Source organism: Clarias gariepinus, chromosome 23 (genome assembly GCF_024256425.1).
Source record: "Clarias gariepinus isolate MV-2021 ecotype Netherlands chromosome 23, CGAR_prim_01v2, whole genome shotgun sequence".
In the NCBI taxonomy this organism is placed as follows: domain Eukaryota; kingdom Metazoa; phylum Chordata; class Actinopteri; order Siluriformes; family Clariidae; genus Clarias; species Clarias gariepinus.
In genome coordinates, this window is record NC_071122.1 from 3,747,898 (window position 1) to 3,872,185 (window position 124,288).

The 124,288-nt window shown below is 36.7% G+C and overlaps 3 protein-coding genes across 6 annotated transcripts; 2 read left to right on the forward strand and 1 right to left on the reverse strand.

Moving 5' to 3' along the window:
* Positions 1–8,686: 8,686 nt before the first annotated feature.
* rbms2a (RNA binding motif, single stranded interacting protein 2a) lies at positions 8,687–38,190 on the forward strand. Its single transcript, XM_053484220.1, has 14 exons — positions 8,687–8,808; positions 21,903–22,069; positions 28,282–28,340; positions 29,100–29,191; positions 29,790–29,947; positions 31,408–31,487; positions 31,669–31,778; positions 32,159–32,202; positions 32,357–32,450; positions 32,712–32,762; positions 33,359–33,469; positions 33,693–33,773; positions 33,864–33,951; positions 34,445–38,190. Exons 1-13 carry the CDS (start codon positions 8,734–8,736, stop codon positions 33,942–33,944), a joined length of 1,203 nt encoding a protein of 400 aa, XP_053340195.1. The 5' UTR covers positions 8,687–8,733; the 3' UTR covers positions 33,945–33,951; positions 34,445–38,190.
* Positions 38,191–46,963: 8,773 nt separating this feature from the next.
* On the reverse strand, positions 46,964–64,644 carry nr1d4b (nuclear receptor subfamily 1, group D, member 4b). 3 transcript variants are annotated; one of them, XM_053483475.1, is made up of 8 exons: positions 64,253–64,644; positions 55,725–56,015; positions 53,919–54,007; positions 53,565–53,709; positions 50,486–50,910; positions 50,021–50,206; positions 49,414–49,624; positions 46,964–48,470 (listed from the first exon to the last, which is right to left on the reverse strand). In XM_053483475.1, exons 1-8 carry the CDS (start codon positions 64,266–64,268, stop codon positions 48,274–48,276), a joined length of 1,560 nt encoding a protein of 519 aa, XP_053339450.1. In that variant the 5' UTR covers positions 64,269–64,644; the 3' UTR covers positions 46,964–48,273. The 3 variants fall into 3 exon arrangements, with proteins under 3 accessions (XP_053339450.1, XP_053339449.1, XP_053339451.1); XM_053483474.1 differs by having other exon boundaries at positions 53,919–54,010; XM_053483476.1 differs by lacking the exon at positions 64,253–64,644 and having other exon boundaries at positions 53,919–54,012; positions 55,725–55,874.
* A 6,886-nt stretch (positions 64,645–71,530) lies between these two features.
* Positions 71,531–111,252, forward strand: LOC128511618 (retinoic acid receptor gamma-A-like). 2 transcript variants are annotated; one of them, XM_053484554.1, is made up of 10 exons: positions 71,531–71,622; positions 76,074–76,249; positions 88,697–89,073; positions 102,995–103,143; positions 103,734–103,875; positions 104,656–104,819; positions 105,029–105,205; positions 107,557–107,761; positions 107,848–108,006; positions 109,296–111,252. In XM_053484554.1, the coding sequence occupies exons 3-10, from the start codon at positions 88,917–88,919 to the stop codon at positions 109,592–109,594; spliced, it is 1,452 nt and encodes a 483-aa protein (XP_053340529.1). In that variant the 5' UTR covers positions 71,531–71,622; positions 76,074–76,249; positions 88,697–88,916; the 3' UTR covers positions 109,595–111,252. The 2 variants fall into 2 exon arrangements, with proteins under 2 accessions (XP_053340529.1, XP_053340530.1); XM_053484555.1 differs by lacking the exons at positions 71,531–71,622; positions 76,074–76,249; positions 88,697–89,073 and adding an exon at positions 93,757–94,003.
* The last annotated feature ends 13,036 nt before the right edge of the window (positions 111,253–124,288 follow it).

Genomic DNA, 124,288 nt, shown 5'->3' on the forward strand with positions numbered 1-124,288 from the left:
CCAGGGTGTACCCTGCTTCGTGCCTTAATCCTTCGGTAGACTTCGGTATACAGGATAAAGAAAGGGCGGGAAAAAAAGGTAAAAAAAAGGGCGGAGCTAAAGTTGATCACGTGACATCTGTGTTCGCTATTTTTTATTTCTTATTGCATGTAGTTTGGCATAAAGTAGTGTTAAAATAAACAATAAAACCATAATCTTCAGCAACGTTTAGTAAGCTATCTGTATATTACGCGAGCTTAACATTTAAGTGTGTATCTGTTCCAGTTAATTTCAGGATCGTGTTCTTTAATTGCAGATCTGTTGTCAGGTGATCTTCATTGTATAATCAGACACCGATGCACACACTATCATGTTAGAGAATTTTATTGCACTTTTTTTATACGGTGTGACGGGAAATAAAGTTATAAATTCTAGCTTATGTAGCTACATTAGCATTGTTGCTCTAGCATAAACACTAGAAAACCTCAATTCCAAGCGTTGATTTGAAGTCCCTGCTTTTTTGGACAAAGAGGACATTTTATCATTAAATTTTTTTCTAGTAACATTAGATAGATTTTTTTGTCTTCTATTTTTTAATCTGATACTTTTCCTTTTCCTGCAGCTTCTCACTTTGTCTTTCTTTTCTGTAAAATCAGACATCCCAGATAAGTAAAGAGAACAGACCCACTCCCTGATTTGGACATTTTGTCCTTTCTGTGTAGAAACTGAAGCCTGAACGTAGAAAGAGAGAAAGCGAGAGAGAGAGAGAGACAATGCTATCTTTGTCCCTGAAAGAAAAACACGATGTTGAAAAGAGACGAACGCATTTGATGAAGCTGTTGCTTTTGGACAGCGTTTAGTTCTTTATGACGTCTTGTCAAAACAGGACGGACTCTTATTGAAATGCAACAAAAGCCCGGAAATCCCTCAGAAGGACGTGTTACAGAAAAGTCACCGGCTTTTGAATCTTGGAGACGAGGGGGAAAGATGGGGATGTGGTGGTGTTTCTGCTACGTGAACGTGGTGTGTAATGAACTAAGCAGGGATTTCTGCTGCACACACACACACACATATCACTCTGCAGGGTTTACGGAAAGTCTGTAGAAACCTGTAAAGTTTGTCATTCCACATAATAAAAGGCTTATGAAATATTTGTGGTGCCATCTAGAGGACAGGAGGATGAAGCGGCATCATTCAAATATATAGCTGAAGTAAGAAGCTTACTCACGTATTCCGCATTTACAGTTTTGCCTTTATATCGTCTAGCTTGGGATAAATGCTTTGCGTCACCTTCCATAAGGTTCTGACAAGAAGCTGAAGGAATTTAAGCCCGTTCCTCCAGTACCTTGACTTTATTGACCTTATGCTGGTTTGCCACAATATCATTGTCCATTTGGATGAACTTCAACTACTTGGGTGACGTCTTGAGATGTTTCTTCAGAATATCCACATAATCTTCCTAGCTCATAATGCCGTTTTTTTGTGAAGTGCACCAGGTCCTCCTGCAGCACTGCACCCCACAACATGATGCTGCGCCCAACCATCCATGCTTCATGGATGGGATGGTGTTCTTCGGCTTGCAAACCTGCCCTTTTCATCCAGACATAACGTGGTCATAATGGTCCCCGTATGTAGCTTCAAACCGCAGTTCTGGCTTCTTTTAATCGTGGTTTTGGAGCAATGGCTTCTTCCTTGCTGAGCAGCCTTTCATGCTAGATCGCATTTGAAAATTGTTCCTAAGGTTAAACCAGACCTGTGGAGGTTCACACTTTTTTCTGAGGTCTTGGCAGAATTTTTTTTTTTCCATTGATATCAAATAAAGAGACACTGAGTTTAAAAGTAAGCCTTAAAACACACATACAGGTACATCTCCAATTGGCTCCCATAATGACAATTTGTCATCAGAAGCTTCTACAGCCATGACATAATTTTCTGGAATTTTCCAAGCTGTTTAAAAGAACAGTCAACCTGAGTGTATAAAAAACGTCTGACACACTTGAAAGTTCTGAAAACATAAATTGTGATGAATTAAAGGTGGAATAATCTATCTGTAAATAATTGTTAAAAACATTACTTGTGTCATGCATGGAGTTGATGTCCTAAGTGACTAACCAAAACTACGGTTTATTACAATGGAGAAGTAAAAATAATAAAAATAATAATCATCTTATGGTATATTAGTAATTATATTAAAAATTAAAGCCATATTAAAATATTAAATAATGATATTATTTAAATACACTCAACAAAAATATAAACGCAACACCTTTGTTTCTGCTCCGATTTTTCATGAGATGGACTTAAAGATCTAAAATTCATTCCAGATACACAATATTACCATTTCTCTCAAACATTGTTCACAAATCAGTCTAAATGTGTGATAGTGAGCACTTCTGCTTTGCTGAGATGATCCATCCCACCTCACAGGTGTGCCACATCAAGATGCTGATCTGACATCATGAGTAGTGCACAGGTGTACCTTATACTGCCCACAATAAAAGGCCACCCTGGAATGTGCAAATGTTTTAAATGATTATTTGTATTCGTTTTAAAAGTATGTACCCACTTTGTAAATTCATTTGCAATAATGAACTCAACATGATGATATACAGAAGAGAAGTTTTTTCTTGTTATAATTTAGGTTGTAGATCTAGAGTTATTAATAAAATCCTCTACAGTTTTCTAAGTAGTTATGTTTTATGTGTTTTATGAAACTTTTTTATTTGGATTTATAAATATTGTAGTCCCGCATGCCTAATAATAATACTACTATCAATAGTAAGAAGTAGAGGATATTGGTCGAATATTCCTGACAATTAAAGCCTACTTGAACTTGAACATGAAACATACTCATAAATCTTGTGGAAAGCCTTCCCAGAAGAGATTAAGCTGTTATAGCCGTAAAAGGGTTTTAAACCCTATGGATTAAGAACTGGATGTTTAAATGCATGTAAAGCTGCAGATACTTTTGGCATTAGTGTACAGTATATTCACACATTCACTAGCCATCTATCTGCTATCTTGTGATTTCACTATGCAGCCACAAGATGGCAATGTGGTATCACAGCTCTTCTATTGGGCTGAGGATTTTTTTTTAAGTTAAATACCTCTTAAAACCCCTGAATCTGAGAAGGCTGGCAAATAGCCACGACATCACGTGACTTCCTCTGAATTTTCCTGAATTCTTAGAAAGCATTGACTGATGTTCTACAAACTGCACCAACCACACACTTACATATTCACACACACACACACACACACACACACACACACACACACACACACACACACACACACAATCACACACACATACAGTCACACACACACACACACACACAATCACACACATACAGTCACACACACACACACACACACACACACACACACACACACACACACAATCATACAGACACACAATCATACAGTCACACACACACACACACACACACACACACACACACACACACAATCACACACAAACACAGTCAAACAAATACAAGGTCACACACACACACACACACACACACACACACACACACAATAACACATACACACACACACACAATCACACACATTTACACACACACAATAACACATACACACACACACAATCACACATATTTACACACACACACACACACACACACACACACACACTCTCTCTTTTTCTTTCTCTCTCACACACACTCACACACACACACACATTCATTCATTAATTCAATCATTCCTTCACTCTTTTTCCTTCCTTTCATTCTTATTTAGTGTAATTTACACTCCTAGTCTTTTTCTCTTCGTTTCTTCTCTGAATCGTTCCTCTGTGTTGATCTTTTCTTATAATGTTTCACAGCGTTCCTTCATTTCTCTCACCCATAAATCCTCCCTTTCTTTTGTTCTATGGTCTGTGTGTATTTTTACATTTACGTTCTCTATTCCTTCCCTTCTGAATCCTAACTTCTTTTTTTCCTTTATCATTCATTCTTTCCTTCCTTCTTTCTGTCCCTTCTGTATATTTCCTATATCATGTTGAAGTCTGATTTCAGGCTGAAACACTTTCCGTCTTAAACACTCGTCTGTTTGCGCTGCAGCTGCTGAGGTCAGTGTTTATGTCTGTGTGTAATCTGGACTCGCACGGTGTTTAAACTCGACGCTCTCAGTGAGATTAATGGATCATAAACACTTTAATCTGCAGATATTCTGCTGGACTTCAGCTACGCTTTTCACTAAAAGGGCAATTGCTGAGCTGCTGCACTGATAACACCTCAGGAATTCCCGGCATGCGTCCACACACACACACACACACACACACACACACACACACACACACACACACACACACACAGTACCCTTTACTACACTTCTTCCATCCCCCCATCTCTCTCTCTTGACAGGAATCCAATCCTAAATGACTCCCAGCTGGAATGTGAGCTACACTCTCAGCCGGTGTTACACTGCACAGCATTACAACACAACAGCACTACAATGCTACAACACCACCATCACACTGTGTCCTCAGAAAATACCATGTTACACATGTACAAAAGAAATACTTTAGTACTTTTACACAGACACATGTCAGGATGCTCGATGTCTGAAGTGGAATGAATAGCACGGCGGCTTCAGCTGAAGCAGGCGTTCTGTTCGCTTTAAAAACTCAACCTACAGTCTGAGCGACCATCTTGGTCTGACGTTGCTCTGTAATCTCAAAAGTAAGAGAAAGAAACAACTGGAGAGAACGAGCGTGTACATCAGCTGTCATGTGAAGTATGATTCCCTAAATGTGGCATAATGTTAATAAATACGTAGTTGTGATTAGGTTGTGACAAGCTCATTTATACTATAAAATTAATTTTAGATCAGTGACCACATCATGGGGTTCTAGAGAGGCTTATTGAGACAGAATTATTTTCTCTTGTAATTAAACATCTAATTACACAGCCTTTAGGACTGGAGCTCCTGGAGCAAACCCACTGTGGATACGCTGTGAGATGTTCTTCTTTAATTTCCGCTGTGTAGTACCGTACTTCAGTTTCTTCCCACAGTCCAAAGACATGCAGATTAGGATAGCTGGTGCTCCCAAATCGCTTGTAGTGTGTGAATGTGTGAGTGAGTGTGTGCTTGTTTGCTCTGTGATGGACTGCCACCCCATCCATTGTGTACCCCATCTCCAGACCTGGATCTCTATGTACAGCACTGATGTGTGTAAATGACATCAATACGAGTTTATTCGGTGGCGGATCAGCATTCGATAAATTCTTACTCACATTACAGTGGGACTTCAATCCCAGTGATCAGTATAATAAATTACAGAATTAGAAACTTGTTGTAACACTCATTTCCAGGAGAGAATTAAACATAGAGGTCATATCTATAAACTCACATAAGGCTGTATCACAGCTAACACAAGCTTGTACTCTTGCAGTATTGTGATTTAGTTGCATTGCTCTAGTTTATACATAACTATATAAACTATATATACTATATTTAAATACTCACACACAGACACACTGGCACACACACACACACACACAAAATAATACTGAGACACACAACAGATAGTCAGCACTGATTCATGAACCTTAATGCTTTGAAGCGGAGGATGTGCAGTCACGTTGCCTAACAACACATGTTGATATCTAAACAAACAGCTGGAGTCCAGTCTTTCTTACACTCCCGCCAAAACCATCTCACTTTATGGCCATTTTAATCTCAGCAGCTCTGTAATGTTAAAACTTGTTCAGGTTTAAAATTTCCTTTTTTTTTAAATTGTAAATCAAATAATCATACCTGTGTCAGCAGTGTAGGAGAGGAAATAATTCCAAATATGACGACTCTAAAATTATTACAACGATATTACTCAAAAGTTGCTTTGAGATTTTCTGAAGTTTTTTTTTTCTAAGCGAATTGCTCAAAGTTTTCTAAAAACAAAATTGTTACGGGAGGTGCAGATCACTTTAGCAGTTTATTTTTTAAAAACTTTTCCACTGTTTAAAATGTAAAGTTTGGCATTGAATAATAATTAGAATATAATGAAAATATAAAAAAAATGTTAAATCTAATCATTTTGATTTATACAAATTTTTCACATTTCATACACATTTTCATAATTTTCTTTTGATTCTGTAAAGATGCTTTGCAACAATGACTAATGACTATAAGTGCCATACAATACAATTAAATTGAATAGAATTTACAAGCCTACATCTATCATCTATCATCATGTATCATCTAAGCCTTAATGTCTATAGTTTGTCTACAGGAGCTACAATGCTAATGTAGCTAACAATTAATACTAAATTATAGTATCCAGTTTAGCAAGTTGAACACTGCAAAAAGTGGTAGATTAGCAAGTAAAAAAAATCTTAAATATAGTCAAAATTATCCACAATTTCTTAACATAAGATAACAATAACCCAAATATAAAATTATTAAGCCTATTTCTAGACAAATTGTACTTATTTTTAAGAATTCTTAGCAGATACTTTTCTTTATTTAAAAAAAGATTTCTTAAAAGAAGCTAAATTATTTCCCAACAGAACAAAAAATGTATGCTTAAAATTATTAAAGTTTGTTTAAAACATAGACTTAATAATCTTATAACTGGTTTTAATATACACTATAAAAATTCATACTAAGGAATTTTAGGTAAATTTGACTAGATTCAACATATTTTAACTTTCTAACATATAATTGTTTTTACAGAGTACTAAATCTTCATACATTTGAAGCGCTGTCTTGCACTTTTTTTCTGTCTGAGTCAGGCTGGCACTTGGTTTATAACATTTGCAGATGGAATTCTTTGTAAGGTTTAGTGGGAAAAAATGTTACAGCAATGACAAGAAAGATATTCTGTGACATGACTTTTAAAAATAGAAATGATTTATTGAGATACTGAGTGTGATGCACCTTAACTACAAGACATAATTTTGACAGTTTTATTTCATGCATGTTTAAATACAACCTGCACAATTTAATTGAACTCACTGTCATAGAAATGTCCTGCGGTGTTTATCCTGGACTCCGGCCCAAAGATGTTAGTTCATCACATACAGATTCAGCACTTTTATTCAACTTGAAAGGAATGATGTTAATCTTTCTGGACAACTTCTACATCACACCTTGTGCAAGCATTTTTAACCTAGTTGTATTTCACAAAAGCCAGCTGTACTCACATCACTAATCTGACTCGGTCATGCAGGTATCTGATCTACACCATCAATTGGATGCAATAGCTCCAGGATGACCTCAACCTTCCTGAAACACTTTACAAACCTCGCATTCACTAAAGGACCACATCACCTTTGATCCTTAATGTGGCGCTACTCTACCCACCATTCTTCTTGGAGGGCATGCAGCAGGTGGTGGAATGAACTTCCTCTTCAAAACAAAACCTGAAGACCTACTGTACTTCTTTACTACACACTCTAAAATGCAGGACAACTTTCAAAATGATTCCTTAACTGTCTTGCTGTGTTTTTTATTTAACTCATTACGTACAAAATTTTAGTGCCATAATACTTGAAAACCCTGAACTTAGCATGAGGAGAAACTATTTTTAACAGCAACAATAAAACATGATTTAGGCTAATGTGTGTGAATTAGCTAGTTGCTAAATACTGTAAAAATCAAATGCAAAATAATTCAATATGATAAGCATTAACTCCTGGTTTAGCATTGTTGTGTGAAATGTTAATTAAGCAGTAGAGGCTGCTGTGTACTCTCGCTTATTGTCTAGTACATTAACATAATTTTTGTGTGTAAAATATTCAATTTTAATTAACATATAACATTTTGTGTTAAAGCTTGTGTCTTGTTTAGGTGTTTTTGTCTAAGTTTTATGTAGAATACGCTGCAATAATGTGAAATATTCACTCTTAAAACGGAAACATAATACAGTATACATGTGCATACATGGAAGCCGTGCCAGTGTGTATTAACTGAGACGCTACAGACATTGGGTTTTCGGATATGTCAAGCAGAATGAAAGTTATCCTTACTTTTTATAACGTGCATATTATTATTATTATTATTATTATTCATTTGGTCATAGAAACAACTAAAAACAACCAGAAAAAACATCAATTTTGTGTATCTGTGCTATTTATATATATATTTTTTGCTCAGTCATGTTTGTATAGTTGGTTAAAAACAATTCTGTTAATCTATTGCCTACGTTGTGTTGAAATAAGGATATGTCACTCTATACTGCACAATCCTGAGTTATATGTGTATATAAAAAACTTCAAAACACTGGCTAAAATGCTCTGATCGTTAAGGGCTCCACTGTGATCTGGACCAATACGAAACAAAAAAAACATTTTGTTATCTGTTTGTACCTTTAGCTGTATCCTAATGTCACTCAATAATATTGACGTCACTTATTAATCCTGAAGTTACTTAATTTATTATTTTTTTTTTCTTGTTTTCTAAATCAATTTTTTTTTGTACTTTGTAGGACAACGAGTGTTAGAGTGAATTAGTGAAAATAGTTGTGATCACTCTGTGGCTCCGTGGATTAAATTCTTATAAAGATAATCTTCTTTTCATGATAATTATTATTATTTTTTTTTTTGCGTTTATTGCTTTGTAATTAAGATTTTGTTACGAGCAACCAACGGGCATTAGGACCCAGGCGCACAACATAGCGTAGCATAGCACGAGCAGGCGGCAACCCAAGTGAGCGCGCCCCTTGTGCGTGACGTCAGCGGGCAGGCTTGGCTCCAGTGTCCGCTTTGGGACGCACTCAGCGCGGGGAAAATGCTGCTCTCCGTACCGCCAAGGACAGCCATCAACCCCTACAGCGGCTCGTACAACAGCAGGAACAGTAAAAAGGTAACGCGAGCCGCGGGCTTCGATCGGCTCGAGCTCTGAGTTTGGTTTAAGTGTGTTTTGGTGTGTTTAGTGCCTGACAGTGAGCTGCAGTGTCCTTGAGGAGTTGAGCTTTTTCTCCCCCGCTGCAGAAATAATGTGGCCTCTGGTGTCCGGGGTCCGAGAAAGTGCTCAGGTCCTCAGATAGCTGGGAACGGATTAGGTCCTCATTGTCTCCAATCTGAGATAGGCAGAGTGTGCATATGTGTGTGTGTGTGTGTGTGTGTGAGAAGTGAAAGGAGCAAACTTTGCGAGGAAAGCGGTGTGTGATTTATTTATATATATATATATATATATAGTATAAAATTGTATGTGTTTAAGCTGTATATATGTATACGTGCGTGTGCGTGCGTGCGTGCGTGTGTGCGCGTGCCCATCAGCTCCATTGGAAGTAAAGTAGCAATCTGAGATGTTGTTACTTTATTGTTACAATGTACACTTTTGTAAAAGATCCGCACGCGCCCCTGTAACCAATCCGAGATCAAATAGAATAATATCTATATATATCTCTATATATCTGTATTAAGCTTGAAGTAGTTTTTTATTTTAAAGTTGGCTCGACTTTTCAGCCCGGCCAGACTCGAGTGTATGCCCCACCCCATGAAAGAGCCCAGTGTGACGGAGAGTTTCGCTGGAAAACAGGCCCGGCTTGTGTGTAATGTCTGCAGGATGTTTATGAGATGTGTAGAGGATGTCTTTGATTTGTCTATCTGGCAGTAATTACTCTCTGCCTCTGCTTTACGTAATCGCGGATGAGAGTTATTCAGCACTTTAAAGCCAGACGTACTGTTTGTTTGTTTGTTTGTTTGTTTGATTGTATGGCATGTGACCAACATGTTGATGATGAACTCAGATGATTAAACTCAGGTTGTGAGAAGATTTTTATTAGCTCATGTTTGGGCCTGGCTGTGATATCCCTCATGCAAAGCAGGAGAAAATAATAATAATAATAATAATAATAATAATAAATATGTTTTGTTTTAAATACACCGAATCCGCATGTAGAAGAACAGGTTGTTCTCTTTGCATGTGTGTACTGCAGGATGTTCACGTGCTGCTGATTTCTTTTCTCAGAAAGTGTGTGTTGTGTAAGAGCGTCGCGTCAGTTGTGTTTGTCTAAAACGTTTGCTGTCATTAAAATGCGACGGAGGAAACGGGGAGTTGGCGTCGGGGCGCAGTCGGGGCAGCACCAGCCGATCAGACGACGCAGATAATCAGGATCCGTGATTGTGTTTTGGGTTGTTGTGGCGTGAAGCTTCATGGACCTCATTTGTGTTGGTCGAGAAAGGAAATAGCAGCAGCCTGGTGAAGACTTCAGGACAGGAATGTGACGCTGCAGTCCTGCAGAGTTGAACTTTTACTGCTTCTTTCTGTAATAACAATGGTGTTATTTATAAAGCGCCATCCGTACAGTTAAAACAAGCCTCAAGGTTCTTAACAAAACAGGAAGAGCCTTTCACAATAAGCACAAATAGATATAATTGGAATGAAATGTTCAACACGTGAAATACTTTACTGTGCGGTGTTCTTACTATTATTATTATTCATATTTATAAAATACAATAAATAGCTGTGTGTGTGTGTGTGTGAATGAGTGTGTATATTTATTTAAATCTTGAAATCTGGTGTGCAACAAGCAACAGATAGAAGGTTATTGTCCAAAAAAACAATTAGTTACTATATTACACTATATGGAAACTACAACATATATCACTCATCACACATGAATCCTAATCATTCTGCATATTTATTAACGTCACTATAACATGCAATATGTAGTGCAGTGTATTGGTTAGTAACACACCTTAAAAAAAAACTCGAGTTCCTCTTTTAATATCCGTTTAAGGTTCAGCGTCTTCACCGATTTACTCCATCACCTCTGTTTCTTAAAAAGTTTCTTTTTAATCTAAACTGTAACAGCTGTCACTAACAAACAGACCCAAGCTGGTCAAATATTTCTCGCTTGTTTGTTAAATTTATTAAAGAAATAAAGTATGATGTCCAACACTTTGTGCAGACATTTTATACTCTTTTAAAATTTCAAAAGCTAACTCAATTACTCTGGGCTTCTTACTAATACTTTAGTATCAGTGAGATCCCTCCAGTTGATCAGTACAAATTATTAGAGATGGGGGGGGCAACTCAGTTACATGTCGTGCTTTTTTTCCCTGTGGCAAGTCATGTATCACCACACTGACTCCAAAATCAGTTTTTTTTTAATGTTTGATGATAAAATTTGATGTCGTAAAATGTTCCAGTTCCTCTATAATCCTACAGGTTGCAATTTTTGAACTATTCACACATTGGCAGGCAGTACAGCATCCTGTAATGTCAAAGCGAATTATTGGCTTATATTACAGCAAAAAGTTTTGAATTGTAACAAAATCTGAAAAAAGTATTTTAGAGTACTGAATTAATTAATTTAATTAATCATGATTTAATAAAAGTGTGAAACTAATAGAATCGCAATAGAAATCGAATTAACAAAATGGTATCATCATAATATTTTAACAGGTGGTCCCTGGTGAGACCAGACTTTTTTATTTTGATTCTTAGTGCAGGTTCAATAAATATTTTGCACTTTAATTACGAAGGCTTTTAAATAAGTTTTTATAAGGAACTATTTTTCTTCTTCAGTATGACATTTTCGCCTGTTACTCGAGTGATTTGAATCAGTAACCGTTTCATAATTGATCATGGTTGAGTAATCCAGGCGATGAGTGATTAGTAATTGTTGTAGCCGCACAATACGATGTTTCTTTCAAACACACACACACGTACATGACGTAGGATTACTTGCATAAGCATCTGTTACTGAATATATTAATGCTAAAAACATAACAGCTGTGAAAGCAGAAGTACAGTGTCATTGTAAGCCAACCAGTATTCATCGCTGTACACACACTCCTTCTGACAGAGTTTGCGTATCGGTCATGTAGGGAGGAGTTGAGGCAGGATGCAAGGGCAGACAGTGCTTCATTAAAGTGGAGTTTAAACATTATAAATAGAAATGCTAAACACAAACCAAAACATTAAAATTATTACTATGGCTAGGAACTTTAGGCTAATGCTAACAAAACTGTGACAAACACAAAAGAGTAACATTACCAATAAATATAACAGTGAGAACAAGGACATTAGCAAAAAGAGGCACAAGACAAGACCTAACTGAAAGATAGGCTAGATATAACCAGGCTAATCAAACTTAACAAGAAGCATGTGAATACAATTAGGACCATGTGGCTGGTGAAGTGTATGCTGGGAAGTTGTGCCAACATAAGAGTCCTACTGAACATGAAAGTCAAAAACACAAAAGAAAAAAAAAACTAAAATATGGAAGGATCATGAAAATATCACTTTTTCCATGTTAGGAGATTCGTTTGCTGGTGGTTTACTTATATAATGTTTCCTAAAACCAAAGTACACCCACATCTAGGAGCACAATTTTTTTTTTTTTTCCCAGGAAGCTCATATAACAGGTCACCGTGAGACACTTCGTCAAACCCCTTACATATCAGACATTATACACATGCACTTTCCATGGCACTTTCCATGGAGTTGCCCGGGTGCGCAGGGCAAAACATGCAACGATTAAAATTGATAGCTTTTTTTCATAATTGATCACTTGAAATGCACAGATCAACTGATCACTGGCTGATTGATGATCATCCCCTCATCATGCTGCTCAGTATCGTGTTAGTCAGTTTCGGCTTTTTAAATCTTTTTATTTTCACAAGGACGCATGATCATAAACTACGCAAGCGCTGTTTAGCACTTTAGCTTCAACTCATCAGCTAACTGGCATTTAACATTAGTGCTGAGTTGAACTGCATAAACTGAGGAAAAAAACAGGATACTGTGAACAAACTACACACGTGAGAGTCTTAATGTCTTTAATAAACCTGCACATGCATGGATTTGTGAACAGAATGACAAACTCTCAGACACGACTCAGACTCAACTCCTCTAATTTCTTCTTTATTGTTGCATTGCACTTTTTTTTTTTTTTTTTACACAACATCAGACATGGGGATTTTAAACTTTTGTGATTAATTGTTAAAGGTTTTGGTGTTGAGTATGTATTATCGCTTTATGTATAAATTGAAAAGCAATTTTTTTTTACCAGTTTAATATAGTTTAATATAGTGAAACTTTCCACATTTCTGTACAGTGCTGCACGAGTGACTAGTTGAGCAGATTTTGTGTTTGTGTTTCTGTTGTCAGGTTTTGTTCGTGTAGTCACTTGTTGCATAAGTAGCTGCATCGAGCAGAAAAGGTAAACAAAACGTACATCCTGTTGACTTTAACCAAACAAACATTTTTACTTGGTGTGTACGTTTAAAAGTTGATGTAGCGTGAGCAGCATCACACACACACACACACACACACACACACACACACACACACACACACACACACACACACACACGCAGGCTAATGTAGGTGTGATTGGAGTGACTACACGTTCTCACCTTATGGTTAAAGGTCCCGAGGGAACCTATCTAGGGAAAACTGAGATTAAACTGATAGCAACCTTCTGTTCTTCTTCATTTATTCATTATAAAGCATGAAATCCTGCTCCATATAAAGGTGAAATCCTGCTCTATCTGGCTCTTTAGGCAGGTGAGACCACAGATGTTACACCCCGAGATCCAAGAGGATATAAGTGAGGAAAACCAACTGCAGGAAGCGAAACAAACCATTAGTGTGTTTATTATTAGGTCACGTTTATATGCGTATACTGTTAAAAAAAAATTTTTACACACTTTTCGTTACAGTGAAATCAGTCAAGGGATGTGAGATTTTAGGCAGCAAGTGAACAGTCATTAAGTGTGTTAGAGAAAAGTGGGGATGATGAGGTTTGGATCATTTCCAGGACCTAACAAAAGTGCTCCAAGGAAGGAAAACCAGTGTCCCAGTGGCAGGGACATCAGAACTACTGTAATACTGGTTCTGATTTAAAGGAATCAACACAGGGCATCACTGTTTGTTTCGTTTGGAGTTGCGTAGCTACAGAGGGTCCAGGTATCAGGGTCCCCCTGCTGAGCCGTGTCCTTTACCAAAAGCCCCCACAATGGGCATGTGAGCATCAGAACTGGACCACAGAGCCATGGAAGGTTCTCTGACGAATCATGTTTTCTTTTATGTAACATGGATGGTCAGGTGTGTTTGTCATTTACCTGTGGAAGAGATGCACCAGAAGACACTATGTTAGGATGGTGAGCCCATCTAGGTGGTGTGATGCTCTGGGTGATGTTGGGTCCAGCCCTTCATGTGGCATTACTTTGACACGTGCCACCTACCTAAGCACTGTTACAGACTGAGTTACATGAAGATAGTGTTTCCTGATAGCAGTGGCCTCTTTCAGCTGGATAACGCGCTCTGACACACTGAACACATCGTTTAGGAACAGTTTGAGGAACGAATTTACCAAATCTCAGTCCGATTGACCATCTGCTGGATGTGCTGGATGGACAATTTAGATCCACCTCACATCTTAAAGGACTTAAAGGATCTGCAACTGACGGATTGATGCCAGATACCACACAAGTTTAGATGTCTAGTGGAGACTAGGTATTGAGAGATGTTATTTGTATGGTTGATCGGTGTATATGAGTATGTTATGAAATCATCCCTTTTATGTTATTCTCATTTATGATATGCGCAACTGATTTGCCTCAGATTGCCATTAAAAAAAAAATAATCCACCAATGTGCTGAAAGCATCACTTTGCATCATGTTGTAGGAGTTTATCATATTTAACATTAATTTTTGGTTCTGTGGTGGAATAAAAACAAGAAACCTCATCATGAGTCAGAGGTTCACTGTTTACTGAAGCTGAAAATATAAACAAGCCATTTAACTCCAGCTTTGTGGCTTTTATTTAGCTCAGCGCTACATTCATGAATACTAAGATTAAAATAGCTCGGGTTTGTAAGTATGAATAAAAATATATAGCAAACACCAAACAAATAGATGAAGCTATAAATTATCCTGTTTACGACAGGATCCAAAACAAACTCAACACCACTCGGAAAACAAGAAGCAAGAAACCAAGGAACAGGAAACCCACATGCTATGGCTAAATATACTGTACACAGACACACAAGATCGGCTTTAGATCCTGAAATCACCTGAAGCAGGTAATCAGAGCGCTTCGTCCAATGTCATTATGTCACACCTTACAGAGGTAATGTGAAAAGGAAGGCATGCAGGGTTCATGTAGATGGATCAGGGCAAAGAAAAAAATAATTATGCTGCACATCATTGGTGAGAAAACGTTGCTGTGGGAAAAAAAAATGACGTAACGCACTGAAAGATTGTAATATTCTTGAAAAGTGAGATAAACTTTGGCACAGTAACTGAACTCCTGTCCGTTTTATCCCGATTTTCAGTGTTCTCCCCATGCTTGGTGGGTTCCCTCTGGGTCCTTCGATTTCCTCCCACAGTCCAATAATATGCAGAAAAAAGTTATTGAAATCACATTCGATGAATATTTAGTGAATATGGCACGAGTTCATCACAGTGATAACATAATGATTCCCTATTACAAAAACTGACTAGTGAATAGGAGATAAGTATCTCAGTGCCTGACTACAGATTCACTGATTCTGTTTACACTACTAAACAAAATAAATGACTTCTTGGAGAGCAATTGCTGATACTTGTTCATTGTATAGTGTTTTTACCAATGGTCATGATGCAAGGCTCTTTACAGAATCAAAAGAAAATTAGGGCAATTAGTATGAATTATGTAAGAAAATAAGTATGAATCAAAAATATAATTTTTTTTATTTACCTAAGAGATGCATAAAAAAAATATTGAGCAAAACATCGCCCAGTGAGAACAACTGGTGTCTGACATCGCTGTTTGGTAAATCCATGATCTGCGGTATATTTAGCTCCGCCCACATGTCCTGGTTCGGCTTGTATCTGGGTAAACCACTCGCATTTCCTTTTCGTATGTCAGGTATGTTTCGCTTCATGGTGGAAATAGCAACATGTCAGATTGTGTGTTTGTGTCAATGATTGTTTTCTTCACTAAATGTTCATTTATGCAATTTTTTTTTTATAAATTACCTGACACATGTCCAGCCTGCAAGTAAAATCATGTTATTTGATAAAATAACTTTAAAAAAATGGAAATTCCGCTACATGCTAGTTTCAAATTTAACACTAATTCACATTAAACATAATTAAATATGTGTAGGAAATGTGTATGACCTAACCTTAATCTGTTAGTTTGTAAGATGTTTTACAGCATCTGAAAGGGATTCTGATAAAAAAAAAAAAAAAAAAAATTGGAGTTCACGAGGAGGTCATATTCACATATGCAGTAAATATCTCTCTCTCCATCTTCCTCCTCTTTCGTCACAGCGTTCCGCTCGCTCCTGTACCTGGGCCATGAGAGTAAACAAGCAGAGAACACAAAGTAAATGAGGGCTGAAGGACGAAAAAAAAGGGCCTTTTGTGAGGAGGCGGCAATTATAGAACCAGATGGCACGCGGTTTTGGGTTACCAGATTGACTTTATACTTAAAAAATGACTACAGTTCCCAGAAATCCCGGCTGTAAATCTGTCTGAGCTGGTGGCTTGAATAAAGAGTGAAAAGACTGAGATTTTAAATATTTGATAATGAAGTCAGACACATAGTGATGTAACCGTTTAGTGACCAAAAAAAAATGAAAAACATTTCATTCTGAGGTCTGTTTTTGAGGTACTCTGAGGTTCGGTCCTGAGGTACTCTGTGGTCCATTTATGAGGTACTCTGTTGCACGTTTCTGAAGTTTTTTAAAGCTCTTTTCAGAGGTATCTGATGCCCGTTTTTGAGGTATTCTTTGGTCTATCTCTGAAGTACCTTTTGGTCTGTTTTTGAGGTACTTTGTGGTCCATTTCTGAGATACTTTGTGGTCCATTTCTGAGATACTTTGTGGTCCATTTCTGAGGTACTTTGTGGTCCATTTCTGAGGTACTTTGTGGTCCGTTTCTGAGGTACTCTTTGGTCTATTTCTGAAGTACCTTTTGGTCTGTTTCTGAGGTACTCTGTGGTCCGTTTTTGAGGTACTCTGTGGTCCGTTTCTAAAGTACTCTGTGGTCCGTTTTTGAGGTACTCTGTGGTCCATTTCTGAGGTACGGTCCTGAGGTACTCTGTGGTCTATTTTTGAAGTACCTTTTGGTCTGTTTCTGAGGTACTTTGTGGTCCGTTTCTGAGGTACTCTGTGGTCCATTCCTGAGGTACTCTTTGGTCTATTTCTGAAGTACCTTTTGGTCTGTTTCTGAGGTACTCTGTGGTCCGTTTTTGAGGTACTCTGTGGTCCGTTTCTAAAGTACTCTGTGGTCCGTTTTGGAGGTACTCTGTGGTCCGTTTCTAAGGTACTCTGCGGTCTATTTCTGAAGTACCTTTTGGTCTGTTTCTGAGGTACTTTGTGGTCCGTTTCTGAGGTACTCTGTGGTCCATTCCTGAGGTACTCTTTGGTCTATTTCTGAAGTACCTTTTGGTCTGTTTCTGCGGTACTCTGTGGTCCGTTTTTGAGGTACTCTGTGGTCCGTTTCTAAAGTACTCTGTGGTCCGTTTTTGAGGTACTCTGTGGTCCATTCCTGAGGTACTCTTTGGTCTATTTCTGAAGTACCTTTTGGTCTGTTTCTGAGGTACTCTGAGGTCCGTTTCTGAGACACTCTGTGGTCCGTTTTCTAAGGTACTCTGTGGTCCGTTTCTGAGGTACTCTGTGGTCCGTTTCTGAGGTACTCTGTGGTCCGTTTCTGAGGTACTCTGTGGTCCGTTTCTAGAGTATTCTGTGGTCTGTTTCTGAGGTGCTCAGTGGTTTGTGTCTGATATATTCTATAGTCAAATTCTTTCTGCCATTAACTTTGAGAATTTACTTTTTGTTTCATTTTTCTGGTGAAACGTGCCATTTATTCTTTAAGATTCAGTAAATAAAAAGGTTTAATGTATAGATTCATTATAAAAAAAACAATTTATAGTTCCTTTATAGTTACTTTACCTCAATAGCTTGTCAGACATTGTTTAGTTTTTTAATGATAACATCTCTTGCTCTTGTTTATTTGTTTATTTCTTAAGACTATGTCAGACATTGGTGTGTGTAATAAATATATAAGCAATATTGTTGTATGAAAAAGGGTTAGGATAAGATCGTTTCTACACTCCTGCCTACTCTTGTTTAAACAATTGTGTATTAGTTATGTATTGCCGGATAATTAAGCGTTCCCTGGTGTGTGTGCTGAGTTTGTCTCGGTGATCTTGAAACATCAGTCTTAAAATCTCTTTATCGGTCCGCTCTGTTTATATTTTTGCATTGTTCAATGTAACTATATGCCTCTGTGATGTCACAGGTAATAAACACAGGTGACTGATAGACATGGTGAAACTAAACAAATAAGAAAAAGAAAGAGGAATAAGAGCTAGACAAAGAACTATAATCAGGACTGGAATTAAGCAAGTGTAAGCACGCAATAAATACAACAGCAGCAAGACGATCATAGAACTTAAATACACAGAACTGAACAAGACTTACGTGCAACAAGAGCCTGTGATCCGGCACATATGATATCCAGGGGCTGACAGGAAGTGTATTTTAGAGCCTTCCTAAAGCTTCCCTTCATGGTGTAAATAACGTGGTGTAAGTAAAACCTTGCATGACAATAGTATTTTATAGGAGCATTAACGTTAGTGATGGAATTTTTTTTTTTGTTTTTCCTGTCGTTACTACTGCCTGTGGTTTCTCAGACTAATACTAACACTCAGTCTATTGGTGTGTGTGTGTGTGTGTGTGTGAGAAAGAGTTTGAGTTCTCTGAAGGCTTTTCTCACAGGAGAACATTCACCATAGCCACAGTCCTTTGGGAGAATGCTGTAAGGTCAAATCAGTACAAGCACATAGCACTGTGTGTGTGTGTGTGTGTGTGTGTGTGTGTGTGTGTGTGTGTGTGTGTGTGTAAGCGAAAGAGAGAGTGAGATCACATACACAGTCTGGTCCAACAGTCTGAGTGCATGACCATGAGCTGTTTATTTTCTCATTTATTGAATCTGAAGCTGTGTTACTGAAGAGTCGATTAATAATTCAACACTGAGTCGGATTCAATGTTTATCCATGTGGATCTGCAGGCAAACTGCAATACTACTCTGTCTTCTGTTCAGACATCATTTAAAATAAGGGTGTCATGACAGACATTACGTCTTACTTTTGGCCTGTTATTCTTTGAAACTAAGCACGACAAATTGAATCAGTTTTTGTAAATATGATTCAGAATGATTTGACTCAGTTTGATTTGCTTCATTTTGCAAATTGACATACTAAATATTATAATATTTATATGATCAAACCAAAAAAGTGACTGAGTCTGAGTGAAATCAGTAGATGGTGACGTGATGATGTGAGGGATGTAGAGAGTCTAAATGAGATCAGGAGATGGTGATATGACGTGAGGGATGGAATGAGTCTAAGTAAGAGCAGGGGACGTTGACCTGATGACATAAGGGACGGAGCAAGTCTGAGTGAGAGCAGAAGATGGTGGCGTGATGACGTGAGAGGCAGAGCGAATCTGAGTGAGAGCAGGAATAGGTGGCGTGGTGACGTGAGGGGCTGAGTGTGTCTGAGTGAGATCAGGAGATGGTGATGTGATGACCTTAAGGGATGTAACGAGTCAGCAAGCGAGTCGGAGCGGGTCTGATTGAGATCAGGAGAAGGTGATGGGATGACATGATGGATGCAGCAAGTCTGAGTGAGAGGAGAAGACAGTGATGTAATGACTTGAGGGATGGAGTAAATCCTAGTAAGGGACGGAGCGAGCCTTAGTGAGGGATGGAGCGAGTCTGAATATATCAGGAGACTGTGTTGTGATAAGTTGAGGGACAGGGCGAGTGTGAGTTAGAGGAGAAGACGGTGACCTGGATGACATGACGAGTCAGAACAGGATCCTGATTTTGCAGGAATGCGGAGACTGAATGTGGAGCGATCGTATCAGACAGGATGTTGTGTCGTCATTTTTGCTCCAATCACATAGCGACGTTCCGCCTGTTTCCCTTGAGGTCATGTGGGTTCTTTTAATAGGAAAATCACTGCTATTACTCCTTCACAGTAAAGTGACAAGGATTATTCTTTCATTCTTTTTTTGTTTTATTTTTATCATTTTAAAATAATTTCTTATTTCTAAGTTTTTCTTGCTTTCATTTTTCTTTCATAAGTTCCGTGCTTGTTTTTTTTTTGTGTGTTTGCTTTTCTTTCTGTCTGTCTCTGTTTCATAGGTCTTTTTGTCTTTTTTCGTTCTCTGTCTGGTTCTTTTCTTTTCTCTCACGCGGAGCTTTGTCTTGTTGTGACTTGGGCTGGATATCATCGCCTGCCAGTGAATAAACAAAAAAAAAGTTTTTGCGAGCAATGTGATCTGTTACGATTTTTATTAATGTTACATCATGTGTTGGGAAACTCCCGCTGGTTATGATGTAATGGTTTGGAGAAAGAAAACAAGGTTAAAGTGGCTCTTTCTTTCCACTGCCAGTGTTTTTGTGAGTGTAAAGGGAGGAGTATGTTACATGGATTTATGTGATTTTCTTACATTCCTCAATAACTCTGTGCTTCTGTCTCGGTATGAAGGAGTTTTCTAGAGAAAAAACCCACCCTAATGGTAATATGTATTTCTAGCAAATAAATGATTAATAAGAAATTTCTTTCACTGCACTTAACAACACTATTACCATATCATATCCACAATTTCTTACTGCTTTGTACTGGACCATTGACCCCTGAACTCTCCTGATTTCACCTCCTTGTCCTCCAGAAATCTCTAATCTCTAATTGAATGTTTCAGGCCCATTAAAGAGAAAAATGGGATCTAGTAGCTAATGGATTTGCAATTTAAGAGAAGAAAATAAGAAGAAGTTTGATTCTGTGCTTGATGTGTTTAAGCAAGCAATAAAAACGTGCTGTAGAACTTTTTTGTTTTGTGAGAACATCGCTGTCAGGATTAGATTCCTTATGTGTAGCATTATTATTAGAAAGCAAAGACAATGGATTGAACCACTGAGAAGAGGAAACTGGGGGAGGGCCGGGATAAAATCTCTATGGGGTGTTAACACTAACAGACGCTCGGAGTTATTTAAACAGTAATAGTTTTAGGATAAAGACGTTTTTAAGTCATGTATAAGTCCACTAAAAGTGAATTATAAATAAAAATTTTGCACTGGCGGTTCACTGAGGACAAAATTCAAATGACGAGGAGCCAGTGTGTACAGTATCCATGGTGTGTCTATTGCTAAAGGATTTATCACATGCCACACTTAGGAGGCGCTCTTTCACTGTTTAGGTCACATTGTGAACCTTTGCAGGTCACCTTGCCCTTTATGGAATTTTGTGGGCATGGCTAACATCAGATGTGCTTGGGAATTTAAGGGCGCTTTTACACTGGGGTCGGGGAAACGTTCCCGAGAACACTTGGCCCTGGGACCAGTTGATTTGGTCAGTGTAAATGCAAATCGTTCCGAGCTCGGGTACCAATCCTTGGATCAATTGCTGAGGTGGTCTCGGGTACAATTCATGCCGGGAAACGACTGCAATGCCGGACACAAACAAGTAGTACGGCTGCGAAAGGATCTTTGTGGAGCAACCAGGAAGTGGAATGTCGGTAGCAAAAATATTCAGCAGCAGTTGGATACAATGTTTTCACAGATTCACAGATGTATTCGAGAATATTTACATGCGCGCAGATACAGCAGGAGCACTGAGCAATGCCATGCAAACATGCGGCTCCAGTACCACAAAGCATTGGATGCGCTACGTAAGTCAGGCAAATCAACTGCTGAAAAGGACAGATTTCCCCGGTATGATGCTGTGGACAAAATAATCAGTCAAAAAACATCTCTAAAGAGAACCCCATGTACCTTAGGTACTGTTCACATAGTAATAATAGTTATTGCACATGTTCACAAGTTATTGCACTTGTACTGTACATACTTTTTTACCTTTTGGTTCTACTGTCCATGTTTGTGGAAGCATGTATAGCGGGACGTGTCGGATGTTTTTATCACTTTTATTTGGTGTGTTTCAGCAGCAGTCCTATGTATCCTCCGGCCCCCAGATGGCGCCCCCGAGTCCCAACACTAACAGCAGCAGCACGAGCAGCGCAGGTGGCGAACAACTGAGCAAAACCAACCTGTACATCCGCGGGCTTCATCCCGGGACGACCGACCTGGACCTGGTGAAACTCTGTCAACCGTGAGTCTGCGAAATAAACTTAAATAAGATTCAAAAATAATAAATATCGAGTGTGATGTTACTTTAGCCAAAGTTTACTTAACAGTCGGGCATCAGTGGAGACTCAAGATGACTTGTAGAGCTTTTTTTTTTTTTTTTTATGACTCTTGGTTGGAACATGCCTACCCTACCTTACTACCATATATTGTGCTTATCTTTAGCTTAGCTAAAATGCTAAGATGGCAAACGTTTATTCATATGCAAACGCATCTGATTGAACTTGATTATCCTTACCCTCCATGCTGCCCCGTCCCTATTTTGTATGTGAACCTGAGCTCAGTTTGTGATGTCACAAAATAAATTAAATGGCCGTGTACAGTACCCTGCAGAACTCTTCTAAAATTAGAATTACGATCAGGTGTACTTAACGTACAAATAAATCGGTATAGAAACAGATTCGATTACATCATAAAAATCAGTCATAGGGTTTGTTTAAAAGTGAAATGTGCAAGATCGCTGGTGTTTAATTGAAGCGCAGGACAGAAACACGCCCAAAGACTTGAGCTGCTGTTAATCTGCAGTGGAAATTGTGACGCTGTTTTTTTTTTTCCCTTTTCCTAAATGACTCTCACAGCCATGATTCTGCTTTTCCACAAACACACAGCGTATGCTTTAGCATATGGAACAGCTAAGACGCCTGTGTCTCTGCAGCAGCTGCGCTCTTTAAATCTTTATACACAAGTTACAAAAATTATACACCCTACACATATACACGCATCTCTAACGGGAGGTTCCTGTGTAAAATCTGCCTGAAGTACATCATCACTTTGTTTGTGTGCGTGTGTGTTTGTGTTTGTGTTTGTGGCAAAAGTGAACAGTAATCAAAATCTTCATGCTGTCCATTTGTTTTAATTTGTCCACTTTAATGCATAAAATAATAATTTATATAAATAATCAATCACATGAAAATCCATTATTGGGATAAAATCAGACTGTAAACAATGTGTTGTTCATTTATTAATACACTCACCGGTCACTTCATTAGGTACACATCTCTAGTACTGGCCTTAATTCTTTATGCCATAGATTTAACATAGTGCTGGAAACATTCCTGCAGAGAATCAGGCAGTTGCTGCAGATTTATTGGCTGCTCATCCATGACGTGAATCTCCCGTTCCACCACATCCCAAAGGTGCTCTATTGAAGCGAGATCTGGTGACTGTGGAGGCCTGTCTGGCACCAACAACCATACCATTCTCACTTGAATGACGTTTCTTCCCCCATTCTGATGCTCGGGTTGCATTTCAGCAGATCGTCTAGACCATGCAGCGAGCTGCTGCCATGTAATTCGCTCATATTTGCCTTTACAAGAAGTTGAGCAGATGTGCCTAATGAAGTGGCTGGTGAGAGCATTTCAATTTGTACAAATATTGTAGTTTAATTGGTTGTGAATGATGAACTCTGATACTATCTTCACCAGGAGCGGAGCTTAATTATGGTTTTGCTGTCTACCAGACGCAAACCCGCTTGTCTGCTCTGTGAAATTGAGGTGTGTAACTATAGGGTTTTCAGGTCATTCAGGTCATTCAGTAGATTTGTGGCTACCTTGTATTTCGAGGTATGATCATTTAAAAGGATTGGTACACCATTTTATTTTCTGATATCGAGTACATATAGTTAGAGCTAGGATTATTGCTTTAACTGCATATTCTATACAATAGACTATTAGAAATAAAAAAATAGCTTTTAAAGTTTTGTTTGTAAATATGTCCAATTTTGGAAGAAAACACATTTAGGTTTCTGTTAACTGTTTATAAAAAAGTTTCGGAAAAAAAAAACACTACACAATATAATTATAAACTAGAACCGTGAATCATGGGTAGACTGACTATTCAATTCGATTCGAGGTCATTTAGACTTTCGATTCGATTTAGCAGCATCTATGTTTATTCTCTGATTTGTGTCAAACAGCTAGATTTTTTTGAGATTTTAAAGTCAGGAAAAACTACAAAAAGTGTTTAATAAACACTGAAATGCTGCGTAAAATGTTGGTTGTTTAAAAGTCATGTCTCCTACAAAGCAATAATCTTTTGCACCACACTCCAGTCCTGTAGGTGGCGGTATTGTACCAACTCATGAACTCCAAAAAAGTTCTACTCTTATAAAACAGGAGTATTAGCAAAAATGTGAGAGCAGTTTATAGTTAAAGCTGTTGTAAATTTTTTAAGAAATGTATCAATTTAAGACTTTAATGTTTGTAAGTTTAATAAGTGTGAATCATTCTGAATTCGAAAAAGACAACCAATAAATGATTGACTAGTATAAAATAAAAATAATTATTTAAGAAGCAATTAAATGCATATCTAATAGACTTTGTATTAATCAGAATCAGAGAGAGTTTTATTGCCAAGTATGCTTGCACGTACAAGGAATTTGTTTTAGTGACAAAGCTTCCAGAACAAAAAACAAATGACAAGACAGAACAGCACGACACAAAAAAAAAAAAAAGGTTGACATCAGATGAAGTAGGGTGTAAGATATTTTTAAATAAGTTACATAAATATATGAAATCTGTGGTATTATACAGTATATTGCACTGTGGTACTGTACACAATATTGCATATATATTTATTGACAGTTAGAATGATGATTGACTGTTCATGAGGTAGATTGCTTGGGGGAAAAACAGTTTTTGTGCCTGACTGTCCTAGTGTTTGGTGCTCTATAGCGCCACCCGACGACAAAAGTTCAAATAGAAGGTGGCTTGGGTGTGAGGGGTCCAAAGTGATATTCCGAGCCCTTTTCCTCACTCTGGATGTATACAGTTCTTGCAGCGTGGGCAGGGGGGTGCCGATAATTCTTTCAGCAGTCCGAACCGTCCTTTGAAGTCTTCTGATGTCTGCTTTCATAGCTGAGCCAAACCAGACAGTTATTGAAGTGAACAGGACGGATTCAATGACGGCTGAGTAGAACTGTGTGAGCATCTCCTGTGGCAGGTTGAATTTCTTCAGCTGGCGAAGGAAATACAACCTCTGGTGGGCCTTTTAAACAATGGAGTCAATGTGAATGTCCCACTTTAGGTCATGAGAGATAGTCGTGCCCAGGAACCGGAATGACTCCACTGCTGTCACAGTGCTGTTCATGATGGTGAGTTGGGGAAGTGCAGGTGGGTTCCTCCTGAAGTCCACGATCATCTCCACTGTTTTAAGCGTGTTCAGCTCCAGGTTGTTGTGACTGCACCAGGCAGCCAGCTGCTCGACCTGACTTCTGTATGCAGACTCGTCACCGTCCTGGATGAGGCCGACGATTGTAGTGTCATCTGCAAATTTCAGGGGCTTGACAGTGGGGTCTGTAGAGGTGCAGTCGTTGGTGTAGAGGGAGAAGAGCAGTGGGGAGAGAACTGAATTTCCCCAGTCTCACTAGCTGCTGCCTGAATGTCAGAAAGCTGGTGATCCAGTGACAGATAGATAGCTAGGAACAGAGAGCTGGAGAATAAATTGACACCGTGTCTGAAGTTAAATATCATTTATAGAGTGAAGTTGAAAATGGAAGGCCTCATCAGAAGGAGAATGTGATTATCGGGTAAAAATAAACAGGATATTTTACTCGAGTTGATCATGTGGGTCATGTGGTATATATGCGGTAATGTCTTAGAGTGAACACATTAATATAAACCCGCACTACTGTTAGAACTGCTCTTATAGACAATTAATAAACACCTTCTGACAAATCAGGATCAGGATCTCCAGAGCGATGTGCTGAAGTGTAAGCTAAGCTATAGCTGCTGTATAAGGTTACAAATCGTGTTTTAAGTCGGGTGTCTTGTTCAAATCTGCGCTCATTCTAACATAAAGTCGAATTTATAATCTGCGCTCATTTTAACATAAAGTCGAGTAAATAATCCCCAGGTAGAGCCTACACACACAGACACTCACAAATACGGTGTCGAGACAGACAGGAATGTCTGAACACGTTGCCAGATCTGTAGAGAAAAGGTCAGAGAGGAGGCTGGATTCCCTCCGGTGTTCCTGCGCCAGAAACAGAACAGAAATATAAAACAATCAGTTTTAATTACAGACGATATGGCAGACATTAATGTTATACATAAAACCATTGATAGGTACTGTGTGTATTATTTGTAAAACGGAATTTGTAGCAATATGTAGAATTACATTTTTACTAAAGAATCAAAACCTGACGTTTACACGTTTCACGTTTCCGAGGCACACTGACACCCTCAGCTCAATCTGAGAACAACAAAACACAGGACAAAATGTATTGAACAACATTATATGATTAAAAAGCATAAATATGTATTCGGGATGTTTATTTATTTTTTTGTTTATTAAGGCTTTAGTTGTTGATTTAGGTCCAAATTCTTAAGGTTTTTTGTTCTTATTTCAGTTTCTGTTTTTTAAACTTTAGTTCCTCGTTTAATTCCAGTTTGTTAATGTTATGTGACGCAGGTTGGAAAGCCCTAATGCAGGCCTTCTGAGGGGGTCAATGAAACAGGAGTTGGTGAGAAATTATGAATTAGTGAACTAAAAAGGAAACCAAATTAAACTGAAAACGAAAAATCGAACAGAGCTCTGCCATCTCTTCGAGGCCAGACGGCTCTGGAAACTAAAACTAAAACCTTGATCCTCTTGGGGCGAGTCCGGCCTTACCGAGGATTTATATGTGATTTCAATGTGCTTTAACTGTTATTTTAAACTTAAGAGTGCACGCGTGTCAGATGACGTGTTTCTCTCTCTCTCTCTCTCTCTCTGAGCCGGCTGCTCGTGAGGACTGAGGCTGGGTCTTTACCTTTGTCTTTCTCTTAAACTTGTCTTAAACCAGAACCTGATGAGCGCTTGTCTTTTGTCTTTGGCCCTGATACCTTACCGGTGCTACCTAATGATCGCACGCAGGTATCAGGACCCTTAAATATGCCGCGCCTCCTCTTGTTCAGAACTCCGCGGGGTAGCGGCCTGTCGTTGAGGCTGGTAAGGCTTTAGTTAAGGCTTTAGTGGTGTAGTTCCAATGTGTTAAGGCTTCAGTTCCTGGTTTAGTTCTAGTTTGTTAAGGGTGTAGTTCTTGCTTTAGTTCCACTCTTGAGGACTTGATTAGTTCTACTTTATCAGAAAGAAAACAGGGAGTAACGCATTTGGAAAAAATCACGATCCCCTCTCACTTTTATGAGACTTACAATCGAGTGTGATTGGCTAGCGTGGCTGTGACTGATGTGAGAGTCCAAGCAGCCACCCCTCCCACGTCCACCAAGAGCACAGCCGGTCTGCTCGCTAGACTCCTGCCTGCGTCTGGCTGTAGCAACCAGATGACTGCATCAGTCCTTTTATGACGCGTCCCCGTGTAGACTGTTAAGCAGACGTTGTTTCAGTTGTTAAGTGAGAGTGGCTTTTTGCCAGCGGTGTAGCCTTTACTCAGATGAAACCTGCAGCGCTTTAGGACCCAGAGGACGAGTACAGGATGGCCAGAGGAAAAGAGAAAGAGAAGGACAGAGGGCTCGAGTTTCACAGCCTGGTTACTGGAGCAGTGTGGAGTTTACGTCAAAGCAAACGAGGGAAAGTTCACTTCAGTGCAGAATCACTGCACTCACACACACACACACACACAAAGGCAGCGTGTGTATCCATCTCCCTTATGTTTAAAAACAGTTCAGGTTTATATTAATGCCTCGTTCTGATTCTGATACCTTACTTGAATGACGCACACTTTGCTGGTAGACACAATATATAAATATGTGTTATTGCTGATCTGTCAATAGATGTTTCTGTAACGTGTAGAAGGAGCCTCTAGTGTCAGCGCTGTGAAACAGTCAGAGAAAAGCTGTATCTGCTGTGTTGATGTTCTCAGAGGGAACTTTGGCTACGTCCTTATGCACTAAAACAGAAATAATGTGATTTGTGTAATAGTGTTGCTTTGTTTTAATGATGTTAAAGAAAAAGTGAGTGAGAAGAGGAGGGTGCGGCTCAAGGGATGTGTATATGCGACTCAGACAGGTGGAGAAGGGATCGCTCTGGAACAGATTGTCTTTTTTTTGTCCCTGGGGTGATGTTTCAACCTGCAGGAAAACAACAGCAATGAGATCACACTCGGAGAGCGTGCACACACTCTCTCTCTCTCTCTCTCTCTCTTTGATGTCCCCATGTACCTTCTCTTGTGTGTGTGAGCATGTGTGTGAACATGTGCACGCATGTTTTTGATCATTCTGTCCTTTTTTTTCCTGTAAGGTACGGGAAGATCGTATCCACCAAAGCCATCCTGGACAAAACGACCAACAAGTGCAAAGGTCGGAAGGTTTAAATCCCAAAATCTGAAAATAATATTAATGTCAATCAGTTATAATTATTAATTTACAAATACAAATGCACAATCAGCATAATCATTATGAGTTTATATTAATCCTAATGATGATGTTTGTAGTGTTGTGTAGTGGAGCAGAGGCCCCCAGTTTGCTTTGTAGATTCACATAAATCATTTCTTTATTTAAATATTTAGTATTTTATAATACATATTAATATAATGCATTTTGTAATTCAAGGATTGAGTTTGTGTAAAGAACTTTATCATTTGTTGTTTTAGCGAAACGGAAGCATGTTAAACACATGGCGTTTTTACCATTAATGTGTAAATGTACAGTTAAGGCTATACTGAAAGTAATTAAATAGTGGGCATAACTTTTATTTTAACTGAGAGACAGTTTAAACTGCACATGCTGGTGGATTAACTCTTTCTCTGTACGAAGTCTCGACTCAACACTGTCCCCATCACAAGCCATGCATCTGCACCATCACTAAACCTCACTTTCCAAAACCTCTTTGAAAATCCACATTGTCGCAGTTGACAGTCTCTCACTGCGCTACAGAGTGTTTACCGAAACAACACTGTTGACATGCACATCTTTACCAATATGTGCAGTTTGGACCTTCTGTTAGTTAATATAGTTACGCAAATGTTTGCATTACTTTTGGTACAGCCCTTAAATGTTAATGTATAATGTATATATAGTCTTTATACTATATTTTTATATATTTGTGTGTGTCTGTAGGATATGGCTTTGTGGATTTTGACAGTCCTGCAGCAGCTCAGAAAGCTGTAACGGCTCTCAAGTCCACCGGAATCCAAGCGCAGATGGCCAAAGTAAGTCCAGGAATAATAATAATAATAATAATATTAATAATAATAATAATAATATCTCACATTTTAATCTCACAGTTTTTAGTATAAATAACTGTTTTTGTATTTTTCTTATCTTTCTTACTTTGTGCTTAAATTGATTTGATTAATTGCTTAGATTGATTGCTATTTTTTATTTCTGTGCTTTTTTTATTTTGATTCTGTCCCTCTTTTATGTATCCATGCTTTTGTTCTTTTTCCATACCATTCTTTCCCCCTTGTTGTTTCATTTATGTTGTCTCATTCATCTTTTAACTTACCTTTATTGGATTTATTAGTTCTTTTCTTGTTTAGTTTTTAATTTTTAATTTAGTGTTTTTTGTTGTTTTCTTTATTCTAACTAACTTTTTATGCATTATGTTATGCATAGATTCTTATTTATTTATTAATTAATTAATCACTGGCTCTCAGTAAAACAGAAAAGTTTTGTAAAATTCTTTTTTTTATAAACAAAATAAAAGCAAAAGTCACTACACTCTTATTGGAACGGTGGAAAAATTGCTATATTTATCTAATAGTCGTTAAGTAACCCCTGTATAAATGTCGTTTGACATGTTTTTAGCAACAGGAGCAGGACCCGACAAACCTGTACATTTCCAACCTGCCCGTGTCGATGGATGAGCAGGAGCTAGAGTCCATGCTCAAATCCTTCGGACAGGTGATCTCCACACGGATCCTCCGAGACGCCAACGGAACAAGCAGAGGTGTCGGATTTGCCCGGTAAAACCTCTGCCCCACCTGTTTATATCACAAACTTCCTGTTTACTCCTTTGAGCCAGTAGGGAGCATTTTAGCCACTTTATAACTAAAACTCGGAACAGTGAAGTTATTTCCGAAATAAGTGTCAGGAAGAAATGTTAAAAAAAAAAACTGTAAATAAACAACAATACCTTATTTCATAAGAGTGCTGACAAGCGAGAACATATAAATACGTGTACAAATAAAATCACAGGGATCACAAATCAACCACATATACAGTATATACAGTTAAACCTTGGATTGCAAGCATAGCTCCGGAAGTGTGCTTGTACATCAAAGCACTCGTATATCAAAGCCAATTTCCCCCATAACAAATATTGGAAATTCGATTCCTTTCACAAACCAAAAATATGTATATAATATAATTAATACAAAATATAAAGTTATAACAAAATAAATGAACATGCACTTTACCTTTGAAAAGAATCGTACCTGTAGTAATTGAGACCAGAAAGATGAGAGGAGGAGGGAAGTGGCTATTGTGTAGGATGACTTTCAAATGCACCCACGCACTTACACAAAGACAAATAAACAAAGTGTTATAGTAAACAGCACAGTATATATATATATATATATATATATATATATATATATTATAAACATATATACATATACAGTGAGGTCAATAAGTATTTGATCACCCTGTGATTTTGCAAGTTCTCTTACTTAGAAATCATGGAGAGGTCTACAGTACAATTTTCAGCATAGGTGCATTTCCACCGTGAGAGACAGAATCTAAACAGAAAAATCCGGAAATCACATTGTGATAGATTTTTTTACCAATTTATTTGTGAATTACTGTGTCAAATAAGTATTTGATCACTTGCTTAAGTAACAGAACTTGCAAAATCACAGAGTAATCAAATACTTATTGACCATACCGTATATATATAGTGCTAACCTTTGTGAAGAGGTCTTTTCAAAGGTGCTGAAAAAATGACTAAGCTATAAATAAATAAATAAATAAGCAGAGTACAATAGTTAAATTTGAAACATCTGTGATAAACCAGACAGAGCCGAGCACACAGCGGCTGGTTTATTAAAAAACTTACAAATAAACAACTGAACTCAGACTGGCAAGTAAAACAGCAAGTGTTTGTGCAGGTTATTTAAAGACTGTGTGTGTGTGTGTGAGATTACAAACAGCTGAGTGAGGTTAGTAATCAGGTGAATGTGTATCTCGAGGAGCCCGACAGGTCACAGTGCAGCAGGTAGGGGGCGCTGTAGTCTGTAGGTTGTGCATTTACTGAAGTCTTTCATGTCTGTAGCAGATCTTTAAAAACTTACATCAACTTTAAATAATAATTTATTTACCTTATGGATATTTCTTACAAGTTGAAAGTTTAAAAGTTTGAAAAGAAAATCTGGTCTCCAAACTGATGTTTTTATTTATTTAAAGTGTGTGTGTGTGTGTGTTTCAGGATGGAATCCACAGAAAAATGTGAAGCCATTATTCAACATTTTAATGGAAAATATATAAAAACTCCACCTGGAGTTCCAGGTGAGAGAACCAGTGTGTGTGAGTGAGTGTGTATGTGTACAGTAAAATTTGTAGTCCAGGTTTGGACATTTCAGTGTTTCTGTATGAGTAATGTCTCAGTCATCAGCGCTAATCTTTCTCTCTCTGATCTGTGAATCTTTGAGACTCAGTGATGATGGATTGACACTATTTTGTATTTTAGTGCCGACGGAGCCGTTGTTATGCAAGTTTGCTGATGGAGGACAAAAGAAAAGACAAAATCAGGGGAAATACCTGCAGAACGGTCGGCCCTGGGTCCGAGACCCTGATACGGTAAAGTTAAAGGAGGACTCTAGGAACGTTTTTATTTGTCTCCTATAATTTGCATTAGTTCTCAGTCAGGGTGTGCTAATAAACAAAACTCACTGAAGGATTTACCAGAGTAAATGTTAGCTCTTTAGCTACTAAGTCTGTAGTACAGTGTAGCGTAATATACAGTTGTGTGTGCAATCTATACTATTATTATTTATATTTATATATTATTTTTATATTTATATTATTATTTATATACTTTTATATCTACACATACATTCTGTAGCCTACTCTATAGTACAGCATGTTAATAAACTGTCTCACTTTGATTAATAATATTTATAAAATATAATAATAATAATAATAATAAATCTATCTTTTGTGTTTTTGTGTGAATTTAGGGAGGAATGACGCTAACGTACGACCCGACAGCCTTACAGAACGGGTGAGTTAAATTTCTCTTAAAATTTTTTTTTACAATTTTTATTTTTACCAAAATAAATAAGTGTTAATAATATTAGAAATTCACAATTAGTATTACAACATGCTTATAGCACAAAAATGATTTTTTTTCCCTAAAATGTTTCTTTGATTTGCAGGTTTTATTCGTCTCCATACAGCATCGCTCCGAACAGAATGATTGCTCCGACATCTTTGTCCCCCTACATGACTTCTCAAGTACCGTCATACCAGGTCAGAGATCAGGGGTAATAAATAATTAGCAATAGAGCTGGTATTGTGATCCTTTTTTTGTTTGTTTTCTCAAACAAGCATTTATTACACGCTACTGCATTACCTTTCGACAGTCAGTTGGTTACCAGACTTATACTTCATCCTATCTATTGTTCATTTTAGATAATATCATGATGGGATATTTCTGTCATATCGCCTCACTGTGTGTAGTCTCTGAAATTCAGCATTGTTTGTAATGTACATGTGATGGCGTGTTCGCAGGTTCACAGTCCGTCATGGATGCACCACCAGTCATACCTCATGCAGCCCGCAGTGAGTGCACACGAACCTCGACACACACTTATGTCCTGAACTCAGAGAACTATTTCTACCTAATATGTTGAATATATACTTTATGACTGGGTGGAGCGATGCAGCAGAGTTGTTTGCACAGATTGTCCCAAAGTTCTTTAGTTCTCTTATACCGCAGCAGTTTCCTAGTTCTGTTCTCTCACCAGTCTGTCTTTTCATGTTACTACAAAGCAGTGTGAACCCACTTCCTGAATATGCTGGAAAACAGTTACAGCTACGTTCATACCGTTACCTCTGATGCTGGAGACTGTCTCCATACTATACGTATGACACAAATGCTTCCAAACTTCAGCATGTCAGGTTTATTATCAGTGAAGTGAATGAAACAATCACGTATTATAACAAGCTGGCTAACATAAACCTGTGACCTTCTAATCAATCAGAAGTCAGAACCCTGACTTTTCGCATAGCTCTGATGAGTTCTGGACGTGACTGAGGGCTCTCTCTCTCTCTCTCTCTCTCTCTCTCTCTCTCTCTCTCTCTCATAGTGTTACTTTAAATAAGCTTCACAGAACTCAGAGACGACATGTGCAGTTATTTCTGTGTTCTGTCCTTAGGGGGCGGTTTTAACCCCAGCTATGGAGCACACCATGTCCATCCAGCCCACCTCTCTGATGAGTCCTTTAACCCAGCAGCTCAGTCACCTCTCATTGGGAAGCGCTGGAACGGTACACACCCTTCTATCATCTCTCCCTCCCTCCCTCTCTCTCTCTCTCTCTCTCTCTCTCTCTCGCTCTCTATCCTTCTATAAACCATGTCCTGACAACCATATCTTTATCTCAGACACGATTCTAATAAAAACAAACTACATCAGTTAGATAAGGAATTAGGAGGGTGGAAAAAATTAAAAAACATGTGTGTGTGTGTGTGTGTGTGTGTGTGTATACACAGTACATGCCTGCAAACACGACTATGCAAGGGACCTACATCCCTCAGTACACGCCTGTTCCTCAGTCCAGCGTCTCTGTGGAGGTGAGACAGGTGAAGGTCTACGTAATTAAAGAGTGAGTGAGAGTTTGTGAATGTGTGTGAGTGCTGACTGTTTTTTTATGTCATCCCCAGGAGAACAGCGGAACCCAGCAACAACTCCCCATAGAACCCACGGCAGATCACAGCAACTACACGTACCAGCACAGCAAGTAAAGCTAAGGTACACCCCTGTCTCATTGTTTGGCTCACTGTCTCTCTCACTGTATATCTCATTACCTGGTGAACTGTCTGACTGTCTGCATGTTTTTCTCACTGTCTGCTTGCTCAAATGTCTCTCTGTCCATCTTTCTGTTTGCTCGCCTCTCTGTCTGCCTTTATGTCTGTTTACCTCTTTCTGTCTTTCTTTTCGAAAGTAAAGCTTAGGTACGGTTTTATGTTTGCCTATTTGTCTGTACGTCTGTGCGTGCCTGTCTTACTATCTGTCTCTCTGGAAAGTGTGTCTAATAAGATCTGTCCATTCCACTAACTGTCTATGTGTCTGCCCACATTTCTCCTGTCTCATTGTCTACCTACCTACCTGTCTGTCTGTCTGCCAGCCTGTTTGTCTGTCTGTCTGTCTGTCAGCCTGTTTGTCTGTCTGTCTGTCTGTCTGTCTGTCTCTCTCCCACCATTATTTGTTCGGTGTTAAGTTTTTTTGCTCTTCATCTCTACAGGACATGTGATGTGTTGCGGCGGTGTGATGCGGCGTGTTGCTGCAGTTAACGGCGGTTTGTCCGTGAGGTGATTAATTTTACCGCTGATGTGCAGAACCAGAGACACAGATAGACCCGGTTAAAAAAAATGGATAAAAACACGGATGAACAAAGCAACAGGTTTTTTTTTTTGTAGAGTAGAAATTCAAAACGGACATCACTCATCTTTCACTCTCCGAAAGAACTTCAGCCAGAGGTGGGAGATTTCAGAGAAGGAGCTTTTCTATTTTGATAACAAAAGAAAAAAAAAGTAAAAACAATAATAATAATTGCTAAAAGAGTGAAGAAAGACACGCTGTCTTAGCTTCAAGTGCGTCAGAGCGAATTCTTATTTTTTAAGAAATTCTCTTGAGAAGCTGAGATAAAAAAAAATGCAACATCATGTGTCTATTATTGTTTTTCTTTTGTAAAATATGCAAGTTTTTATTTTTTATTTTTATTTTGTTTTTCAGCAGCAGTGTGAGATATTTTTGTACTGATATACGAACAATGCATTATATTTTATTTCTCATTATTTTTAAACTTAAACTTCTATTTTTGCTACAAGAGAACCATTTAAAGTCATTTCTCCTTTTGTGTCAAGGTAAAAAAAAAAAGAAAATAATAATAATTATATAATTGTAGTAATTTTATTTATTTAAAAAAATGCAATAGACAATCATAATTGTGTTATTTATTCGTGACGAGATAGCATAGAATTTCCTTAAATACATTTTTCAAGGTTTTATTTTTTTTATTATTTGGCTTTTTTCCTGCCATGACCTCAAATTTTTAAATAATAATGGAAAAAGTTTTACTGACTAAAGAAGTGACTTTAAGTGGTTTTATTAAAAAACAACAACAACAACAAAAAAAAAAAACATGCCCAAATTCATGAATAATGTTTAGTAAAATGTTCATGTCCTTTGCATCACCGTGAGAGTATTACAGCAAGCTGCATCACATGGATGTGAAACACGGCGTCATTAAAATGAGACGATTTGTGTGCATTTGAGAAACATTTGAGAATTCTCTTAAGTCAGAATTTTTTTGGTGCTGGGTTAATTCTTGAATTAAATAAATAACAGGAAAAAAAGATTAACATGTCCTTTAAAGGATGAGATTTTTTTTGCTGCTCTTTAATTTTTGCATTTTCTCTTGTGTTGTTGTATTTGTCGTTTGCATGTTACTTTTGTTTCTCTGTAATGTCCAATGAAAAAAAGTCTAATAGAGAGTAGAAATTACATAGCTGTAGAAAAGAGAGCAATGTTTTCCTTAAAATGTATTAAAAATGTATTTTTTTCTTTTTTTTATCACCAAAAATTCCTTTCACATTTCTTCATACCTTAAAAAAATTAACCTTCATCATGACGTCTAAACAAAAAGGGCTTTTTATATAAAAAAACAAAACAGGAACTCTTTAATTTTAATGAATGTAAATACCAATGAGCTTCTTTAAAAAATATCCAAAAAGTAAACAAATAAACACTATTTTAAAGTTTTGTAATTTTGCAAAATCTAAATGTCATCATCGGTATAATATCACTAGCAAAATAGTTTATTTATTTATAATTGGTTGAGAATAAAGATCAGGGGAGAACGAAGTCTGTAGTGGTGAAATACTGTAGCGTGCTAATCCTGAAATAATTTAGCTTTTTAAATAAGCTATTTTTTATCATACTGTAAACATTTTATTTATATCAGCTACCAAAGATAACAATGGACATCTGTGGTTAGACTGTGCTCACTGACAGAGTGCGCTATTGCAGCTTTTTAATAGCCAACTAATTAGCTAATTAGCGGCTATCATATAAGATTAGCGCTCTGTATAAGTCAGCACGCTTGCCAGTGAACACTTTATTTTATTTACACACACATTCAAACGTACATAGCTGCTGCTGTTTTTCTCTTTTGGAATCAACACACATGCACACAGTGCATTATGGGTAATTTATGTTTCCTCAGCCATTTGGAATAAAATACAAGAACTTTTTTAAATTACAGAATATAAAACATTGTTGAACAGCATCAATATCGAGCAAAATAAATAAAAATTTTACACTTATGCAAATTTTACTTCATCTAATGTAAATTTTACTAGATCTAAAGACACTACAGCGCCATTACAGATCATTATTTCATTAATTTTTTTCCGTATAAATTTAATTTTCTTTGTTTTTTTAATAAACGTTGACCCTGAAATCAAGATGGGAGTTCTGTTCATATTTTTCTTTTCTTAATCCAGAACTAAATCTCTCTTTTTCCTTTCTTTTTTCTTTTTAACTTTTTCCCTGTTTTTTATGTTGTTGTTTGTCAGTGTGATTTATAATTTGTTTCAAACAAAGTATATTTCACAGGTTCAAAACATGCAGCTCACCTCATGAAGGAAGCAAATATGGGTTTTAATCAAGGATTATACTTGTTTTTTCTTTCTTTTTTTTCAATAAAGAGCTTAACAACTATCTAAAAATACTACAAATCCAAAACCAAGTTTTGAAACTATGAAATGATGCGTTACATCACAGTGTTCTTTTTTATATATATATTTTTATGTTATTTATGGTTTTCTCCAACAAATGTAAATTTTTGTTCTTTTAAAACGATGTGTGAAGTTTGTAATCATCTTTTTTTATGCAAGTTTCAGGGTTCTTTTGTTTTTCATCTGTCCAACAAAAATAATACTCGTTTAATTTCATAACTAATATAATATAGAACTACTTCTAATAATGAAGTAACATTAAATTAAAAAAACCAAGAGATTAAGTAAATATTTCTAAGCAGTTGTTTAAATAATAAATGCATTTTTTTTCTTCTTTTTTATTTTATTTTAATGTTCACATCTCCTGCTTCCTGGCCATGCCCACATAATAAATTTTTAAACATCAGAAAGAAAAAAAAAGATGACTTTGAGGTGTATATTTAGACTTTTTTTTTTTTTTTTTTTTTTACAATAAAACAACACAAGTTTTATTTTTTTTTTTTTCTTCTTGCCTTGTAAAGTTTATTTCATAGTTTCAAAACACTCAGCTGCTATAATAGGAGAGTCAAGCAGTTCAGGAGATAAAAGTCACACTGACCAGGACTTAATTGCGAAATGTGCCTCAGAAAAAGAAAAAAAAATCCACTGAAGCAGGTGATACTGTCTGCTGTAGCACAATGCTACAATGCTAGTTTTTACCTGTGAATAAAACACAGCAGGCCTTATGTTTATAAACAATTAAGTTCAAAAGAAAATTGCATTTTTTAAACATAGGAATAATTTTCATATTAAAACTAGCAACAGTTAGCATAAAGATACTGTTAGCATTAGAATTACGATGTTTTACTCTTAAGCACATGGGCAATTTCTGTGAAATCTTTGATGGACTTTTGGAGCTTAAACCAGTAAATCTCATCCACTGAGTTGTCCTTGGTTGAGGAGATCTTTTGGTCGTCCAGAACTTTTCCAGGTTTGAATCGTTCATCGTGTTTATCATGCAAAAGTTTGGCTGATCTCTTGAACTGCTTTTTTTGTTTAAAAAAACAAACAAACATGTTCCTTATTTATAATATTACACATTTTGTACAGTTATCAAAAGAGTTTTCATATTATGGTTTGCTTTGATGTCTGCATGTCTTCCTGTGCCACTGCAGATTTCTTTTTTTCTTCTATTGTTCTTTTAGTTGTTGATAAAAACCTTTTACTTTTTCTCAGTTTTTTGCTCTTTTATAAATAAATTTTTTTTTAATTGTTGTAATGTGTTGTATCTTCTTTATTTGTAAATATGTAGCATACAGAAATATTCCACACAAGTCATCTCACTCAACTCACTCTATACCGCTTTATCCTGTATTCAGGGTCGTGGGTGCCTGGAGCCTATCCCAGGAGACTTACAGTAGGGCACGAGGCGGGATACACCCTGGACAGGATGCCAATCCATCGCAGGGCACACACGCTCATTCACATACTACAGGCAATTTGGGAACGCCAATTAGTCCAATCTGCAGGTCTTTGGACTGCGGGAGGAAACCCAATAAGCACAGGGAGAACATCCAAATTCCATACACACAGAGATACTGCCACAAGTCATTTTATAATTTATTTTATTTAAAATTTATATGAATCAACAAACTTTATAATTGTAGAAATTTAGCAAATGTTCTTCAGTATCTTTTGTTAGAAACAATATAATCCAAACATAGAAGAAAATAAAATAAAAATAAGCATGCAGCATAAATGCTGCAGGGTGTGTGTGTGTGTTGGGGGTGGGGGGGGGATTTTGTGTGTGTGTATGTAATGGGATAAAAATGTTCTGGCCTAGTTATATTTTTAGACTCACAAATCCAAACGGGATGATGAATCCCACAACGGACAAGCAGCACCAGGCAGAGGTTCAGCAAGAGACCGTGGACTCAATTGCAAATTGTCATGTTATAATAAATGTGTATTCAAAGCAATAAAAGTTAACGTTAGGATCTGGATGCTTTTTTTTAATGCTGTTTTATGATTTCATAACTTGAGTGATATTTCTAGCATCAGTCTGTAAAATAAACAAACAATAAAAGTGTTTTTCTGAAAGCTAAAGATGGTGACACACACACACACACACACACCCTAGCCGTGATGCTGAGACAAACAATTACTGACTTTAAGTTGTAGTGGTAGCTGTAATGACCGACAGAACATTCAGGGCAAAATTAACTACAATTTAATTATAATACTGTATATTTTCATGAAGAAATAAAAATTTACCTGGAAACGAAACCCAGCATAAAAGCCATGCACAGTGTCTTAGGAACGAAGAAGAAACATCAAACAAGGTAGTGATAAAAAATAATATGAAAATAATAAGATTTTCCGCCTATAGATACTCACGAAGACAGAGAGTAGGATGAGATTCCAGGGAAACTGCCTCCTGAAACATGGAGAGTTTTGGCGATCGCTTTAAGAAGACAAAGGGAATTTTTTGGGGGGTTGTTTTAGCTTCCGGAAAAGCTGACAAGTGAACACTGTTTTGTTGGAATTTACACTTTTTTAAAGAAGGAGCTTCTCTGTAGTACATTTCTAACCCTCTGATTTAAGTATAGATTTGTAAAACTACAATTTGTAGTTTTACAAACACCAAAACATACAGTATATATTTACTCTAATAAACAAAATTTGTGTATTTTTATAATTTTACCTTTTAATAAGTTGTCAAATATGCAAAGGATTTTGCAGACGATTATCAAATATGTGCTTTGTTTTACATCATGGGAATGTATTTTAAAGAAAGCTTTAAAATGTTTCAATTTAAATGCTTTTGTCTTATATTTCAAACACCGATTGTTCAGTGGCTTAAATATGATGGTTTTATTTATATATGATTTAAAATGTGATAGTGATAGAGTTACATCGCTTATGATATCTTATAACAAAGTCGTTGAGTAAAGTGCAGAATGGGTCTGAATATAAAACTTCACTGGTTCACTAAGTACAAAAAAAATGACATTTAATTTTAGTTATTTTAAATCAAACAATAAACTGTTTCACTTTCCAAAGGTTATGTTAAATACAATATGATATAAAAAAAAACATACCTGTGTCAGCCAAAAAAATGTTTACACACAACAGGAGAAAAAAAGATATTTGCATATTTGAATATAAAGTTTATTGCTATACATTATATATTGATATATATGGTACTATTATGTGGTTTAGTGGTTAGCAGTGTCGCCTTGCACCTCCAGTGTCGTTGTCCGATTCACCTCTGTGTCCATGGAGCATGTTCTTCCTCGTGCTTGATGGGTTTCCTCCGAGTGCTCCAGAGTGTGTATGTGTGTGCTCTGCTATGGATTGGCCCCATGTCCAGAGTTTATACCACCTCGTGCCTTAAGTTTCCTGGGATAGGCTCCAGGCCACCTACAACCCTAAATAAAGGATAAAACATTATAGACGATGACTGAGTGAGAGTGAGTGAGATAATGATATGATAATATTATTAATATTGTATTAATATAATATACATATATATATATATATATATATATATATATATATATATATATATATATATATATATATACAGTATGTGTGTGCAGTGTGTGTATAAACTGTGGTTACTCACTACAAAGGTGAAAAGAGACACAATAGACAGATTTACAAACAGCTGCCGCTTCACAGTTGAAGCTATTTAAATAATATAAGAACTATATATATATATATATATATATATATATATAAACGTTTATACATACATACACAGACACACAAGAAAGTATTGCAAAGATTATATATTAAATATATAGCCCCAGTCTCAATATTTAAGTTCGCATGTTGTCATCCCATAATAATGAACCATCAGTGTTAGAGTAACCTGGACATCCTGCAGAAAAAACTTCCCCAAACATTTAATGATTATGTTTATAACTTATTTGAAGCATTTGCTTCAGTGCTACAGTACTACTTACTTTTCTCATTAAAAATTAGTTTTAATGTTTGATAAACAGTTTGATGGACTTTGGTCAGGAACTAACCGGAGCTGAACAGAAGACGTAGCGATTAGCAGTTAGCCCTTTGTAGCGTGGATGGTAAACCCAAGCGCAGAAGTGACACGAATAGGCAGGATAACCACGCGTGTTATTGTTAGGACTCTCTCGGAGCTCGTGAAACGACATGGGCGAACTTAATGACTGAGCGATGTGCCGCGTCATGTTGTCTCCTGCTATACTTCCTAGTTTGCGACCGCATTACTTCCGGGTCCTAGTGCCGGTCACGGATTGAGTGTGCATGGACAGTTCCCCCCCTGTCTAGGACCGGCTTCTGACGTTCCTGGGGTGGAGGATACCCGACGACGGTAGTCTCGAAGCAGTTCGGGGTCGAGAATGAACCTGGCCAGAATCCAAGACCGTTCCTCGTCAAGGAGTCAAGGATTCGACGCACGGTGTAGGCGGAACCACCATCAATGATACGGGGAGGAGGAGCCGATCATCGGAGAGGTGATGAAGGGTTTAAGTTAAGATGTGTGGAACACTGGGTGAATGCGGAGCGCTGCAGGCAGCTGGAGCCAGAAGGTGACAGGATTGATCCGTGAAGTGATGCAGTATGAACCGATAAACCGGGGTGAAAGTTTTCGTGATTCGGTGTGTAAGTGAAGATTTCAAGTTGATATCGATACTTTGTTACCTACGTGGTACAACTGTCCCGGGGGGTGTCGACGGCGATGTTGGCTCCTATAGCTGTTGTTTGCTCTTCAGATGGCGATGCTTGCCTGTTCCCACAGCCATCGACACCTACGGACCAACTGTCGGGCTGATGGTACGTCAACCTCCAGTTCTTGGTGGTTGAACATCGGAGGTTGGAAACCATGGCATACCTCAAATGGGCTTAAGTTGGTAGCGGAAGAGGTGTGAAGGTTATGGGATAGTTCTGCCCATCTGAAGTAGTGGGCCCAGGAGCACTGGCGATCAGCAATAAAACATCTCAGTTGTTGGTTGGTCGGTTCCGTCTGACCATTAGTTTGGACAATGTCCCTTGGGAACCCATGCAGTCGGACGACGTGTTCCAATATCAGCTCAGCTGTGTTCTTTGCTGACGGGAGTTCGGTGAGGGCTACCACGTGCACAGGAGCACTGGCGATCAGCAATAAAACATCTCAGGAAGCGCTCCAGTTGTTGGTTGGTCTGTTCCATCTGACCATTAGTTTGGAGGTGATATCCGGAGGACAGACTGCAGGTGGAATTGATCAGACGGCAGAAGGCCTTCCAGAACCGGGCGGTGAAGTTGGGCCCCCTGTCTGAGACAATGTCCCTTGGGAACCCATGCAGTCGGACTACGTGTTCCAATATCAGCTCAGCTGTGTTCTTTGCTGACGGGAGTTCGGTGAGGGCTACCAGGTGCACAGCTTGGAAAACCGATTGACTATAGTCATGATGGTGTTTTTCGCTTCGGAAACCGGCAGACCCTGGTGCACACTGGGCACGCCTGGACGAACTCTTGGATGTCTTTGGCCATGGAAGGCCACCAGAAGGCTTGTCGTATAAACGATAGAGTCCTCCGATGTCCTCTGATGGACAAGGAATGTCCCCATTGGATAACCTCGGTTTTTAGTGTCTGTGGCACGTAGAGTCGTCCAGGCGGCACACCTGCCGGGTTGGCTTCCGTGGCTTATGCCTGGCGAACCCTTGTCTCCAAGTCTCATTAGAGCGGTGTCAGAATCCAGGATGGTGGGAGGACAGGCGCAGGGTCCGCCTGGGTGGCATCCTTCTCATATTGATTTGAGAGAGCGTCGGCCTTGGTGTTTTTCAATCCCGGGCGGTAGGACAAATAAAAGTCATATTATTAAAAAAACAGAGCTCACGCGCCTGTCTTGGGTTAAGCTGTTTTAGGTTCCGGATCGTAATCAAATTCTGATGATCGGTCCAGACAATGCAAGGTTAGCTGACGCCCTGGAGCCAGTGTTGCCATTCCTTCAAGGCCCACTTTATGGCCAGCAGTTTATGGTCCCCTACCCTGTATCGCTGCTGAGTGGGGTCAAATGTTTTGGAGAAGAAGCTACAGGGGTGTAGCTTCTGGTCTGGACCTCGCTGGGAGAGGACCGCCTTCTGCGTGGAGAAGGATGGGAGCAGTGGTGAAACGACGGCAGAGTTCTCTGAAGGATGAGATGGCATTGGGGCTGAGTTTGAATGGGTGAGGTGATGGTCGTGTCAGGGTGGACAGAGGGGACGCAACTTTACTGTAGTCCTGGATAAAGCGACGATAGAAATTCGCAAACCCAAGAAACCGTTGAAGCTGCTTTAGGGTTTTGGATAGGGGCCAATGATGCACAACTTCCAGCTTCTGTGGGTCCATGGCCACACCCTGGGACGAGATGATGAAGCCCAGGAATGTGGTGGAGTGCTGGTAAAAAGCAAATTTTTTCCAACTTACAGTACAATTGGTGGGCATGTAATCTCTTTAGGACTGCCCTGACATGCTGAGTGTGCTCTTCAACTGATCGTGAATAAATTAGAATGTCGTCTAAATAGACAAACACCCAGCGACCTAGCATGTCTCTCAGGACGTCATTGATGAACTGGTGAAATGCTGTTGGTGCGTTACAAAGTCCAAATGGGATTACTAGACTTTCATAGTGTCCAGTGGGAGTGATAAATGCCATCTTCCACTTATCGCCCTCTTTAATGCGCACCAAGTTGTAGGCGCTCCTGAGATCCAACTTAGAGAAATGACACCGGAGAGGGCGTCCAGGGCGAAGTTGGTTAACGGCAACGGGTGTCGGTTTTTGAGTGTGATGTTGTTCAGCCCCTGATAGTCAACACAACTAAGGCGGCTGAGGGGAGATACTGCCTGGCTGAAGATCTATAGCGAGATCGTATGGGCGATGTGAAAAAAGGTGGCTAGCTTGTCGTCTACAGAAGACTTCCGCCAGGTCCTGATATGCGTCTGGGATGGGGTTGGTGTCGTTGTCGGGGGCCTCGGACTCCTTGGAACACGTCCCATCCTAAACCTGTAGGCATAGTTTGTTACAGATCGGCCCCCATTGTAGTATCTGATTTTGTGTCCAGGATATGAGTGGATTGTGCTGAAATAGTCAGGGGTAACTGAGTATGATGGGAGGTGACAAGATGGAGGTAAGATAAAATTGAAGCTGTTCAATTTTTTTGGTCGATAATGAAAGTGATAGGTTGGGTTTGGTTGGTGATAGGGCTAGTAAAAAGAGGCCGACTGTCCACAGAGGTAATTCTAACAGGCTGGGATAACGCCTCAATTTTCACCCCCAATTTCTTGCCATAAGTACTGTCAATGAAGATACCTGCGGCACCGGAATCGATAAATGCAGTAGTTCTGACCAGTTTGTAGCCAACTTGGAGGGATACCTGAACCGTGAGATGGAAAGAGGTGTCGGTGGTCATGGAGAAGAGTTGGATGGTCCCCGGTAAATTGTTCTCCCTACTCACCGGGTTTGGGCGTTTCCCGGGCGGAGAGGACAGATTTCCTGATGGTGTTGTGCTGACCCACAGTACGCACACAGTCTCTCTCTAAAGCGGCGTTCACGTTCAGTCACGGTTAGGGAGGCGCGTCCTAATTGCATGGGTTCCCCGGCTCCGGTGTCAACCACGGCAGAATGTGGAGATCCGACATTTCCAGTGACTGAGGTGGTAGAAGGTATGGGGGTTCGAGGTGCAGTGTAAAAAAATGTGGGTGTTGGCAGCAGAGTCCTTGGGGCTGGCTTTGGGCGAGATAAAACGCGTTGATCGATACGGAGGGCAAGCTGTTTTAGTCCCTCCAGAGTGGCGGGAAGTTCTCGTCCGGCGAGCTCGTCCTTGATCCGTGAAGCCAGTCCCTCGTAGTAGGCTGTCCGTAGCGCGGAGTCTCCCCAAGACGTCGGCACCGCAAGAGTGCAAAATTCTGCAGTGTAACGACTTACAGACAACCCTCCCTGCCACAGGTGATACAATTTGGCGTCGGTCTCCAACTCACCCGCAGGATGTTTAAAAGTGAGTTTAAGTTGGCAGGTGAATTCATGATATGAATGTGCGACATCGGAATCAGCACGAAGGACTGCCATGGCCCACTCAGCTGCTCATTCATTTAAATCAATAATTTGATTTATAATTATATTAGATGAGTATTTGCCTCTTCGTAGCTGGGAGACAAATTTTCAGGTACTGTACACTTGTGACTTTAGGTTCTACCTAGGCAAAAAAGAAAAAAAAAAAAAAACTCTTATAAGCTTTAATACCTTGTAAATGTACAGTTCTAATAATGTATTTAGATTAAAGTTTAAATAACTTATAAATTAAATGTTACAATTCATAACTATACAGTATTAATATTAATATAATAATTTTTAATCATTAAATAAAGTAAAAAGTTATGAATGCAAAGTTCTAATCAATTAACTTTAAAGAATGTGTAACTGAAAGGTTCCAATCATTTGGTAACTGTAAACTTTTAAAAATATATATAACTGTAAAGTTTACATAACATAAAACTAAAAATATAAAATGTCCAACAATATGTAAGGGTAAAGTAAAAAGTTTAACTAAAAAAAAAAAAATCCAATTAGAAACTGTTTAGAAATAAAATTCTAACAATGTATAAATGTTAATTTCCTAATGACATGACTGATATAACCAATTAACTTTTAAGAGTCTTACAAAATATTTGGCTTTAAAAACAAAAACCCAATCAGCTTTAATTTCTGAAAAAAATATTTTAAACAAATGCAATATTTTACTCAGTGTGGTTGAACCTTTTTTGTTTTTCCTAAGAGTATACTCGTTTATATCTTTGTTAATGTTGGCAAACAAACAAACAAACCAATTATGTTTTAAAATCAAAGCAGTTTTATAGTAAATCTTGTTTACATTTTACACAGAATTTAATAGTTTGAACAAGAAACCTGTATTCAATGATATACAAGCAAAAATATATTTACTCTCTTTTGTGTCATGTTTCGTTACTGTCAGATTATGTCAGGTTTTTGTACAATCCTACTAACATAATCCCCCATGACCAGCTCCCCCTATTCCTCTTCTCCTATATCCTTCTTTATTTGTTTTCTCTTTTGTTCTCCTATATTTTTCCTATTCTCTTGTGCTTATTTGTTGGTTTATTTGTTTTCAGTTGCCACAGCAGCTTATATCTTTAATCTTTATCTTTAGGGATAAAGCTTTATCTTTATATATTTGCTATGGCATAAACCTTTTTCTCTGTGTTTGTGAAGCACTAACTTATACTTAACTTAATAACTTATTTAATTAACTTGCTGACTAAAATAAAAAATATTTTTTTCCAAATTTACAAGCTATATAGTTTCTCTGAGTTCCTTGTTTTTAGTTTTGTCTGGCCTTGATCCAACCCCTGTCTGTCTTTGTCTGTCTGTCTATCTGACTGTCTTACTGACATTTGATCTACCATAAGAATCAGATTAACACTATATAAACAAACATTGCTTACATACAAAGTAATATTTTTGAACCTTTAAACTCTGGTCTATCTCTAACAGTAGAGGGCGGCATACGTTTTTTGCAGAAGTCATTTTAGATTTTCTTACAGTATGTTAATTGTTCACATTTTCAACTTTAATGTATAATTTTCACATTTAAAAACTTTTTTCATTTAAGCATTTAATTAATAATTTATATATATAAATATATATATATATATATTTAATTTTGCTATAATATTGCTTTAAAATTGTTAAAATAAAATTAGTTATGCATTTGAAATAAAAAAAAATCAAGCATACAGAAAAAATTTACAAGGCAATATGGTTTATTATTATTTTTTTTTTACTCTGTGGAAGATTATTTCAGTAAGTCATTTATTCCAGGGCTCTTCTTCTTCTTTTTTACTTCTATATAAATCTGAATTATATCACATACAGTTCATTTATTCAAAAGGCACAAACAATACAATAACATTTTTTAAACAAATTTTATACACAATTCCTGATAAAACAGTGTAATTCAGTTAGAATCAATCAGCAAACATTAAAATACAGACCTAAACCCCCCCCCCCCCCCTCCCCCAAAAAAAAAAAACACCTTGATGATAATAACAAAAGCATATACATATCGCAGGTGACCATTTGGGACCATGTTGATTAGTTTGGTGATAATAATAGGGGTAAAAGTTTAATAGTTGATAATTAAAAGTTTAAATTTTAGTCATGGAAATGCATAAAAAAAGAACAACAAAAAAGAAAAAAAGTTTTTAGTATCATTAAAATAAAAAGACGTACACAAACCAAAAAATTTTGTTAAATGGAAAAAGTCAAAGATAGGTCCGTCTATTTTAAATGCAAATTAGTTAACGTTTGTGCTCTTACACAAAATACACCAAAAATCTTTTGACACTTTAATTGTTGCTAAATATTATTGTAGTTTGTGTGTTTAGATATACAGTACAAATCTTCAAAAATATCTTCTTATATTAAAGGATATAACCAGAAAAGAAAATTTCAGACCCCAAATATGTTTTAGGTGATTAACTAAATTTTATATATTTGAGATTTATGTCAAAATGTTCAAATATAAACAAAGGAATATTATAAAAACACAAAATTTAGCTATGTATTAGATACCTGCACTGATAATTAACAACAATAAACATTAACAATTTTGTTGAAACTTTATAACATCCAAGTTTTTTTTCTTCCTTCAAATAAAAAGTTCCTTATAATGGAAAAACTTAAAAGGAGAGTCATATGGGTCCATTTTTAGACAACAACCCGAAATCAAAAATACAATAAAATCATGGTGTAAAACATGTATACATTAGCTGCCTGTTGTCGAAATTTTTTTTTCATATATGTTAGCTAGCTACTGTAGAATCATTCCCATGGCTACGCAAAGTGTCATTTAACTAACATAATGAACCCAACAGCCCACCTTACAGGTTAACATGCAACATTGTTTGTGATGTTTGAAAAATGCAAAATAAACAAACAAATACAAACACACATTTGTAGAATAAAACAAGAATATAATTTGTGTTAGGCATTACAGCAAAATTTGTTCTAGTAACATAGTGAGTTAGCATGTAGCTGAGCTACTGGTAGCTACAGTAAGCTTAAATGTTAAGAAAAGTTTTAAATAAAAAAAATATCACATAACCACAGAAGATGAGGTGAAACATGACACTGCTGAGGTTCTTTTACTTACACTTTTCAACAATTAAGGACAACAGGTAGCAAGCTTTGCGATACATTCTGGTATTCAGGAAATAATGTTGCTATGCAAATTTTTATAGGCATCACCATGACTACATTCTTTCCCTTTTTAAGGCAACAGTGTAATATATAGCACTTTTTAAACATTTAATTTAACATTAAATCTCGTATTATTTATGGGTCGATGCGGAAGGCTAAAAGTTTTTCTGAGTGCAAGCTGTTTAGTGTTCGTAGATCAGGAAGACGTAAGAGCAATTTGGAAAAAATCTCGCTCTCATTTGGCCGCCTTTGTACAAGAACAGATCGCAAAGCATCTATCAATTCTTCCTGTAGTTTCTCCACGGCAGCCACATCGGAGACACCAGACCGATCTGTAACAGGAGAGAGGGTTAAAAAATAATTTTAACATTTAATTCTGACATTTTGGAGATGTTAATTTTTAGCTAGCGTCAACATCAATAAAGCTATAGCATGATTAGCACAATGATAAGCACCCTTCGATCTTAAATAAAAAATGATCAAAAAAATGCACTAATGAATACCAATATATAATAGAGTTTAACTGACATTGCAACTCTTCCTTGTGGATTAGATTTTTTTACCTGAAGCCAGGTTGGAGGAAATTCGTGCACACAAATAGTATTTGTGGATGATATATAATAATACTGACATAACTGATTAAAGCGAACATTGGGATGTATTGTGATTGGAAGAGGATTTGGCTATTAATAAATATAAAGATTTATTAAAGAGAGGTTTCAAAGAATTGAAATGGTTTGGCTATTTGTACATAAACTGTGTGTGATTTTAAGCTACACTTAAAGTGTAGTCCAGTGTGATATTTCCATGGGAGGTCTGTGATGATTTGGGGGACCATGTCATGTGGTTAAGGCACTGGACTACGGTTCGGAAGGTCCCAGGTTCAAACCCCTTAACCACCAAGTTGCCACTGTTGGACCCTTGAGCAAGGCCCTTAACCCTAAACTGCTCAAATGTATAATGAGATAAAAATGTAAATCGCTCTGGATAAGGGCGTCTGCTAAATGTGTGTGGGTGTTGTTTTTTTTTGGTTTGTTTGTTTTAGCACATACTTCCTTCCTGTGGTTTTAAAATAAAAGTGAAAACTACAAATTGCCATCATGTCTCTATTGTTATTTAGAGTAATTTAACTCTTGTTAAATCCGTCACTGTTTTCTGGTTGTTGTTTTTTTTATCATATTATATCATACTGTATCATATCATATATCATTTTATATCATATATCATATCAATCTATCTATCTAAACAGAGTAAACTGCTCTAAACACAACACACCTGCAGAAACCAGCACTACAGCCATGAATAATGACATCTCGTCTGACTCCAATCCCAGAATGCTCAGTTTCTCGCTGAAATCAAACATGGTGTTCAGTAGAGCCCCCATGCCAAGTGCCCTTAAAGCCACCAGAGGATACATCTGTCCATTTAAAAATGTCACAGTTCGCTGTTTGGGGTCGAAGAGCGAACAAAATCGCACCATCAGAACCTGTGAAACATGTTTCAGCAAGTACACAGTTAGTCTTTCAGCTAAAGATTCCGATTATAATGCGAGTTAGGGCTGACTTAACATACAGTATAAAGGAGATTAGTATGTTATAAGCACATACTGCTATAAGAGTGTTGTTTTAACATTCTCATAAAAGTGTCATGAGGCTGTTCATTGCTATAAAACATTTAAATTGCTAAGAAAATATAAATTGTTTAAAGTTATCATGAGGATACAAAATTGTTAATAGAACTTTTTTGAGGGTGTTAGGGATTACTTATTAGGCTTATACAGAGATGATGTTGCTATGAGACAGCGTTAAGGCCATTATGAGAGTTGTTAAGTAGTTTTTGAGTTGTTATAACGTTACGTGGTTGTTGTGAGTTATTCTTTCACCTGGAAGGTGCCTGATTTAAGCAGTTGGATCTGATCGTCTTGGCTGAGCGTGTAAAATCCCGGAATGTTGCGAGAAAATTCCACCACTTCTTTAACTGCAGGACTGAAACACTGCGAAAAAGCATCCCAGATCTGCTGAGTGGAACGATCTGATGGGGACACGGGACATGAGTTCAGAGGACACGCCTGAAGAATCAGATAGAGAAAGAGAGAAAGTTTATTTTATTTATGTCTCGACAAGTTAATTGCAGCAAATTTTCATCTTAGGTGAAGGATAAATGTTAGGATAAACTAAATGTTGTATACAGTACATGATACATTTATTATATATGAATATATACATGGCATACAGTATATATGAAACCATGGAACGAAAGTTCAAATCCTTGCAATAATCTTCATTCATTAATTCATCCATTTATTTAACTAATTCAGTGTAACTGTACTGTAAGTTTATTCACATACCAGAACTTTAGCTCCAGCACTTGGGCTCCACGGAGAGGGCGTTTCTCTCTTGATATGGGCATCACTTACTGTGGGCGTGGGCATGTTTTTGTTGCAAGTAGGTGTGAATGTGCCTTGGGCAGGGCAGGATGTAGTTGAAGTGAAGTGAGGAAGAACAAACTTGTGGGACTGGCAGGAATCATTGTCATTGTTTATCTTCCTGGGCTTTTCCTCCTCCTTGACAGTGATAGGGAAATGAGAAGAGGTCCTGAAAACCTCATCTGACCCTAATTTTTGGCATTGAGGACTGAGGGTGGTTCCCATGGGTGGGGCTTTGTAGGGCGTGGCTGAGTCATTGTCGGTGGCTTTGTGGCTGTTCATGCAGCTCTGCATTTCATCCAGGAGTCTCTGTTTTTCACGTTTAGGAATACGACCAAAGCGCACAGCTAAAAAAGAAAACCACAAAGTTTTACCAAATTTTTAGCTTTGACCAAAAACAATCATAAATGTATTACAAATATTTTAAATTCAAGAGATTCAGGCACTGTTGTTTACATTTACCTTTATATTTAGACAATTGCCAGACTCTCGTATTCAAATCGACTTACAAATTTATACACAGACTGTGTGCTGGACTAATTTAATGTTTTTTTTTATTAAATAATTTATACATTAATTTAAAAAAAGAAATTTAATTATAGTGATGTTAAATCTTAAGTGTTTTTTCATTTTTAATACGTACATACCATATATAGGAATGTAAAGAATAACTGACATGGGTTTATAAAAAAGAATAATACAATACAGAACTTTAAGTAAGCTTCACATAAGCTCCATTTACAATGTATAAAGTTATTATAAACAATGTTAAATGTTAAAGGTCAATGCCGTAAACAACAACTCATCCTCACTGTCTTTTTGTAGGTAAGGAGGCCAACAGGTCAGTAACATCAAAAGATGTGTAGTTACTAATACACAGTGCTAACTGTTTAACGCTAACGCCTGCTCTTGCCCCGGTGTGGATTTGAGGGGTATGGGATAAGGACGATGGGGTGTTGCGTGAGAATGCTGTTGTAGGGTTTGATCAGAAAGCTACTGCAGGACATCAAACACAAAGCCATAAAAAAGAAAAAAATTTAAGAAAGTTAAAGAATAAGAAAATTTTAATCTAAATACTACTACTACTACTACTAAATAAATAAATGCTGCAGATTACGTTAAATAATAACTGGTTCACTGCTTAGATGTGTAAGCTGTGTGACTTAACAAACAAAAAACATTCCTCTGAAACTGCTCAGGTACTAGACTTGATTGCAACTAGACTTGACTGAGAATGAGAGACAATATACTTCTTTCAGGAAGCCTGGTGAACTATTCCTCTATATTACATTAAAGATACAATAAAATCAGCAGCTTTGGAAGCAAAATATGAGGAAATGAGTTCAAGACCTACTGTACCTTACTGTACATTATCAACTGAAAAAAATAAAAAATGTTTAAAATAATGATTTTTTACATCTTGGATCTTGGCATTCCTGGGAAGCCGGCGTTTCAGAAGTGAAGCAGGCAGTCTGATCATGACTCTGGCATACTGAAAAAAATGTCTACCTTGATGGTATCCAAGCACTAGTGAATTGCTGAGATAAGTGCAGTAGTGTAGCAGATTATATAAAGACATAAAGAGAGTTTTTACTCTTAGAACTGTGTTCGGTTATTCAAAAGTCCCACTTTTGGCTTGAACACTACTTGTAAATAAATGCAAGTAATAATGAAATGTCAAAAAATATGAAACTATAAATAAAAAAAATAATTACGTATAAAATAGTTGCAGACAAAATAAATGTATGAAGTATGGGAAGCTAGTTAAATTAATTCCATTTGGATGATCATGAAATTGAAGTAGATTGATTTGTGTGCATTTGTGTGTGTGTGTGTGTGTGTGTGTGTACATTCTGTATGCTGCAGTATAAATGATGAGCGTGGTGAGCTCTCTCATTAAGTTTTGGAACATAGGTTATTCATGTGTTCTAAATACAGTGGAACCTCGGATTACGAGTAATGTGGTTTACGAGTGTTCCGCAAGACGAGCAAAAATTTTAAATAAATTTTGACTTGAAAAACGAGCATTGTCTTGGTTTATGAGCACCGAGCTTCATGTTTCATGCATGCGCTTCTTGTTTTGACCCCAAGCGTCACGTGATCACAACTGAGCCAATGGTTTTTCTCTCTCTTGCGCTGCAGAATCGTCTCCCCTGCTGGATCTTAGTGCTTGTCTCTTACTGTATAATCAACATCCGTGCACGCATGTACTGTTTACTATAACAATGTGACCCCGTGTGTGTATGTAAAACATATTTTATTTTGTGTTCGGAAGCGCGTGTGTACAGTTTTTTATACAGTGCGGGAGATGCATTTTGTGTAATGCAGTCCGGTGTGTGTGAACGGCAATGCGAGATGTAAGCTAGGATATAAAGCCTGAGTTTTGTTCTTCAATAGTTTTTTTTGTTGGATTTAAGTGCAGCATCCACCCGAAAGTTTGTACTATAACCTGACAATGTAGCAAATAAAAGACCAGTTTGTCCATCTCATCATTACACCAGCATGAATTAACGGTCTGTTACGCTGTCGTGAGCAATATTAAAATAAAGCGGAGATGCTTTAAAAATTTAGAAGAGAACAACAGTCTTTCCATTAATGTGTGTGTGTGTTTAAACGAAAGGAGAAAGTTTTAATGTTTAAGATGAAAAGGGGGGGACAGGAGGGGCTGAAAGGAAGAGTCTCCACTTACTCAACCAGTGCCTACATGCACACACGGAAACACTGATTTATTTTTTTTACTTTTTTGAAAGGTAAAGTGCAGGTAATTTGTTTTATTTTTACTTCATATTTTGTATTAATTATTTTTATGTATTTATTTTTTTGGGCTGTAGAATGAATAATTTAGGTTTCCATTATTTCTTATGGGAAAATTAAATTTGGTTTACGAGTGTTTTGAAATACGAGCTCACTTCCGGAATGGATTATGCTCATAATCCGAGGTTCCACTGTACTAAATACAGCACTTTATAAGCATTTACAGGAGTGGTATAAAGGTTCTGACCATCTCTGGACATGCCGACAGAGAGACACTTTTTGAATCGACAGTGCTGGCAGCGGTTACGGTTCATTCTCACAATCAGACAGTTTTCATTCTTCACACACATCTTGTAGCTGATGTTCTGTTGGATGCTGCGTCTGAAGAAACCCTGAGGAGAAAAATGCAACATGTGAGGAACCAACACACCAAGACCATGTTAGTGTATGATTATTTGCAGCATCGCAGTAAGAGAAGTGTATGAAGAAGTACACACATTTGTGCCACACTTTTTCCTATTAGTTTGAATCAGTTGGGGGTGGGATGGCTATATATCTATAGGGTTTGTGTGTATGTTTGTGGGTGTGTTTGTGTATGTACCTTGCATCCTTCACATGCATGAACTCCGTAGTGGAATCCTGATGCGATGTCTCCACACACTTTACACAACAACACCATTCCACTGCTCCCTACTCTAGGAATAAAATATATATTAATATATAATAATTAAAAAAAAATATATTAAATTAGTTAACAGTTATAAAAAAAGGAACATGACACTTATGAAATCAGCTTCAGCTATTTATTTTATTTATAGGATTTCATACGTTTTTAAAAACAATCTTATTACGCTAATCTTCATTTTAATTATTATTTCTGCATAATAATCTTCTTCCTAGTGTTTGTCTTATGTTTTTTTTTTAGGGCCGTTGTCTTATGAGTTCTAAGGGCTAATACTGTAGACCAATTGGTGGAACACCTTTTTCCAAAATTGAAGGAGGCTGTGTGGCTCTAGCTCTGGTTTTTCATGGGGTTCATGGTTCTGCATCCTTTTTTACAAATCTGCACTGGTTTGGAGTGATAATGAAGCTGCTCCTCAGCGATGATGATTTGTCCACAGATCTTTATTGCGTGACGCAGTGGGCAGACTGGTCTGTAGTTTGTGGAGTTACTGGCATCTCTGTTGCCCTTCCACATCAGTATTACTGTATAATGTGTGTTCTGCAGGCTCTGGGACCATGCCTTCTCCGACAATCTGACTGAATGACTTCATGAGGATTTCAGCATTGTGTAATCAATCATCTCCCAGACCTCGACTGTAATGATCTCAGGCCTAACTGTGCCTTTAACATCTTTTAGATTGGGGACATTTGTTTGATTTTAAACCATTAATTAATAAATTTCCTTATTTTTACTGAATGGTTTTTTTATTTTAATTTATTCCTTCCAGCTTATGCTATACAATAACCTCAGTACTTTTTGTTATGAGAGCCACACACAGCTGCAGATGTAGTGATATTTATAAGAGCTTCTGAGGGGTCTTTTGACATGCAAGGTGCAGTAAGACCTTCCCATTTGGAGATAGTGTGGGATTATTTATTAGAAAACTAAATCGATGAAAACTGAAAAACAAAAACCAATGAAGCTCCACCATCTCCTTGAGACCAAATAAGTCCCTAAAAAACTAATAAAAATGGGGTTTATGTGTGATTTTATGGATGGGAGCACTTGCTGGTGCATGCCACTCTTAAGCAAGCCGGCTGTTTTAGAGTACTTCGGCTGAGGCTTTTGCCTTTGTCTTTTTCTTGATCTTTGTCTTTGGCTTGCTTTGTACTTTGTCTTTGGCCGTGATACCTTACTGGTGCTACCTAATGATCGGTACAAGTGCGCAGGTATCAGGGCATTTAAATAAACACTGTTTCACGCTGTTTGTTAAACGTGTTTACATGGTCACGGCTCTACCTGTTCAGATCTGCCCATTATAAACTGGGGCTCTGCCCCTAGTAAACCTGCAGTGTTGTATTATCTTACGCTTTTAAGGCTGATATACAACAGACATTTCTTGTTTGTTTAGTCTTTCGGCTGCTCCCACTGAGGAGGTTGCCACAGTGGACTAACTGATCTGCAAAACAACTTGGCACATGTTTTACACTGGGTGCCCTTCCTGACGCAACCCTCCCAATTTATCTGAGCTTGGAACCGACACTGCATCCAATCCATTGGCTGGGAATCAAACCGGGCCTTCTGCATGGTAGACGAGAAACCTACCACTGAGCCACCAATGCCCCACAAAGGACATTGGCATAAATGTATAAATTAATTTGCATTTACAAAAGACAGTTTTTAATTTCAGGTTAATTTGGTTAAAACCTTGATAACAATTAGTTAAGAATCATAGTGACTCACGTGTAAAAGCACCACATGACCTCCTGCCTATGAGTGACTCTGAGTTTGCGCTCTGTCCTGATAATGTAATGTGAGTGTTGCTCAGTTCGGGGAACTGAAAGACGGGTTTAGATGAAGAGGAAATGCCTGTGGTGAGGCTCAGGTCACTACTTGTGGTCCTGTGCTGAAGTTCAGAGACCATTTCCTCTGGAGAAGAAGGCTGAGACTGAGAGGAGGGTGAATGAGTCTGATACCCACTAGATGGGCTGTCGGGACTCAAGCCGGAACAGGCGTATAAGATCACTCCTGCTCCTAAAGACGCAAACACACACACACACACAATCATAATTAATATAACACAAACTCATAGTTTTTAGGCAAAATGTAATTAATGTGCTCTGCCCTGGTGATGTCACATGGATGGAAGTTTTAGGGGTCTATGCTAATGTTGCAGTTTAAATCCTACAACCATGTTCATGTGGTCTGATTGTAGGTTATAACACACTGTTATCTATAAACATGGACACCTCAGGTTAACAATCCCAGCCTCAAACAAGCAGTGCCAACCTTCACCAACATATCACCAGTTCCACCAGGGGCACAAACACTGACTTCATTTAAAAATGCCTACAAGGCACAGTCTCTTCCACAATTTAAACTTTAATGACCAAATATGAACAAAGGCTAAAACAGGTAGCTCTGGTACAGAGGGAGGTCAAATGCTTGATGGATCAATCAATCATGCTTGCTCATTAGGGACAATCTCATTATTATCTAAACACATTTTTTTTTTTTACTCATACACACTTCCATAAATTTTCTTTTCATCTTGTGAAGCTGCTTTGAGACAATGACCATTGTTAAAAGCACTATAAAAATAAATTGAATTGATAAATCAATCAATGGCTGCTTTGCAGGACCCTCTAAATAAGGACATGATTGGTCTTTTAATGCCATCAGCATGCTTATGGGAGTGGTTTGTGGGATTTATCTGGGAAACTGGTTAGTGAAACAATTAACCATCAAAAAAACATCGTCAGAACATCTAGAGCTGGGTGGATAAACCAATGGTTCCAAAAGGAAGGGCCTGAGAATGATATTGGAGTATAAATCACCTTTCTAAAGAACAATAAATGTAGATGTGTCTCTAGAGGACAAGTTTAACACTTTTTATGCTTGTTTTAAAGCTTAATCTATTGCAATCACATTAGTTGTTCTAATCTCAATATCAGTGCTCACAGCTCCATCAATGAAAAACGCTCTTGTGACATCTATGAGCACAGCCTGAGGCTTGAAGAAGAGTTAATACCAGGAAGGCAGCAGGAATGGATGAAAACACAATTTGAACTTTTTTTAAAAATTTTTTTTAAAACATTTTGAATGTAACTTTAGCTTCAAATAAAGGTATATCAGTTATATCAGGATGTGGCGACAAGTGGTTGCTAAAAATGTACTTTATTCATTCATTCATTCATTCATTCAAGAGATAAGTTAAAAATGGTAATTTAATTTAGTTATGCAATAAGTAAAGCCTTGAATCTTGTGGGAGAATTATGTTTCTTGTAAAGCATCAAAAATCATGGCTCTCAATTTATCCATTCATGCAGCTTAGAGTGAAGTGAATTATAAATAATTATAAAAGACTGTTTTAAAAGGTGACAAAAGTTAATTGATAAAATAATACCAGCATTACATAGCAGCTGGCAAAACGTGTCAGAGTACAGCATTTTACTGTAGTCTTTTTATTTATTTATATATTTATATTTGTCTGATCCACTGACGCTGTATGAGGTTGCTTAGATTTTAAAAGTGCGCATGACATCTTCTGGAATATGTATCATTTCATCCAGGGCAGAAATAACCACCAGCTTCTGTCTGCAAATGACCTGTAGGTGGTCAGTGTTTAGTGGCGTCTCTCCAAAATATGAACCAAACGATCATGAAGTCGTTGAAAAATGTACTGCTGAAGAAATTCCTAAATTATTAGAAAGAAAATGTGTATTTGTAAATGTACAGACACTAAGTTATACCGTTTAAGGTATGTTAAAACCGCATTGTTTTAACATAGTTTCTACATAAAGTACAACATGCTATATGTATTTGTTGCTGTAACTGTAAGCTCAAACGGACCAAACACCAGTTTAAAAAGTCATAAAGAATAAATCAATTCACCAGAGTCAAATTGTAAAGACAGTCAGTCACATGGTATTTTTACTATGCTGAGTGATTGCATTGTTTCATTTGATAATGAAAAACTCTGACAAAGTGTGTATAATGAGGGTAACGTGTTTATAAAGATGATAAATGGTTAGCTGTGTTATTTTTGGTGAAGTTCATTAATGAAACATTATGAAATAAAGTAATAACTTACACGTGCATCCTGTTCTTGGTTTAAGTAGGTAAAACTTAATTTCCGTTGTAATTAACTCAAATTGCGCAAAAAGTGTGCAAAGCTGAGCTACTCGAGTGCTAAGCTCCTGGAGGGCTGTGATTGGTTGGATGGTAAGGTCGCATCCAACTGGCTAAAGAATAGCCAATGTAGCTCAATGTGAGTGACCCACATTGCTGCCAGCAAAGTCAAAAATACACACACACACACAAATCCAGGACGATTCACACACGAAAGATGATTTTCACATTCACAGTCCATGATACACTTAAATTTTTCAGATTTTGTACACAGATGTTAATTGTGTTTTGCATTTGTAAAATGTACATTATAAATATATATATATATATATATCCCGTTGCTTTCCCCGCCCCCTGTGGTTCATATGGTCTGCGCTCTGCGGTGAACGTATGATACACTAGTCAAGTGGCCGAGCGCTTAAGGAACGGATTCAGGATCCACTCGGTGACGTCACGGGCAGGTACCCGAAGGGAGAATGTAGCCAATTGGATCGTACCGCATTTTTTTTTTTTTTTATTACTTTAAATGGTTAGTTTTTATAGCAGTGTAAAAGAGGATGCAAAGAGGATGTTTTCAGAAAATACAGATGGCCAATTTATATTCATTAGTCCAGAAGCTGTGCATGGGAAGCACTGGCCATTTCGAATCACCATGATCCAAAGCACAAGAAGCATATGAACAGATTAGCATGTGAGAATTCCGGGTAAAAATCTCTGACCTATTATTGTGCATCAGCGTTAACATTCTTTACATTCCTCACACGCACACATTTTTAAAAAGACTACATCGGCATGTCAGACACAAGCTTTTGTTTAGTTGTCAGCTTCTATTTAGTTAACAATTGTTGAAACTTGCCAAAATTTTTATCTTTTTTCTATCTCATGCCATGCGTGGGCGTGTATGTTTGGGTGTGTGTGCATGCATGCATTCCAAAGTGTAGTTAAAGCAGAACTTTTCATATTACCATTGTGATACAAAGACACAAAGTCAAGTAAAAGTGTAGATATATAAATAAAAGGATGTGTATGAGGTGTTTTACTGTAATAACATTATGTTGAAACATTATACAGTACACATGAACAACAAATATGCAAAGTTTATATCATACCGTATAAAATAATATATAGTATTTATTTATAAATGCTTTAAAAAGAAAATGAAAACAAACATTGTGCTAATAATTCCACAAAATTCTGTTTTAAAAATGAGTCCAATATGTGCAGTTCCTCAAATGACCACTAGGTCACCACTTTTGGCTCCAATATTTAGGTAATCCCCATAGCCTCCCATGATAAAATATCCAACTTTACAAAAGAAATAAACGTTTACAGTCTGGTAAAAAAAAAAAAAGGGTCTAACCCACACACACACACACACACACACACAAACACACTAACACTGCTCTGTCGGGAAACTTCTTTAACAAGGAACCAATCTAATGACACATGCTTTTGCTTTTATGTGCGTGCATACACACGTGGTTACAATTTTATAATTAACAGTACACATGCAAGGATGTTGACTAAACGCTTGTCTTGCAAAATGCTTGTAGACTAAGTTACTCGCAATCCAAGGTCCCACTGTAGTTACAGTCTAGATAGTTTTTAATAAAGAAATTATGAACACTAAATAAATACTTTATGGATTATTTAATAATAAAAAAGCAAGCTAGCTGCATAGACGATTAGCTAGATGGCAAGATAAATAAATAAGTCTTTTTGCTTCTGTAACACATTATTTGTAAGGAATATTTTGATTACTTTAATAAAAATTTTTTTTAAATACAACCAAGCAGAAGCAATACTTCTCAAAAAAAGTAATAGGTGAAGTAAAATTGGATTTAAATAATGACATTTTTGAAACATGCCAAGGTGCATGTTGTGTTAAATATAGATGTTAACTAATAATACTGCAGAAATTCATCATCGGTGCTATAGTAGTAAAGTAAAAAATGTAAAAACAAACAAACAAACAAACAAAAAAAGAGTTTCAGTTGTGCCTCATCCCAAAACCTGTAATATCTGTGCTTCAGGTTAATCTTTAACTCATAATTTCCTCGAATCTGAATTCAAATGAAAAGTAATGTACAATTCTGTAAATGATTGATGGCACACCCGATTCAAGGTCGTGTTTCTTTATACAAGAACAGAAAACCTTTTGCTCTACAGGGTTTATTGTCTGCACGGGCTACATATTAACACACCATTATTTCATTCGTTTACAGTCCTGAGATAAACGGCACAGTAACTGCGGTGTACAAAGCAGGAGGAAAAGGAACCCGGCTGTGTTCCATTAACTGTGTGACCCACTGACCGCTGGCTGAAACACACAAAGACTTCAAAACAAGTCAGGGTGCCAGTATGGTGGGCAAAAAGGGACAAAATTCTGAACACCAGCATGTTTATATCTTTCTGCATTAAACAAAAGTTAAAGCTTTCACACTCATTATTCAGCAGCAGAGTGAATCGCACAGAGAGTCATAATTTAAACTTGTGAAACTTTCTAATTCTAAATCAGGGCAGAAGAAACAGGGCAGAATGTAAATGTGTGTGCTATTATTAAACTATAATAAGTAATTCAAAGAAAAGATGAACAAACCCAGATAGTCAAAACAGATCTAACATTAGCTTAGCATTAGCATAAGAAGTCAAAGTGATAACTGGTGTACTCAAACTAAACAGACGAAAGACAAAATCTGTTTTCCATCCCAGTGTAATTAACTACTTTTTCTTATGGTAACATAAGCACCTCGGATACCTGCTGCGGTGGAAATTTCACACTACAGACCTTAAGTATTGAATATTTATTGAAACAAAATCTGATACCATTATAAATCCTATACTACTGAAATGTCCATCCATCCATCCATCCATCTTCAACCACTAATCCAAAGTCGGGTCGCGGGGGTAGCAGTTCTAGCAGAGAAGCCCAAACTTCCCTTTCCCCAGCCACCTCAGCTAACTCTGACTGGGGAATCCTGAGGCGTTCCCAGGCCAGTGTGGAGATATAATCCCTCCATCTAGTCCTTGGTCTGCCCCGTGGTCACCTACCAGCTGGACCCTAGGGAGGCGCCCTGGTGGCATCCTTACTAGATGCCCAAACTCTACTGTTCGGCTCTACTCTGAGTTTCTACGATTGAAATGTGTATTAATTATTTGATTAATTTACAAGATGTTCAGAGATTTATTTATTAATTTACAGCTTACTAGCCTATATAATATGAAGGATTTCTTGATTAAATGAAAATGTTAATTAATGTGTCCTATTAACATGATGTCATCCTTGATAATCATGATAATAAACATATAAATAATTTTTAGTGCTCCATTTTTTTTTCATGCTCCAGCAAGATGCAATGACTTAAGAGGAACGTTTTCATTCCTTTTTCCGGTGAAGAAAAGACACGTTGTTACCTTAACTGCTCACAGTTGCCTTTGAACTATTACTTCACTATTTAATATTACTTAATATGGCTGAACACCCTGTGCAGTAAACTTTGCAGGGTACTTCAGGCTGATCAGAATGCACCTAAAGACCAAACCAAAGCACAGGCTTTAAACAGACCAGCTAATCAGAATGTAAGAAGTATGACTACTGACTAGGTAGTTCTGACATAAATCAAAAGTCAATATATGAAAACAGGAACACACATCATGACAGGCCATAAATTTATAAAGTGGAAAGACACAAAAAGATTTGCTTGCACTTTTAATTCACTGTTTTGTTTAAATCAGCATTTTTGTTAACAGTATGAACAATAATCTGATAATATCTCATCTCCTATGCTCACAGTCATTCTTGAAGTTCATTCATACAGCGCGGAGGAACTCCAGGAGCAGAATGGGGAACTGCACCAGCAGGGAAAGTGTATTTTTAGATCCTTTCGTCCCTTTCTGCTTTCCACACACAGACTGCTTTAATAATAGAAAAGAGGGCGGAACAGTCGCTCGGGGGAATCACGCGTGACACGTGTCTCCTGGAGCTCATCCACGTGAGTCTCAGACAGAGCCGTGTTACCATGAGAAAACAAAGCAAGGCTATAAACAGGGAGGTGTGCACTTTGTGTGTGGGTTGTTTAATCCAGCATGATATTAATAAAACTCCTTGGAAACGACTGGGATGATCCTTATATGGAACAAAATGTAAACAAAGATTTGAGTCCAAGAACCACATGGCACATCATCACACAGGTTTTTCTTACAGCCTGCTTATAACACCACAAACTCATTATAAGAAATGCATCAACCTCAAGAAATAAAACATTTTAATGTACAAATCTGGGACATGATTTAGTTACCTACATGCACCCTTGATAGGCTTTAAATATGTTTGTTCAAGTGTCTGTAATGAAATAGTCACATTTAATGAAAAAGAGAGACAGGATCATTGTCATCAGTTCTGCCTCAAACAGATGAGAAACTCGTGAATGGAGGTTAATGAGAGGATTAATATCATGCTAGGGAATGTGTACTGTCGCTTAGAAACATGTGCACTGTACATGTCAATTTAACAATTATGGTTTCTGTATGCTGACCTGTGTAATGGGTTATTAATGAATTACTGTACAGTGTCATATACACACACACACAACCTCATCAAAGGTTTTATATACTAGTGTTAACTCCCCACTATGCAAAGTCTCAATATTAAAGGTGCTGCGGTTTTCCATCACAATGTGAACGGACTCATTACTGAGTTGCGATGTGTTTAATGCACTCCAAACAATGTCCTGTGTTTTTTTGACTATTAGTAATACGTACACTAATTATATTCCAGCTCCAACTAAATTTAATTGTTCTCAAACTTTCTGGGTATGGTTAGATGCAGAGCTAGGGGTGGGGTCAGTATTAATTAAATTGATAAAAAAAAATATTTTTTATAAAAAAAATCAAAACATTACTGTCATTTATTCCAATTCAAATGCATTACTAATAGAAACATGGAATCCATTAGTTTGGAAATTGGTTCCAAAATCATAAAGTTAAAATCAAAGAGAGAGAGGTTTTTTTTCTTCTTCTATTTAACAATAAACAATATAAAACAATATAAAATGCAAATAATACATTAGAGTATTCGCCAACTTAACTGAATTAGTAATGAGATGATTCTTAAAAACCATAAAATCTCTTGCAATAAATATTTTACAATAATAATTTTAAATATTAGGTTGCATAAAACAATACTGTACAAAAAAAATAAGCCATTATTTGATTTTTTGACAAATAATCTTATTTTAAAATGTGAAATTATTGTAAACAGTATGAGTGGAAACAAAAAAACTTGACAGAACTTTTATAAATTCCAGGAACAAATTTCTGCAGAATAATTCCCATTTCACATCACTTTTATCCAAATGACACATGAGACATGTAAAGGTTTAGGGTTAAATGTCATGCTACTGTAGGTTGAGGGTCTAACCATGCTGGGGTCTGAAATCATAACATTCCAAACTTTAACCAGTTCTCCACCAAACCTTATCACTGTGAACCAAAATCAAAATAACATCCTTGTTTAAAAAAAGCTGCAAACTAACTCAGGTTAACCCCGCCTACTAACTATTAGCATAAAAATCTCATGTGCGTTCACAGCTAAGGTTCAATATTATATATTAGTTTGAGGAAAGTAGCATCATTACTGGAGCATGTCTTTATAGAGTTCTAGCCCTTAAAGTTGGGTCTCATGTGCTTTTACGAGGACACATCCTTCACCTGGTATGCAAACTAATTAATACATTTTTTACCATCAGTATTATGGAGACTGGATTGTGCATGGTCAAGGATGGTTTCACAGTAGGATTCAGTGTGAAATGTTTCTTTGAGGAATGCTCTATGAGATAAATAAATACAAAATTGTAAATTAGAGAACTTTGCTCTTCACCCCCTCTCAGTTTACATAAAGAGATTGGCTAATTGCATGTTTAAGCCTCTAGAATTAGCTGAGCTATTATATAATTAACGGGAACATAATGCATTAGTTTGGTCTTTCTTATTGGGTAAAAGAGTAATGCAGATGACTTTCCCTCGGGGATTAGTGTAAGTAAGTAATTACTGTTCCACATTGAGTGACATCGACATCAAACTGCGCAGAAATGGCGAGTACTACGACTAATCATTATAATCATTTAATCATCATCACTCACCTGAGCTCGTCTCCATGGTAAGTCGATCAAGGAGGACCTGGAGAGGGTTAGCAGACGCAAATGTAGGCTGAATTTGTCCGCACGCGACCAGGTGAGCTCGTCATGACGCACGCGACTTGGGCCAAAAGCACGAGCGCTGAGCAAATTCGCGGAAACCGTCATACAAACATCAAAGAACAATAATAATACTAATAAAGACGCAATGTGTGTGCGCGCGCGCGCGTGTGTGTGCGCGCGCGTAACGTCGCGTCCCGGTGTGTTCTCCTCAGCAGAGTGTGTGTAATGTACAGTAGGCAATTTCTCTTTTCCTAGAATCGCAATTACTGGGAAATGCAAGTGTATGACTTGCATTTACAAATCACACACACACACACACGCACTTTCTCTCTCTTTTTCTCTCTCTCTCTCTCTCTCTCTCTCCAAATACACACACGCCTGTTCATCAAGGTTCTGATGTTTGTCTGATTCAGTGTGTGTGTGTGTGTGTGTGTATGAATGCATGTACTGTAAGTGGTGAGTGTGTCTCACGTTTTTATTGGCTCCGCTACATGTGAGCGCTGCCCTACTGACACACATTTCATGCAAATATCTGACAACTCTATGCAAATACCCGCCGAAACACACCCACCAGGGCGTGGCTTAGTCGGACAGAAGCCACGCCCACCGCTGAGCCGTTTTGCTTCGAAAGAACGCAAAAGACGGAAATAAATTTCTTGAGTCAAATATTAGAGTAAAAAGTGTTAAAGAAATTAATAAGTATTTAATGTAATAATTAATAAAAACCATTTCACGATGTCTCAATGTTTCTTCTTCTTCTTTATTATAGTGGTGGTGGTGGCATCGCATGTTCTCCCTGTGGCTTGCTGGGTTTCCTTTGGCGGTTTATGTGTAAATCCGGAAGCTGTTCAACACTTTTTACCTAATTTTTTTCTGGATAAAAAAAAATTTTTTTTTTAGCATTTTGTGCAAGAGTCAGTAAAAACATAGCACCATAAGGAAATGGTTAGCACTGTCGCCTTGCACCTCCAGGGTCTGCGTTAATTTCCCGGCCAGGCTCGATTCCTGTCTCTGTGTGCATGGAGTTCGCATGTTCTCCCCGGTTTCCTCCAGGTACTCCGGTTTCCTCCCACAGTCCAAAGACCTGCAGATTAGGGTAATTGGCGTTCCCGAATTGCCCGTAGTGTGTGAGCGAGTGTATGTGTGTGTGTGTGCCCTGTGATGTATTGGCACCCTGTCCATATTTCTGTGGAAATATGAGTTTCACAATACGAAATTTTGCTTCAAAATTTTAATTTAATTTTTTTTTAAATATAAATTCGTATGCTGAGGTAACACTGTATAGCTTAGAGGTAGAGTTATCACTGTTTGTGATAACTCTTTCACTGAGCTCGGATGTCAATCACTAACATTACAGAATAAATTATACAGACTTGTGTTTGTATAGATTTACTCATAAGCAATCACTATGACAAAAAACTAAATAAATTAATAAATAAAATAAAAGTACAAATATTATTACATTTAAAAGACCATGTTTAGTATTGTAATATATTCTAATCTCTCTATAAACAGTACCAGTGAAGGTTTGTACACACCTTTTAAATTCTAATTGTTTATTTTTAATAATCTAGAACAATACCCTTTTTTTTTTTCAAAACTATGAAATAAAACATATGGAATCATGTAATTAAGGAACAGCTGCAATAATAGCCGGGTGTTCTTTTAAGACATGAAGGTCAGCTGCTCTGAAACATTTCTTGCAAGAACAGTATGCATTAAAACCCCATCAAGCATGATGATGAAACTGGCTCTAATGGAAACCATTCCAAGTAAGTAAAATTAAAACTTATCTCACCAGTAGAGGAGAAGTAAATTTAGATTTACCAGCCTCAGAAATGACCAATGAACAGCACCTCACATTAGAGCCATTATGAAGGCTTTACAGAGTAGGAGTAGCACATCTCAATATCAACTGTTCAAAGGAAATTATTGAATTATTTGGATGCCTTTAGCATTGTTTCATAATGTAGAAAGAAAGAAATGAGCATGTGGTTAGAAGTGGCGTCCAAACTTTTGACTGGTGCTGTATATAATATATAGAATAAACAGATTTGTATATAATTGTAAAGATAAAATCAACTTAAAAACATGCATGTTTTACAAAACATGTTTACTTTCATATGTTATTAAGTTAAAAGAAGTTTAATTAAAAATCTTTAACATAAACATATAATTAAACTAAAAAAAGAAAAAATGACAGATATGAAGTGTTAAGTTGTAATATATGCATTGGGCCATAAGGTGGCAGTGGGAGCAAAATAAACAGCACCAGGATTTAAACCAGTGGATGTTTCTCTCTGTACTCACATGCATCACTCAGGTCCATGTCCAGTTATTCTAAGCCCAGCCTTTTTTAATTGGTATTACTGCTTCTGTGACATACACAGTCAGAAATATTCAACTTGACTTGGACATAGAGTATTATGATGAACTGGTATGTTTACTGGTATGTTCACTGATATGCTTCCCACTATCAGTGATCACTCAGTTTTGGTTGCAGTGGAGTGACTGGTTGCTTTACATCCCAGGGAGCCCTCATGCCTGTGTTTCCTTCTGGCACTCCCCTTTAGTCATACTATCATAGCTAGTCCTGTTGGAGTTCCTGTTTGCACTCTGCACTAAATATACATTCAGCTTATACATTATGTGACTGTAACCAACCCAACTGTTCTCTCTCTCTCTGTCGAGCTGCACATGACGATTCTAAGCTGCCAGCGATCCAGACCCCCTCTTCTCTCCAGACCTGTTTGACTCATCCTGATGCCCCGCTTCTGTTTGGAGATCTTGTCCCATGGAGGTTCCGTGTGGTCTGTTCGGGATCCGTGTGGTTACTGGGGGCGGTTCCACTTGACCATGAAGATAGCGATGGACTCGGCTAATGCTAATAGATAATATTTAGTAATACAATGTTTTGTTTGTATCTTTACTTTTGCATTGGTGCTCCTAGGTTACTCAAGCTAACAAGTGTTTTATAAGCCCCGCCTCAGCCTCAGCAGCTATTAACTAATCTACCCATTTACAACGAGACACGTGGAACAGAGCATTGTAGCTAAAATCTCATAAATGCATAAAGCTTAGTCAGTTTGAAGATTTGACTTGTTTTTATAAAAAAGAGTTTCAGTGTGAACACCACGTGTACTACCGTGGCCCTGAAGTGCAAAACAAATTAACAAAAATTAACAATTTTTTTTTTTTGGGTGGGGGGGGGGGGGGGGGGGGGGTTGTTTTTGTTATTTTGTTTTCAGTTTTGGTAATTTGTATTGCACTTCTCGGCCACCGTAGAACACACACACACACACACACACACACACACACAATACTTACAAGTATTAACTGACACGTTTAAACCTTTTATTTTAAGAGCGTTTAGCTGGTCTCTGGAGCCTTTTACTTTATTTCACATCAATGCTTGCTCTATGCACCGATTTCCACCAACCAGAGAGTTTGCTGAAGCAGTGACATCCAATCAGAACGATTTTAAACCGCAGAGCTTTAGAGTAGAAAATTATTTCCACATGTGTCTCAAAGACAAACAGACCTCCCCTCTCTTCTTTTTCTCTGATCATTTGGAAGTTTCTGGACTTTTTCCTTAATCAGAACAGCCTGGCACGCTTTGGCTTTTGAACAACTTTCTGTAATTCAATCAGTGTGAGAAGAAAAAAACAAAGAGTGAGAGAGAGATAGAGAGAGAGAGAGAGAGAGAATAGCCATAATCAGTCTAACTGACAGACAGACTACAGCAAGGCAAACAGACAGACATACAAATGTGCAGGCAGACAAAGGGGAGGCAGACAGACAGAGGTACAGACGGAGAGGCAGACATAAGGGCAAACATGCAGACAGAGAACAGACAGACCCACATAGATACATAAAGACGGAGACAGACAATCAACCAGGCAGACAGACAGAAAGACAGGCTGGCAGAGACACAAGTAGAGAGACAGGCAGACAGAGGTACAGACAGACAGGCAGACGTAAGGGCAATCATTCAGAAAGAGAACAGACAGAGAGACAGACGAATATGCACATAGAAGTACAGACAGACCTACATAGATACATAAAGACAGAGAGTCAACCAGACAGAGAGACAGACAGACAGACAGACAGACTGTGACAGAAAGGTGAGCTTAAAGAAGACATACATAAAGACACAAAGGGGATGGGCGACAGACAAACAGACAGGCAGAGACATTTATACAATTTCCTTTATTGCTCGCCAAACAGCAAAAACATTATGTTGAAGTTGAAAATGAAATTTTATTTGGTATCTGTTTATAACATTCAATTTATCATCTTAGCACACTTAGCATATTAGCATGATTAGCATTTTAGCATGGTTAGGATATTAGCACAGAAAGACAGGCAGAAAGAGGTACAGATAGACATGCAGGTAAACATACATACAGGCAAGCATAAGGACAGACAGACAAACATGCACACAGAGCTACTGACAGACAAACAGACCTACAATGGCACATAAAGAGAGACAGGCAGACAGCCAATCAGGCAAACAGACAGAGAGACAAGAAAGACGACAAATAAAATCGTTCTGATTGGATGTTACTGCTTTAGCAAACTCTCTGGTTGGTTTAAACCGGTGCATAGAGCAAGCATTGATGTGAAATAAAGTAAATGGCTCCAGTGCACCAGACAGACAGGCAGAGAGACAGTCAGGCAGAGAGACAGTCAGGCAGACAGACAGGCAGAGAGACAGTCAGGCAGAGAGACAGGCAGGGAGACAGTCAGGCAGGGACACAGTCAGGCAGAGAGACAGGCAGGGAGACAGTCAGGCAGAGAGACAGTCAGGCAGACAGACAGGCAGGCAGAGAGACAGTCAGGCAGACAGACAGGCAGAGAGACAGTCAGGCAGACAGACAGGCAGACAGAGAGACAGTCAGGCAGAGAGACAGGCAGAGAGACAGTCAGGCAGACAGACAGGCAGAGAGACAGTCAGACAGAGAGACAGTCAGGCAGAGAGACAGGCAGAGAGACAGTCAGGCAGAGGCAGGTGGGCAGGCAAATAGACAGGCAGACAGGGGTATAGACCGGCAGGTAGATATAGAGACAAATATAAACATAAAGTTACAGACAGACAGGTAGACAGAAGGAGAGATTGTAAAAGACAAAAGCCGTGTAGGTTTGGAGGAAAGCAGAACGAAAAGGTGACATTAATGACAGCTGACAGGAGAAGTTCAACACAGGTTCATGATGACATCATCGACTAAGAGAAATCTGAAACACAGCATATTAACACACATGTAACTGTGTAACTTTACACACACGCACACACACACGCACACACACACACACACACACACACACACACACACACACACACACACACACACACACACACTTCACATGACATAAATCTCAGTAGACAGGAACAGTGAGCTCATTACAGGCAGCGTTGCTGATTAAAACCTGACGCCCCAAAGCATCCACATCTCTCTCTCTCTCTCTCTCTCTGTCTCTTCTTTTCATGCCTTTTTTCTTATTCTTCTATATTTTAACTCCCATATTCTCTTATGTTTTCTTTTTGTACTTCACCTTCTTTAATGATTGCTTTTAAACCTTTCCTTACTGTAGTTCCCCATTTCTTTCTTCCTTTTTTTTTTTTTACTATATTTGATTTTTACCTTAATATTTTTCTTATTTTTATATATCTCTTACCAATGACTCTTTCTTTCTTTCTTTCTTTCTTTCTTTCTTTCTTTCTTTCTTTTTCTTTCTTTCTTTCTTTCTTGTTGCAGTTTCTTTTACTTTCCAAACTAGGCCCCAATTTACCTGTCCAAAAAATTAAATTCCATTCTTTTTCTCTCTCCCCCTTTCACAGTGTGCCCCTATTAACCTGAATTTAATTGTGTTATTACAGTCATAGTCAACAAGATTTATTATAAAACTTTATTATTACCAGGTTATAAATGTTAAATGCTGATGTTCTCCTTATAGCAAGATCATTTAGTGAACTATGCGTCACCTTTTTGTGTTCACAGAACAGATAAATAAAGAGAATAAACAGATGAAATAACATCTCACTGATGTCTTGGAGTTCAATATTCCCATGTAGAAATAAACAACTTGAATTCAAACTAATTTGAGCATAAAGAACATTTCTATGTTTACATTTAGATAGATAGATAGATAGATAGATAGATAGATAGATAGATAGATAGATAGATAGATCAGTCAATCAATTGATCCTGATAGAAAACATATAAATATGAACATATGTTCAGTTCCAGATGCAAAATGAAATAAAATATCTTTAAAATTCAGATTTGTTTTATCTCAAAATAAAAACATTAAACAAAATATAAATCTTTTGATTTGATGATTATACAGTAAAGCTAACATGTACTGTATATCTCACTCTTTCATGGCCGTTAGCTATGTTAGCCTCATAGCAAGAGCAAAACAAAAAGAAAAAAACTCTGACTTTTCTCTGTAAAAATCAGTTTAAATTCAAACGAAGCAGCTTTATTGGACGAACAATTCGAGATATTAATTTAAAATTTAAGTAACTTAAATGTGTACTTTTATAAATGTATGGCGTATAAAACATATAAAAACTGTTAATTATAGTGTTTAGTAGTTTTTTTACTGGAATATTTTTGACTTGTTGTTTGTGTATGCGTGTAAATATATTTCACAAAATACACAGTTTTACTGAAGTTAATGTCAGACGTTAACATAAACGTATTAATTGTAAAAGAGCTCTGAAAAGGTCTTGAGTTCAGCAAGTGTCAACAGAATGCAACTTCACACTGACATTGATATTCCCTCCAAGACTAAGACTCACACACACCCGTGTGTTTATACACACACACACACACACACACACACACGCACACACTGTTTACCTATTCCTAATCTTTTCCCTATTTAATAAACATGTCGAAAATCATTTAAACATTTTAAGTTTAGCCTTAAAATAAAAAATAAAAAAAATTTTAAAGTAAAGAAAGTCAAATCAATCCAAAATCTCCACGACCCTGAGAAAGAGATAAAAGGTTACTTGAATAAGTGAGTGAACGAGGAGGAAGAGTAAGTGGAGAGAAGAAGTGTTAGTAAGTTAAGAATAAGGAAGTTGATGGAGTAGAAGTGGAGAATGAGAAGGAGTGAGTGAAGGAGGAGAAGAAGGAGGAGTGAAAGAGGGCAACTGAGAAAAAGAGGAGGAGTGAGAGGGAAGGAGGAGTGGTGAGTCCCCGTGTGTCTCTTTATCCCTGCAACGGCTGACTGACTCGCTCACTTCAGTTTAACTCGCTCCACTCGTCCTCTTCTTCATCCCTCCATCTGCCTGTCACACGGTGAGTTTCTCTCTCTCTCTCTCTCTCTCTCTCTCTCCTCTTCAAACTTTCTTTTTCTCTCTATCTCTCTCACACGCATAAGAGGGAGCATTTACAGAAGACTGTGTGTGTGTGTGTGTGTGTGTGTGTGTGTGTGTGTGTGTGTGTGTGTGAGAGAGAGAGAGAGAGAGAAAGTTAGCAGCTGGACATAATGTATTGTGTGATGTCATTGCTCACCTCAAAGCTGTACAGATGTGTCTACAATACCACACAAAAATACATGTGTGTGTGTGTGTGAAGATAAAATCATAAGAGACAGACAGACAGACAGACAGAGAAAGAAAGATGGCCTTAAAAAAGACATATAGGCGGACCGGCAAGCAGACAAGCAGAGACAGAAACATGGCCATACCAGACAGACAGACAGACAGACAGACAGACTGTGACAGAAAGATGACCTCACATACAGACACACAGGGGATGGACAGACAGACAAACAGACAGGCAGATAAAAACATTTATACAATTTCCTTCATTGTTTGCCCCACAGCGAAAACATTATGTTTAAGATAATTTTACTGTATTTGGTATCCGTTAATAACATTCAATTCATCATCTTAGCCTCATTAGCATGGTTAGGATATTAGCACAGTTAGCATATTAGCATGGTTTTAGTGTGCTGCCTCAGACATGTAGTTAAATACAATGGTTCAAGCACACAGCTGAGGTCTGATCACACTTTATTGTTGTTGTGAGCTTTGCCTTTTATAGAGTTTGCGGGTGGAACCTAATGCAAATAGGCCCCGCCCACAATTAAAATTGGTCCTGCCCAGTTAATTAAAACAAAGTAAACATTATATTCAACTTTGCATGTGAGTACAAAGAAAACGGCCGTCCTTAGTCCAATTTGACCTCGATGCATGAAGTATCCGCATTGTTGTCATTAAAAATAATAAAGTGAAATGAAACTTATATTTATAAGTTTATATAAACTATAATTTCTATACTTATATTTATAAGATAAATTATTTTCATAAAATGTTTAGTGGGTTAGTGCTTAGTGGGTTTCCACCCACAGTCCAAAGATAAGGCTAATTGCTAGTGAATGAGGGGAGGTGTGTGCCCTGCGATGGATTGGCACCCTGTGCAGGGTGTACGCTGCCTTGTGCCTCCTGGGATACACTCCAGGCCCCCCGCGACCCTGAATACGGGATAAAGTGGTATCGACGATGAGTGAGTGAGAGTGTTAGACATCATTGTGCAGCCATATACAGTTGAAAATAATTACATAATAGAACAATTGAAATGCGTGAGTGTGTAATGGACTTACGCAAGTGTATGCACATTAACAATTACGAATTACGTAGCTCTTAAAAGTGTTAGATTATGATTACCATATACAAAGTGTAGTGTAAATACAGTGTAAATACAGTAATATGATTTAATTACAAAACACAATCAAACATTAACAGATCATTAACAGATCAATTTAAACTAAATACAGTTAAATCTTGAAATGCAAGCATTATTTTTTCCCGGAAGCATGTTTGTATATCAAAACAATTGTATATCAAAGTGAAACTCCCATGATTCGTTCAACAACCCAAAAATATTCATATAAAAATAATGAATACAAAATGTAAAAATAAAACAAATTAACCTGCATTTTACCCTTTAAAAGATTTCCGACAAAGCAGTGACAGACAAAGTGCATGCACACTACTCGTATATCAAGCCCATGCTTGTTTATTAGGTTAAAATTAATTTAAAAACTTTGCTTGTCTTGACCAAATAACTCGCAATTCAAGGTTCTATTGTATATGTAAACTGATGATGTTTTTTTTTATGTTTTTTTTTTTTTTATCTGTTTAATTTATAAAATCTAACTCTAGATATTCTGGAAGTTTTATTTATATAGACTTTTTTCATAAAGAGATTATTCCAGCCCCACTTGACCCAGTGTTGCATAAATTGTAATGTTGTAAAGATTTAATTAAAAACAGGTCTGTAAATAGCGTGAAGGAGGAATAAAGGAGAGAAAACACACCTGATGGTACTAATATAACCTGTCACACACTCAGCACGCTGTGAATAAACAAGCTCATTTATAAATCTGTCATGTCTGTCTAGACCAGTGTTTCCAAACGCACTCCCTTGTTCCACAGTCCCAGAAACACTGTCAAGGACACTAAACACCTGGATCAGGTGTGTAAAGGTGTGAGGTGACAATGGTGTAGAAGGCAGACAGGTGAAAGCTAAGTGTAAATTATTATATGGCATAATACTGATTAATAATAATAATTATTATAATAATCTTTATAATTGATATTATTATTATTATTATTATTATTATTATTATTATTATTATTAAAATTTATGTTTCTTTAGTTTACCTCTGTTTTTTCTTTTTTGCAAACAAATATAACTTCCCTTCTTTCTCATCATAACTGGGGTTTAAGACTTTAGTTTAGGTGTAGTGCAGCATTAATTAGCTAAGGTGGAAATTATGAACAATGTCCTTACATGGATATCAAGCTGAGAATGAATGTTTGTCGGGACATCTTTAAAGAAGAGTTGCTATATATTAAACTTCATAAAAGCAACGTGATTGTATGATTGATGGTTAGCATGCACAATTAGCTCAGACATGTGACTTTCAGCTTTGTTAGTTTTAAGCAATTTTAGTACTTCTTTTATTTAATATGGTTAAGGTTTACCATAGTGCTGTGACCTTATAATTTTTTTTTTATAATTTTTTTTCCTTCCTGACTCAATATTTGAAATTTTAAAAAAATATTTCTATTTATTATATATTATATTTCTACTTATATATCTACGTACTGCAACTTTAACTGCATCTTTTTCTCAGCATATTCTATTCGGTTTTTTTTAAGAGACAGCCACGTTGAGCAAAAATGCTGTCTGTCTCCTCTATGTCTCTTCTCATCACTTCCCTACACACACGCACACACACACACACACACGCACACGCACACACACACATACACACACACACACACACACACACTATACATTCCAGCAACGGACACACACTCCCATTGAGAGTATCATATCTGTCTGTTAAGTGTCTCTAAACTTCAGAAAAGGTGCTGACACAATGTTTTTTTCCCCCATTAAAAAAAAAAAACATGGCTTTATTTGTTCGTATGTATGTTTAAATTTTACTATTGTAATGTAATTTGAGTATCTATATCAAAAGTAAGACTTTGTCCTCTTAAGTCACCTCCTAAAGGCAAATATGTGAGCAATCTTAAGTGACCATACACTAACAAACTGACTCGATTTGGATGAAAAGTTGAGAATGCTAAAGTCAGGCGGTGGAGTTATGGCTGCCTGCATTCTGTATGAAAATGTACCACAATTTAAAAATATATATTCAAAATAAGATTACATAGGAATGTTGTATTAAATCTTTTTCTATTCCGTCATTGTACAGTAGATGTTGACATGAATAACTGAAGCCCTGCCCAGAACATCTTCAAATGGCTGATTCAATGTGACATCATTGTATTCTTTATCAACAAACAAACAAAACTGTGAAATGAATTATTTAGTTTGTTTTTTTTAGTTTGTTTTAAAATAAAGTAACCAAAAGTAAAAAAAAAACAAAACTAACAAGTTTTTTTGCTGTGTAAAGCAAAATAATAATAATAATAATAATAATAATAATAATAATAATAAAATTAATAAAACATTTTAATAGGCTTTAAATGTACAACATGTTTTTATGAAGAATTATGAATATGATAAATTCTCTGGTGTTTTTAACAGCAGAGCCACTTTTAACTAGAACACAAGGGTATTGTCAGCCCAAACAAAGGTCCTGTTGTCTTTGTACTTGCAGAAAGTTTGTTCTGGTAGTGAACAAAATTATAAGATCATTATAATTGTTTATAGTGAGAGGCTCATCAAGATACTGTTCACAAAAATCAGCTAAAATTAGAAAACCTGAAACAACCAAAAAAATTTAATATTCTTCCTGAACTTGCACATAATCATGATGGAAGTTCACCAAAGTTCACTTAGATCCCTAATAAAACAATCACAACAATTTAAATGTGTTTTTTCTTTGTTCTTCTAAAAAGAGTCGTTAGATTACATTGGATTAAACGTATCGTACACAGCACCCGCCGTGGCACTTAAAGATATTTACACACACTTTCCAGCTACTTTTACAACATAACAGCCTTCATAAATTGGAGTTATTGTGCACTGGAGCTGAACGAATCATAAACGTAACAGCTTTTTGAGAAAACAAAAAATCCACTCTTACAATTGTAAGTGTATTAAAGTGTGTTCATTAATCAGAGCTGAAATCCAGCTTTTTTTTTTATTTTATTATTTTTTATTTGCAAAAAAGTAACAACAAAAAACAAAACTCTACCAAATTCTACAAATATAAGTTAAAATATTTTAATTTGATGTTCTTTTGTTCGTATCCACCTGTACAGGTAAAAAGTCATATAGAGCTGTGATATAGGAGAGCTCCTTACTGGACACTCTAGATGCCATTATGCTGACAATTTCACAATTCGTGGAACCCAGGAATGTTGGGATCCTCCTTTTGAGATGACAACAGGAAGGACAATAGAATAAGAATAAGAAAATTTCCTCAAGGGTTCTTTGGGTAAGTTAAACCTTCTTTAATCTACTTGGACTCCTTTGATTTAGGGTTTTAGTTAGATTTTTCGCAGGGAGATACCCTCAGAAGCACATGTAAGATGACCTTTGGTTAAGACTCTTTCACGAACAACAGAGTTCTACCTGAAAACTCTTCGAAAAAAGCACCTTTTAAAACATTGGTCATAATGAAACCTTTGGGGTGTGAAACAAACAACTTTAGGGTGTTTGTGTGTGTGTTTTCTAAATTTACTATCTAGACAATCCATGTGAAAGTCCCTGTGCTGCCTGTGTGTGTGAGTTGTACACCATGTCCTTTAGTTTAAGGTTCGTACCCTCCTTAAAACCCTGATTTACTGCCCTTATTTTGTCAGCACAATTACTCGCCCTGAGCTCAGGGTTTTCCAGACATGTGCATGTGCGTGCACACGTGTGCGTTTGTGTATATGTGTGTGCATGCATGTGTGTTTTATAGCTATTTAACAGTGTCCTTCCTGTTGCATGGAAATGTGCAAAACTGAAGTCATTAGCGAGCATAAAAGGTTCCTTTCTCTCACCTGGCTGAAAGCGTTGTTTGTCTCACCGCCGTTCTGCCTAATGACATCATCGATTCGCCATCTCCAAGGTTCTGTCGTTAATAAAGAAGGTTAAAAAAATCAAATATGTATCCAGTAAGTTTTCTCAAAGATTGTGTCATCTCAGAAATAACAGTGGTCATAAATTGTCTTTATACGCCACATTTTTTGAGAAAATAAACCCAGTTTAAAGGGCTTCAGAGAGAGTGAAGTGTAAAAGATGCTACACCCTTAGTCGGAAGAATGTTTTCAAACATGTTCCTTTGGTAAATTTTTACCAGGGTTGCATTGATACAGATAATGGTATAATTTCAACTATACATTTACTCCTATGCATTTTGTAAAAATGAAAAAAAAAAAAGAAAACCTGGTATGCCTCGTGCAGTTTGTTGAATAATTGATCCTCAACAACGGTGATCTAGACAAATTATAATACTATTAATAGTATTATATAATAATAATAATAGTAATTATACATACCCAGTTTTTATTTATACAACTGAATAAACATCTGAGTGAAAGATATAACAAATAATAATAATAAAAAAAAAACAGGATCACTCCCCTCCTATAAATGATCTGCAAACACCAGTGAAGTTAATCACCTTCTCAATGGTACACAAATCTTTGCACATCTAGTATTTGCCCACTCTTTTTTTGCAGAACTGCTCAAGCTGAGTTCAATTTGATGGTGACCATTTGGTGCAGTCTTCAAGTCACTCCATTTTCAATGGGCTTCAACCATGCCATGCCGAGACATTCATACCCTCTCGAACAAACAATGTTTGTGTAGAATTTGTGATATTGTTTTTACATGCACTCTTTCTATCAATTCCTGCAACAACTTCAGAGTTGCTGTGGCCTCTTGGTAGCCCAGTTTAGAATAAATGCCGCATAACGGTATAACATTACATATTCTTTAGATGGTTAACAGTTTCAGGTGCCTTAGGTTTTACACATTTACAGTAAAACATGTAACCAATGAAGATTTTTACCCATAACATTAAGTTAGACCATCTTGTTGTGTAGCTCCAATATTAACTAGTTCCCTTAACTATTGTACTTGGAACCCTGTCTAATAGAGGAATGTTCTATTGTAAGGTTCTAGGACCCTTAACATTTGACTCTGTAACTGTAACTATGTGTTGTTAAAAATCTACAAGTTTACAAATACATATGGGATCCCTGTAGAACCTTTCTTTAGAAATATCTCTCTTAGAGGGAACATTTAGGGATTACAACCAGAGGAACAAACAGGGGAAGCTTATAGTTTGCTGTCTTTGGCACTAAGAGTATTCAGTAGCAAATAAGAACCAAGCAAAAAAAATAAAATAAAATAAAAACCCTCCTTGTTTTTGTAGAAATATGTGACTTTAAGTAAAAACACAAACAACTTCCTGATGATTTGTCACAGTCAGTATTAATGCAGGGTAACGTTACAGAGACATTCTTTAAGATGTCACCTCTTAAAGGTCCCATGATATTAATTACATAACATCTGCAGTGATTTATTAAAAATGTGGCACCAGATTCGGCAACACACTTTAAGCCATATGGACGGGGCAGAACTTTATGCATAATAACCCCGGCGTCCCCACAGAACTCATCTGGTTCTGACTCATTGCAGGAATATCAAACAAGATGTCGAGGAGTTTTTTTTACGGCCATGCTGGGAACATAACAGCACACCTGTCTGTGAGGAATTACATAGCTGGATCTCTGCAGCATCTGTGCTAAAAACTGGGGGAGAAAATGGAAAAAAAATATACTGGAAAAACAATTTTATGACATTATTGCTCTGTAAATGAACTTGTATGAACTCACACATGAAACTGAAATGTGTCGAACAGCTTTATCAATAAGTTCCCTTTAATGTATGCTGTAAAACTTCACACACGTAACATATAGACGGCATAAAACTGCAGGAAGCAGGGTGGGCTGCAATGTTCTAAAACATGGTGCTGGTTCCAGGTTTAGTAACAGCGAAAGGTTTTCATGGAAAAAATGAGTAAAATGGGATAAAAGGAAAAAAAGTTAAAGTGCTCGGTCTGCCTCCAGTTCTGAGTACTCACTTGTGTATATGTGGCAGCATCTGTATCTACAGTGAGCTTTAGAATTATTGACACCCTCTTTAAAAAGCATTCATATATACTGTATACTGTATAAGGTAAGTGTGCTTTAGTGTACATAATGTTAATGATCCTGTAGTGTATAGGGGAAAGGGGCTAAGTGATAGAGATTAGAGGATATAAAATACAAGTGTGAGGGTAAGGGATGGGAAGGGAATAAAGTGTAGAGCATGGGGAGTAGAGAGTATGGAGTAGAAAATTAGACATAGCGGATAGGGAGCAGGATATATGGGGTAAGAGACAGGGATTAGGCAGAATGGAATACTGGGTAGGGAATAGGGGTATAGAATAGGGAGTAGGAGTTAGTGGCAAGGAATAGTGAGCAGGGAGTATGGTATAGGAAGTGGGGGATGGGGGAAAGGATGGGGCGAATGATAGTGAGCAGGCAGAACGGTATAGGGAGTAGGGTGTTGGGGTAAACCTTTTTTATATGCTTTTGGGACCTGCAAAACACACATGCATGCACATACAGACCACCTTTTTCATCTGATCCCCAACATGTTACTAATTAAAATTGGAGGAATAACTTCCAGAATGCACTGCAACTTCTGGAAAGAAACTAGGAAAAAAAACACGTTAGCTACTGTACTGTATAAGGTGCTTTAAACTAAAGAATTATATCTGACAGTGCATCGCAGCATGGCTAGTGTCCTAGCAGGTACAGACTACCCACAGATAATGCACATTAAATCCACAAGAATAAAGTTTGTGTGTAATTACTGCTCTTGTTGTTGCTTGTGGGTGTGGCCTGTTCAGAGAAATGTGTGATTTACAGCATGTTACATGCTCAGCTTTATTCTCAGATAATGTTGGCAATGCAAGCTAGCCGTACTAGCGACATAGGCTCACCTGAGGCATTGTCCATCTTTTATTAAACATTAGTTGCTGTTGTGGGTGAGATTCCCTGAAGATGAACAGTTTCACAATTACAGTCAAACCTTGGATTGCGAACATAATTCATTCCGAAGGTGTGCTTGTATATCAAAACACTCAAAAGAGGGGTCTACACAAACACACACACACACACACACACACACACACACACGCTAACAGAAACAACTCTCTATCGAGAAACATTTTTTAGCAATGAATCTCTCTAATAACACTTAAGTGCGTGCACACACTAACAGAATCTGCTGTAAAATGAAAATAAAACAAATTAACCAGCACTCCACCTTTAAAAAGAACTGCGACCGAGCAGTGTTTCTGTTAGAGTGTTTCTGGTAGACTTTCACACACACTCTAACGGAATCTCTGCTTTATTACAGAGAGAGAGAGACTCTGGATCTTTAACAAGGAACCTCTCTAATGACGCTTGCTTTTGCTTTACGTGCACACACACACACACACCCGTGGTCACATTGTTATAGTTAACTGTACAGTGCATCCGGAAAGTATTCACAGCGCAACACTTTTTCCACATTTTGTTATGTCACAGCCTTATTCTAAAATGGATTAAACCCTAGGGGTCAGAATTCTACACACAACACCCCATCATGACAACATGAAAAAAGTTTACAGTACTTAAGATTTTTGCTAATTTATTAAAAATATGAAAATTGAGAAAGCACGTGTACATAAGTATTTACAGCCTTGGCCATGAAGCTCAAAATTGAGCTCAGACGCATCCTGTTTCCCCTGATCATCCTGTTTCCCCTGATCATCCTTGAGATGTTTCTGTAGCTTAATTGGATCTAAGTTGATTGGACATGATTTGGAAAGGCACACACCTGTCTATATAAGGTCCCACAGTTGACTGTTCATGTCAGAGCACAAACCGAGCATGAAGACAAAGGAAGAGGTCCCAATGAGCACAGTGGCCTCCATCATCCATAAGTGGAAGAAGTTCGGAAAAATAAGTTTAATCCATTTTAGAATAAGTCTGTGACATAACAAAATGTGCAAAAATGGGATGCACTGTGAATATTTTCCGGATGCACTGTATATGCACACGTATATTGACTATACGAGCGACGCACACGCACTGAGACTGAGCATGGGAGACGATTACCCATAATCCTGCAGCGCGCCAGAGAGAGAAGAGTTATTGGCATCTTGCCAAATGCTCGCAGACCAAGTTACTCGCAATCAGTGGCGGACTGGCCATACATACGTAAATATATAAAAAATGATGGAAACCATAATATTGCATCTCTTTTCTACACATATAGTAGTAAAATTAAACCTACTTCCACATCTGTGACATCATAGTGTGATGCTTTTTTCCAGCACCTGGGGCTTTTTAGAGGTCTTGACATAAAATCCCCACTGTTCACATGCAAGCACCCAGTGGGCCCACTGTCCTTCAGGTGTGCCCGGGGGTGGGGTGATCTGCCTGGGCCCACTCATTGTTGCTCGCAACTATATTTAATGTGCTTGAAATTCATTAAGTTTACTAAAAATATTCTTAAATTTTTTCTAATTTAAGACAGCAGTATCAATGTCAAATCTTTAAAATCTAAAAAATGATCAAACTTACAAGGAACTGAGTAGTTGAACAGGTTATAGAACAAACAGGGAGTCATGAAGGGGGGAGTTTTGGTTTACCACAAGATTGTCAGACATTATTTATTCTGATGACATTGACAGAAACTCAGGACACAGATTCAGCAAATAAAAAATTAGAATTGATGTAGTGAATTATTTTTTAACAAGAATTAATTAATTAAAATATACTTATTTTACTTAGCATGCAATAAGTGATTTTTAAAAAATATATTTTAATCAGTTTTTTTTAGCTATTTGAAAATGTGAACTTTTGTTCTGTATTAGGGCTTTCTTAAGTCTAGTGGGGACAATTTATGAAAATAAAAATCATTGAAAAAAAGTAGGACTGAAAAACTATTTTGTCCTGCCAAGCTGATTCAGCTTATAAAATTGATCATAATTAAACATATGGATTCTTTCTGAATTTTACAGGAAAAACACAATATTATGTGCTGGACATGTTTTGTCCCAGTTCTCCAGAATAACTGGTTTTATAAAATTACAAAAAAACTTTTTTGTCCCTGGGTTTGTGTGATTATTTAATTATTTGCTGGTTAGTAGGCCCTGCTTTGGGGGCCCTCTCATGTTCTTTGGTGTATTCTTCATTTTATTGTTTTGTATTGTTTGCTGCTTCTTCATTTTAGTACTTAACACAGCTGTGCTCTCTGTGCTGTGTTTAAGGTTATCTGTTTTTTTGCATGTTAATTAGTGCAGGAGTTGATGTAAACCTTCAATTTAAATTCACTTACTCATCGTCTTTATACTGTATTTAGAATCGCCTTTATACTTTATTTAGAGTCCAGGACCTGGAGCCTGTCAGGAGGCTTTGGACACAAGGCGGGGTACACTCTGGACAGGGTGCAAATTTTAATTCATTAAATGATTTGAAACGTTTCCCCTATCTTTTTATTAAATAGTGTGTGAAAATATGAAAAACTGTTTTGTTTTGTTTTTTTTACTTTTCTACAACCTATGGCCATCAGTCATTTTTGTAATAGTTTAATATCACAAAACAATATTATAATTAAATAGACATAATTTAAAATTTTTGTCTTTTTAGACTTAAAAAGACACAATTTTTATAGTTTTATATTGCCAAAATGGGAAGTATTACATACTATATATTGGTATTTTTTAAACTGACATAAACGTGTGATTTTTGGAGTGTCTGTAACTCTATCACTATCTTAGTGGCACTGAGGCGCACTGGCACTTTAAACACAATGAGCTGCTTCACATATTTATGCATGACATATCAATCAGATTTCAGTCTGTCTTAACAGAGAAGACTTTTTTTTTTTTTGTTCTATTTCCTTTAATTCTCTTTGAATTTTTACTTTGCCATCTTTATTTTTTCTTTTCCTAAATGTTTTTTTTTATTTTTAAACTTCATTTTTTCCTTCCCTTGTTTATATTTAATATTTTTTATATTTTATATTTTCATTGTTTTTTTCTTTTTTCCTTTTTTCTATATTCTGCCTTTTTCTTCTTTTTTCTTTTTCATCTTACTTTTTCATCTTTTATTCTTAATTTTTCCAAATTTTTTATTTATTCTTTCATTCTTTTCATTTTTTTACCTCTTTCATTATTTTTTTCCTTTCTTTCACCTGTCTTTTATGCTTTTTTAAAAACTTTTACTATGATATTATTTTGACTAATTACTCTGATCATAGTGTAAGACACACTGTTAAAAAAAAAAAAACTGAGAAAGTTGAAGGTTGCTGGCCAAACAAAATATTTTACATTGCTGTTTAGTTGACACAAAGTGAATTAGTTCAAAATCTTAAGATGACTTAACTAATAATATTGAAATATATTAAAGTCAGGTCATGTAGTATTGTTTGTGGGCTCAGTTAATTATATTTTTCTAGGGTTGACATAGCCCAACCTTTAATCTATTCAAAAAGTGTCTCCCATTGTAGTCTCTTGATGTAGCTGGTTGTAATAAGAATAACCCAACAACTAAAAACACAAATGTTACTTGATTTTCTTTTTTTACTCTTCCAAAACTAGTCAATGGTTAAACAGAAATCTCCATAAAACAGGAGAATACAGTATATGTTCTGTTTTGCTTAAAGGTCAGTAAAATACCTAGATAACACCCAAAACTTGGGATACTTGGCCTGGAGAAATATTAAGATGGAGGTATATGGAGGAGTGTTTGATTGTGAAACATTTTCTGGTGTTATTTTACTGGTCAGATGGTGGGTGAGTCCAGAGGCATGCTGGGATTTGGAGTTCATTACATCACCAGCAGGATAATATTTATTTAGAAAATTATTGTCTATATAATGCAAGCAAAACACGATACACATTTAGAGCTCATTGAGCCACCAACTTTCGCATTGCATGTCATGGGCTCAACTCAACGGGAAGTCTGTTATTTTGGGTCGTTCGCGAAAATGCACCAGATGGAATTTGATGTACTCCTCTTAGGAAATTAATACATTTGTCAGCAAACCAGGCCTATGTGATCTAAAGGCAATAGACAGCTTTTTAAAATCACAAATGTTCTCTCTCTCACAAACTCACACACCGCACACAAACACGCACAAACACATTCACTCGTCACACACACACTGACACACAAACAAGTCACATGTCTCACTCACACACATCACACACATACTAACACACACATCACAAATGTTAACACAGACTCACACCCCACATAAAAACGCACACAAACACATTTATCACACACACGTATCTCTCTCTCACACACACTCACATGTCACACACGCATTACACACATCACACACACTAACATACACATCACAATTGTTAACACACAGACGCACACACACACACAAATGCGCACAATCACATTCACTTGTCACACACACACACACACACACACACACACACACACACACACACACACACACGCTGCTTAAATATTTAAGATACATTTTTTAACATTATACAAAGATAATCCAAGTAAACAGTGTGCAAGTAGTGCGTTGTACCCGGGCGACGATGGCTTTTTAGAGGTCTTAACATGCTCAAAAAACACACAGATTGTGTGGTGCACCCGGGCTGGTGACGACGCAGGTTGCTTGGGCCCGCTCATCGTATCGTGCAACTAAATTTTATTAGTTGTTTTTATTGATTTTTAAAAAAATATATAAACGTGGACTTAAAAAAATGGATGAGGATTGTAGTGGAGATACACTCCACCAGTTTGTGTGTGTGTGTGTGTGTGTGGTTATTTCTGTGAGTTATTACTCGTTTTATTTTAGTGCAAGGAGCCAAAAAATACCAACGCTGTGGCCTTGTGGCCAGTAAAGACATTTACATTAAACAATACCCATAATGCACTGCAGCAATTGTGGTCTCTATGGCAACCAGCATAGGTGATTTAGGACGTGGTCACTGCAGAGTGGAGATGGCTGAATAACAACTCAAAGGTGTTTTTAGGTGTTTACAGTACATCTCAAAAAAATCTTTATATTCTTTAACTAAAATTAATCATTGAAAATATATACTTTCTTTTGTAATTTAATTTAAAAAGTGAAAGTAAATCTCGTAATTTCTAGATTCATTACATATACTATAATATAAAATATTTTAAGCCGTTTTAATTTTGACAATTATGGATTATAAAATATAAAATATGAAAATACCCTGAACAGAAAAAAATCCAATTAATAATAAAATTATTATTCATACTAATTTAATTAATAGTATAATTCATACATTATTCAGCCAGTTCAGTACATGCATTAGGAAAACTTCTGACTTGACAGCTGTCCTGAAGATGATCAGAGACACCTTCTACAAAGAGGGTCATCAAAGGTGATTACTGAAAGGGCTGGATGTTCACAGAGTGCTGCAGATTCGCGGAAAGCTGACTGGAAGGAAAAAGTGTGTTAGGAAAAAGTTTACAAGCAACAGGAATGGCTTAAGCCATAAGAAGATTGTTGAGCAAAACTGATTCAAAACCTTGGAAGAGCTTCACAAGGAGTGGAGTGAGGCTGGAGTTAGCGTATTAAGAGCACAGATGTCTTTAGGAAATAGCCTACAACTGATGATTTCTCCAGAGCTAAGGGGGAAAAAACTGGCCTGTTGTTCAGCCGGGAAAAATCCTCTTTTAGATTAAAGAAATTTTTGCATTTCATTTGCTAATCAAGCTCCCAGAGTCTGGAGGAAGAGGGGGAAAGAACAGAATTTAAGCTACTTGAAATTTAGTTTCGACAGTCTGTGATGATTTGGGTTGCCATGTCATCTGCTAGTGTTGGTCCACTGTGTTATATCTAACCATATAACTGACCATTTTGATTCATACAAATTCACATTTCATACAAACTTAAATAATTCTTTTGACTGTGTAAAGCTGCTTTGCGGCAATGAAAATTGCTAAAAGCGCTATACAAATAAAATTGAATTGAATTGAATATCAAGTCCAAAGTCAATGTAGCATCTACCAGGAGATTAAAGAGTACTTCATAAAGCTTGTCATCAAACAGAAGCATGAAGATGCAGATTTCCAGCAGGACTTAGCACCACAGTGCCCACAGTGCCAAAACTACCACTAACTGGTTTGCTGACCTTGATATCATTGTGCTTGATTGTCCAGCCAACTTACCTTATCTGAATCCCACAGAAAATCTACAGGTTACTGTCAAGAGGTAGATGAGAAACACCCGACCCAGCAATACAGACGAGCTGATGGCTGCTATTAACGAAATCTGGTCTTCAATAAAACCTCAGCAATGTTACAGACTGATCACCAGACTGGTGCATTGAGTCATGCTGAAGGACCCGTGAGCAAGTACTGGGTGAATAATTACCATACTTTTTCAGAATTTCTGTATTTTAAAGTATGATTGACCTTAGGAAATATTTAAATTTTGATAGTTTGATTGAAAATATTCTAATATTTTGAGATTCTGGATATATATGTCATCAAAATTTTCAATTTTCTTTTTCCCAATATTTTTTTTTCTCCATGTGCACTATAGTTGATGCACATATTCTCAGCTGATTCTCAGCCCATATTCTAAGAGAGAGAAAAAATTATTACACACCAACATGAAAATCAACATTTACTCACCAAATAACTTCTGGTAACTAACTGACAAAAAGATGCACCATTAACTTTATCAACAGGAAGAGCTTAGATGTTTACAAAATGTTTACAAAAAATAATGTTTGCAAAAAATATAAACAAATCAATTAATAAATTAATCAATTAATCAAACACACAATCAAACACACAAACAAACAAAACACCAAATTAGTAGTGTTTGTATTCTAAAATTTTTAATTTCTATCTTTCACATTATCTTTTTAATTTTTTTCTTTTTATAATTTGTTTAAATTTTTCTTTTTGATGTTTTTACTTCGTGTCGTGTCTTTGGTCCTTGCCCCCTAATGTTTTTCTGTATTAATTTCTTTCTGTCTGGCAATTTTTAACCTTCAATAATTTTTTTTAATCACTTTTGAGCTCATTTTAGCTCATATTTCTTTCCTTCTTTTTTTCTTTCTTCCTTTTTCTTTCTTAAAATAATAGCTTAAAACCATGGGTGCGTGTGTGTATGAGAGAGAGGTAGGGAGAGAAAGAGAGAGAAAGAGAGAGAGAGAGAGTGCGCATGTGCCGACATGCATGTGCATGTGTGTATGTGCATGTGTTGAGTGATGAATGTAGCATCTGTTAGCGTTCCCGCAGCAGGATGTGATGTTAGTGAAAAGGAGTGTGTTAATAAATGAGAGTGTTGCTGTTGCTCCTGATGATGATAATGGTGATGATGAAGTTGATGATGATGATGATGATGATGCAGATGATGATCCACTGCTTTTGAGTTATACACATCCTGTCCTTTGTTTAATCATCATAACCACAATACACACTCCACTCATGCTAATCAGCTCAAATTAGCAGGCACCCTAATGGCTGCTGGAGCTAGTCCACTGACTCTGAACAATGTGGTTCATTTTTTGCTGTTTTCTTTTCTTTTTTGTGAGTGTTTTTTCTTTCATTACTTTTACTTCCTGTCATTTTCCCCTCTTTCTCTTAGCAGTGACTTTACATACTGCTGATGAAATTGTTGTGGTCTTGTAAAGGGGATTGATGGTCTTTCTTTCTTTCTTTCTTTCTTTCTTTCTTTCTTTCTTCGTTTATGTCTTCTGTCTTTTTAACTACCTAGCTCATTTTAATAAAGAAGGTAGAAACAGCTACTGTAGCAGAATGTATAAATAAGCAAAACAATTATTTAAAAAACACAGCACATTTACAGTATTTAGACGATACAGTGCTAGAGTAAAGAGTAAAAGCAGCCACGAGAAAGTGAACTCGCGTACTGAGCAACTGCTGCAGGTCCGAGCATTCTGTAAGTATGATTCAGTCTGATTCAGGAAATGAGAAGGCTGGCAGATTCTCTAGGTTACAGCCACGTCACCTCTCCTGCAAACCACGAGGTAGTAACATGCACATCATGCTCTACCCCTAAACAGACTGAGCTTTGTTCACTGATCTAAGGACATCATGTCTAATTCCAAAAGTAACGTAAAATCCACTGCAGCTCCGCCAGTCAAGGAGAGTTTGGCCACAAGCATTTCTACATTTAACATTGAGGCACTTCACTGCTGAGGTTCAGTCAGTTTAAAGGAAGCTGAGCTTCAGTGTGGCTTTAAAGCTGTGACTGTAGAGTCTTTACTCAACTCTAAAACTTACACTTTATCAGCTCATACTCACACACACTCTCTCTCTCCCTCTCTCATACACTCACACAAACATACACAAACATTCAGTCACTTATTCACACACACACACACACACACACACACACACACACACACACACACACACACACACACACACACACACACACATAGTCAATGACCCATTCACACTCTCTCTCTCTCTCTCTCTCTCTCTCACACACACTCACACACACACACACACACACACACACACACACACACACACACACACACACACACACAGTCACTTACTCACACGCACACACATACACACAGTCACTGACACATTCAAACACTCTTTCTCTCTCTCTCACACACACACTCACACACATACACACACAGTCATTCACTTGCTCACAAACACACTGAAACTGAGTTATACAGATTAACATTAGCAACATTAAGTTATTAGTGATAACAGAAGGTGGTATATATATATATATATATATATATATATATATATAACCCAGACGTGGAAGGCGACAGTGCTAACCACTTAGCCACTGTGTATATAAAAGCTTTCAAAATTTAAAGTGGATGTTTTCTTCCTTTTTTTAGGTTACACCCCAGCTGCTGAAAAGGAGTCCAATGATGGATTGATTGCTCAAATGGTAATGCTAATCTGATAGCCTTCTGTAATCCAATTAAACCAACCAACAAAGAAACAAACAAAAAACATTGAGGGAAACAAACAGGGAGTGAGTGGAACTTCATCTTGTGACCCCTCTGTCCTAAACTAAGGCACTTTTGTAGCACTAATTGACAGCAGGTTGTTACCATGGCAACCAACAGAGAGCGGCCTGTGGGTCATATGCCCGGATTTTACCCATTTGCTTTCAACCCGATGCGAAGCCACGCGCCCTTTGATCTCCTGGCCAGCGGCAGACTGTTCGGACGTTATGGTGCGGATCTTCAGAAAGAGATGGCGGCGCTGTGTAAGTTACACCCACTCAGGTGTCTTGGGTAATTTAAAGTGGGCAGAGCTATTATTTTTGTAAACTAAATTGTGAGAATTATAAATTCAAAAAGCTTTATTAATTAAAACAGAGGTAATAAATATTTTTAATTACCAAAAAAAAAAGATGACAGAAAGATAAAAGAAAGTCACAAAAGAGAGATATTGCAAAAAACAAACAAACAAACAGAGAGACCGAAGGGGTAGTAAGTGTGAAAGAGAGAGAGAAAGAAAGATGAAGGACACATTGTTCCTCTTGTATTTATTTATGTGAAATTTAGCTTTTGGAATTTCTGGGTTCTGGCCGAGCACATTAGTGTGTGTGTGTGTGTGTGTGTGTGTCTACACTGGTAATCTTGATTTGAAAGTGTGACACAGAACCACAGACTTTATGAGTTTGTGGGTTGAGACACATATAAAAGCCACAAATTTATGCGTCTCTTTATGGGAATTTAAATTTTCGTATTTTGGGCAAAAAAGAAAAATCTACAAAGACAAGGAAAAGGAGAAATAGATCAATAATTAACATTACTATGAGCATTAGCTTCAGAAGTCTAGCGGGCAATCTATAAAAATCTTGCCTGATACAAACCCAGGCAGTGGAAGGAAGGAAGTTAAAAGAAAAAGGAGATTTGAAGATTTAGTGGAAAAGCAATGTGTGGAATAACAAAAAAAAACAAAACAAGAAAAGATAAATGAGAAACAAAAAGTGAAAAAAAATAAAGGGAGAAGATGGGAAGGCAGATTAAGAAATTAAGAAGAAAAAGAAAAGGAGGAGTAGAAAAATACACAAGATTGTTTTAGAATGGAGTAACTGAAATTTTATGAGGAAACATGTAAGAAAAATAATGTAAAAACTGTAAGAAATAACAGAGGAAAGAAAGCGAATAAGCAATCCCTTTTCCTGTCTGACTTCTCCCTCCATTTACGTTCCTGTGTGCCTTTATATATGTGTGTGTGTGTGTGTGTGTGTGTGTAATTGCCTCAAGGTGTGGAGAGAGCCGAGCTGGCTGAAATTGTGCAGCTCTGCTCCCTGCAGTGTGTCACTGTGTGTGTGTGTGTGTGAGAGAGAGAGAGAGAGAGAGAAAGAAAAAAAAGATTTGTTGAAAGACAGGTGAAAAGAGAGAGAGAGAGAGAGAGAGAGAGAGAGAAGCTGCAAGGTGAAGTCGAGGGCATTGGATATGATAGAAGAACAAAAAAAAAGATTTTTTTTTTTTTAAAGGCTAGTAAGTATATTTTAAACTGTAGAGTCTCAGATGAGACATTTACTAAAATATGTAAATAATGTACAGCAATAAAATATAACAGCGATGTAAGGACAAAAATGATCAAAATAAAGAAAATAAATAAATAAATAAACAAATTCATTAATATATTTAATCAGTCACACATATAATAGATTGATGCTTTGATAAGAATGTGAATATTTTTTTATCCTGTTCACCAAAATATTTTTTGCCACAATTTATTTAATACAAAAGAACAAAAAAGAAAAGACTAGAAGGATGAAGAAAAGGCAAAAGGATGAGGGAGAAGAAGAAGGGTAAAAGAAAAGAAAACGACAGAAGAGGACAGATGGAAACGGAGGAGAAAGATAATGAGGAAAAGCTGGAAGTAAAAAAAAGAAAAAGAGGAAACGAAAACAAAGAAGTTATAAACGCTCTGACTCCCGCGCTGTAACGAGCGCTTTTACCGGCTTCACGTGGAACTCGTGACTGTAGAGGAGGAGAAACTGAATAAAAAAATCGCAAGAGAAGGGAAAAAACGTAAAGATGGAAAAACAGACTAAGAAAAAACATGAGCGCGTAAGCCAGCCAGCGGTTTATACGTGTATGCCAGAAAAAGGAGAAAGAGCGAGCAAAAGAAAGAAAGACTGTGTGTGTTAAAGCCCCAGTGGGGCTGCTTCCCAGAGTTCAGCACAGTGAAAAGGGAAAAGAAAAGAAGAAAGAAGGGCGTGAGGGAGAAAGAGAGAAAAGCAGCAACGTTTTAAACAAAAGGCAGAGCTATAAGAAGTGATTGTGTGATCATCATCATCATCATCATCATCACACCTCATTCCAGCTGTACACACAATCAATTTCAACAACAAAAGCTTGCTTTTTGTGCGTTAGATTTGGCTACCTTTTGTCATTCCGTGTCTCACCTGAAGATGGCGCAAGACTCCATATATTTTTAAAACAGTCCAAAAAAAAAAAAAATATCATACCTTTTTTAAACAAAAGATTTAAACATAAATCACAATAGGCTCAAGTGTCACATCATATCAACTTCCCAGTATATAAACAAGTCATTTGGTTTTTAATTTGTGATTTTTCGTTTAATATATCGACAAATTTTAATGACCAATTTTGTTTCCCTTCATTTCCTGTTCTCAGAAGCTATTAAAAATATTTATTAATAATATCAGGTATTTTTATATCAGAATTTGTTTCTTTCTTTATTTAAAAAGCAGTATTTGTTTTAATATTATTAAGGTTTGTATTAAATTTTAGCAATTGAACTGCTCAAATGATCAGACTTGTGAAAATAATGAATACCATTGGCATGGTAAAAATTAACTATAAAGTTATTTATACTATGTTGTAAAACATTAATAACATATTGTAGACAACATTTATCAACTCTAATTTAATGAATTTATTTATGTTTTCATGAATTAAACCAAAACAAATTTTTTTGCCTGATTTAAAAATGCTTCAGAAATGCTGGGTCCGGGGCCTTGGTCTCTTGGCCTCTTTGAAACTGTGGTGCACTGGGTGGTCTGGTGTCCTTCTATCATGGCCAGTATTGAATTTTTTCAGTGATTTGTGCTGTATTGGCTTTTCCATGGGATGGGACCAGATGGGCTGGCCCTTGTTCCCTGCAAGCAGGGGTGAGTCTTGGATGCCTTGGCTTGTCTTATTTGTGTAAGTCCTTTGGTTTATGTTGGTTTGCTTATGTTGAAATAATATTTTTTTTATTAACGTCAATAAAATAAAGTGACAGATTTGTCCTAGATCTGCTGGTCGTAGCTCTGAGTCACTGTCCGAGTGCTTCAGCGTGAGGACCGGTTTCTGGTTGAGACTCCAAAGCTCTTCTGTAAGAAGTTCTGGGTTTTGCAGGGTGACTGCTAAATGTTCTAAACCTCATCAACACCAACAGTAACAACTCCACACACTGATCTAGTATAATAATTAATTTAAAATCACACGACTTTGGACCAACAGCGAGTGTTACATGTGTGTGAGGCTGTTCTGATTTTAATTTTGGTGCATTTTTATATGCATCATCATTTTAGTGCTGTTTTAAAAATGAGGATGTGAATGATAACAAAACAGTGTTTACTTATAGAGTGTAGGGTTTTGCTAGTGTTATCTGCAGCTACAAAGAAAAAGCAATGAAAATATTAACAAGCATGTAAGAAAAAAAACCAATAAGAGATAAAAAGTTTTTTATCCAACCAGAGGAGCTCCCGCCTCTCTCTCTCTCTCTCTCTCTCTTTCTCTGTCAAGTGGGCGGGGTCACACATCTTGTCTCGGACTGTCTAGCACTTTCGTCCTGCTATAAACTTTTATAGCTGGTCATGCTCTTGTTTGGGATTTGTGCTAATCCAGTTCCTGTGGAAGAAAAAAAGAGGTGGAGGATCAGAGACGATGGTCGATGTATCAGCGAGCTACAGAGCTGGCTAGAGGTCTAAAAGTGGGAGAATGGACAGCAGACCAGAGCGTTTCTCTCTCTGTCTCTGTCTGAGTGTGAGGTTCTGAGAGAAGTAACTGAATATGAAGGCTTTGTTTTCATTTTTACTGTTGTGTTGTGTCAGAGACAGAAGAGAAGGAGGAGAGGACTAAAGTTCAGGATAAGTTTGATTCATCAGGTCTTGTTTTTTTTTTTTGTGATCGTACAAGTGACTACAGTGACTTCAGTAGGTGCTTGAACTTTAGTAGAAGTTTCTAAAGAAATTTTCTTCCACCAACTGCCCAGGTCAGAAGAACACTTTCTTCAATGTCTTGTTCATGACATTATTGCCAAAAAAAAAAAAAAAAAAAATGCTCAGGAGATGATTCATCTTAATGTACTGCTTCGGAGATGTCTGATGTTTTTTTATGTTCCACTGATGCTTTAGACAGTTTTTATGTTGTTGTAGTGAAAAAAAAAACCCAAAATCCCTCTATTGTCTGAAAGTTCGTTTTCATCCCATATCTTATACAACCTGTTATGATTGGATGGACTTGGGTCATGTACAGTTGGTCGGGACATCAGACTTCAGATCTTCTTAGATACTTTTTAGTCAAATGATGAGATTAGAAGGCTACTTTAAAGAAGAATGGTGGGACTGAACTGAGATTTGATGCATTGATACAAAAAGTAATGTTTTGCTTTGAAGAAACTAGAAGAGAGAGAGAGAGAAGAAATAGGAAACGGAGCCAAAGTTGTATAGATGCGTCACCTTTGACTTGTCATCTTGTATACAGCGTAACTGAAATGACTGGACATCAGACTTCAGATGTTCTCTGAGAGTGTGTTTGGGTTGACAATACTTCACACTGGTAAAAGAAGATTTCTTTTGGAGTTATTTTTGCATAGCTTGAGTACAAGAAGGAGAAGAAGAAGCAGAAGACCTAATGAGGATTAAGAAGACGTGCTGTCTTGTATAAGAAACTGATTTCATATTTAATAGACAGCAAATTCTTTTCTGGAAGATGTTTTACTAACTTCCTGAGCTGAGTTCGCACGCAGGAGCATTATTTGTGGCTGAGTTAAGACCCTTTAAAGACGTTTGGTCAGTGAAATCATGTTCGACTGTGTGGAGATTTTAGGCGTCAGCTCGAGGCCTCATTTCGATGTGTCACCTCAGAGTTCTTGTGTGCTAAGGAAAACGAGCTCCTACTTCTCCGGTCCAGAAGCGTTCTTCTACAGTGCTGGCCTTCAGTGTAAGTGTCACTGGTTCTTGTTTAAGTTCTCATCAGCTGCCATTTCTGACCTTTTCTTTCATGTTTTACACCTGCACATGTTTGCAGATGTATCTATTTTATAATTATAATAATAATAATAATAATAATAATAATACACAGCTTTGAACTAATTATCAAATTGTTACAATTGACAGAAAACAAATAATCAGCAAGGGGTGAAGTGACAACGCTGATTCTTAAGCTGAAGCACATCCACTAATCTTCAGTTTGACAATGTTTACAATTTTTTTAAATTAAAGAATAAGTGTTATATAAGGTGATAAATTCCTCAGTCCTGACAACTAATGTTACCTTATCATTTTAAAAAGGTTTAAAGAAACCTTTTTTTTTTATGGAATGTAGTGTCTCTATGAAAGAGCTGTTACTATAGAAACAATTACAATGGACCTGTAGAAAACCTTTTGTACAAGCGTAAAACCCTATGTTGAAAATTATTAATTAAACTAAAATTATTGTTGACAATAATCGTGGCGGGAGTTTGACTCCTTGGCGGACTAAAAAAAAGAGTTTTAAAGCTTGTCTGCTTTTGACATTTAAGTTTTCTTTTTTAAGATAAACTATCCTGGTTCACTTAAGGTTCTCCAGGGATTTTCAAAGATTTAACTGATAATTAAAAGGATCTCTAGCTGATCCTTACAGTATTTTCCGGTCTGCATATTTTTGAATGCCCTTTTTAACTCAACCCCATCAATACAGTATATGTGAGCTTGGTACTGCCACCAGGGGTGCACTGGTTGGTTAGCAGTGTGATAGTCACTGATGCATGAGGGATCCTGCATAATTAAGGGTTCTAAATTTTAAAACACTACTAATGACACTTTTTAATAAGAAAATGCTTTTGAGGGTTACTCCAAAGCTGCTAAAAGGAAAAACTTCTGGCATAACAAATAACTTTGGGTTCTTTATGATGGGACAACATACTTTTATACAGTAGGGAACTTGTCAGAATTTGTGGGAATCTGGGTTCTTTAGGTCTCTTGAAAAATTATTTAAGAGTTTGTGGGCTAAATATGGGTTCAAAATCTCTACTAAACTACTTGTAACTCTTAGGTTGGATTTGTGTTATGACAACAGGGTCTCCTAAAAACATGTAGGGTTTATCCAGAGGGAAAATTAGAGAAATTAATAACCCTTAAAAGTCCTAAGAGTCTATAATAATGTCCGTTAGACATTATAAATCATCAAGTAAGCGTATTGCATAATGCACAAAATAATGCCTTATATACTTTAAATCTAAGACAGCATAAATGTCAACACTACCCATTCCTGTGGAAGAAAAGAGGAAAAAAAGATGTGTAGGATTAGAGACAGAGTTGGCTAAAGGTCTAAAAGTGGGAAAATGGACAGCAGACCAGAACGTCTTTAATCACTCCCTAAATTCAAGATTTAATAATATTTCTGCTTCTTTAAAGTTTATTTTTTCTTACATAGTGCATGAGATCTCCTCATATTAATTTACAAAAATTTAATTTAAGCAATTTCATCTTGTGAAAAATGTGATAAAATTGTGAGCCTTCAGCTTTCACTACACAGTGCACACGTGTTTTTTTTTTAAACTAAACTACAAGTTTACTTTTTAATATTTAAATTTAAATAACCTTAAACAATATTACTTTTTAGGTACTTTTTATAACTGTTTACTTATGTTCATCTTTTAATAACTTTTACAGCAATGATATAATCTGTTAATCATGCTACAGGGTGTGTGTATGTAGCTGTAAATAATTGAAAAAAATTAACCTAATGAACCAAAATAAATAAGGAAATATTTATTAAAGAAAAAATTAAATTCAGAAAGAAAGAAATATTAATTAAAGATATTTTTACTCTAAACAACAGTGCTGAGTATCAGAAAGTTGCCTTACTGTGCTGCAGATTTAGTCAAGATTTCAGCATTAGCATAGCATCGTTAGCAATACAGCATCATTATTTATAGATCATTGATATTAGAGATTTATATTTATTTTATACCTTGTTGTTATTAAGTTATTAATTTTAGTATTAAACATCAGAGATTAGGAGTCTGACTGAGATTTCAGAAAGTGTGTGTGTGTGTGTGTGTGTGTGTGTGTGTATGTGCGTGTTTGTGCACCTCCCAGGTGTCTCATGTGTATCTGTACAGGTTTCACAGCTCGCTGTTAGAATTTGGCCTTTGCACAGTTATGCAGTTTTACAGCAGGACAGCAGTGTGTGAAGGAAACGCTGTAAATAGCATGCATGTTTGCACTCACAACACACACACACACACACGCACACACACACACACACACACACACACACACACACACACACACACACACACACACACTTCTATTTCAGAATTTATAGCATATTATGTTTTCCTATGTTTAGTTTTAACAAGTAACACATGCCAATATAATGCCTATAATATTTTTTTTTATGATTTTATCAAATAATTCAGTTTTTATATTTTATTTTGTCACTTGGTATGAATGTTATTTTATTACAGACATTTTATTAAATTACAAAGTTATTAGAGCCATATACTAAGAAAGTATCTGACCTGATATAGTTATTACAAACATTTAAAAAATATTCAAACCCTAATTTATTTAAATAAAATTATTTCTTTCAAAGTATTATTGAAATAAACAAAGCTATATATTATTTAAAAAATACAATTATATTATATCTATTTTGTATTATTATTAAATTAATTTAATGTATTTATTAAATGTAGCTACAAATGCTGCCTGAATTGTAAACAAAATATAAAACAAACAAAAGACAACAGCAACTTAATCACAAAAATGCTTAGATGTTGTTTCTTAAACCTAAAGCTACTTTTTATTCTTTTTAATATTAAAAATGAATAACATAATACAGAATTGACGCACTTTTTTGTTGATGATTTTAACTTTTTATGAGACTTGCTAGTTTAGTTCAGACACGTTTGTCATTGTGACATGCTAATTGAGCAAGCAAGGCCATGGTTCATGTAAATGCAGTTGGGAGTAAAAGTGCAAAAAAAAATAATGATAACCCTGCCTTTAAAATTAAACTTAACTGTGCTAGATTATTTTTTTGTAAACAGTTTAGAATTTATAGAAATTTGTGTGAATTTGCAAGTGTGAGAGGTTTTAATGCTATCCAAAAAATGTGAGAGGTTTGATGCTAATCAAAAATGTTGACGGTTTCATGAAAATCATAACCTGAGGCTTGTAAATAAAGGACTGAGTAAGTTACATAAAAGTAAAAAATATATATATTTTAAACTGATCCTCATTTTAAACAAAAAAAGTACGTTTTTTTGTTTGTTTTTGGAAAAGTCTTCCGGAGAAACACAACAGTCATGGCTAATGTTAGCTGTTAATAAACAGTTTATGAACAGCTAATTCCATGCTAATTATAAATCTAATTACAGCTGGATACTTAGTGTAGCTATTAATAGTTTCATCATAATGCTAGTTTTGTAAATGTTTTTAATTTTTATTTTATTTATTGTTTTTGAAGCACAAAATGTTTGATGCTAATTACAGTCTGATTTTAGCCATAGCCATTAGCTATGTTCATCTCAAATTGTTTTATTAGAAAAAGACATTTTGGAAAGACAAGATTTTGTCCTGTTAAACAATTACTGTGCAATTGAGAAACAAACAAAGAAAAAAAGGGAAACGATCAAGTCTAAAAGAGGTGAGTTGGATGCTAATGATAGCCCGAGGCTGACAGTATACGATTAGCATATAAGTAAAACTTCTTAACTCTCAGTTCTAACTCTTATGTTTTTTCTTCCTCTTCTTGTGAAGTTGGTCTTGTGTGCGAAGCTGGAGGTGAACTTCATGCTCGTTTGGATTTCTTGTTCTGTTAGGGTTGAGAGAGTGGGAGGTTTTTTTTTTGGTCTCTGGGTGAAGTGCAGGCTGTGACGAAATGCTAAATTCTTCCAGGAAAAAAGTGAAACAGGAATTAAAAAAGGGGTTGGTTTATGGGGCACTGAAAAGAAGAAAGGATGCTTTGTGTGTGTGTCTTGTGTGTGTGTGTGTGTGTGCTGTCGAATAAGACACAATTCGGGTTTAACAAGTGTGTGTGTAAAGACAAAGAAACTCAGTCTTTTCTCCAGATACTGGACTACCAGAGAAATTACACCAATTTATTTTTAAACCCAAAATTAGATTAGGAGAATTTTTTTAACTCAAAACAAAAAGTGTAAAATTTATGTTTAGTGTAACGTTAGGGTAATTAGGCTAATACGAAGCAGAAATGAGTGTCACTTAGTGCAGCTGTATTTATATAAAGTTTATCAAATTTTTCTCGGCCCACTGAAATAAGCTGATCTTTTAAATTGTATTGTAAGTTACATTAAATTTGCCCAACGACCAATAGGATGCTCACTATACTGTGACTTAGCTAATGTTTCCCTTTTTTAATGTATTATTTTTAAATTCAGTAAATTCAGTATTATAACATTTGTTTGGGTAACTCGTAGATTTTGTCTGACACGAATAGTGACTTCCTGCATGTTAGGGACGTTTCAAAATCCAGTCTTCCACTGCATGCTAACTCATCAGCTTCAGTGTGTGTGTGTGTGTGTGTGTGTGTGTGTGTGTGTTATCCAAAAGGCCAAGGTTACATGTTTATGTAGTAGCAGGGACGTGTAAAGGACACATCAGTGTTAACTGTTTTATTAGTTTGGCTCTTGGATGGCATCCTGATATGTGTGTGTGTGTGTGTGTGTGTGTGTGTGTGTGTGTGTGTGTGTGTGTGTGTGTTTTATTGGGTCATCTCCTGGACAATGACCGGTTTTGTTTTAAAGACAGGAAGGATGTGGGGGATGAGGGGTTTATGAAAAAAAAAAAAGTTTTATTTACAACAATTTATTTTCTTATTTTTAAATGTGGGCTACCTATTTAGAATTTTTTATTTATTTAACTATTTTAACTATATTATGGGGCAAAACTTTCCCCCAGGGTTTAGAGAAACACATTTCTGTAGCTGATCTGTAAATGTCACGTGATCAGTAAATCTACTCGGAAATTTTATGAAAAAAGAAAATGAAGCACACACACACACACACATTCACGCATGCACACGCACATACAGTATGCAAACATGCATATACTTTACATGCATACACAAGCATATGCACTCAGAAGTGTAAAACTGAAGAAACTCAAAGTTTGGCTCTGGATTTTCTATGAAAAGTCCACAAACTCTCAGATCAACCTTCCTTTTCTGATTGGTCAAATTTCACAACACGATATTATACAAACACACAACAGGTAGGGAACTAATGGATCAGGTCCATATGTGGAGTAACTACTTAAAGGTTTAGGGTAGTTTTTACTAATTTTTAATATTTTTTCTAACTAGTGTATGTATGTGTGTGTGTGTGTGTGTGTGTTATTATTAACTACAGACAGAGAAATTGGCTACAGTCCTGAAGCCTTCATTCTGAGCTGATGCCAACAGACATCCCATACACACTCTCTACACACTGTATGCACATCCCACACCAGCTACTTTACTCTCCACATAAGGCATACTGTACATAGATGGTGAGGATATATTCTGCTTTCTTTTGAACCTAAGCCTAAAAGAGTTAGCATAATAAATATTCAGGTAGGTTTATTTTTTAACTATACAGTATGTCATGTCTATATGTGTAAAAAGTAGTTTAGTTCTATGTTTTTTTGTGTAAAACCACAATAAAATTACTCGGATCTGATTTTAGCAGTTCTCAGTATTAGGTTTATCAAAAATAACCTCAGATAGTAAATGGCATATAACTTTTTTTTCACAGTGCCATTATTTATTTAAAAATATGTGGACAATACTAAGTACTCGCATGATTAGATAGATCAAGCGCTAGCAGCAATATATTGAAGTAATCATTAGCTGTATGACTTCATCGGTCTCTTGCATCGTTTTGGTGCATCGTTTTGGCTTCGGTTCTTTAAGGTTTTTTTGGAATTGACTTATGAACAGCTCTCCCGGCACAAGGTCCCAGCAAGGTCCCCTCATACCCCCACTGTCTGTATCAGAATGATTGAAAAATAAAAGTTTAAGTTTTTGATATGTCCTAGTCAAAGTCTGGACCATTCTGTAGCAGACAGTGGGTATGAGGTGTTTCTGCTGAAATGTTGTTTGGTTTTTGCCTATTTTGGTTAATGCTTTACATTTCCTTTTTACAGAACCTCATTTGTTCATTTGTGTTCTTTTTAGACAAAAGAGGTTTCTCCGGGCAACCATTTCAAACAAACCATACTTGTTCAGTCTTCTTCTAATTGTGCTGTCATGGCCTTTAACATGTGACATGCGCAGTGAGAGCTGTGGTGGCAGGATGGCTTAGTGATTAGCACTGTCTCCTTGCACCTAAAGGGTCCGGTGTCAATTATCACCTCCAGTCCGCGTGCATGACTGTTCTTCCCGTGTTTGATGGGTTTTTTTTAAGTGACCTTGTTTCCTCTTATAGTCCAAATAAATGCAAATGAGGCTAATTTGGAGTTCCCAAATTGCCTGTAGTGTGTAAATGAAGTCTCCAGGTCCCCTGCAAACCTGTATACAGGATAAAGTGGTATAGACGATGAAGTTTGAGGCCTGTAGGGTCTGAAATAAAGCTCTTTTTTGTGTTTGTTTTGTTTTTGCATTCCTCTGAGCATTGCATGGTCTGACCTTGGAATGAATGTGCTGGGACGCCCACTTTTGGGAAGATTGGCAACTGTCTTGAATGCTTCATGTCTGAATAAGCTTTCTCACCATAGAATGTTGAACTTCAAAATGGTTGGAAATCGTTTATAAACCTTTTTCAGATTAATGTGCAGCAGCAACTGGTTCTTTAAGACGATAGTTTATTACTCATTTCCTTGTGTGTGTGTGTTAACACACACCTGAATATTTAATACAGATGCAAACTGACAAATACTTTTATAGATATCAGCACACCTGCAGGTGATCAGTAGTAATGGGCTACTTAGTATTGGCCACATGTTTTATCTATGTAAGTTTTGTTAAATAAATAATGAAACATTGAAAAAAGTTATATGTAGCTGATTGTCTGAGGTTGTATTTGTCTGATACTAAGACCCATTATGAGTTGACTTTTGTTGTGTTTTTACACAAAAGACAGAACAATAAAGAAAAAGAGGGGGGCACTAACTTTTACAATGTTTATATGCCCATAGTCCATAAAGTTTAATTTTTCCTTTATTTCAAAATAAATTTATTTCCAAGCTTAAATATTTTTTCAGTGCAGTGCAAATAGAGAGAGAAATATTTATTAAGCTATTTATCAAGTCCTGTGTTCATTTTACTGTCTACACCCTGTCACTGTGCATGTGTGTGTGTGTGTGTGTGTGTATGTGTGTATTCGTGCAAATTTGTATTTCAATCCTGTCTAAGCAATCTATTCAGACCAAAAAAAAATCCATGACCACCGATTTCTTGTCTTTCATTCTTTCCATCTTATTTCTCCTTTAAAAGCACAGAATAAAAAAAAGTATCTTTCCTCTTTGTTAATTCGACTTTTTGGAAAGGTTTTGAAGTTATTTTAAATGTTGCAGATTTTTTTGCATTTTGATGTGAAAGCAAGCACAATTTAAACTAATTTATTTATATATTTTATTTTCATGTCGCTTAGTGCATTAATTAATTAATACTTTCAATGTTTTTATATTTATGTTTCATCCCTAAAGAAATTGCACGTTGTTTTTTTTTGTTTTTTTGTTCACATCGTTTGTCATATTTATTTCAACTAAATTCTCCTTTTAAATCTCATGTTCAAGTGAGGAGTCAAAGTGAAATCCAAGTTCAAACACACTCTTCTTACACTCTGTCTCTGTCGTTATTTCTCATATCCTCTTCGTCTGTCCCTCCTCCTGCTTCTATTTTATTAGACCCCCCTCGTCCAGCGCTCGTTAAGTCTTACCCACTGGGTGAGACCTCAGCCGCCATTCAAAAAGTTTTTTGGGACCTATTAAAACCTGAGATTCCTCTGTTTTTTTGTCCTTTTTCCCTCTTTTATTGTTTTTACATGTTGGGAGTCAGTGGGACTGAGAGACAGCTGGCGATCAATCGACGTCCGAGATAACTAATAAAACCCCCAGAGCCTTGGGCCTCGTCCTGAACCCATATAAACACACACACACACATACACACATTCAGAGTTTACAGGGGAACTTGCAAGGGTGCAGGCGCTGTAAAAAGATCAGCCAGGCAGCTGGGAGAAATTGCACACTGAGGAGAAACTCAGGACAGGCCAAGGGTCAGAGGTTAAGGTTCACCACTATGACACATCGGATAGAACTTAGCATTGCTCCTGCTAATGAGAAAGAGGCAATGAAGTGGTATGAAGAGAAATAAAGAGAAACTGGACGGAACAGAATCCTGCTGCACACACACACACACACACACACACACACACACACACACACACACACACAACTTTCCTTTTGCCTTCTTTACATTTCTTTTCACTTTTTTGTCTTTCTTGTACTTTCAATCCATCTACATTCTTTCTTGAAAAATATCAGAGGCTTCTTTCACCATATAACAGGCACAAGATGGTCATATCAGCAGATTAGCACGGATACATTGAATCAAGATCAAACGCAAATATTTGGTGAGTTCAGTGAGAGTTAAAGCTGCTGAGGGACGAAGAACCAAAACCACAAAAATAAGCCAGATGGCAGCCATGATAAGCTTCAGACAAGTGTATGTGTGTGTGTGTGTGTGTGTGTAAGGGAGAGAGAGAGAGAGAGAGAGAGAACATGTGTCCTTCTACTGTTCTTCTTTCATGGTTTCAAATAAACATGAATTTTCATACTTTGAAAACAAGAACACGTAATCCACGAGTCACATGGCAACAGTAAAAAAAAAAGTGCTTATATTTGAGTCTGGACACACACGATGACGTTTAGATGTTAGGAGAGCAAATGGTGTAGTATGTCTGGTTGGTTCATAGGGATGACTCTCTCTCTCTCTCTCTTTGTACAGCGGTGGAGACTCGGAGTACGAGTTCTGAGGAACTGATCCCGAGCTCTCCATCTCCTCCTCCTCCTCCCCGAGTCTATAAGCCGTGTTTTGTTTGTCAGGACAAATCATCAGGATATCACTACGGCGTCAGTTCCTGTGAGGGCTGCAAGGTAAGCTTACTGTGACCTAACGCTGCCCCGTTCTATTCCAAACATCCAAATTCTGCCCCATTATAATCATCCAAACCCCATCCAATCATCATCATCATCATTTAAACCTCAGACCTTATCGTCATCCAAACCCCACAGCACTGACCTCATCCAAGCTCCACCCCCTATACCTAAACAAGCCTTATCTAATCCTCATCTTAACTCTTCCTCCATCTTCCATTCAACCCATACTTTCCCATCCATACCCCACTACAACCCACCCATTTTCTCATCGTGGCCCCACCCTCTCCCTGATGCTAACAACACACTTCACACACCAGGTCCCCCACCAGGTGGAGCAGGAAATACTTTAATTTCCAGTCTGGAGAGTGATGAAGTGAGAAAAATGTGGCCCACCATATGGTACAGACAATACAGTGCTGCCCCCAGGTGGTGAGGTACAGTATTTACTGTATTTCCTGAAAATGTATGTACAGTACATGTACAGAGTCATGGAAGTTAAAAATCTCACAGAAGTAATAAATCTCAGTGGTTCAAGAGGGAAACCTTTCCAAGATAAATTATCTGAGTTCTCACTCCTGTTTTCTCAGGGTTTTTTTCGCCGTAGCATTCAGAAGAACATGGTCTACACCTGCCACAGGGATAAAAACTGCCAGATCAACAAGGTGACACGTAACCGCTGTCAGTACTGTCGCCTGCAGAAGTGCTTCGAGGTCGGCATGTCCAAAGAAGGTGAGACAAAGTTACAAAATAAAGTGCTTTAAAACATGTACACATAACAACAAATATATATGATGATTACATTGCCTTGGAAGTTTTATAGTTCTATGGTTTTTTTTCTTCTGTCATTTTCTTTTTCATATAAATAAATAAATAAATAAATAAATAAATAAATCCAGTATAATCAAATTAAGAAATAAACATTATTTCTTAATTTGATTATACTGGATTTATTTATTTATATATTTTTTATTGTCATAAAAGCTTTCTTTTATTACTTTTTTTTCTTTCTGATCATGTACTCTTTCTTTCTTTCTTTCTTTCTTTCTTTCTTTCTTTCTTCTCCCTTTCTTGCTTTCCTTTTCCACTATTCCACTCTTCTCCACTATTACATATTTTTTTCTTTCTTTGTCTGCTTATTTTTTCCCTTGTTTCTCCTTTTTCTATGTATTATCTTTTGTTTACAACTTCCTCTTCCTTTCTTTTTCTCTTTTCCATACCTGAATAATTTTTACTTTCTTTTGATCTGTCAACTCAAGTATTGATTTCTCTTCTTTTCTAGTTGTATTTTTTCTTCTTTTCTTTTTTTTAATTAATCAATCCTACCTTTCTAGTTTTATTTTCTTATTTATTTTTCTTTCCACTTTCTCGTTTCCTTTTTTTCATTCCTCCATCCCTCCAATTCCAATTTGTCTTTTTGTTTTCTTTTCTCTAATCAATTTTCTCCTTTGTGAACTATCTCTCTCTCTCTCTCTCTCTCTCTCTCTCTCTCTCTCACTCTATTTCACTTAGCGGTGAGAAATGACAGAAATAAGAGGAAGAAGGATGTAAAAGAAGAAGCTGTTGTGCCAGAAAGCTTTGAACTGAGTGGAGAGCTGGAGGAGTTGGTGAATAAAGTCAGTAAAGCTCACAGAGAAACGTTTCCCTCTTTATGTCAGCTGGGAAAATACACCACTGTGAGTGTGTATACACACACACACACACACACACACACACACACACACACACACACACACACTTTAGTATTTATAGAAGCACAAAAGACATGACACTTGCAGCTTCTCTTAACTGCAGTTTATTTTTATAGTTGATATATTTACAAAGCTATATTAATTTGTTTGTATGTATGTGTGTGTGTGTGTGTGTGGGTGGGTGTTCTGTGTAGAACTCAAGTGCAGATCACAGGGTCCAGCTGGATTTGGGTTTGTGGGATAAATTCAGTGAACTCTCTACTAAGTGCATCATTAAAATTGTGCAATTTGCCAAACACTTGCCGGGTTTTACTTCACTCACCATCGCAGACCAGATCACACTGCTCAAGTCCGCCTGCCTTGACATACTGGTAAAACACACACACACACACACGCACACACACACACACACACACACACACACACACACACACACACACACACACACTTTTAAAGTTTTCTTCATTTATGCATCTCATTTACATCTATATTTACAAGCATCCTTATGTAATCTTATATGATTTGACATAAATAGTAATCATGCTATTCTTATTTCAGCATTTAAAAATACATTATGGGGTCAAACACCTAAGGAATGTTAGTAAAAACGCTTCTACTGTGCATTATGTTTTATAATTTAATACAACCATTTTCATTAAAAATCATAATAACAGTACCAGCTTGAGTGAAAAGTAGAGTCTTTCCCCCGTACTTATGAAGGGATAAGACGATTTCACATACGACCTGAATTATTTACATAAATTTCTTAGTGTTTGGTTCACCATCATTTTGCTTTAAAAAAATTTACAATCCATTTTTAGATCAAATCTATCTGAGTGTCATCTGATTACACAAAAGACATTAGACAAAGAAATTTTTGACCTTTTGTACCATTTTAAGTTAAAAAGCTATAAGTTAATACATATGTTACATTTTAAACTTATGTAAATAAATATTTTTTTAAATAGTTATTATAGCTGCTTTGTCATAAATGTCCATTTTTAAAGTTCTGTAAAATAAAACCAAACTAAATATCACAAATTTGCCCAGGATTAAATATGGAGCTGGAAATAGTGCATAATCTTAAGTATTACATTTACATGAACTTTAACTTTGTTTGTTTAAAATATTAAAAAATCTAAAATATTCATGGCCCGGTTTCTCGAAAGCTTCTTATCGCTAAGTAGTTTTTAAGTTGTACCTTAACCTCTCTCTTAACGTTATGGCGCATTTCCCGAAACGTTCTTACGCTAAGTATCTTTAAGGTAAGTCACACGTTCGTAAGGTTGGTCTGGACCAACCTTAACTCACTCTTAGCGTAGTTTCAGCTCAAGTCGCCGCCACTGAACAGCAGTCTTTATAAATCAGCGGCGTATGGAAGCACCTTATGGCACGTTATCAAAGATGTATTAATGATGGAATAAATATATTATTAAATAATATATAAATAAAAATATTGTATTTGATATCAGAACTTATAGAGTGACTTTTAATTAGCCTATTTCATAATGTGACTAATGCATAAAAATTGGCGATCACTTTTAATATTAAACAGGTGGCAAACAATTTGGCAGCGATACAGCGTGTTGTTGTGTTAAACTGAGGACGGCGCCGTCCGTGGAGCCGTGAGGTTCATTTACATTTTTTTCTTTAGACAAAACTTCACAATTTTCATATTTTCCCTGAGGTCGCTATTTAAAAAAAAAAAAAAAAAAAAAAAGGACCTTGCAGATCTTCGCGGAACGTCGAGCGGGCACTCGAGGCGGCTCACGGTGCCTAATACCCCTTTCTCACCTGTGCGGCTTGACTTATGGTGAGATGCGATGTTAGGCCCCGCGAGCTGCCGCGAGCTTCCGCATGTTAAACATGTTGAATTTTTTTGCGCGGTAAAATGGAAACTGTAGGGGTATTAAACCTCTACTCTGTCATCTCATCGTATTCATTCCATAAGTGCGCTATACAACCCCAACCACTGACATGCTTCACATTGTTTCTGAAGCTGGTAAAGAGTGTTTGTCAGCTGTTTGTCAATCAACTATCGTTTGACTGTCACTACAGGTTACATGAAAATATTAGCGACAGTTTGTTGATTTCATTTATATATTTGCCTATTATGGCATGCTATTGATAAGTTAACCCGTGTCGAAATAAACGTTATTTAAAGAATTCAGTGCCCATGTTTAATTTACATAGAAAGTGCCGTCTTCCTTAACACTGTCATGCAAAAGAAGTCAAAAATCGATTCCTGAGCAACCGAAGTCTTGTAACGTCGAACGTAAGAGGCAGCGACTTGAGAAGACTCCTAAGGGACAGTTCGAGAAATACACTTTATCACAAGTTATCACTTTACGTAAGATATATCTTAAGAGTCTTCTTAGCGCGCGAATAGTGTGCGTTATCGAGAAACCGGGCCCAGATTATTAACAATGTAAAATAAAAAAACAGATTTTTATTGTGGTTACTTTTTTTAAGTGGATGCCACTTTATGTTTGTAATTACTGTTATTATAAGTAGTAGTAATAGCAGCAGCATTAGTAGTAAATTCTATCAAAGAAATTTAACTTAGCATTTTAACATTTTGCTAAAATGATTACAAAATTTAGATTATTAATACAGTAGCAATGCTTCCCTTTCTCCCCTTTCAAATTCAAATGTAACTATGTTTTTCTATTCATGTTTTCTTGTCTTCTTGTGCATGTGTGTGTATGTTTGTGTGTGTTAGATGTTGAGGATTTGTACACGTTACACTCCTGAGCAGGACACCATGACCTTTTCAGATGGTTTGACTCTAAACAGAACTCAGATGCACAATGCAGGATTCGGGCCTCTGACTGACCTGGTCTTCTCCTTTGCTGATCAGCTGCTTCCTCTGGAGATGGATGACACTGAGACCGGACTTCTGAGTGCCATCTGCCTCATCTGTGGAGGTACTTCACTGACTCACAGCTACGGTATCTATAAATCAGTATTCGAACTGTGTGAATTGCACTTATCTGCTTAATGTATGTTTTAGACCGCATGGATTTGGAGGAGCCTCAGAGAGTAGATCGGCTGCAGGAGCCCTTACTGGAAGCGTTAAAGATCTACACACGGAGGCGCCGCCCCAATAAACCGCACATGTTCCCTCGAATGCTGATGAAAGTCACTGACCTGCGGGGCATAAGCACTAAAGGTCACCCCCCACACACACCCAATCAATACACACATATAAAGTGTTTATATATTTTACACACATTACTACTACTACAAAAAAAAACATGACACAAAATCCTCATTTTGCTGCCTGAGGTCTGTCTTATTTTTCTGTATATAGAAATCCGCCATCTTGGAATAATTCCATGAAAACAATCATAAATAACATTATGTTTAGCCTATTGCTGCTTTTTTAAGAAGCTGCTCATTCAATACATTATGTTCCTCTGCTAATTTAATTTTATTGTCACCTAACATTGCTGAACCCCAAATCATAATGCTGCCTCCAAAGGCTTGTACAGTGTGCACTATGTATGATGGGTGCATTATTTAATGCCCTTCCCTTCTCACCCTAACGCACCCATCACTCTGAAACAAGCTCAACCTAGACTCATCACACCATATGACCTTTTTCACATTGTTTATGTATGTAATTGCTCTTACTTTAATTATTAACCATGGGTATGGTTTTAACAGGTCATTTTTGTCCATGCAACTTCACCGAGCATTTAAATGATCTCCCATCACATTAATTCAGGATGTTTTTTCTGATCACATTTCTTCTGTGAAGTTAAGGGTTTAGCACAATCTATCCAGGGTTTAATCATTTGTTGGACAATTCTTATCCTAATTCCAGTAATTTCAGTCAAAATCTCCTTACTTGTTGTCTTTGCTTGATGCAGTACAATAAGGTGACACTTCTGAAATTATGTTTTTTAGGCCAGGCAAGCAATTGATTAATTGATTGATTGATAGATAGATAGATAGATAGATAGATAGATAGATAGATAGATAGATAGATAGATAGATAGATAAATCAGTTGTAACATTTACATCTTATTTTCTAGATATTTGTATTCAAATACATATACATTTTTAAAGTTTGTAAAATTACTTGTATGTATTTATTTACACATTGTTAAAAACACACCAAGCTAAAATTTGATTTTATAAAAAGTGCTGTAACAATTTCAATAATATTAATTATTATTAATGAAAGTTATTATATGGTACTGTAATAATTATTATATATACATACTTACTAATAATTACTATAATAAATGCTTTACTTTTTCCAAGTACAGGCTAATTTTTATTTCATATTTTTATGTAATTTATTGTTGTTAAATTTATTATAATATAATGCACTAATTATGATATTAACATACAGTAAAATAAATGCTAATAAAACAATAGCAATAGCATGTTTCATTCATAATATTATCATTCTGTACTTTTGTGTGCATGTGTGTGTGTGTACATGCACAGGTGCGGAACGAGCAATCACACTAAAGATGGAGATCCCCGGGCCGATGCCTCCACTCATCCGTGAGATGCTCGAAAACCCAGAGGTTTATGAGGAAAGTCTTCCTTCTCCTTCTATCCAGGCCATTAAACGAGAGAGGGATGAAGACTCCACCCCAGAAGAAGAGGAAGATGAGGAGCATGAGTGTGCAGAGGAGGAGAGAGAGAGAAGAGGAGGCAGTGAGGATGATGATGAGTGGAGCATCCTGCAGGTGGAGATGGAGGAGAAGAAAAAGAAGAGCATAACGGGTAGAGCACAGTGATATCATAATTATCTGTATTTTCCCTCGACACACACACAGTCAGGTCTAAACATCCGAGTATTCCAACAGGAATTTATTAAGAAATGTTACTTTAACATTTATTGAACTCTAATCCTGCAGACTTGTTTCCTGTAGATTAGCCTTTAAACTGAATCTTTACTTTAGATTGTTAGTATAAAAAGTGATGAATAAAGACACATGTAAAAAATTTTTTTAGAAACCTTGTCAAGTTACCTTAAATTAGCCAGCTGGCTACGACTAAAAGGGCAAAAGTAAACATTTAATAAATATGATTAAAAAATTATCTCAGAATTCTTGTCAGTTTAGCTAATGTTACCCACCTAGCTGTAGTTTATGGTGAAAAAAAAATAGGTATTTACAAATATGACAAAAATATTTTTATAAATCCGTGAAGAGATATTCATGTGAGCTAGCTTTTTAGAATCTACTTTGATTTACATGTTGTTATCTCATGTTACCTATCATTCACACCAAAGACAACATATTCATGAAATGACTATAAATGACTAACCCTTAGCAGGTTCAAAGTATATATCTTCATAAATATTACTTAAACAACATTCCAGAAACTTTCTCAGGTGAGGTCATGCTAGCTATCCAGATAGCAATAACAGGGAAAAAACAAACATTTCTAAACATTTCTGACCTGAAAATCCTCTGTAAAATGCTGTAAGATTAGCTCATGTTAATCAGCTAGCACTAGACGCAAAGATGCTAAAGAGCTGTTAATGTTAGAATGAGGAGTAATGGTTAGAGGCATTCCTTTCTAAAAGTCGATTAGCTAGCATTGTGGTAAACATTTATAAGCAACAATTTATGAGCATGACATAATTTATTTTTCTCAGAAATATATGCTGGCTAATTAGCTTTAATGTAATTATTGTGAACATCTACAAACATAACCAATATTCTAACAGAAGGTCAAAGTCAGATACCAGTATTACAAGGAAAGATTAAAAGTTTTTGTGTAAATTGCTAAAATCTTATGAATCAGCAGGGCCCGGTTTCTCAAAAGCTTCTTATCGCTAAGTAGTTCTTAAGTTGTACCTTAACCTCTCTCTAAACGTTATGGCGCATTTCCCGAAATGTTCTTACAGTACGCTAAGTATCTTTTAGGTAAGTCACACGTTCGTAAGGTTGGTCTGGACCAACCTTAACTCACTCTTAGCCTAGTTTCAGCTTAAGTCGCCGCTACTGTGCAGCAGTCTTTATAAATAAGCGGTGTATGGAAGCACATTATGGCACGTTATCAAAGTCGTATTAATGATGGAATATACTGTAGGCCTGTTTAAGAATTTTATTTTATTTGATATCAGAACTAATAGAGTGACTTTTAATTAGCCTATTTCATAATGTGACTAATGCATTAAAATTGGCAATCACTTTTAATATTAAACAGGTGGCAAACAATTTGGCAGCGATACAGCGTGTTGTTGTGCTAAACTGAAGACGGCGCTGTCCGCGGAGCCGTGTGGTTCATGTAAATTTTGCCTTTAGACAAAACTTCAGCCCTTTTCATATTTTCCCTGAGGTCGCTATAAAAAAAAAGGTTTCGCCTTCCAAGGCAACAGATTATGGAGCTTCTTGACCTGCTCAGACCTGCACTTGCCAGGCCAACACGTTGTACATTCGCTCTACGTCCCGATGTCCAGCTGCTCGCTGCTTTTTGTTTAAAATATATTTCATTGATCATTAGCCATTATCCATAACTGGATGGGCTTTTCTTTTGACACGTTTTATTTTATGAAATTTTATTTAGTTAAATGAGAAAATAAACTTGGGAGTTTCAAAAACCGCATCCATAAATTTTTCTGAGTGATTGTAACGTGTAATACACCTATCTCACCTATGCGGTTTGACCCGCTGTGAGATGCGGTGTTATACCCTTATATCACCTACACGGTCTCGCGCAGTGGCCGTAAGTAGGGTTCATCAAGATTCACCGCGAGTTTTTGCGCTGTGATTACGTTTCCATCTTTCCGCTTGAAAAATTAAACGTTTTTTTTTGGCGGTCCTCGCGGAAGCTTGCAGACCTTGCAGATCTTTGCGGAACGTTGGGCGGGCACTCGAGGCAGCTCACGGTGCCTAATACCCCTATCTCACCTGTGCGGCTTGACTCATGGTGAGATGCGATGTTAGGCCCCGCGAGCTGCCGCGAGCTTCCGCATGTTAAACATGTTGAATTTTTTTGCGTGGTAAAATGGAAACTCGCGCTGAATCATGATGAACCGGACTTACTGCCACCGCGCGAAATAAGTGCGCTATACAACCCCAACCACTGACATGCTTCACATTGTTTCTGAAGCTGGTGAAGAGTGTTGTCAGCTGTTTGTCAATCAACTATGATTGTATACTCGGTTCGTTTGACTGCCACAGGTTACATGAAAATATTAGCGACAGTTTGTTGATTTCATTTATATATTTGTCTATTATGGCATGCTATTGATAAGTTAACCCGTGTCGAAATAAACGTTATTAAAAGAATTTAGTGCCCATGTTTAATTTGCATAGAAAGTGCCGTCTTTCTTAACGCTGTCATGCAAAAGGAGTCAAAAATCGATTCCTGAGCCACCGATGTCAGCTAATTCAGGACCTTCACTGTAGACAGCGCCTTGTAACGTCGGACGTAAGAGGCAGCGACTTAAGAAGACTCCTAAGGGACAGTTCGAGAAATACACTTAGAAAAGTTATCACTTTTCTTCTTAGCGCGCTAAGAGTGTGCGTTATTGAGAAACCGGCCCATGGTCAGAAATTCTGACAACATTGGTTAATATTAACTAGCTCATTTGCAGTGATGATTGTGTATATTTTTAAAGTACTTTTCATAAAACCCATAAGTTTAGCTTGTTTCATCCAATTAGCTAATATTAAAAACATTATGATATACAATCCTTTTAGAACACCATGCATTTCACTGCATATCGTACTGTGTATGACTGTGTATCGGACAAATAAAATTTGAATTTAAAAATTGTAACATTTCTGAACATAATACAAATCCTATAAGAAATCCTATAAGATTAGCTCATAGCTAGAGATAAGAAACCCGGATCCATTAATGGATTCAAATCCTTCTAAATCACTCACTGAACGGATCCGTGTCTCATGAGTCCTTTGAGTCACTCGAGTCTGACTGCACATCCTATGGTCCCTCCATTAGAGAGTGTTCACTGAATCCCTAAAATCCACTGAATCCTTGGACTCATGAATCCTGCACATTGATTTCCTTAGATCCGGCTGTTTCAGTGGATCTGTCAGATTCAGTACGAATTTGACAGATCCACTGAATCCAACGGTGAATCCCACGCTGAATCCTCAGAAGAATCAGCCAGAACACATAATATTTTGAGTTAGTTTGTTTCTGACCATAAAAATATAAATGACTGAAAATCAAGAATTATCAATGCCAAATGTTTATTTTAATGATAAATGCACATAGAAATAAGACAACAACAAATATCACAAAATATAAAAAGTGAATCACTCAGAATTTGGCTTGTAGGCTAATATGAATGTGTCAAATATGAAGATTTAAAAAATCACCTTTCTTTTTAAACAAATGTGAACAACCCTTTAAAATAAAGGGTTAAAACAAATAGGCTATTGGTAAGGTTTCATATAATAAAAAAAAAAAAAGGGGTGAAATCGGAACTTGAACTGGAGTGTTCACACATATAATGCAGTCACTGTATACATTGAGCTAGAGCATCACATGCTTCGCATTCCAATTTTGTTAAAGTTGTGCTGTGGAGTGGAAACAGGGCCGACATGATACAACTGCCAACGTTTTTTTTTTTTATCAAAGTTTGTCATAATATACATCTACATCACACCAACATGTAACAAAAATATGTTTAGTGTTAATAAAATCAGATTATAGAGCACTATGTCTAATCACACAATTTTGGAAACTGCAGTTTGTGCTGTCACTGGGATTCTGCCTGCTTTTACTGTACCACTGTCCCTCCACTAAGGGCGCTCAACGAATCGTTAGAATCCACCAAATCCTTGGAGTTATGAATACACAGTCCCTCGCTGAATCCCCTGGTTCAGATGAATCAGTACCCGCGATCTTAAGTCTTTTATGTTTCTGACCATGCAGGAGGTTTTTGAAACAACTCAGGCAGCTACGTTTTTCTACAGTTACTGTTCACAACAACTAAACAACAATTGCTACAGTACTTAGAGCAACTGAACGGTGTCATTTTCTGTTTGTATTTATGTATGTTGTTGTTAGCAGATAACCTGGGACATACTGATCCGAGTAAATGAGGAGAAGGATTTGTGATTCGTGAGTTAGAGTATATAAAGGATTGAGTTATTCAACCCGGATGAATCTAGATTCACTCATCTGTAGTGTTAGCAGCATTAGTGTTAGAGCACAAAAGCAGGAATAGGGCTCACAGTATTCATGTTTGATATCTGATGAAATAAAGAAACAGAAAAGACACTTGAATGAAGAAAAAAAAATATTTTGTCTTAGTAAAAAAAAAAAACAATGACAAAAAGCCAGCATTCTGATATGACCATAAAAACAAGTAAAACGCAGATTTTAAAAAAAGAAAGAAAAAAGAAAGAAATTAGTTTCTCTAATTGTGACAGAAATATGTTTACTTTACCTGAAAATGGACAACTTGGCATCTATAAAAGTCTGGGTTCGCAGTTTCCTGATCATATTTTACTTATATAAGTTTAGCAGTGTACAGTTAAACCTTGGGTTGCAAGCATAACTCATTCCAAAAGCATGCTTGTATATCAAAGCACTCATGTATCAATTTCCCCATAAGAAATAATGGAAACCCTGATGATTTATTCCACAACCCAAAAATAAATAATACAAAATATAAAGTAAAAAAGAAAAAAATCCATTTAATCTTTGAAAAAAAATCACGGCGGTAGAGATTGATGACTTTTACACATGCGCACGCACACACAAACATACACACATCAGTTTACACACACACAGACACATGGGGACACACACCAGCTTGCCGACAGAGACTCTCACTCACACAAGCACACGCAAACACACATACAAACAGAAAAAAAATTGCTTTACACGCACTTACACATAGTCTAGGCGTGCATGGATGTTGACCATACAAATAACGCACCTGCACAGAGACTGAGCACAAGACATGATTACCCACAATGCTGCTTGTATTTCAAGACATTGCTTGTTTACCGAGTTAAAATTAATTTAAAATTTTTGCACGGCCTGCAAAACACTCACAGACTAAGGTAGGCGCAATCCAAAGTTTCACTGTATTTTATTTATTTTATTTTTTTGCAAGCGCATTTCAATTCTTTGGGGATTTAGATTTATTATTATTATTATTTGTTTTTGTATCTGTGAGATTCATTTTAAAATAAAAATGGTAAAATGTTAATATCAACATAACTGGAACATGTTACTCTTAATATTGTCCTATTAAAAACAAAACAAAAAAGTGTTCCTTTATTATTATTATTATCAATTATAATTAATTAAGGACACTCAGGGCACGTAGCATCAAGCTATATGTTCATTTAAAAAATCCCATTTAAGGATTGTATTAAAAACATTTTCTTAATTTCAACAAAACCCAAAGCCAAACCCAAAGCCAGGTAAAGTAGCAAGTGTTCATATTTTGCTGTTTTGCAGAGGTTATTTTGATTCTATTACATGTGAAGTGGTAAAACACTCAGTGCCTGAGTGGATCCTTTCACAATGTACAGTAGCATCACATCAAACATGAAAAACTGTGTTACGGTTAGGGGGAGGGAAGTGGATGGGATTTCTAAGCTACGTTTAGTTATTTCTTTTATATTGCTAAATTCATTTTGCATTTACTACATTACGTTGTTTGAATATAGTTGTGCTGTATATTTTGGCATTTTTTTAATCTGCTAAATCCATCTTATAACATTTGCTCCACCATGTACAGTAAGTGCTAAATAAAGAAAGTAAAGTTGCAGTGTTCATAATGTCTTATCGGTTTATTCTGAATGCACTGATATCCGGACTTATGACAGGGTAATTATGACCTGCAAGTTCACATACAGTACAGTAGCTACTAAAATCATACAGGCATATTGCTAATCCATGCAATCCAAAGCTTTCATCTGGACTGAACCAAAATTTAGCATTTTATGCCAAAGCCATTTATATATATATATATATGTTTTTAATGTTTGTGTGCCAGCAACTTAACTTTCTATGAGTATTTTTGTCATTTATTAATTATAAAGCAAGATCTAACAATTCAACTAATTAAAAATCATTAAAATGGTCACACAATAGTTACATTCATGACTGAAACTTAAAATAATCATGTATATTTACATTTTAAGGAAAATACTTTGTGTCACATGGGGGAAAGTGACACAACAAGTTAGATGTAACTTTAATTTTAATTAGGAAAAGTTCTTAAATTTAAGTCTTAACACTATGGTTATTTTGTACATTTCTAAATTAGTAAATAAATTAAAGGTTATTTCAATTTTAATTACCTAATTATATTTACTATATTTAGACATGAATCCTACATGAATTCAAATAAGATAAATACATAGTTTAAAAAAAGGTATCAGAATGTCAGAATGTAAGTTTTAATAAAACACATAAAATAAAATTTTAGACAAACACACACAAGTCACAGGGTAGAAAAAGACTGATGTAAATCTTCAATTCAAAGATTTTTTTTTTTTTAATACAACCCATTGTTTTGTATCTATAAATGACAAATCCTTATAAATACTTTTGCAATAACAGACACACACATGACACACTTGTACCTCTGAAAACATAATCATTCAGGTCAAAGCAGAAACATGACATGGCGAATCTGTGATGTTTTTACAGCTTTTTAGTGCAAATGTAGTGCTGGGTTTTATGCTAAAGAATATGTTTATATATAATGCAAGAAAGTGTGTTGCCTCATAAAATAAGTGAAGTGTTTATCTATCAAGCATGCAGTTTTTATTGTTATTACGATGAACGTTGCTGTTGTGGAGGTAGACTATATTTTTTATCAAGAATTGCTGTTCATTGGTTTAAGGATTGTTTGGGGTTTTTTTTTTCTTTCTTTCTTTCTTTACATAAATTTATGTGTAATTTTGCATCTTTGTGCCTTTTTTTTTAAATACTTTTATGCTTCGGAAATATCCAAAGTTAAAATTGCATCTGTTTTTATTACATGCAGAAAAAATATTTATATCCAGACCATTGTTTTTTGCTTTGTTTCATCTGACATATCAATAAATGCAGGGATTTACAGCCTGAAAACAAGTAATGTTTCTTTTTCTTGTTGTTACCCAGATTTGATTTTTTTTTTACTGGAAAATAGTACTCTTAGTGTATAATTATATTTTTCTTCATGAATCCATATGGTTTTGTATTTCTTTGTAACAACTTCATGGCCTTGCACAGAAACTAGTGACAAACTGGCATGATTAAAGTTGAAATTATTTTTGTTGTGTAATCAACAAAATGTAACAATTTTACATAATGTTTTTAAAAAATTTACTTGGAACAACATTGTTTTATAAAGAATTTCACAAGAATGTTATATTGTATGGTATTCTTCCAGTAAGGGTCTTTGTTCCCTTGTTTTTCATCTGTTCTTCTTGAGTCTTGTCTTAAATGAGCCCTTGATCATTGTTAGCTCCTGCCTTGTTTCGGTGTGTCTCATTAGTGAATAAATTGAAACTTATTGGGGTTTAACCTGAATTGTCCTTCTTAAAGCTACAAGACACCTTAAAACTTTCTAACATGAGATAACAAGGAGCTACAGAACTGTGGGAACATCTAGGGATCTAGGACAACATATTGTATAAATCATGGGTTTTAAACTCTGCATTTGTGAGAACCTGAAGAGCCATAATAAAAGAATGTGTTCATATGTGTGTGTGTGTGTGTGTGTGTGTGTGTGTGTGTGTGTGTGTGTGTGACAAATATAAGCACATTTTTCGTGAAAAAATATTCTGCAAATGTCTGCATTACAAAATCGTTCAATATTTCCAAACAAAAATTATTACATAGCAAGGAAGGAGCAAGTTACCAGAAGAACTTATACCATATTTGTCCAGTTTTATAAGTAAAACATCTCAATGTTTTAGTGAGTGTGCTGGAGAATATTAAACTGAAACTTGTTTTGTTAACTTTGTCTCACTTTCTCATTTCTATTTTCAAAACCCGGGAGGCTACATGCTGTGGTTCGGGATTGTTTTCAGACACAAGTGTGTACAATAGAGTTCACTGTGCTACAGACCTGATGAAATTTCTTGGTGCTGTTTTAGTGTAAAATTTTCCAAGTTCAGTGAGTCTAATAAAATGACAGAAAGGTGGATTTGGCAAAAATAAATAAAGAAAGAAAGAAAGAAAGAAAGTAAAAAAAAAAAAACAGGAACATAATAAGAACTGTCATAAATTGAACTTTGAACTGTGTATTTTAAACATTGAAAGGGTTTCTTGAGGTTTTGTTTGATTTTTAAGGGTTCTTTGCTGTCTGAAAATATTTTTTATTACTTTTGAAAGAATACCCCACCATGCAGTAAGGTTCCACACAGAACCATTAAGCACCCATTAAATTAAGTCGCTGAGTGTTTTTTTTTATCATGAGAGTCTTAAATTTTCATCACACATAATGACATAAAAGCCTAAAAAAATTAAATAAAAAGCAACATAAAGACAACAATATTTATTTACATTGCCCTTGAATGTCCCTTACCCACATTTTAATGTTTTCAGCTTTTTTTCTGCTAATGTTTTCCTCACAATTTTTTTGACCTTTTTTCAGTTTTTTCCTCCATCTTTCTCCCTTTCCTTATTTCTTTAACATTATTCCTTCATTTTTTTATGTCCTTCTTTTTCACACTTTCTGTGTTTATTTATTTATTTCCATTAACGTTTTATTTTCTTTTTTGGGGGGCATGAAAAGAATTAATTAAAACAATAAATGAAAATGCTAGTTAATTTTTTAGCTTCTTTAATTACATTTATTATTTTGTTCACTTCAGTTTTCCTATAAATTGTGATTATTATAAACAGAATTTTAATCTGCAGCAAGCGAGTCAGAGGGGAAAAAATAACAACATGCTCTTCTGCTTTATTAGATTTTCACAGCAGGAAATATTAACTTGTTTAATTTTTCATGTCTTGTATTTATTTTTTCTACAGAAAAAAAGTTTTTTTTTTTAAAATAACTAAATTTGGCCCTTATGGTTATTAGTGAAAACTAATTTGTGTAAGACTCTCATCAAGCTTGTATTTGTCCATTAAAATTACTATTTAAAAAAAAAGGTTCACCATAACATACAGAACCTGAACCTGACTAGCCACATGCATATAGTTCATGCAGATTTGCTTTGGAAAATGATTTATGTGTGTGTCAGGAAGTCCATTTTTGGTAATGAGTGGAGAGAAAGAAAGCCATAAAAGCAGGCTTGGCCTCGGCTAATTAAATGATTGCCATAATTAACGCTCGCTTAACAGTCAATAAAAAGGGTGCAGGGATTATGGCACGGTCCATACATTATTCACCATTTTACAAGGCAGCTTTTAATGACCTCATATATCTGGTTGGAATGTAAGGCATGTTGCCATGGCAACAGGGCATATTTTATTCCTGTTTTATGTGCTTCTGTCTTTATTTATATTTGATCTGCTTTTTAGCTGCTTGAAATCAGACTTGCTGAGAATTTGGGTCTGAATTGAGGCGTTGGGCATGTAGACAGTGAAAGTTTTTTTTTTTTTCACAGCATCCATGGAATTGATGAACATTCTAAAAAAAAATACTTAAAAAAAATACATTGTCCTCACTAAGGATCTGCAGTAATGGATTTAGTTCATTAGCCGATAAAGTGATAAATATCTGTGTTTATCAGGTCAGTAAAAAAGGACAAGGGCAGAGAAGAGAAGAGAGAAAAAAATGAGGGATGAGGAGATAAAGAGAGGGAACGAGTCATCTTGGGTTTTTTAATTAAAAGTGTGGAGGGAGAAGGAGTGCTATTAATCCTCCTCATCGCCTTCAGCTAAAGCCATAAATGCAGGCGAGCATTCAGCAACGCATCCATAATGAGAGACGAGAAGAAATAAAAGGAGTGAAAGAAAGAGTGAGAGAAGAAAAGAAGGTGACAGCAGAGGGGAGGAGGAAAGAAAGAATAGCTGGTTTAGAGGCTTTTAAAAAGAAGATGAGCAACATCACCATGTTAATAAAAAAACAAAGCAGAAAAAAGGAATGGCAGAAAATACGTAGATGGATGTGAAACTTAAATAAAGAACAGTTTCTGGTTTGGAAAGTAAACTCTAGAGGCTGGATTCTTTATACAGTGTGTCCGGAAAGTATTCACAGCTCATCCCCTTTTCCACATTTTGTTATGTCACAGCCTTATTTTAAAATGGATTAAATTAGTTTTTTCCTTAGAATTCTACACACAACACCTCATAATGACTTCAGCCATTGAGCTTAAAATAGAGCTCAGGAGCATCCTGTTTCCCCTGATCATCCTGTTTCCCCTGATCATCCTTGAGATGTTTCTGCAGCTTATTTGGAGTCCACCTGTGATAAATTCAGTTGATTGGACATGATTCGGAAAGGCACACACCTGTCTATATAAGGTCCCACAGTTGACAGTTCATGTCAGAGCTCAAACCAAGCATGAAGTCAAAGGAATTGTCTGTAGACCTCAGAGACAGGATTGTCTCGAGGCACAAATATGGGAAAGGTTACAGAATAATTTCGGCCTGCTTTTAAGGTCCCAATGATTACATCATCCGTAAGTGGAAGAAGTTCGAAACCACTAGGACTCTTCCTAGAGCTGTCCGGCAGTCTAAACTGAGCGATCGGGGGAGAAGGGCCTTAGTCAGGGAGGTGACCAAGAACCCGATGGTCACTCTTTCAGAACTCCAGAGGTCCTCTGTGGAGAGAGGAGAACCTTCCAGGAGGACAATCTCCGCAGCAATCAACATTGTGGCACCACCAGAACGAACAATCAGCAGCGTCAAACAACAACAACACTTCGATGGCATCCATCTATATGCCCAGTGGCAGACTGGCCAGCTGGAGCACCGGGAGTTATCCTGGTGGGCCGCCGGCCAATGTGGGCAGCCCAGTTAGTTCCAAATATATAAAAAATGACTAAAAACATAATATTGCATCTCTTTTCCACGCATATGAATGAGTGCGTCGATTGCACGGACGCCGCCGACAAAGAGCGACTGTTTTATGTTATGTTGCATGTATTTCCCTCCCGCAATATTAATTAGTTTGGTCTATTCCATCCGTGTTCTGAAACACGCCCCCCAGACCTCACTCACTCACTCACTCACTCATCTTCTATAGCGCTTTATCCTGCCTATCCCCCCCCCCCCTCCCCGCGACCTCTTCACTTTTAATTTATGGTGGGAGAGATTTTGATCCTTTCTCGATGCAGCAAATTTTTCTGAACAAATTAGCAATATTTTTTTATAAATGAAAAGGAGGAGGAAGAAAAGTTGAAAGTTACACGAAAAGAAAAAAAAAAGCTTTAGGGCTTTAACATTACGGTCAGGGACAGCGAGGCTGGATCAAGCAGCCCACCACATCCCACATCATAATACATTGGCTCATTAAGGTGGAGATTAATTTTTAAAACTACTAGTATAAACATATAACACAATACAAAAACGTAAAACATTGAACATACAGTATATTGGGTCATATTTGTAAAACAAAGAAAGAAAGGAAAAAACTATAAGACAAACAACATATAAAACTAGGTATAAAGATAACATTTTCAGTGTCCAGTAGCACCAGTCTCACAGAGACGCAGGAGGCTTATAAACAATTTGACAGCAAAATGAGACATTTTGGCAGTATTGTAATTTTTATTTATTTATTTCAAAAGATGCAAGACAATACTGCCAAAATGTATCATTCCCAGGATCATTCAGAAAATATTCTTAGCATTGTCACAAGGGTGTTAAAAAGCATTCATCATTTAAAGTTATTCAGATCAGTGTAAAGTAAGTATGATTTCGAAAGTGCTATAACTCCACCTGGCACAGTTTTATTCCAGTGGAACAATCTGACTACATGTGTAGTGCCATGAGAAAGTATTTGCCCCTTTCTGAATCTTTTCTTTGCATATTTGTCACACTTGTATGAGTGGAATTTCACCTAAACACTTTATGGGGAAAAAGACAAATGGGCCTTTTTGGTTGTGAGATATCATGAACATTTCGCAAGAGGTATCATCTATGGTCAGGGACAAACTGACCATTTTTAATCATACAAATTCACATTTCATACAAACTTAAATAATTCTTTTGACTGTGTAAAGCTGCTTTGCGGCAATGAAAATTGCTAAAAGCGCTATACAAATAAAATTGAATTGAATTGAATTGAATCTAGCTGCAGTGTAAGATACACCACTCATCAGTGTAAGCAGTGCCTGCTGATGATGACCAACACCTCTCCCCTGATCTACCAGAGCTGAGTGAAAACAATGCCAATCAAACTGAACAGGTGAGCTGGAATAAAATCAGTAGCAGCATTAACTCGGGCTAGTAATTATTATGGTAGTCAATATTAATTCAAAATAAAGTTTCTCAGCATTATTTCGAATTAATATTAACTACCATAATAAGAAAGAATAAGTAACTAGTTTACTAGCGTAAGCTAATGATGCCACTGATTTTATTTCAGCTTACCTGTTTAGTTTTATTGCCATTCTTTTTAAAATATTGTCTTTATAGATTTATATGTTGTTTCTCTTGATGTTCTTTCCTTGGTTTCTTTGTTTTACTAATATAACCCAATATATGTTCAGTGATACTTCAAATAATATGTTTAAATAGCATTGATTTTTTATATTGTGTTTTATACTAGTAACTGGTGTTAAAAATGTTTCTCTACATTAATGAGCCAATGTATTATGATGTGGGCTGCTGTGGGCCAGGAAGTCCAGGGCCAGTTTTTGGTCCCAGTACGCCCCTGTGTATGCATTGTGCCTTTTCTTTTTCATGACTGAATAAAGCTACAAAGAAAACTCCGATGAGGAAATGAACTATCAGAGAATAAAATGGATGATTATTTGTGGTAGATAGATAAATAGATAGATAGATAGATAGATAGATAGATAGATTATATGGTCAATTATGAGTACTGAGTATCATGTATAACGCATACACTTTTTGTTTTGACGCCGAGCGTCATATGATCACAACTGAGCCAACGGTTTTTCTCTCTCTTGTGCTGCAGAATTGTGGGTAATCGTCTCCCCTGCTGGGTATCTCCTGCTGGTATAATCAACAGGCACGCTTGTACTGTTTACTATAACACTGTGACCACATGTGTGTGCGTATAACATATTTTATTTTGTGTCTGTAGGCGTGTGTGTACAGCACGTGTGTAAAGCAAAAGCAAGATTAGAGAGGTTTAAAATTTATTTTCTCCCTCAGCCTGCTCTTTGTGTCTGTCTGTGTGCGTGCGTGTAATTGAACACCGTCCCACACACACACACACACACACACACACACACACACACACACACACAGACCCCTTCTACTTTCGCCTACACACACACACACACACTCACACAGACCCCTCCTACTTTCGCCTACACACACACACACACACACTCACACAGACCCCTCCTACTTTCGCCTACACACACACACACACACTCGCTTTCTCTCTGCTCTTCATAGAAACACTGCTCTGTCGCGATTCTTTTCAAAGGTAAAGTGCAGGTTAATTTGTTTTATTTTAACTTTACAGCAGGGATTCCGTTAGTGTGTCACTCAATCAGGTATCATTAGAGAGATTTCTTGTGTTTTTTTTCGATAAAACTGTTTCCGTTGTGTGCGTGCATGGGTGTGAAAAGAGTGGAGGAAAGGTAACTGTGTAAGACGAGAAGGGGGAGAGGGGAGCTTACTTTTACACATACACACACACACACACACACACACACACACACACACACACAGTGCCTGCGCACACAAACACTTTATTATTTCTTTTGGGAACATTTGTATTTGGTTTACAAGTGTTTTGGAATACGAGCCCGTTTCAAAACGAATTATGCTCGTAATCCAAGGCTCCACTGTACTCATTTTGTGAAAAAACTTGATTAACTGTAGGGTTAATTAATAATAATCGCATTGCTAAAATTTTATGTTTTCATTTATTAAAATTAGATGAAAATTCATAAAGGTTCCTTTGACTAAAGCTAGACAAAAATACTTATGGGTATCTCTGACTAAAACTAGACTAAAATGTCCAGACTTTTAGTCGACTAAAACTTGACTAAACAAAATTAACACTAGTGTTAAGCCCAATCCCAATTCTACCCCTTACCCCTACACTTAGCCCTACCCCCCCGTTCACGTGAAGGGGTGGGGGTGTCTCATTTCTCTTTAGGGTGGAGGGGTAGGGGTAAGGGGAAGGGCCAGATAGCCCTCCAAACGAAGATTTTTCAGGACCTCACTTCAAACGAAGGGCTAAGCAAAATTTTCAACATGGCTGCTCACTCGAGCAAGCAGACCCATAAATGTAACAAATTTTTGCCATTAATAAGGATTTTTATGACAAGTTTTTATTATATGTATATTACCTTTAGTCTTGTGTTTGTGTTTATGGTGATGTTTTGTAAAGAAACGTTAGCAAAAAAATCGCTAAAGTTTGCTAGCGGATAGCACAGATTGCACGA

Coding starts and splice junctions, on each gene's coding strand:
- rbms2a (XM_053484220.1), top strand. CDS start 8,734: ATGCTGCTCTCCGTACCGCCAAGGACAGCCATCAACCCCTACAGCGGC. Junction 31,488..31,668: donor AACTCCACCTGGAGTTCCAG/GTGAGAGAACCA, acceptor TTTGTATTTTAG/TGCCGACGGAGCCGTTGTTA. Junction 32,203..32,356: donor CCGACAGCCTTACAGAACGG/GTGAGTTAAATT, acceptor TTTGATTTGCAG/GTTTTATTCGTCTCCATACA.
- nr1d4b (XM_053483474.1), bottom strand. Junction 50,911..53,564: donor TGTCGGCATGTCCAGAGATG/GTCAGAACCTTT, acceptor TTTCTTTTTTAG/CTGTGCGCTTTGGTCGTATT. Junction 48,471..49,413: donor TGTAGTGCTGGTTTCTGCAG/GTGTGTTGTGTT, acceptor CTCCTGTTACAG/ATCGGTCTGGTGTCTCCGAT.
- LOC128511618 (XM_053484554.1), top strand. CDS start 88,917: ATGGCAACCAACAGAGAGCGGCCTGTGGGTCATATGCCCGGATTTTAC. Junction 89,074..102,994: donor GAAAGAGATGGCGGCGCTGT/GTAAGTTACACC, acceptor CTCTTTGTACAG/CGGTGGAGACTCGGAGTACG. Junction 108,007..109,295: donor GCGGGGCATAAGCACTAAAG/GTCACCCCCCAC, acceptor GTACATGCACAG/GTGCGGAACGAGCAATCACA.